The sequence below is a fragment of the Pteronotus mesoamericanus genome, unplaced genomic scaffold, assembly GCF_021234165.1.
Source record: "Pteronotus mesoamericanus isolate MK-2021 breed Mesoamerican mustached bat unplaced genomic scaffold, CSHL_Meso_final scaffold_165, whole genome shotgun sequence".
Classification (NCBI taxonomy): domain Eukaryota; kingdom Metazoa; phylum Chordata; class Mammalia; order Chiroptera; family Mormoopidae; genus Pteronotus; species Pteronotus mesoamericanus.
Window position 1 is genome coordinate 1 of NW_026555307.1, and position 115,669 is coordinate 115,669.

The 115,669-nt window shown below is 43.6% G+C and overlaps 2 protein-coding genes across 2 annotated transcripts; both read left to right on the plus strand.

Annotated features, from left to right (window-relative positions):
• The first annotated feature begins 22,764 nt into the window (after positions 1-22,764).
• Positions 22,765-38,114, plus strand: KLHL36 (kelch like family member 36). The gene is made up of 5 exons (XM_054588910.1): positions 22,765-22,877; positions 25,340-25,418; positions 29,637-30,710; positions 32,224-32,381; positions 33,239-38,114. The coding sequence occupies exons 2-5, from the start codon at positions 25,356-25,358 to the stop codon at positions 33,792-33,794; spliced, it is 1,851 nt and encodes a 616-aa protein (XP_054444885.1). The 5' UTR covers positions 22,765-22,877; positions 25,340-25,355; the 3' UTR covers positions 33,795-38,114.
• Positions 38,115-55,082: 16,968 nt separating this feature from the next.
• Positions 55,083-114,685, plus strand: USP10 (ubiquitin specific peptidase 10). The gene is made up of 14 exons (XM_054588912.1): positions 55,083-55,197; positions 77,784-77,852; positions 85,141-85,201; positions 88,424-89,464; positions 98,714-98,805; positions 99,358-99,467; positions 99,888-99,943; positions 100,184-100,287; positions 101,226-101,325; positions 102,086-102,263; positions 104,847-105,012; positions 108,495-108,639; positions 110,491-110,556; positions 113,692-114,685. Exons 1-14 carry the CDS (start codon positions 55,177-55,179, stop codon positions 113,877-113,879), a joined length of 2,397 nt encoding a protein of 798 aa, XP_054444887.1. The 5' UTR covers positions 55,083-55,176; the 3' UTR covers positions 113,880-114,685.
• Positions 114,686-115,669: the final 984 nt, after the last annotated feature.

The window sequence follows — 115,669 nt, forward strand, 5'->3', positions numbered from 1 at the left end:
AAGGAGGGGCTTTTAGCTCCTCCCTCTCCCTCCTCCCTCCCCTTCTCTCTCCTCCCTCATCCTCCCGCTTCTCTTCTCACAGCCCCGCCCCCTTTCTCCCACTCCTCCAACTCTTTCTTCCCCGCTTCCTCCTCCCCAAGTTCTCTCCCTCCTCCCCCTCCTTGTTCCTTCCTCCTCCTGTGCATTTCCCCCACCACGCTTCCCCTACCCTTCTTGCTGGTCCCCCTCTCCTCCCTACTTATTCCCACCCTCTCGTCTTTCCAACCTCCTCCTCTCCCCTCCTCCTTTCCTCTCTTCATTATACCCCCCTCCTTCCTCCTCCTTACACCGTCTTCCTCCCCCCTCCCCTTCCTTTTCCTTCCCTACCCTTTCCTTCCCTACCTTGCATCTCCCTCCTCCTTGTTTCCCCTCTTTCCTCTTCCCTCACCTTCCCCCTTCCCCCCAGCTGCAGAGCTCCACAGCTCCACAGGGAACCTTCAAGTGGGTGACTTAATGCGTCAAACCAAAGGAGACAACCCCATCCCCTCACCAGTGTTTGGCTCCGTGTTTCTAGGTGGGGAGGAATTGGGAGGAATTAAGCCTTTTAAATAGGAGGGGATAGAAAGTGGACTGCTTCCAAAACGCTGGTGGGATCACTGTTTACTTTGTATTCTGGTTATTTGCATTCAGGTCTTATCTCCCCCTTTGGGTTCCTCTGAGTGCAAGAGCTGACTCATTCTGTCTTTTTCATTTCCTCACTGACTCACTCATTCATTCCCTCATCCAGTCATTCCACAAAGACCAATTTGCTTGTTAAGGCAAGCAAAAGGGTCAGCCCTGGAGGCCTGCCTCTTGAACTGCATCGGACCCTGCCGCTTTCTAACTGTGGGTCCTTGGGCAAGCCTCAAAAACTCTGAGATTCCTTTCCTGGATGGACTAATACAAGCACTGACATTGTAGTTCGTTTATGGTTTAATTGAAATATGTGTAAACAAATATATTAGATATTCAGTAAAATGTCATTGATGTTGGTTAAATAATTAAAACAAATCTTAAATGCAAACCCAAAAGGTTAGGGGTGAGATTCAATTCATAATAAACTTCTCAGTGGCAAAAAAAAAAAAAAAAAAAGTCAATCAATCAAAAATCAATTAATCATCAATGGGTGAATGGAACCACATTTCCAGGAAAGTAGGAACAGGTGTCACAATTTGTGGGAAGGTACCAAACTCTTCCTTCAAGGTTCTTTTGTTGGTCTAATAATCAAATAGACATCAGATAGTTTAGCAAGAGAAAATAGGCAAATTTCATACATAAATATGCATGAAAACCCCACATACACAAGACATTCAAAGACCAAAAGAGAACATCGGTATGTAATCCATTCTGAGCTAGGGATGAGGTAAAGGTGCCTTGGAGGCTTCAAAGGATTATTGCAGGGTGATAAGAAGAGCAGATGCTTGGCAAAAAGAAGTTTGTCCTACCAAATGGATAGGTCAAAAAAGGTCATCTCTGATAATGGCTTAAGGCCCTTAATTCAAGTTCTTCTAGGTAGTTACAGGAGGGGCAGGAGTTTTTCTGGAGCCTGAGGCTACAGTTGCCTTTAACTCAAAACAATCACCCACCACAGAGGCACATCTTGGGGTGACACGTTCTGAACCCCCACACTATAAATAAAAAGGCAAAAACAAAAAAAATTACAATTTGAGTTAGCCCAAAGCAGTTCCTACCTGACTTCTTGATAAATATGGTAGGAAAATTGGCCATTGGAAAGAAAAACAAAAATAGGTCCATACATCACACCATTGATTAGGGTAAATTCTGAAAGACTCAAAGATTTAACTGTAAGTAATGGAAACCACAAAAGTTCCAGAAGAAAATGCAGGAAGCTTCCATTATAAGCCTGGAATGGGAAAAGACTTCCTAACCATGATCAAAATTCAGGAGTCATAACACAAGATGGATACATTCAAATATTCTTTTAAAAGTCTAAAAACAAAAGGTAAAACAGTGAAAAGTATTTGCAACTCAAATCACGGAGAATTAGTCTTGCTGACATCTAGAGAAGCTAACCTGAAGAAAAAGGGGAAAAAATGGGCACAGGGTATAACCAGAGAGATCAAATGACTTTTAAACCCATGAAAAGATGTTCAATATCAACTCTAATAACAGAAATACAAATTAAAGCAGGACTGAGATACCTTAAAAAATATGAGGAGGGTGGTAAAAATCAAAGCCTGACGCGCTCGCTTTGTTGGTGAGACTGTGAAGGCCAGGCCCTCTTAAACAAGTTCATAGTAGGTAGCAGTGCCAACTGGCACAACCCCCTCTGAAAACCATTTGACACTATCTTGCAAATTTACCAATCTATGTGCTCTTGACCAATCAATTTCCCTAAAGGGTAAGTGATGCCCACAGCTGGCTGGACCCTGGAATCACCGGGACACCCTTGTCCCACTCTTAGAGATCCTGAAGCAATTGATCTGAGGTGTGGCCTGGGTGCTGGGATTTTTAAGGGCCCCCCACGTGATCCTCATGTGCAGCTGGGGTTGACAGCCACGGCTGTAGATACACCTGTGTGTGTCGGTGCGCGTGTGCACATGCGTAAAATATATTCAATGTTAGTCACTGAGTTTTATTTCTAGTAGCAGAAGATTAGGAATAACCTGAATGCCCATCAGTAGGGGGCTGGATGGATAGAAAATGATACAAGTATGCCATGGAGAATTATGCAGCTGTGAAAGAGATAATAATGGAGAGAAAGACAATGGAAAGACAATGGAAAGAAAAAATGGAAAGAATGTTCTATGGAACATTCTACAAAATACATCATGAATAAAGAAAAACAAGGTAGAGAACAGTATATTCAGCACACCTTTTGTTGTTGCTACCTTTTGGATAAAGTGGAGTAGGGTGTGAATAGATATTTATATTTACTTGTATGTTCATAAAAATTTCTGGAGGAGCGCACAAGAGAAAAATACAAGTTGTACGTGTGGGGGAGGTTACGTACGAAGCCAGACACAGAGAGGGGTGGGAGGGAGTTTTCACCATATACTATTTTATTTTATTTTTGAACCATATAAATTTATTGTCTATTAAAAATATTAAACAGCAAACAAACAAACAAAAAGTGGCCCCATCCTGAATTTGACTCCAAGGTTCAGCTTTACTGGAGGAAGGCCTTGAATATATTCCACATATAACTACTGTTCTCCTTCTATTCCTTGTTGCTGTCGCCCTCTGCTGGACTGAAAATGTAAAGGCTTGGCTTTAAAAGAGAACCTTGATTTGGAGCACTTTGGAGTCAACTTGCCTAGTTAAGGCAGAAAAATTAACTGCACACCAGAAATAAATACTATGTGTAAATATCTGTTTAAATTGAGATTCACATGATACAAAAATCAATCTAATTCATTTCTTTTAAAAAAGGAATCAAAATATTTGACACTGTTATGTACTGTATTGAGAATTGAGGGAGTGGTACAAACGTAAGCATTCATTCATTCATTCATTCATTTCTGGCACTGGGTCTATGATGCGTCCAAGGGGCTCACAAACTCACTTGCCTGTAGGGGGCAGACATGTATTGCAAATGAGCCAAGAATGCAGCTTGAAAGAAAATTTTTTCTGGAGTGGGTGATCCTCTATGGTCCACTGTCCTAGGTGTCAGCTTCTTCTTCAGAACCGACTCTTAAAGGGGGCTGCTCATTCTTAGCTGTGCTTTAACGGCCATGCAGGAGTCTTAGCATGAAAGGGCCAAGCCGTCCAATAATCTAAGAAATGCAAATGATCTGAATCTCCTTTGGAAATTTCTTGATTATCATTTGGGCAATAAAAGTGGCACATAAGAGCTGCTTGCTTGCAAATTTGAATTAAACAAAAGCTCTTCCTGCCGGCTTGACAATTACAGTCTAGTGAGGGAGACAAGCAGTTACTTTGATGTGGATACTACAGGTTGTTAACAATAGCACATTGGATTCAAATAGACTTAAATGACTTCCAGTCAAGATGATGGTGTAGGCAGAAATGGCTCGCCTCTTCGCACAACCATGACAAAATTACAACTAAAATATAGAAGAAGCTTCACTCAGAACCTACAGCAATCTAATTGAATGGAAGTCTGACAACGGATGAAAGAAACCACATCCATCCAGAATGGTCAGAGGGGCACAGACACAAAATGGCCTGGTCCCACATCCACATGCGGTGGATAAAAATTCTGGAGGGATATCTTGGGAGTGAGGAGTCCCAGCCCCACAGCAGGCCCCCCAGGCCCAGGATTCCAGTGTCAGGAAGATAAGTCCCCACAAATTTTTGTTCCAAAAACCAGCAAGGATTGAGTCGGTGGAAGAAACTGCTGGAACCCCAAGCAGTTCCTCTTAAAGAAACCACACCCGGACTCACCTACTCAGACTCACTCCCTCTGAACTCCTGCACTGGGGAGGTGGCTTGAGGGGCACCAGTGGTGTGCAGAGGGAGACTGAGGTATCTGGCAACAAGGTGAGCAGAGGCCAGTGTCCCTTCTCTGCACCCTCCCCCGCACAGAGCCTGCAGACTGGTGCCATATCTAAGATTTCATCAACCTGGCTAATACTGTTTGACCCACCTTGGAGACCCCCAGAGACTCTGCCCAACCCAACTTATGGGCCCACCCAAGCTGCTTTTATATACGAATGGCAGACCTTGGGTCATGCTTTACAGCTTCCTAAATCCTCTCAAACAAGCAGCAGCTGGCCTCAGTAAGCCCCAGGCCTGGAACTAGCAGCCTGGATTCATGGCTTGGCTTTGCCTGAATATCTCTAGACCCAGCACAAGTAGCAGCCATCTCAGATTGCTTTATAGCTCAGGCAGGGTGGCCCCAGGCAAAATACAGGTGGGGGCTGATCTTTGCCTGTACCTCCTGGGAAACACCAGGGCCAGTGTACCCAGTGGACAACTGCAGACCACATCAGAGCACCACCACCCTGGCCCTGAGCAGCTGATCCACCACGGAGGGTGGAGGTTGGTGGCCAGTGGCCATAGCCAGTCCTTGCAGCTGACTTGCCTGGGTAAATCCCTCCCATTAATCTGCCAACAGCCACCAAGCCTTAACTACAACAGGAGAGTGTACTTAGCGCACGCAGAGGATGTACCTCAAGTACCCAGCTTGGGTGATAGGGGAGGGTATGCCACTGGACCCTAAAGGACACCTATTACATTAGGCCACACTGCCAAGGCACGGAGTCAAAACAGCTCTACCTAATACATACAAACACAGGGAGGCTGCCAAAACCAGGAGACAAAGAAATATGGTCCAAATGAAAGGACAGGTCAAAACTCCAGCAAAAGAGCTAAATGAAATAGAGATAAGCAATCTATCAGGTACAGAGTTCAAAACACTGGTTATAAGGATGCTCAAGGAACTTAGTGAGGACCTCAGCAGCATAAAAAAGACCCAGTCAGAAACAAAGGATACACAGGTTGAAATAAAGAACACTGTTTGACCCACCTTGGAGACCCCCAGAGACTCTGCCCAACAGTAGAGTGGATGAAGCTGAGAATCAAATCGATGTCTTGGAACATAAGGAAACAAAAGTCAACCAATCAGAACAAGAAGAAAAGAGAATCCAAAAAAAACAAAACAAAACAAAAAAAACCACACAAAAAACAAGGGTACTGTAAGCAGCCTGTGGGACAACTTTAAGCCATCCAACATTTGTTTCACAGGGCTGCCAGAAGGAGAAGAGAAAGAGCAAGGAATTGGAAATCTATTTGGAAAAAGTAATGAAAGAAAACTTCCCTAATTTGGTGAAGGAAGTAGGAAAGTCCAAGAAGCACAGAGAGTCCCTAGGAAGACTGATGAGAAGAGGCCCACCCCAAGACACATCATAATTAAAATGCCATAGATTAAAGATAAAGGGATGAGGGGTGGGGAGAATGGGTGAGAGGTGAGATTAAGAAGCACTAATAAGTAGTTACAGAATAGCCATGGGGATGTAAAGTACGGTGTAGGAAGGGGAGTAGCCAAAGAAATTACATGCATGACCTGTGGACATGAACAATGGAGGGGGGACTGCCTGAGGGAGTGGGGTTGCTGGGTGGAGGGGGGCCAGGGGGAAAAATCAGGACAACTATAATAGCATAACCAATAAAACATAATTAAAAAAACAAATAGACTTAAACAATATTTGAGGGAAAGTAATGGCTCTATAACTGACAAGCCCAGAGCTAAGTGGATTTCAGGCATGTTTTAGCCAGAGTTTTGCCTCTATCTTTCTGCACTTTTCTCCTTCGCTCCCCCTCGTTCATCAGTTTCCTCTTCAGGCAAATTGCGCCGTTCTGCTTGGCACACCCTACCCCACACTCTGCATGCCTGACTTCTCAGTCAGGCCTCAAAGGTTACCCTTCAGGTGGTTGTCCCTAGCCTCTCAATATAAAGTAGCCCGTCTGTAACCTCCAACAGTCACTCTCCAACACACAACCTTTTTTTGTTTTCCATGGCACTTGTTACTATCTGAAGCCGCCTTTTTCACTTGTCTCTTTACCCATATAATACCTATCCACTTCCGGAAGAATGTCAGGTCCATGAGAGCAAGAACGATGTCCATCTTCCTCACAATTGCATACCTGTCTCCAACCACAGTGCCAGTCGCTGACAGATACGCAGTTCATGGACGGATGCGGAATGGGGGAGCGAGAAGAGTCGAGGAAGGTGATACTCACGTAAGAATAGACATGTAGATGAATGGACTACAACTGAGAGACCGGAAATAAACTCTGACATTTATGGTCAGTTGATATTTGACAAGGGTGCCAAGATAATTTCATGGGAAAAGTATAATCCTGTCAACAAACGGTGCTGGAACAACTGTATAGCACATGCAGAAGAATGAAATTGGCCCCCTACCTACGTCACATCATATACAAAAATTAACTCAAAATAGATTACAGACATATTTCTTCGATGTGACACAAAAAGCAGAAGCGACAAAGGGAAAAAATTAGATAAATTTGGCTTCAGCAAAAGGGAACATTTTGTGATTTAAAGGATACCGTGAAGAAAATAAAAAGACAGCACATAGAATGGTAAAAATATGTACAAATCATATATCTCGGGGGTCCCCAGCCCCCAGGGCTACAGACCCATACGAGTCCATGGCCTATAGGAACCAGGCTGCAGAGCAGGAGGTAAGCGATGGGCAAGCAAGCAAAGCTTCATTCCTATTACCGCCTGAGCTTCGCCTCCACCCCCTCCCTACCCCCAGTCCATGGAAAGATTGTCTTCCATGAAACCAGTCCCCAAAAAGTTGGGGACTGCTGATTAGATCTGAAAAGGATCTAGTATCCAGAATATATTTTTTTAAAAACCTCGTACTACTCAACAATACAAAGACAAGTAACCCCATTTAAAAACAGGCCAAAGAGTTAGACATTTCCCCAAAGATACACAACTGGCCAATAAGTACGTGAAAAGATGCTCAACAAGACTAGTCCTTATGGCAATGCGAATCACAGCCACAATGAGATAGCGTGTCACGCCCACTAAGACAGCTACAGTTAAAAGGGCAATAACAAGCATTGGGGAAGATACGGAGAAATTGGAATCTTCATGCACTGCTGGTGGAAATACAAAACGGTGTGAAATGGGTTTGGAAAACAGTTTGGCAGTTCCTCATAATAAACATAGAGCTATCATATGATCCAACAATTCCAATTTTATGAATATACCCAAGGAAAAATAAAAACATACACCTATGGAGAAACTTATATTCGAATGTTTATAGTAGTAGTATTCATAATAACCAAAAGGAAAAACCTCAAGGTCCATTGACTGATGATAGATAAACAAAATACGGTCTATCCATATAATGGAATATTATATTATTCGCCTTAAAAAAGAATCATTCATTCAACACCATCGATGAACCATGAAATCACCATGCTAACCGAAAGCAGCCAGTTGCAAAAGATCACATAATGTAGGATTCCAACAAGCAAATCCATACAAACAGAAAGTAAATTACATGGTTGGAGGGTCTGGGGGGAGGGGGAATGAGCAGTGACTGATAAGGAGCGTAGAGTTTCTCGTGGGGGTCGATAAAAATGATCTGGAATAAGACAGTGATAAAAATTTGAAAAATCACTGAACTGTACGCTTAAAAAATGTTTAATGAATTTTTTTGAAAAAAGGAAAGGAAGACTCCTGGGTTTGGGGCCTGATTCTCTGAGTGGGGGGAGGAGATGAGTTCAGTTTGCGGCAGGTGGCATTGGAGCCGCCAGTGGGCCATCAGAGTGGAGATGCCCAGCAGACCCGCAGGACAGAGGCCGGGTCAGAGATGCAGATCTGGAAGCCACAGTGCGCGGGCGGTGATTAGACCAGGGGTGCCTGCGGTGACCAAGGGAGAAGGCTTAGGGAGAGAAAGGCCTGTGCCATAGCCCAAAGGGTCACCAGCACTTCAAGGAAAAGAAGCCTGCAAAGTAGACTGAGTTAGACTTTCCAGAAAGGGAGGAGACAGTATCTCAGGAAAGAGGGAATGATCAGCATCACACAAGCTAGGACAGCCCCTGCAACATTAGCCAGGGGAGAAGCGGGGGTCTACAAGTCGGGAGGTGGGGGAGAAGTCCACAGTAAATGTTTAAATCTGCTATCGACCCAGGAAATGAACAATGGACAGAGACTAGTCTGTGCAAATACCTAAGCTCCCTCATATTATTGTCTCTTTTGAGTCCCACCACCTGGTAATAATATATACTATTCGTAATAGTAATTCATGTCATTATTCATTATATAGTAACTAGAGTATGCAGTATTAGTAACAATAACGTCTTCCTGTGGATCGTGTTCCATGTGCCGGTGCGATGTTATGTGCTTTGCCACTGCTATCGCCGATAAATCTCACATCAACCCGAGAAGACACGGTCACTAACCCCTTGACATGAATGAGGGAACTGAGGTGCCAAGAGGTGAAGCTGTCTCCCAGGGCTGCACAGCTAGAACATTGCAGAGATACTATCTGACCCCAGGCAGCCTGACCTCAGGGGTCTGAGTGCGCGCCCCCCAACCCCCTGCACCAAGATGCAGAGTTGGGAGACCATGACATTTGACCAGAGTATCTCAGCTACCTCTGCTCTGAGACAACTAGAAAAATCAGTGCTGGCTTTTTAAGACCATCATTTTTATATAGGCTTTATTTCATTGCAGAACCTTACAGAAGTGTTAAGGTCAGTGTCCTGGTTTCCACATTTCCCTTGGAGCTATAAATTTAAAAGAAAAAAGAAAAGAAATCCCACCTCAGCTGTAATTAAAGATGGGAATAAAACATAACCCTGAAACTTGCTGTTCTCAGCAAGGTGGCTGTCACTCTGAAGCAGGTGCCTTACACAAAATGGGTATTTATAGAAGATGATATTTATAGCATCAGCACAGAGCTCACTGATTGTCAAATCTCTGAGAAGAGACTCCCAGAAATGTTTGAAAAATGAAGACGCTGCACCGCTGACTGAGAGCGTGAAACAGAGCTCCTGAGTGGCCTTGTCTCGGGAATTATGAGTCTCTCAGAGAGAACTCTGCTTGGGTCCCAGGCGTACAGCTGGGACACACTGGAAGCATGAACGTAACGTGGAGTTTTAGCTACAGCAGAGTAAGGGCAGTGTGGGTCCAAGCCGCAGAGCAGTGCAGCGTGGTCTAATGGTGATGGTTTTGGACAGCCGCTTACCCAAATCCTGGCTCTGCCATACCTTCCTGAGCCTCGGTTTCCTCTTCCATGAAATAGATACAATGGTGGAAACACACGTGGAAAATGCAGGTAAAAGACTACAATGGCAGCCGGTATGTCAGTGCCAGCCCCCCAGTCCTGCATGCAATCTTAAGAGGAGGTGTGGCTGCTGGAGATGTGCTCAGAGAGGGGTAGATATTCCCCTCCTACCTCCAGTCTCCCACCGGTGTCTCCCTTTAGCAAACCCAGAGACAGGAAGCCACTGACCAGGGAGCCTGGGAAATGCAGCCTGCAGGAAGGGGCCTGCCCCTCACTGCACCCATCCCCCACAGTGATTCAGAGCAGAGGGGAGCTAGAGGGAGCAGCAGATCCAGCAGGCTCCAGAGCAGCACTATGCCCAGAACTTAGGGAAGAGATTGGAAAAGGAAAGGAAAAGCTCTACCATGAGCCATGAACCAGTCAGACCACACTTTGAGAATTGTGTTCTGGTGTGGCTGGCGGTCATGCTTAAAGGAGGACCTCAGCCAATCGGGGGCAGCGCTCAGGTCTGGGAGGGAATGACGAGCACAGACGCATTGTCATCCTGAAGGAGACGGACTTCAGTGACATGGAGAACTGCCTCTCCATTTGGAAGGGGCTGCCTCTTGCAGCCCAGGGTAGTTTCTTACACAAACCCCCTGCAAGTGGATCAAAGCCAACTGTGATGGGAAGACAGAATTGGAGTCAACACAAAGAAGTTCTTTCCGATGGAGATGGAATAGGCTCCTCTGTGATGCAGTGAGTTCCTGTCACCGCAAAGGAATAATGAGTTAATTTTTTTTGTTTTAATTTTTATTTATTGATTTTTGAGAGAACAAGAAAAGGAGAGAGAATGAGAGAAACATCCATTTGTTGTTCCACTTATTTTTGCAGTTCATTGGTTGCTTCTTGTATGTGCCTGACCAGGGATCAAATCTGTAACCTTGGTGTATCGGGAAGATGCTCTAACCAACTGAGCCATCTGCCCAGGGAGAGAGTTAATTCTTCATCTAGTGGCTGTTGCTATTCTGAACTAGTTTCTACTTTCGGTATGTCAGAGAGGTTTTCATAACACAGAGGATCTCGTATGGCCCACTAACCTTTTCAACTTGCTTTGTGAAAACTCTCTCTCTTAGTTCCCTTTTACAGGCTGTAAATTCCTCACAGAGAGCAATGTGTTTGTAGATCTGCCTGACTGCAAGCAAACACAATATATAAGACACAGTATATAAAAATCTTGGTTCTTGGTTTTACTATAAACGAACCAAAAACATCTACCACAGAACTTCTTTAAACAGTATTTTTCCCTAAAACATTAAATATATACATTCAGGTTTATATAAGATTTTTTTGGAGACGTATATTTCATGCTAGAGAAGGGAATTATAGGTCCCCAGAGAGGAAGAACCTAATATGAACATTATGCAAATAAAAAGCCACGCTTGTCTGTAATACTTGTTAAAGTGAACATCTCTTTGGCTTTAAGTGACCCATAACAGCAGCATGCAGTGGATAAAGAAATCTGGTGTAAGTTAATTAACAGAGAAAATACTCCATTTAATTCAATAAATATAATAAATTAAAAATTAAATAAGCCCTGGCTGGGTGGCTCAGTTGGTTAGAGTGTCCTCTCACACACCAAAAGTTTCCAGGTTTGATCCCCAGTTTGGGCATCTACAGGAGGCAACCAGTTAAAGTTTCTCTCCCACATTGATCTCTATTCCCCTCCTTCCCCACCCCACTGCAATAGTCCTGAGTAAAATCTATCTTGCATACTTAACAAGTGTCAGAATAATTTCTCTTTAACAAGATCTCCCAGTAGGAGGTGCGTCCATGGAAGGAAGGAGCCACTGACAGAACCTCAGCCCCAAGCAGGGAGTGTGCAGGGGAAGAAATGTCCCCACTTCTCTCCTCCCGCCCTCCAATCTCCTGGCTGAACCCCACAGGCAGTCCTGAGGGAGAGAGCCCAGGCGATGCCATCCGTCAAGGTCGGACTTCCAGGGCACAGAGCAGAGAGAGAATGGACCTGAGGAGCAAGTACATGGCGAATAACCAGCCCACCCTGCCTGCCAATGGGTGATGTAATGGATAAGGTCAGAATTCAATTTTTTAGAAGTTCAATTCTCCTTTGCAATGTAAAGAAGTGGCAGGGAGAGAGGGAGGATATGCCAGCAAGGGCCGTATTGGTGCCAGCATTCCAAGGGGGTCAGGAGTGGGCAGAAGCAGGGAACTGATAAGCAGGCTCAGCCCTGCCAATCCTCTCGACTTCCAGAAGATAACGCCTAGGCCAGAAAAGAGACTTTGCAAGAGATTGGAGTTCAACAAGGTATAGCAAAAACAACTCTCCAGCTTCCATTCTGATTCAAGAAAGTTTTGGTAAGTGCTCTTCCATCTGTTAGATGAAAAATGGTCATTTAGTGAAGAACAAGCCGTTCAGATCCTCTCTCGCCAGCTTTCACTCCTGTTATTGCACAGCTAGCAATCCTGCACAGGTCTCGGCTAATTTGTGCAAAAGCAAAATAATGGGAACCCCCAGCCAGGACCACGTACATCTTGCCTTGGGTCCCTGGACTTCTCAGACATCATGGCATGCAGTACCAGAGTCCCTTCTAGGGACTCACACATGTACAGCCCAGAACTTGGCAGTGGGGTTAACCCCCATCGGCTACTGTTGACAGCAGGGGTGCAGGAAATGATAAACAAATGTGTCACCTTTGATCTCCTGGAGGACAGGTTTGAGATGAATTTCTTGGGCTCCCCAGGAAGTTTCGCGGGATCGGCCACAGAGTCACCCCAGCATTGGACAACTTGGTATGTCTCCAGCCCAGCAAACTCTGATTCCCTGTTTCACTCCTGTCCTGCATTCCTACTTCCTGGAATCATATGTATTATGCAACTTGGAATAGAAAAATACAAAGCTTTCCAGTTGAGCTCAGCCTTCTGGGAACAAACAGCATAGGAATGGCCCGGCCTCGAGTACTCAGACTCATAATCCAAGCAAGATTTTTGGTCAACAAATATGTCTTCATCCCTGAAATGCTGCCACTTCTGAGTCTGAGGGATTAAAATATGAATAGGCTCTGCAATAGTTAGGACTCACTTGTTGCAAGTGAGAAAAAAAGAAATCACAGCCGCTTAAGCCAATACTTTTAGGTGGGGGAAGGAGATGGAAAACTTACTGGCACATGTAAATCAGAGGTACAATGGGACCAGGGGTTCAGCATCATTGTTGTCATCCTGTCCCTCGGTCTCTCTCATCTCTCAGTTCTGTTTGTCTACATGTCTGCCACACATTCACTTCTATTGTCGATGAGCTACTTCCGTGAGAAGAACTTGGAGCTTACATCCTAACCATTTAGTGACAGAGAAAGGAGAGAACTCTCTCCCAGCAAGTACATAAAAAAAAAAAAAATCCCAGGAAAGGATTCTGATTGGCTCTGCTTAAATAACGTGTCCACCCCTCGAGCCAATCCCTGTAGCCAAGGAATCGGCTACTGTGTCTGGCTAGACATAGGTCATGTGCCCACACTTGTGGGTCGGGTATGTGTGGTTCTCAGACGGACAGCTTCAACAGAAGCTTTTGGAAAGGACTTTGGGGAGGAGTAGCTCCCTAAGGGAAGATGCAGAAGACGCTTTCAGTGTTCCATCCACATTCGTCCGGGCTTACTTCTCCAGCTGCCAGTATCTGCAGCTCTGGGTTGAGGGCTTGGTCCCAGATTCGTGGAACGTGCTCTGCCTACTGGCCCGGGGGCCAGGAAGAGTGAGCTGATTAGCTCTGCTGAGCAGCGGTCAGCCAGAAAGGATGTATATGTACCCTGTCAGCCCTGCCCCTTGGGAGGGAAGGCTCTAAGTGGTGTGTTTTTTACCATTTCCCAGAGTTCCCTGTGTATAAAGCTCCAGTCACCCTCAGAAGTGGCTGGCGTCCTCTGTGCTCTTAGGACCCCTTCGCTTTGCTGTCTTCCTCCTCCCAGTCAGTATATCCTGCACTTTCCAAATTAACTACTTCATGTTGAATCCTAGCCTCGGGGTCTATTTTTGGGGGGAACCCAGGCTGGGGTGGGGGAGGGTGGGTAGAGACAGGGTTATTGCTTTATAAGAAGGACAGAAACAAGATCTGTCATCCACAGCCCTGCCCCTCCATTTAAGTGTTCATTTGTGGTGTCTTGTGTCAGCTGTCTGAGAAACTGCCCGAGACCTGGATTCTCCTGCAGTGCTTTATTGAGAGCTCTCAGGAGGAACTTACAAGGAGCTGAGGAAGCAGGACAGGGCAGGAGAAAGCCTGGCTAAGGGTGATCTTCGCTTCATCCCAGAAGGAGCTCTGGAGCATGAACAGAGCTACAAAATTGTCCCCTCTACCTTGCGGCAAGGGAGCCAGACCTTGAGAGCCTGATATTGGTCAGCTCTAGGCTACAGGCTGCCCTCCATCAGAGGCTGAAACCTTATAGACATTCTTGGGTAGGAGGAGCCAATATCCACAAGGTGCGAGGATGTGGGCGGGGGTTGGACAGCTTGTGGGGTGTGGCTTACAGGAAAAAAGAGCCTAAAAGCTGCTGAAACTGCGGACACCGACAACAAATACTTTAAATATTGAGTGCCACAAAGAATTAGAATAAACGAGCTCCATCTTCCCAAAGTTCATGGTGCATTTGTGGAATTTAAAATAAAGCCGCCCAGTACCACACACCCAGCGCAGTGCTGAAGGATTTCTGTACCGGGTCCACGGTCTCCCTTGTCGACCCCGTTTCCCACTGTTCTCTGCAGGCACCCCATGTCCCAGCCAGCCTGAGCTCTTCCTGGCGTTTGCCCTTGCTGTTCCCTCTGCCCGGGCTCCTCTTTCCTCTCTCCTCTGCCTGCCGATCTCCCACTTACCCTTCCAAACACAGCTCAACACTGCCCCAATGAGTGGCTGTTATATGTCATGAACAGATAAGCTTTATCACGAGGGTGCCAGAAAAGTTTAGTGTCTGAAAAAAATGTCAGTTCATAGAATTTACCATGGCAATAGAGTATGAGAGAATTTCAAACCTCTCGGAAACAGGTGTGCGTGTGACTGACAGCAGCAGAGAGCCAGTATCAGGCACTGACTGCAGCACCCCAGGCACCATGCCGAACCCTCTCCACCCCATGACTCACTAAGTCCTCCCTGCAGCCTCGGGGGTAGGCGCTATTGTAAACCCCGCTTGATAGAGGAAGAAAGAAAGGCCCAGAGAGGCTAGGTAATTTGCCCAAGGTCACACAGCGAATAAGTGGCAGAAGCAAGTGTTGAACCATCAAACCATTTACACCACGTGTCATTGCCGAACACTGTACTGAATGAATGATTGAATGGATGTGGCCAGCACAACCAAAATGATACAAGATCCAGAGAGAGGACAGCTCTGCTGAGTCAGGTCACACCATTCAAGCCAATCCCAGCAGCAGGGGAAAGAAAGAGGACAGACAAAGGGCCTGGCTGCTGATGGTGGAGAAGGTACCAAGGATGGGCACCCCCTCCATGAAGTTGACTCCCAGGGACCCAGTGTTCCTTCCTCCCCTGGGTGCCCACAGCCAGGGGCCAGCCTCCACCCACCCCCTTATCTCACCATATTGCAATTGCGTGTTCACGTGTCTGTCTCTCCCACTTCAGATGTGCCGCCAGGTTTTACTCCGCCCTTTTTGGCTAGAACTTGTTTGCCCAGCCTCGAAACAATTCATTTTTTTCTTGAATAAAGGACAAGGACAGCATTTGAGACTCCAGCAGCCCGGGTGAGAACACAACCGGACTCCACTCCCGGAGGCAGCGAGCAAGAAGCCAGTTACTGGCACAGGATCAGAGCAGGACCAGCTGCTGAACTGACAAGGTACTGACCAGGCCCTTGCTCTTTCCCCTAAGGAGGGGCAGACTGGGTCTGGAGTCTGAGCTTCCACAGGACCCCGGGGGTCCCAGCATCCAGAGTTGTGGGTGCCAGGCAGTTAGTAGGGGAGTCAGAGGTAATGTGGCAGAGGGTGATTTTGAGTTCTGAGAGGATGTGTCTGGGAGTGCTGCCTGCTGATCTGTTCCTAGAATCTCACAGATACTCCTGGGCTCGGGGGAAAGTGTGCTGTGATTGATTAGTGATGTTTGTCATGGATACAAGATTGGAAGTGGAGGCACGAATGTTACATGTTTACTATGTCAGGTAGTTGAGCTATGGGAGAAAGGAATTGCGCATATTACTAGTAATAATAGCAGCTAACATCTATTAAACACGTAAGCTGTGCTAAGCACCATGCTAAACGATTTTCCTGCTCTATTTCATTTAATTCTCAAGCTAACTCTAGGAGATAAGCGCTGTTTTTGTCCCTCTTTAGAAAGTCAGCTCCATGGGGGCTGTGACTTTTTTTTTTACCTGTGCTGTATGCTGTTTAGCGCCTTATCCCCAGCCCATAAAAGAGTACTTGGCACAGGGCAGACACTCCATTAAGTATTTGCTGTTGAATAGATTAACTCCCATTTTGCAGATGAGAACACTAAGGCCCAGAGAGGTAAGTAACTTGCTCAAGGTCATGCAGCTAGTAAGTGCTGCTCCAGGACAGAGTCTCCGCTAGAATTTTATGTGACAATGGAAATGGTCTGTAACCTCTGCTACCTAGTACCGCAGCCACTGGCACATGTGGCTACTGAGGACTTAAAATGTGGTTTAGGCAACTAAAAAACTGAATTTTTAATTTTAGGTCATCTTAACTAACTGGAATTTAAATGGCCACATTGTTGGTGGTGACCATTTGGTACAACACAGTTCTTGAGCCTGAGGGATTGACTACTCCAGGCTGACATTAAATGTGGGATTCAGAGAACATGATGCCCGGGTTCTCCATGGAGACATTTTAAGTCATAATTCCACCGGGGAGGGCAGGGGGTATAACCAATGCACAACTCTACAAGCGATTGCATTAGTGCTCTTCCAGCCACAACAATTCTGGGAAGGCTTTTATCCTTCTCATCTAGTTTTACACATGAGAGATTAGAAGTTCCAGAGGAGGACAGCATTACCTGCTGGCCTTGGACCCCAGCCAAATTTGCAACCTTGAAACCCCAAGCCCATCATGTTAACAGCTGGCAAAGGGAGAAGCACATGGTCGGCCTGGCATGTGATGGGGGAGTCAGGCTGTGGGCGATGCCAGCTTAGTTAGGGACCTCAGCAGCAAGGGAGGAGCAGTTCTAACCCAACAGGCTCGAAGACAAAGAAAGCTCCTGGTCAAACCATGATATACCGAGAGCCTTCTATGCGTCCTGTACCTGGTACCTGCTTGCCCTCTCTCCTGCTCCAAGCCTCTGTCTCAGAGCTGGCATCTTCCTCTCCCTCCAGCCACCATATGACCTTGAGGAAGATCATGTGCCTAAAGCTCATGAACACTAAGGTATCAGTGACAAATAGAAAAGGGCCCATGCCCTGGCTGGTGTGGCTCAGTGGATTGAGGGCCAGCCTATGAACCAAAGGGTCGCTGGTTTGATTCTTGGTCAGGGCACGTGCCTGGGTTGCGGGCCAGGTCCCTGGTAGCAGGCATGCAAGAGGTAGCCACACATTGATATTTCCCTCCCTCTCTTTTTCTCCCCTCTGTCTAAAAACTAAATAAACAAAATCTTAAACAAAACAAAAAGGGTCCATTTCCAATTTATTTCTATTATAACAGGAAGCAAAGGCTTAAAAGCCAAAGGACACCTCTTTAATTGGAAGTGTGTTGGGCAGCATCAGCAAAAACACATATTTATGGAGTTTTATGTACCAGGCACTGTCAGAAATGTCATCATGTATTAACTCATTTAACTCTCCATCAATATCATGAGAGAGAAACAAATGCTACCCCACTTGAAGATAGGGAAACTGAGGCACAACAAAGCCACGTTGTTGGTCTATTCGGGTAGCTGGGAAAGAGCTAGGCCAGGGCTCAAATCCAGTCAGGACTGGAGAGGAAAGTACTGGGGAAGAGGAGGGATTGACAAGTGCCAACTGAGGGAGGCATTTGTTCTTTCATTTGAGATTAGGGACTCAAGGACAGGGCCTAGCCTCACGCTGTGGTTCTGCCCATTGGCTGGTCTGATACTCCCGAGGCATCTGTTGCTTCTTGTCATCTGGTCCAAACAGTTACAAACTTAGAGGAATGAGCGGACCAAGATCCGCTTACAGATGTGATACGGGTTGGCTCCTTGGCTTGCTCTTTTCTTTTTTTTTTTGCAGGGCTGCAATCTTGCTAGATTACTCAGCCTTTGGGAGGGAAGCTGGGCCAAGGACAACGTTTGGTGAGAAGAACACAGTGTTTAAAGAACAGGCCCCGCCTCTTTCTCCCTCCCTTCTCCAGGAGACTTGGGATCCAGGGAACTCCCTGGGAGGAGGGAAGGGTGCAGCTGCAAGTAGCAGTTCTCATGGCCCTGCCTCTGTTAGTCACAGGAACCTGGCTGGCAGCTCGCTGACATCTCTCCTGCCACCTTAGTACCAGCCGCCACATCCTGGGCACCAGGCAGGTCAGAGCCAACTTGATGGCCTGGCAAATAAAAAAGCAGCCTGCAGCCCTTTGGTTAACTTCCCAGCGTGCTAGGTAGCTGGTTAGCTGTTTGTGTGCTGGCATACAATGGTCTGGGTTCCTTATGCTGGCTGCTGCGCTCATCAGCTGTGTGACGTTGGATATGCTAGCCAATTGTTCAAAACCTCAGTTTCCTCCTCTGTAAAATGGGGATAATAGCATGGACCCATTGGGTTTCAGTGAGAATTCCACAGGTGATCAAAAGAGTGTTTGCATGTGGCCTATGCATTACCCACAATTAACCTACACCTAGCTTGCCTAGACGCCCTCACCCACCCTTTTTTGTGCCATTCTGTGTGTCCAGATGACATGCTTCTTTAGAAAGATGTGACATTTATTTTTGAACTGAGGTGCTGAGAATGGAAATAACATGAGCTTCACGTGTTCTGCTTTGGTGACAGTTCCAATTATACCATCTAAGGTCATAGTCTCACAGGGCCCCATGCTCAGAAAAGCCCCCGCACTTGAGGTTTAATGCTCTGTGGCTGTTGACTTAAAATCCCTAATGATCCTATCTTTAGAATTTGTTGCGTAAGTGAAACCCAATGGGACAACAGAGCGTGTACTAAGGGCTTGGAGCATTTCTTCATATGGGATCCCATCTCTCCTCAAACTCTCTCCCACCCCACCTCACCAGGATGGCTATTGGCCAGTTGTGCCTTTGTCCCTGTCCTGTAATCAGTGTTACCTAGAGGGGGCCTGGGCACAGGTGCAGGAAGGCTTGGGGCCCCAGGTGCCTGTGAGGGGCTGCAGCTTCCCACAATCATCCCTGTACCAAAGGGAGCACAACATGAAACAGCAAATAAAACACACCATGACTGGCTGAGAGAGAGAGAGAAAGAGACAGTGGAAGAAAGGAAAAGGCTTTCTTCCAGCTTTATGAACAAAGGGACCTTCATTTATTTTGTACTGGACCCTGTACATTATATAGCTGGCCCTGGCTTTATCTGATGGTGCCCAAAACTCAGAAGTGACAGGGTATTAAGCCAATGTCAGGGAGTCCCTACGAGTATAGCCCTTTGGGGTAGGGAAAGGTCAGAGCCTTGCAATACGTATTCCTCTGACCCAGCAACTCTACTTCACCATCAGACATGTGCACAAAGGTGCATGTGCACGAGTAGCCCCCTGGCATCATTTATAGTATGAATCCAGCCGGATGCCCAGCATGAAGGAGGATGAATGCATGACCCAAATCCAGGGGTCAGATGCACTATTACAATCATATTAAAGAAAAGAATTTATTGACATGAGAAAAACTCATAATATTTGCAAAAGGGATAAAAAAAAAGCAGTTACCAAAAGGCCCACACCGCATGACTTCATTGTCATAGATGCATGGAGAATATATGCGTGGGGAAAATACTGAGCTGATTTACGCTCAAGCACTGACAGCTGTTCTCCTCGGGTGGGTGATTTTTTTCCTTTTTGAACATGACTGTGTTTTCCAAGTTCTCTGCATGGAGCACGCATCCCTTTTATCATTGCATAGAGTCACGACAGTGCAGAGAGCAAGGTTAAGCCAGCAGAATGTGGGGCCAACGGCCTGTATTCAAAGCCCAGCTCTGCTCTTTATAAGCTCTGTGACGTTGGGCAAGTGATTTAACTTCTCTCGACCTCAGTTTCCACAATTGCTAACAGGAAAATTACTAGTACCTCCTTCAAAGGGTCAAAGAGATTAAATGAGTTACCATGTGCAGGGAGCTTAGAGCAGTTGAGCACAGAGTGAGTTATACATAAGTGTTATTATAGTACGCAAGAGGGAAATATGAAGAGAAAACAACACTGACTATTATTTTTGGATAGTGCAAAAGCAGGTGGTTTATCATTTCTTTTGGATTTTTTTTTTTGTATTTCTCAAGTGAAGACACATGACTTTCATAATTTGAGATAAAATGTTAATTAAGAAAAGAAAGTGAAGGGGTGGTTCACGAAGAAGTATTGAGGAAAACAGGATGAAGTCAGGTTAGCAAAGTCTGCATGTTTTTCAGGGCAAGGTCACCTGTGGATTCCTGAGCCTGTGCCAGGCCCTTATTGCAGGCTTCACCCCAAGACTGTGCATCTTCTCATTCATAAAGAACCCAGCACCTGGGAGATAGATATCAATGCCAAGCGATAGGCTCTTAAAACATCTTTATCTAAATCTAGATAGATTAGAAAGATATAGATATATCCCTATATACAGATATATTCCATATTTATATTTATCTATTGCTAGAGAATCTTTATAACTATAAAAAAAATGCAGCTCACCCAAGCACTCTGAATATCATTCTAACACAAGACCAACCATAATTTGCTCATTTCCTTCTTTGCCTCCTTCCCTAAGATCCCTGAAAGGGTCTTCTTTCTATCCCTGGAAGCTACCACAGTGCCTGACAGATAGCAGGAATTCCCTAAAAGTCTGTTGACTTAATTAATAAATGACAGAGTGCATGAATTTGTTCAATAGCAGAAATTTGTGTGTTAAGATACAGGCATAGAGTAAGATGTGGGATTTGCTTTGTTTGGGGTCAAGGAAGGGTCAAAGATGGGCAAGTAAGTCTTCAGAGTACAAATGATGCCTGATTAAAGTATCGAAGAGTGAACATGTATCTGTCCCCATTGAAAATGGGAGATAGGGGACAGCAATCCAGGCAGTGACAACATCATTCAAAAGACTCTCTAGGTGATTCCAGGGCACTTCCTTTAATTTAAAAAATATATATAGTCTATACTTTTGTTTCTAAACAAATTAATTTTTTTAGATTTTAGTTATTCTCAGAGAGAAAGGAAGGGAGGGAGAAAGAAAGGGATAGAGACATCAGTGTGTGAGAGAAACATTGATTGGTTGTCCCTTGCACTTGCTCCAACAGGGGACCTGGCCCACAACCCAGGCATGTGCCCGGACCAGTAATTGAACCAATGACCCTTTGCTTTGCAGGTGACATCCAACTAACTGAGCCACACTGGTCACGGCTGAACAAATAAATATTTAATACAAATCCTAGGCAGCAAAAGTAAAAAAAAAAATCTCATAAATGTAACACTTTTCAGAAAGATGCAGGATGTGGATTGACAACGGACTGAACTAGGAATGGGAAGGCCCCATTCACAGATGAAGATGCTGAGGCTCGGAGGCAAAGATCACTCAGAAGAAAGCGATGGAACTTGCCCCTTGCCGATCTGCCTTCCTGTAGCCTAGAACCACAGAATTCTGCCATCATTGCACAAATCCTTGCTGTATCTTACTTTGCACCAGAGGCAGCCTCTGGTGAGAGGTGCTATGCAGAGGGTGGGGACAGAGTCAGGACCAGCCTGCTGAGGGGCTACAAGTACCTTGCTGGGACCCATATGATGGAAGGGGCCAAGCTGAATGTTGTGTCTAGAACAGAAGAAACAAAGAAAGGCCTTGAGGATGTGCCAGGTCATGCTGACTCCCTACCCTCTTTCTTTTTCCTTCTGGCCCACCTTAGCATCTAGCCATGCTTTATGCGGCCCTGAAAAGATGCTCTAGAACCTTGTAGGAGAAGACAGAGAATAGAAAAATAGGAAGAGAAGGTTTTTGTTTGGTTTTGGTTTTGTTACAGCTTTATTGATATACAAGTCCCATATAACATTGAGTGGTTTTAGTTTATTCACAGAGTTGTGTGATCATCAATAAACACTATCTAATTTCAGAACATTTTCATCACCTTCCAAAAAAATCCCTTATTCTTTAACAGCCACACACACACCCATTTCCCCCTATTCCCCCAGCCCCTGGCAACCACTAGTCAACTTTCTGTCTCTATGGATTTGCCTATTCTGGACTGTTCATACACATGGAATCATATAATGTGTGTCCTTTTATATCTGACTTCTTTCATTAAGTGTAATGTTTCAAGGTTCATGTATGCTGTAGCAGGAGCTGTTTCACAAATGGACAGGCTGATTGGTGATGGTTAAATTCATTCATTCCACAAATATTCACAGAGCGCCTACTATGTGCCAGCCCTGGCTGGGCCCAGCTAGAGACCCTGCCCTGGAGGGCTTCTTCTGGGGTAGAGAGACAATAAGTCAATGAAAAAGAAAATGATTTAGAATATTAGATGACAGCAGAAGCTAAAGGAAGGTGTAAAGCTGGAAGAAGGGTGAAGAGAGAGAGAATGCGACTAAATAGAAAAGTCAGCAAAGGTCTCATCCTAGGATGAACTTGAGGGGACTTTCCAGCTAAGACTGAAATCAGGTGAGAGAGCGAAGACGTCCTCGCGATGCCCCTCCAGCACTCAGCCCTTGGACACTTATCAGTTCCCCACGGCCGAGACCTTTCCTGTCTCGTCCACGCGTATCCCCGCGCCTGGCACAGTGGGGGACACCGAGTAGGTTTTTCGCGCGGCGTGATTGTGGCGATTCGGGGGCCGCCGGCCGAGCGCGACCCGGCCCACAGCTCAGCGCACACCGCCCGCCCCGGGCGCAGGCCCCGCCTCGGCGCCGCCTGAGCCCACCTCCTCTCGGCCGCCGCCATTGGCCGCGCGCGCCTCCGCCCTCGGCCTTGCACTTCCTGGCGGAGCCATGGCTGCGCACCGGTTCGGCCCCGGGGCTTCTGTGCCCGCGCCTCGCCGCCCCGCCAGGCCGGCCCCGCCGCCGGGGGTCCCAGCGCCGCTTCCGTAGCGCGCCTCCCAGGTGGGCCTCCGCTAACGCGCCTCCGACCCGGGACCGGCCGGGCGCCGCGCGCCGTAGGGGGGCGGGGGGCGGGCCTGCTTGGGGACGACCCCAGCCCCTGCTAGTGCGACCCCCGCCCGGCCCATCCGCAGCCTCCCTTTGTGCTGGGGGAAGGTGTGCGGCGGAGCTGGGGGAGCCGGGGGAGGGGCGCCGCCACCCCCGCAGGTGGGACAGGTGCGGCCTGTGCGGCCGGCCCCCGCGGCCCAGGTGAGTGTCCCCGCGTCCCGCCGCGGGCGCCGGCCCGGGTTTCGTCCCGACTCCGCCTTCTCCGCCTCCTCGTAGCCGGCTCGAGCCTGCCTGGGCGGCCGTTGTGCCGGCAGTTCCGCCAGGGGGTGCCGGGTCCGAACGAGCCACAGCAGCGTCCCCGGAGACCCTGCGGGCGACGGGTGAGTGCTGGCGGGCAGCCGTGTCCGTCTCCACGTTGTGTTTACCCGAGCGCTGAGGTCGAGCACGTTCAGGGTCGAAACCCGGGTAAGGAAGCTTGGAGAAGAGACTCCCTGGGGGCCCTCCCGTCCGGACGTGCCCTCTGTTCCCGTGTTTACGAGATCTTTTATGCATAACTGGGGATCGTCGCTGGCCTTGTGGATGGCCTTGATCCCCCTTGTCTGCTTCCAGAAAGCACGAAGGCAGCGGACACCCAACACTTGTAGAAATCGGCCGCAACCCACTTGCCCGGAGACAAAAGGGAACCTACACAAGGGGAAACTCTCTCTAGAAATCTTGGCCTAGAAAAGAAAGCTTTTAGCACTCAGGGCAAACGGAGCCTTGGCTGGCTGCCTGGAGTGGTGGAGAGAGGGACCTGCAGCTTTCTCTGGTGTGACCTTGGGTGAGCCCCTCCTCCACAGGAGCCTAGCTGTCAGAAGTGATGGTGCCAGCTGCCTCAGAGGGTGAAGGTAAACTAAGGAAGGCAGGGGTGTGCAGGAGGCACTGCATGAATGTGGTTTCCTTCCTTTCTCCCTCTCAGCCCCCAAACTGCTGAGGGGTCTGTCAGAAAGGACGGGTGGGTACAGCTGGCCATTGTCACAGAGTTGCTCATTTGTCAAGAGATGTCTAATCTCTTTCTTCCCCCAGGCAGCTGGACAGCATGGACTGTCCCCAAAGTTATTCCTTGGGAACACCGCAACCCCCTCTGTGTGTCCCCAATTATCTTGAAACAGTGGTGACTTTGTTTTGTTTTGTTCTGTTTTGTTTTTTAGCTGAAGGCTGTTTGTTCAGTAGGTAACAAATTGACTCTTCTCAACTCAGATAGCAGGGGGGGAAAATCCTCCTTAATACCCTCAGTCCCAGAATGTAACTTGTGCCCACGTTGCTGGCATAGCCCTACCTCTATGTGTCTCCTTTTCCCCCAGTCCCCCGAGCCTGGTTCTGTGCTGTCAGCGAGTTGCTTGGCATTTCAAAGCTTGCAGAAACCTTAACGTCATCTGGTACACCAGCCCATTTCACAGATGCGACCATGAGGTCTAGAGAGCGTAACATGCTTGTTTATCCTGGATGTTCCAAACAGGGCAAAGGCCCCAGAAGGTTTCCTGCCTGCACGCTTTTTTCTTTCTTTCCTTTTCTTTCCCTTTTCTTTTTTATGGCCAGGTAGAATAGCCTAGTGGTTAAGTACATGGAAGCCACTCTGGGTTGGAGTCCCAGCTCTGCCAGCTCCTTGCTGTGTGACACTGTCTAGTTACTTCCCCTCACTGCTATCAGTTTCCTCTGCCACAAACTGAGGAAAATAATAGTGCTGTCCTCATGGGATTATTGTAGGGATTAAATCAAGAAAGCACTTAAAACCAGTACCTATGTCTGGAACATGTTTTACATGTCATCCCTGCACCACATCCTTAACTTTGTCATGATACTGTAGAAGTATGACACTCTCAAAGACTGGGTCACAGTCAGCAGAGCATCGCAAAGAACGGCTCAGGTTTGGTTCACAGCCATTTACTAGCTTTTTGACCTTTAACTCAGTATCCTCTTCTGTAAAATGGGACAAGTGACATCAGCCTGCCCGAGGAGTTGTGGGGGTTAAATGAGACATGTAAATAAGTCCCTTAGCTTGGTTCCAGGGTCATTGTCTGGGCTCTGAAATGATAAGTCTTGTCATTATAACCTTGGTCTAGCCGAAAGGCCTATGAGAGATCAGACATCAGAAGGTAGGTATTTGTAGGAGGTAGTTTAGCTAGAGACATGGTTTTGTTGGATTTCAGATGCCAAAGGAACTCTTGTTGAATGTTCTGATTCTAATAACAACCTGGTACTTTCAACTCACGGTATAAGAGTTCTTTGTATTGATAGTACGCTGCTTTCTCCCCCTCTGTCGTCCGTGGGACTGCTTTCACCGTTGTCATTGCTATTGTCTAGCAGAGCCTGCAGTTAATGAATGACCTAGAGTCATTACTATCACTCTGTGCTCAGAAATCCTGTTCTTGTTGTAGGACTGTGACCTCTTTTATGATGGAGGGAAGCCGGCAGACACGAGTGTCTCGACCCTACAAGATCAGCGAATCTTCAAAGGTCTGTGAATGGTTGCTCACCACCTGTGCAAAGTGCCTAGGAAGGGTGATGTGTTTCTGATGTGCTCATTCTTAATGGACACACCAGTTTTCTGTTCTTGGTGGTGGTATTACTCTCCTTAGAGGCAGCACAGGCCAGGAGTGGAGGAATCATAACATCAGAGAACTGGGAATGTGATGGATGTTAGAGACACAACTCAACTCATTTATTTTGCACCTCAGCCCTGAGGTGGGTGGGTCAGGATAAAAACCATGCGATTGCCATTGCGCATTTGGGGGCTCAAAAACTCGAAGGACAAGTCCATTGAGAAGCCAGTGCCGACCTTACAGCGGTGGCAGGATGTTACATACTTGGATGTTAAGGGCCCGGATATTCCACCATCATGACTTTCCGGGGTCCTAGGAGTGCATGAGGGTGGCTTCCCAGGGCTGGGCTACCAACCTGTGTTATACTGCGTATCAAAGTCATGCTGGGAGAAGGTGAGGGGGAAGGTGTTTCATTAGAAATGCGTATCTGGCTTCACCCCAGACCTGTTCAACTAAAATCTGAGAGCTGGGCCTGGGAGTCTATATCTTCAACGAACTCCTCCCGGGCCTGGGAGCAGCCCCTGTCCCCACAGCTGCTATAAATAAGGATTCGGGGACCAGTTTCCGGGACAGTTCTTGCTTACACCTGCCTCTTTATACATATCAACAACACCATCTTTTCTTCTTTTGGAGATTAAATTTTATGGTTATCTTAGATCATCATTTTCAGGGAGACGGATATTTTCCCCAAGTGGGGGGAATTGGTTCTTGGGAAATGGAAAGACTTTTACTCTTTTTATGATTAAAACTCAGCTATGCATATAGTACATGCATAGATGAACAGATATATGTGGCGGTAACATTTCATGGGGGCTCTTGGGAAAAAATACCTTAAAAGATTTTAAAAAGGTTGAGAAAGACCCCATTAGATAAAGGGAGTTGTGAGCAGACTATAGAGTTGGAAAAATGAGAGAAAGAGGCTGTACAGATGTGCATAAAAGAAAAACGGGGTGTAATTTTCAGAAGAGGTTCGTTCTCCAGAGAAACGGTCTCCTATTTCCATTTGCATTTGCTGAGAAGGCTCTGCCAAGCCGGGCTTTATCTACTGTGAAAACCCAGAAAGGTCTCACTGCTGTCTCAAAGGGGCTTTGTTTCAGAGCTTGGCTGAGGAGACAGTATAGCTTTCTAAGTTTGATAGCGCTGGAAATCTTTGTTCCTGAAAGCCAGATTCTGAGTTGGTTTCTTTCTGAATTGAAGCTTTTAGGAGTAGGGTTCTCTTGGTTTATTGTATTTATGTTCCTAACTATAAGTGTACCTTGATTCTCTAGATATTAACACACTCATGTAGTCTGTACCCAGAATAAAAATAATAATTGCCAAACCCCTCTAGTCCCTACATTGCCACTCTCCCAACTTCCAAGACTGCAGGTTTGCCTGCCCTTAAACTTTACACAAATGAATCAAAGGGTAGGTGCTCTTGTGTGCCTGGCTCCTTCCGCTCAGCATTGTGCATCTGAGACTTGCTGCTGCTGCTGCTGCTGTGCGTAGTGGTAGATTGCTCCTTCTCACTGCAGCGGAGTGTCCTATTGTATGACCACCACTGTTCCTTTATCAACTCTAAACTGTGTTGATCCATTTTGATGCTGAGTTCTTTTTTAACATGAAATCCCCCATTCCTGCTGCGTCTGTCCAATGTTAGCTCCTGAGTACCTGTGTTTCTTCACCTGCCTTGCCTTGCCTTGCCTTTGATAAAATCGTTGACGTTAAGAAACGAAGGAATAAACAAGGTTCATACCAGCAGAGAGTGTTGGGGGCCGGGGATCTGAAATAATATGAAATGCTGCGACTATGTTATTGATGTCCCTCTAAGATTGGGAAATTATATTTGTCTATTTTTTGAAAGTTCTCATCTCTGCAGCTACATTAAAATAACCAGAAACGGGCTGTAATCAAGACCCAGGTACTGAATTAAATGTGCCTACTTAGCATGGAGACCCAGCTTTAGAAGCAGCACTGCCCTCTTCCCTGTCCTGGCTCACTGGAGCAGATGGCTCCCCCTGGCAGCTGTCATCCGGGGCTTTCCCTGATCCCTGCCCCCTGGGGCTGTTTCCCTTTTTACCCAGCAGCCTGGGGTCATGCGTATCCCCATTTAAGTGTGGAGTCCCAGCACCCCCATGCTCTTGGAGACAACCAGGGGCTCAGGGTGAGCAGACAGCCCACCTGATGCCCCTCACTTGCTTCTCTCGGGACACTGAGCCTTTACTATATTACAAGACAGCCTGCTGCTGCAGTGCTTTTTAATTTCCTTTCTTCAATCCACACCCGAGAGGGGCCCCAGGCCAGTGTGTGTTGGAGCCCAGACCATTCCTTCTTAATTGGAAGCCAAAGCCAGGCCAGCCTGGCACTCTCTGCTGCTAATCAGAATAAACGGAGCTATACATGTATGGGACCTAGGAGAAACCGTCCTCTAACAGAAGAGCAGCCGTGTCTGGTCCTCTCAAGTTGGAGGGGAAGGAAGCTTTAGGCAGTGTCTGTCTGGTGTCCTCATCAGAATGTGAGGTCCTTGCCCACTCCTATAATGTAGAGGGAGCAATTGATGTTGGAATTAGCCAGATGAGGCAGAAACACAGGGAAATAAAGGACCTCGATTACAGATGTGTCAGAAGCAGTAAGGAGCAGCTGTGGAGGGGAAGAAAGAAAGGAAACCCATTGCTCCAGGACACACGTGGACAAGTAACCTGTAAGAATTCGGCAACCTGTAGGCCAGCCACACAGCCGCTCACAACTACTACGCCCTCAGTCCATGTTCCTCTCTACCACCATTTCCCCTTCCCGGGCGTAGTGCCCCGCCAGCCCTTTCCCTCCATTGCCCTCAAATCGACCAGCTCCCCAGCTGATACTTCTGAATGCCTGTTTTTCTCTATATTGAATTTTCTTGTTGTTTTTATAGTGAGGAAATCAGGAAGTGCTCAGTATCCTGAAAGCCAAAAGCATAATTAGTCCTCCAAGGATTTAGAAACTATTATCTAGGTCTGACATATTTTTGTATCCTCAAAAGCACATGGCAGGCATATAGCACTCAATAAATAAGTGCCTGCTAACTTAAATTTATGGAATTAATTTGTATTCATTATTCATATTAATTGATTTGTTAGTCCAGTGTAGCATGGTGACTACAGGTTTGAGCTCTGGAATCAGACCTAGGGTTCAAATCTCACTCCTGGGCAGTCACTGTGGGGCTTTGGGCAAGGTTCTTAGTCTCTGACATTTTTTTCTCATCTGGAAAATGGGGATGATAATAAAGGTCTCTTGGAGGTTTTTTGTGATGCCCGAATAAGAGTGCATGTCAAGTGCACACACAGTGCAGGGTACATATAAGCCCTCAGGAAAATACAGAGTTTTTGCATTTTACATATACTGTATCCCTTTTAACCCTGGCAGTTTCTGGAGTAGGACCTCCAGAGCACCTTAGTTTGGATCGCTAGAAATGGGTGTCTCTGTAGCATGACCACGTGCCTTTCGAAGGCTCGGAGAAAGCTGCCTTCCTTGGCACAGAGCCTGGTGGGGACCGACAATCACTACAGCTTCCCTTTAGCAGATTCTTTGCCATGGCTCTCTCATTAACAAGCCCTCCCCCCACCTCCGGTTCCCTGGAACCCGAGTGGTGACTACTTGCATCCTCACTTGTGAGATGAGGAAATGGAGGCTCAGAGCCTCCTCTTGGCTCAGCCCAGATCACACCGCTGACAAGTGGCAGAGCCAGATGCAAACCTTGATTCTGTTAGACTTTAGAGGCTACATCTGGAGCCACTTCCCCATCCTGACAGGACAGCATTTTTCAAATCTATTTGCTCATGACCCACAGGAGGAAAGGGAGGGAGGGAAGAAAGGAAGAAAGAAAACTTTTAGGAATTTTATTTAGAAAGGAGAGAAATGAAGAGAAGAAAGAAGGTAGATTTTAGGAATTTTCATTATAAAGAAGGAGAAGAAGGAACGAAGGATATAGATAATACACGTACATGCACACCCCCTTATTTCCTGCAGCACACTCACTCTTATTTCTCATTCTCCTTCATTCCACTGTACTTAAAATGCTGCTCGTGTCCCACTAGACTGACTCCTGCAGCTGTGGCGGGGGTTGGGGGCGGGTCGGTGCGGCATTTTCCAGGTGCAAGCGGGTGCTCTTCCACAGGTGTACCGCTGGGCTGAGCACTCGACCACAGTGCTGCAGCGACTGAATGAGCAGCGTCTACATGGCCTCTTCTGCGACATTGTCCTGGTGGCCGACGAGCAGCGTGTGCCAGCGCACCGCAACCTGCTGGCCGTGTGCAGCGACTACTTCAATTCCATGTTCACCCTGGGCATGCGCGAGGCCTTCCAGAAGGAGGTGGAGCTGATTGGTGCCTCATACATTGGCCTCAAGGCTGTGGTGGACTTCTTGTATGGCGGAGAGTTGGCGCTAGATGGCGGCAACATTGACTACATCCTGGAGACGGCCCACCTGCTGCAGATCTGGACGGTGGTGGATTTCTGCTGCGAGTACCTGGAGCAGGAGGTAAGCGAGGACAACTACCTGTACCTGCAGGAGCTGGCCTCCATCTACAGCCTCAAGCGGCTGGATGCCTTCATCGATGGCTTTATCCTGAGCCACTTCGGCACGCTGTCCTTCACGCCTGACTTCCTGCAGAACATCTCCATGCAGAAGCTGTGCGTCTACCTGAGCAGCAGTGAGGTGCAGCGGGAATGTGAGCACGACCTGCTGCAGGCCGCCCTGCAGTGGCTGACGCAGCAGCCAGAGCGCGAGGCCCATGCCTATCAGGTGCTGGAGCACATCCACTTCCCACTCATCCCCAAGAACGACCTGCTGCACCGTGTCAAGCCAGCTGTGTGCTCACTGCTGCCCCGGGAGGCCAACTGCGAAGGCTTCATCGAGGAGGCCGTGCACTACCACAACAGCCTGGCAGCCCAGCCAGTCATGCAGACCAAGCGCACGGCGCTCCGCACCAACGAGGAGTGCCTGCTGTTTGTGGGTGGCGAGGTCTCCGAACGGTGTCTGGAGCTCAGTGACGACACCTGCTACCTGGACGCCAAGAGCGAGCAGTGGGTCAAGGAGACACCCCTGCCTGCCCGGCGGAGCCACCACTGTGTTGCCGTGCTTGGGGGATTCATCTTCATCGCTGGTGGCAGCTTCTCGAGGGACAATGGAGGGGACGCAGCGTCCAATCTTCTTTATAGGTATGACCCCCGCTGTAAACAGTGGATCAAGGTGAGATTAAAGCCAGATTCTTTCTTTACTCTTGAGGACTTTTGATCTCTCTAACCTAGCCTTGACTGCCCCTCCCTTCTCTCTGACCTTGACCAGTTCCTGCTTCGGAACAAGGTGTGATGATAAAGTGGCGAGCCACCTACTTCCCACCCTCCCCTGTGCCAGCACCCTCGTTGAGGGGAGTGAGGGCTGACCTTCCACAGGGTCAGTCCAGAACTTTCTGCACCAACAGCTATCTGATATGGTAGCCACCAACAATTTGTGGCAGCTGAACTCTTGAAATACAGCCAGTGAGACTGAAGGACTGAATTTTCAATTGGATTTCACTTTTAACTAATTTACATTTGCATGTAAATGGCCACAGGAGGCTGGTGGTGACCTTATCAGATAGCACCAGTCTAGAGATTTGACCCATAGTTTCAAGCACTCTTCCCTGTGGCTCAGAATCTCAGCCAGACTCCTCTTTTGGAAAGGTTTGGAGCTGGTTTAAGTAGGCCATGAAGGCTCACACCTTTGGCAGGTGTGGTGGCTAATTCTGGGAAGAGCACAGGTCTTGGCGTCAGACCTGAGTTCACATCCCAATTTGGGTAAATCGTAGCCAGGAATTTCAGACTAGTTCCTGGCCCTCTCCACATTTCAGCTTCTCCCTCTGGACTGGGTGGAGGGACATTGACCTTCCAGGGTCAGGGGCTGTAGCTCATTTTGATTGGCAAGTGCCTGGCAGAGGGAAGGTGTTCCCTTTCTCCCACAAACTCCTCTCCAGACCACATCCATTAAACTCGGTCTCAGTCTTTGTACTCATACCTCAGTGATTTTACTTAACTTGGTGTTTTTCTGAGCTCAGAACTCAGAACAGACTCTGATGATCTTTCGCTTTAATTCTCAGAAATCTAAAACCACCCACCAAGAAGTAAGTGCTGCCACTAGAAAGAGGCTCCCGGCTTTGGAGCCCATCCTCAAAAGCTTAGTGGCCACAACAGCCTGAATGTGTGGTCTCCTGAGGGACCGTGTTTATTTGTGTGTTCTGCTTGGATTATTTAAAAAAAAAAAAAAAAAAAAGTTGGGTCTTCTGCTTTTCAATTTCCTCTTGAGTGCCACTGTTTGCCTAACATGGATGGTGATGAGCATTAATTTAAAAACTATCTGATGGAGGTAGCAAGAGGAAAGAAGAATTTTTATTTCAAGAAATCACTAAATCAGCAGTTATGAGCTGTGTGTCCTACAGAATTCAAGTACATGAGGCTGGCCACATGGCCAAACAAGTTTGGGGAGCTGTTGTCTTCCAAACCCTTCTTGGGGATTTGCAATGTCTCAGGGGTCCTTGGGGACTCTGAGAAGTCCCTCCTAAAGAACCTTCATTCTCAAAGTTTGACTCCCTTCCCCCAGACTCACTTGGCCACTGCCTCGCCTTTCTAGTCTGAGTGTTCCATAGGACACCTTTGAGAAGTGATGCTAGATGTTGACGCTGTCCCGGGTTTGGGGAAGAGAAGGTACAGGTGTCATGCCTTCGCAGGTGGCCTCCATGAACCAGCGTCGTGTGGATTTCTACCTTGCCTCCATTGAAGACATGCTAGTGGCCGTCGGTGGCCGGAATGAGAATGGAGCTCTCTCTTCAGTAGAGACTTACAGTCCCAAGACCGATTCCTGGTCCTACGTGGCTGGCTTGCCAAGGTGATTGGGGATTTTTGTGGCAAACTTCAAAGGTGACAACTTTTGGGTCCAAAGGTGACAACAGTTCAGTCCACCTCTCTCTCTGGATTTTCTGCCCTCTAATTCCAGGGGAAATCTCCTTGCTTGTAAATGACTTGGTAGATCGTGAGGGGCAGGGGGCTTGCTGGTGGCCAGTCAGGGCTCCTGTTCTAGGCCGACTGAGTGCAAATGTCAGCTCTGCTGCTAAGACAACCATCTCTCAGTTTCTGAGCCTGGTTACTTCCGGAGTTCCCGGTGTAGGCGACCACCACTGCAGAACCATGCAGGAGAGTTTCCCTGCCCTAAGGTCCCTTGTGCTCCACTCCCTGGTCCCTCCCCCTTCCTCTGAACTGCTGGCAACCACTGACGCTTTACTGTCCCTATAATTGCGACTTTTCCAGAATGCCTTATGGTTGGTACTTTGTTTCATCCCCCATTGGTTATGGAATTTGATCAGGTGCATATGTGTGCCTCCATAGCATGTTGTTGCTGTTTTCAGCCCTTATGAGCAGCCTTATAGTTGATGCCTGTTTCTCAGGTGGGAAAATGGAGACGGGGCAGAGCTGGGAATTCTTGCCCAGGCAGTCTGACTGCAAAGCTGACTGTTTACCCGCCCTGCCTGCTCTGCCACTTCCTGTGCAGTGACAGCTGCCGTCTATAAAGTGTTCACAGGGTACCTGCTCCCTGTGTTATCCCCTCAAATCCTCACAAGCCTCTGAGAGGGCAGGCTGTCCCCTTGTGCAGAGGAGAAGACTGAGGCCTTGGCTCATGGAGGCCCAACCCAGGGCAGCGCTGAGCCCCCTCATTGTCTCTTTGTCCATCTGTTCATCTCTCCACAGGTTCACCTATGGCCACGCAGGTACCATCTACAAAGACTTCGTGTACATCTCTGGGGGCCACGACTACCAGATCGGCCCCTACCGCAAGAACCTGCTGTGCTACGACCACCGGACGGACGTGTGGGAGGAGCGCCGGCCCATGATCACAGCGCGCGGCTGGCACAGCATGTGCAGCCTGGAGGACCGCATCTACTCCATTGGGGGCAGCGACGACAGCGTGGAGTCCATGGAGCGCTTCGACGTGCTGGGTGTCGAGGCCTACAGCCCACAGTGCAACCAGTGGACCCGCGTGGCCCCGCTGCTGCACGCCAACAGCGAGTCAGGCGTGGCCGTATGGGAAGGCCGCATTTACATCCTGGGCGGCTATAGCTGGGAGAACACGGCCTTCTCCAAGACGGTCCAGGTGTACGACCGCGAGAAGGACAAGTGGAGCAAAGGCACTGACCTGCCCAAGGCCATTGCCGGCGTGTCCGCCTGCGTCTGCGCCCTGAAGCCGCGGCTGGAGGACAAGAAGAAGAAGGGCAAGGCCAAGAGGCACCAGGACCGGGGCCAGTGACCCGGCCCGTGCCTGCTGAGGCCTTGTCCCCACTGCCACCTCCCAGAGTGTCTGTAGACCAGCAACAACTTCCTAGAACCCTGGAACCATTATGCACCACTTAGCAGCTTTTTTTTTACTTTTATGATTTTTGGTATTTCTATGATATCACTGTAACTGATTAAATATTCTACGTAACTTTACATATTATCTTGCTTGAATAATCCAGACAGGAACTATCCCCTTGTGTCTGCTCAGGGCTTCTCCCCACATTACAGATCTTTGGGGGTCCTCCCAACCATCACCTTGAGAGTAGCTAGGGCCAGGGTTATGTGGAAGTTTTTGTAGTGAAACTGGAGGCTTTGGTGGGACATTTCAGGTCCTCTAGTCTGTGCCTCCCCAAACCTGGCTGAGTTTTTAAAAATGCGGATTCCTGGGCCCTGCCTGAGAATAATTGAATCTAAAACTACCAAGAGCGGTGGGAGGAGTTGCCAGAAACTGTTATAACCAGTCCCTGGAATGACTGAGCAGCAGCCATGTCTGGGAATCACTGGCAAGGTCAAGGGCAGTCGTTTTTATAAGTGTGGACACAGGGACCCCGAGAGGGTGAGAGAGTGACCAAGGGTCACCAGATCAGCAGACAACAGGTGAGACCTGGGACTTTTCACCTGGGAGGTGTTCCTGCCCCTCCCTAGGATTTTCGTATCCAGTGATTATTGTTTCTGAATCCTCTCAGTTTTCCTGGTTGGTAATCTTCCTGAAAGCTAACAGGGTATAGGTGATCAGGGAGGAAGTAGGGGGAAAGACATGAAGTTCTTTATAAATATTCTGTAATTTGCCCTTTTTTTAACATTTTCCTGGCGCCCACTGCTTCTGATGTGCTGAGCCCCCAAATCTACATTCACTTCTCAGGAAAGGAAAAGGGAGCACCCTAGCATTTGCCATTGTTCTCAGTGACTCCAGCTCCTAGAAGCATTGAAGGCTTTTACATGAGTGAGCGCACATTAATCCCTAAGAAGGCTGAGCATCTCCCCAACTCACCCACTCTAGTGGCAGGCCCTGGTCCCAGCCATCTGCTGCTGAGTAGTTTTGTGCTGCTGGGCAAATTCTTTAACAAGTCTTGAGCTGTTTCCTCACTCATTAAGTGACAGGCTTGGATGAAATAATGGCCAGGCTCCTCCCAGGGTTTCAGCTCTTTTAGTCTGTATAAGCTCTTAAAATATTCGGCACCTCCTTTTGAGATATGTGACTGCTGTGCACAGATTTCTGCAGTTACTAGAACATCAAGAGTATGTGCCCTTTAAGGAGACTAATGCCCAAGATGCTGTGTAACAAATACAATATGATGGGAGGAAAGGAATGTGTCTTAATTGTGAGCCAAAGGAAGCATTAATGATTTATACCTTGGCAGAGATTTGATGGAAGAGAGGAGAAAACTTCAAGATGTACTGTTAACATTGATAGTAGAATAAGAATCTCAGTTTATTTTATTTTATTTTGTGTTTCTTTACTTCCCTTCCTTTCCTTCAAGGCTTACCGCGATTTTGATGACAACCAGGAAAGCTGAGAGTGACTGGTGTTTAAAGCTTCAGTACCGAAATCATTGCCTTCTATTGCTAGTTGGGCAAGCAGCCTGCATAGTTAGCTAGTTCCTTGTATGTGGGAGTCCCTAGAGGCTTCCAAACTGTTGAGAAGTTCTGCAAGGCGTACAAACAAACAAAAAAACTATACTCTTCTTGTAGCTTGACAACCCTTTTGTGTATTAAAGGCTCTGAGAAGTCCTGCATTAACTATACTAACCTTCCATCAACCAGCATCTCTAAACTTCACTGAGCCGGAAACCCTTTTGTGTCTCATACCTAGTCTCAGCCCTCCACGAAATACATTTTGCAGAACTTCTATGAAATTCGGGATAGTGTAGACCCTTCCTATACCAGGAAAGTTTTCATCACTTGAAGACCCTTTACAAAGCATAGAAGTTATGGTCTTTTCTCCCCTGCTCAGCCCAAGTCATAAACTGAGTAGTGGTCAACTAGAACCCAGAGGAAGGTGGGGAAGAGCTCATAGACTATTCGTGCTCTGTGGAGACATGACTTTGACCTTGGGGAGAGGGCAGCCATCAGTTTTTAGCTTAAGCCAGCTGTATTTTTGGCTGCCAGGACGTGTCCCATGATGCAGGCCCCTGGCCTCTTTTCTGACTTGTGCCTTCGTTACTAACAATGCCCTGCACCGAATATTTGCTGATGTCTCTCATTCGCTGTAAAAGCAGTTTGTAATCTACATGGCATAGAAGCTAATTTTGATGTTGAGGGGACATTTCTTTAAAAGTAGACTTTGATAGATAAGTTTCCTCTTGTGGATCAACTTCAAATAATTGGTGGTGGCTCCACTTATACTAAGAAAGATTTTCAAGCTCATTGGGGTCAGTGCAAAAGAGCATCATGACCAATGAGCCTGGGCTTGGGAATGCAAAGTGGTGGGACCCATGGCTGGTTTTTGTTGTTGACGTTTCAAGATGGAAATCACTCCACCGCACAGTCCAACTAAGAATGGAAGAAAATGGTTTTGAACTCATTTTGGCAGAGCTTTGGGGTGCGCTTAGGCAGATGGCCACTTGAACTGCATAATCTTGAAGGTATTGTTTCAAACCGAAGCGACAAAGACCCAGAATCTTGCAGGTCGCCATCTTGAGTCAAAAACAGCAACATTTACCATTATATGATCAAACTCAATGCTTTAAAGTGAACTTTGAGAATATCTGGATCAGCTTTTCAGTTTTGTTTTATTTTTTAATTTTTCAAAATAAGGATGGTGGACTTTTATTCAGGTTTTCTTCTGTCACTTTTAAAGCACTAGAGTTTTAACTTCATATTAGTTGTAGGTTTTGAGTTTGATCTTCATCCAAGTTAGAACCCTGTTTGCTTAAGACATAATGGAATAATGGAAGAGGATAGAAAAGCTGGAGAAACCCTTGTTCCTTGTGGTGGTTTTTCTGCTGTCTCAGTAACTTGCTTGTATGGATGGCTCAATCAGTATTTTTAACATTCTGCCAGTTTAGATAGACTACCAGGTAGGACTTCTAGATCTTGAGCTGAGCAGAAAACTTCATGTATGTATTATAGTTTGAATGTTCCTCCCCCTGCCCCTGACTGATGAGGCGACCTGACCTCATGGTGACTTAATAGAAACCCCAGAAGCCAACCTTGAGGGGTGTTCAGTTTAGGGTGGGAACCCAAATGCCAAAAGGGGGTGGAGTCCCTCCCCTAAGGTCCAGGGTCTCACTCTGTGGGTTCAGGTGAGTTCACCTGTGGTTCAAAGTACCTGGCTACAAGTCCAGGAGTGACGTTTTGGTGATGTGAGCAATGTGGGATGGGAGAGGACCACCCCCCGCCCCCTTATAGAGTTACCGGCCTATCTCTACCCTGGTCCTCCATGGCATGCGCTTCGCCAGCTCCAACCTGAGCAGCACCTCACAGGCCTTTTAGCTCTTGGAGTTTTTAGCTAGATTCTCAAACTGCTGGTCCCTAACCTGGAGAGGCATTTCCAGCTGTGGCCTGGACATCCTCGCTGTCTCTGCAGATTCTGAGTCTTCAGAGGGCAGGGCGCGGTGTCCTGGCTTTTAGGACAAACCTCTGTAGTACAGGGCAGCTCCACAGGTACTTGGAGATCCTGCCAAGTGCGTCTGCCAAGACCGGCAGTTTTTAAATTTTTTTGAAATGTTTTGATACTTTTTGATACCATTTGCTAATAACCGTTTTGTAGGTTGCCTGCCGGGGTTTTCCACCTCACCCCTTACCCCCACTCCCTTGAGCTTGCACTAGCCAGCCAAGGTCCTGTGGTCAGTGCCGGGATATTGCCATATGGCTTTGTCTTGGATCTTGCTCTCCTCCATGGCTGTGATCTGATACAACTCTTGAATTTTGTAAGGTCACACATGGCCCCTGAGTATGATCATGACTGTCTTCGGCCCCCAACTGAGCAAGAAAACACTGATTTGCCAAGAGGACACTCTCACTCTCTGTAGATGTCCCACACTCCTTCCAAAGCTCCTACCTCAGCAGTGTGCACAGAGTTGGAAAGATACCTGAGGACAGATCCATAGATCACCTTTCTCATACGGGTCATTTCTCAACCCAGGGCAGGGCTGGGGTCCTGATCCAATCTCGTCCACCCCTCCTTTTAAAGAAATGTTAACATGAAATCTGTAACAGTGAACCATCCTGCACTTTATAGAATTATTACCCTCAGCATTGGAGGCTGTTAATTTCTTTGTGGGTTTTTTTTAAAAAAACATGGATAGAATTGGTGGCTTCTGAGGATGTTTCGGGGATCTCAAAAAAATTGTTTTTTGGTTGCCTTAGTTAAAAGAGTTGAATGAATGTACAAATTTGGTGGGGGGTGGAGGGAGGGCAGTGGGGGTTAAACATTGCAGGTCAGTTTTCGTTGAGAAAAAGAATTCCACCCCTTCAAAGTTCAAGCCATCTTTACAGGTTTCCTTGCAATTGAAGGATGAATAAAATCCTTCGGATCAATTGAAGTTAATCATTACCACCAGCCTTCTGTCAAAATTAGTAAGATATTTGACAATTAAGTAATTCATTGGGTATGTTCTGGCTACTAATGTTACCAAATCTGTAATCGTGTGTTTGTTTTTTAATTTGCTGCTTTTGTATTTGTAACTTTATGACACTGAAAGCTTTTCTGTGTCTATTTCTTTTTAATTAATTTCCTGCATGTTTTTTTTTCTTTAATTCTATACAGAATATTCAATTCTCAAAACACATTAAAATGATTTGCCTGCTAGGGTATGGCTTATTTTATAATTACATTCCTAGTCTTGTGTGTTTATTGTAATACTCTTTAGTCCTATTTGCTCTGCCCAAATAAAAAAGAACCCCTTGCATGTTGAGACCAAATATAATTTGGAAATTAACCAGACTGCCTTTTAGTGTTGTGGTATGCTGGGACATTTTGAGTCTGCTTTCATTGTGCTTCTAATTACTGTATTTTGCCAGGATTTAATTCAGATCCTTGATTGCAGCACTAAGTCCCTTGACCTGAAATGAAACTATTTGCTTGAATTTGTGTCAGTGGGGATAATTGGACTACAAAAGAAAACCAGAAGCCAGGGAAACATAGTTTATGACAAGCAATGTATTATCTTTATCAGAAAGATGCAATATCATCTCTATAAGAACAGACTTCATTTTATTTCCATTGGGGCCCAAGAAGAAGAGGGCATCCCTGCCCTGCTGTGGTTTTGCAAGGCCAGCAGACAACTGGGCTCCTTCAGCAGTTCAGCGCTGGGAGGGCGGTACCTGTTGTGACCATCTCACCTGGAAATGATTCGAATTTCCCTCTGAGCCAATGAGCTGCCCCAAACGGGACACTGGCTGCCAGATGCTAAAGTTGCTGGGATGCTTTCATTTCAACCTCAGAAGGATATTAGTTAGAAACGATAGTTTTCACCCTGACTGGTGTGGCCCGGTTGGCTGGGTGTCATCTCACAAAGCGAAAGATCGCGGGTTCAATTCCTGGTCAGGGCATGTGGCTGCATTGTGGGTTTGGTTCCCAGGTCGGGCGCATGTGAGAGGCAACCAACTGTTTCCCTCTCTCCCTCCTTTACCCTCTAAACATAAAATCATTTTCTTTAAAACAAAAAGAAAAAGAAATGCTATTTTCCCATTTTGGGGGTGATGAATCCAAGGTTAGAGTTAATGATTTTACCTACCCAGCTGGCTGGTGCTTACATTGCTCCAGGTTCTCTTGAATGCAGAACCTTAGACAAGGACTTGAAGGCAGGTGGTTTTTTGGGGGAAAGGCAGTCCTCAGGAAGCTGGAGAGAGGGAAGAAGAAAGAGCTGATAAGAATGTGTCTTATCTATTGCCAAATAAGTCATCCCCAAACAGTAGCTTAAAACCATAGTATTCAGTCATTTTTGCTGACAAATCTGAGGGTTGACTGGGTCAGCTAAGCAGCTCTCACCTGGGTCTCAGGTCCCCTCAGGCAGTGGCTCCTGGAAGCTCCCCCCAGGATGGGGCCTGAGTGGGGGACTGAGCACTGGGGCTCCTCAGGACCCCCCCCATCTCTCTCCCTCTGTCTCACCCTCCCACCCCCATCCCCAACTCACGCAGGCTCCTTTGGCCTCTCTCACGTGGTGGCCTTACTCAAACTCCTGTGCTCCTGCTCCCAGAACGAGTGTCGCAGATGTGATTAGCACAGCCAAGTAGCCTTTCCTAACCAAGCCAGGGAAGTCACAGAGGGTCCTGTTGCTGCATTCTACTCCTTGAGGCCATCACAAAGGTACCCCAAGTTTAGGGTGGGGGAGACAGATGGCATCTCTTGCTGGGGGAGTGTCAGCAAGCATGTTCCTGTGTCATCAACCAGAGGAAGGAGAGGGAGCATTTACCAGCCTCTATCTCCCTGGGCGGGGCTCTCCCAAAAACCTGGGTGCCGCCAACTCCTGGGCTGCTCTGTGCCCAGCCAGCTGTTCAGTGTCTGAGAGGCCTTGGGGCAGAATGGTGATGCTGTCAGGCCAGCTGGGCCTGCCCGGACCCGCCACTGAGGCTGTGGCGAGAATCAGAGCAGGACAGTAGCCCTGTAGCAGACACCAGAGGCACCCGCTATGTGTGGAGCTGGATTTTAACACAAGTCTGCCAGCTCAAGCCCCTCTCTGTCAACTACTGGGAACTGACCACCGTTGAAAGTCCTCACGGGGGGATTGTATCTCCAGAAGGCACCCTGTAGGATGCAAATATGTGAGGTTAACTAGGGGAATGCTTAACTTTCACTCAACAATCAGCCAAGATTGCTGCCCCTAACTCACATAGGGCAGGGAGGCAGCAGGTACAAGGCAGGTAAGTCTGCAGGAGCCTCGGGTCTGGAGAGAGGACCAAAACCCATCTCTCCAGAGCCCCACACACACAAGGGCCTCCCTGCATGTCAGGTGAGGCCGGGGCCATTGTAGGACCTGCCCACATCCTTGAATTAAGACCAGCTCATCTATCAGCTTCTCTGTGGAGGTTGCCAACTTTAGGGTCACGAAGGAGACACATATTCACTAAGGGTCCACTCTATGCCCAGCAGGCTCTGCTGCAGATGCTGGGGATACACTGGGGAACAAGGCAGCAAGGCACCTACCCCATGGGCTGACTCCTCATGGGGAGAAACAGACCCACAGACACAGGGCAAGCAGGGATATAGGTCACATAAATAGACTAAAACCCATCCAACTGTACACTTTACATGGATGAATTTTGTGTATGTGAATTGTATCTCAAAAAAGCTTTTTTTTTTTTTTAATCTTTGGGGAGTGTGCATAGCAGGTGAGAGGAAGAAAAGGCACTGGGTGCGAAAGTGGTGAGAAATGAGAGTGGGGGACAAATCACAGAGGGAAGGGACCTGATTCCCATCCTCAAAGGCATGATGTGTTGTCTGCAGCCAAGAGGGGGAGCAGAGGCAAAGGGAAGAAGGAGGGAGACCCTGCTGTCAGGAGGCAGCAGGAGGACCTGCCTTCATCTGCGCCTGGAGGAAGCTGGCCAGGGGCGGAGACTGTCCCAATAAAGTCCTCCAGGCAGCACACCGCAGCCGCCCCAGTCACAGACTATGCCTGGACTTGGTGGCTTTAAGCAACAACTCAAATAAAGAGACAGGACCCAGCTAGGAGATTCTATTGCTCCAGCTGGGGTCTCTTGGTGGTACAGCGTCACTCACACGTCTGCTGTGGGGGGAACACAGGCCTCATCAGGGCCAACTGGGCACATGGCCTTTCCCACATGGCGGTCTCAGAGAAGTCTGTGGACTTCTCACTTGGCAGCTCAGTGCAACCCGAGACAATGTTCCAAGAGACAGGAAGTGAAAGCTGCCCGTGTCCTTTTTCTAATAAATAAAGTACACAATAAAGTGTACTCTGTGTGTGTACAGTTCTATGAATTTTAACAAATAGCCAAGTCATTATTCACTACAAAAATAAAAGCCCAGCAATGGATGAACGGATGAACAAAGTGTGGTCCAGCCATGGAATGGAACACTACTAAGCCACACACAGGAATGAAGCACTGATACATATGATGACATGGACTGACCTTGAAGACATTATGCTAAGTCAAAGAAGCCAGACACGTAGAGCCACATATTGTATACTTCCATTTATATGCAATGGCCAGAATAGGCAAATTTATAGGAACTCTGAGTAGATTAGTGGCTGCTTAAGTCTGGGGTACGGATGAGAGGGGTGGGGAGCAGTAGCTAAAGCGTATGGGGCTTCTCTTTGTGAGGATGAATATGTCCTCAACTCGACTGTGGTGATGGTTGCACACATCTGTGACTACACAAAAAATCATGGAATTGTCCACTTTAAATGGGTGAGTTGTATGTTATGTGAATTATCCCTCAAAAAAGCTGTCTACAATACTGCAGCAATAATTCACCCCATTTTCTAAGTCCTGTGAGTTGATCTCCCAGATAGCTATGGGCTGAGAGCCAGGATCTCCCTATTTGGGTTCTAAAATTGGGGACAAAAATTGGGGCCCGCTATGGGAGCAATTCTGTGTGTGCAGACCTCAGGAGACCCTCCAGGGGCACCCTAGAGAAGTGGTCCTCAGAAGCAGCATAAGCATCATAGGAAACTTGGCAGACATCCAGATTTGCAGGCCCCGCCCAGATCTGCTGAATCTGCGGACCCGCCCCAAGCAGTGAGTGTTTTCACAAGCCCCCCGGCGAGTCTTAGGCCTGCTCCATTGAGAACCACTGCTCACTAGGGAGTTCTGTCTTCTTCCTCCACCACAGGCCTTCCTGGGCTAAGAGTCTGCCAAATCTCCAACAGCTATGCTGGGTTTGCATTGGCCAAAACCTGAACTACAGGCTTCTCTCTGGCTAAGCACAACCTGATCCAGGGGGAGCTGAAACTTCTAGCCTGAAAGGCTAGGAGAGTTCTTGGAGCAAATCTCTGCAGGGCCACACGTGTACCTGCCGCTTCTCAGGGAAAGTGAACCATGTCTGTGGACTTCCTGTTGACAGGGCAGGAAGCCACGAGGCGTGACCTAACCCTTTGAATTGTCCCCAGAGTCTGCTAGTTGGGCAACTTCATGCTCTGCTCAATGGAGTCATTTTACTGAGGAAGCCACAATGGTGATTCATTCTCCCAGGGAGCCACGGCTCCACCCCATCAGTCATCTAAAGGTGCTAAAAATATGTAATTCCTATATGCAGTTCTGAACTACTAAGCATGTGATTGCTGTGGGCCTTTTTGGTTCCACACTGAGATTTAAGAGACCTGGATTCCTATCCAATGTTCATAACCAGTTGTCTTGACCAAGGCTTTGCTCAGTGTCTCCTGTTTTCAGAACGGGGCCAGATCACACTCTTGTGTTGTGGACGGAACATGGACTGTAGATCGGGAGCATGGATTTTAGCAGTTGGCTCTGCTGCATGCTACCGGGGCAAGGCACCTCCCATCTTAAACCTGTTTCTTAAGCTGTGGAATGAGATGGTTGGAGATGACCGGTGTCCCTCAGGGTGTGTCCTGCAGAACACTCGCCTGCTAAGCAGCTGCCTAAGGAGTTCTGGTCAGGAAACGTTTGGAGAACTCTGGAGGCGATGTCCTGCCTCCTGGAAAATTACATGAAAGTACATGTGTGTACATTACAACCTCTGAAAGTCCCATCAAAGATTCCTATTTAACTTTGCTTGAATTTACATTTCCTGAGCTTGTTTGCCCCTGGCTCCTCCCCTTTTCCTTCTATTAATAACTACAGAGATGGTATGAGACACCATATCATTTGAGAAATGGGAAGCTCAACGGCTCCTGTATCCCATCAACTCTGACAGTCAAAGATTCAGTGAGTGTCCTATCACCCACAGGGCAAGATGCCATGATGACATCAGATGAGATGTTCTGCTGACTTTCTGGGATATATTCCCCATGAAGGACAGTGGTTTAATGTGGTTACTATGTTTTAAGGTCTGGCTTCCGAATGTGCAGATCAAGAATCTTGATTTGGTAAATGTATCTACCTATTCTGGTTAATTTCATGTGTTAACTTTGCTGGGCCACAGTGCCCAGACTTTTGGTCAAACATCACCCTGGGTGTTTCTGTGAAAGTGTTTTTTGGATGAGATTAATATTTAAATTGGTGGGTTTTGAGTAAAGTTGATTGCTCTCTATTATGTGAGTGGACTTCTGTCAATCAGGTGAAGGTCTTAATAGAAAAAGACTAAACTCCCCTAAGCAAGAGGGAATTCTCCAGCAAATGACCTTCATACTTGAACATCAGCGCTTCCCGGGGTCTCCAGCCTGCTGGCCCACCCTGCAAATTTTGGGCTTGCCAGTCTCTATAATAGCATAAGCCAGTTCCTTAAACTCTCTCTTTCTCTCATTCTCACATACATACACACACACATGCATGCGCATCCTATTGGTTTTCTTTCTGTAGAGAACCCTGACTAACAGGGCATTCACAAGAGAACAGACTTAGGGAGTCACCACAAGAGCGAGACTCTGAAAGACAGCATTCAGGGGAACCCCTCCCAGGAGGTAGAGTTTAGCTGATACAGCTGGTCATCACTTTATGGAGAAAGATGAGTAGGCTGAGATAAGAATGTGTACAGACTCATGGGCAGTGGCAACTGGCTTGACTGGTTGGTCAGAGACCTGGAAGAAAAAGATGACTGGGAACAAATGGGACCGGAGAAGAGGCACATGGGTGGGTGTATGCAAGTGGGCAGAGTGCGTAGGTCTTTGTATCACATGTCGTATTCGCTGGAGAGCACGCACAACACAAGAGACATTAAACGACTAAGTAAGCAGAAAGACTTTGTCAGTAGATGCGAGCTTGGCCACCCCAGTGCTGGCACATGGGCACATGAACAGAGTAGTCATGGGGGCAGGGGCAGAGACTGTGCGTGGGTGCCTCTCACCAAGGCTCATCTAGCCACTGCCCTGACAATGACATAGACCAACGCTGAGCTGCCCATATGGCACCATCCATCAAGGACACTCACCTACCGCCTGGCGGCCAGCTGGTTACCCTAGATCCCTTCCACCCTGGGAGGCTCGGCAGCAATTGTCTTCACTGGAATCAACAATATTCCAGGTATAAGTTTGTCTTTTCTGTCCATAGGGTCAGAATATATATACCTTCACCACATTAGTCTGCTCTCAGGCTGGAACTAACACCGTGGGCTCCCCGGTACCAGGCCGCCAGACTTGGGCTGGAACTTACACTTGGCTCTCCCGGGTCTACAGTTGCAGATGGCAGATAGTGGGACTTCTCAGCCTCCATAATCACATAAGCCAATTTCTTATAATAAATCATTATATATTTATATCCTCTTGGATCTGTTTATCTGGAGAACCCCAACTAATACAATGTGATAACCTGAAACGTAGAGAAGACCTTATGCATGAAGATGCTCATTAATATTCTTAAGAATGAATAATTAGAAACAATTTATATACATGAACCATGCACAGGACAGAATATTATACAATCATAAATAATGTTTATGAGTTTTTCTTTATTTTTAATAAAATAGGGAAACACTGCTATTAATTTTATAGAAAAATCCAGAATGCAAAATCAATAATAATAATAACAACAGTAATAACACTCTCATTTTCTAAGTAGTAATTAAGTGCCAGCCACTATCTTGGGAGTTTTATATGCAACATTGAACTAAATGAAGTTCTCACCATTATATGTATATGAGGTCTGTCCAGAAGATATCCAGACATGTAATATGAAAAAAAATAGAGACATTTATTGAAGAAGATACAAGATACAAGAAATATTGTACATAGGACAATGACGTCTCAATCTCCTTCAAAGTAGGCACCTTGGGACTTCACACAGTCCTTCTAATAGCCATCTGTTGCCCCATCATATTTTTCCTGAATATCATCAACAGTCTGAAATCTCTTCCCTTTCAAAGGTGATTTTAGTTTTGGGAAAAGCCAGAAGTCGCAGGGCGCCAAACCTGGGCTGTAGAGGGGCTGAGTCACTCGGATGATTTGATATTCTTCCAAAAATCTCTGCACGAAACGTGATGCATGAGCAGGAGTGTTGTCATGATGAAGCTGCCAGTCACCAGTTGCCCATGGCTGAGGCCTTCAGAATCATCCCAATAGTTTCCTTGAAGGAACGTTCAAACTTAACACAAAGCTTGATGCAGATTCGTTGCTCTACTCCCTCAGTCATTTTGAATGCAATGGCCACACAGTACACATGCTCACTCAACGGCCTCTACCACCCCCACTGACTAAGTACAGTGAAGTGGTCATTGTTCATGCCTGTACATTCCAGTCCACTCTCCTTGACTTCCAGGTTACACTGAGGTCACACAAACCATTTTCATTATATTAACATGGATGGACTTTCTCCAGGCAGACCTCGTATATGCTTGGAGAGTATACACCAAAAAAGCCAGCAGTGTTTGTCTTTGAAGAGAAATGAGTTTTTGAGTTTTTTCTTCTTTCTTCTTTGCTTTACCACACTGAGCTTCTATTGCCTTTGTGATTGGCAAAAATGAAAACAAAGTAGGTTTTTAAAAGTAGGATGTAGCCTCAGTCCCCTGCCTCTGACTTTATTCAATTTGTTTGAAAAGATGGTATTAATGAGGGTAACCTATGACAGGTGGTGGGGTGCCCCTGTCCCTCTCCTGGAAGGCTACCATCCCCAGAATCTGCCGATGAAGTTAAATTCAAAATTACTGTAGAACTAATGTATCAATAATGTGAACAGCAGCAACATCATCTTATATGCAAATTCCTTTTATTTAATTGTAGAGCTCGCACAGCATAGTAATTACCTATCAAATGGTAATTACACTTTTATTATGTTTTAAACTTCCATTAAAAGAAAACATCTTAAATTGGAAAGAAACAATCCATGTCACAAGCCAGTTAGTCAACAACTGTCTGTCTGTTTGGAGGGCCCAGAATGATCATCATCACATTCACCTCTTAGGAAACCCTTACTATGTAGCAGGCATTGTGCAATACGCTTTGTATTTGATGTCTCAATATGTGCACCTCACTGCTGTGCTAGAGGGTTTGTCTTGTTGTCATGAGATTACAGATGCAGAAACAGACTGAGAAAAATTAAATCACATGTTGAGGGGGCAAAGCTAGGATTCATGCCTGGGAGCATTTAACTGAGAAGCACCATCTGAGTCACCACGCTGCATTGCTGGTAGAGATGTATTCTTAACCTCTTCTACGATGTTCACAAAGGTGGGCTGGTGGAAATGAAGAGAAAGACAAGTGCTGCCATTCTCTTAGCTTGTGCTTCACTCTGTCATCAGATTGAGAGCAACCAGAGAGGTTCTACGTGTAGTTAAACACCTCCTCCTGCACTGTCCCATCTACCCTGTTCAACAGATCAGAAGATATATGGCATTTGGTTAACATTGCCTCTCTCTCACCTTTCATATCAGCTGACAAATTCCATTATCTCAAAATCTTTCTGTTCTTTCCCTATTAACCAGCTCCTCCGCAGCATCCTGTTCAGGATGGCTTCATTGGGAAGTCTATGAATTTTCTTTGGTTTCAGGCATGGCTGTATCCAGGAGTCCACAAATTGTCTCCATCTTGGGATTCAGTTACAGGCTCTTAACTAGTGACATCCTCCTGTCTCTTTGTCTCCTCCAGCCTCACTACCTTCCCACGTCACCACCACTAGTTCCCATGCCAGTGCATGTAATTATCCCAAATGGGGACACCAAGTGGCCTTCAATGTCACACTAGGCTACTGCAGCATTGTCCTCAGGTCTGGCCAAGGGTTATTTGGCTCTCAAAGGCACCAGGAGACCTGGAGGTGATGTTATGAGGAATCCGAGGCTTCCAGCACTGGACTTACCCAGGTTCACCTGCTGCTGCGTGTTGGGAGCTGGGAGCTGAGCGTGGACCTCTCAGAGCTCAAAGTGCACTTTGTAGATTCCAATCGCATCCATGTTAACAAGCTTTGGGGTGGGGATTCAAACAATCATAATTTTTTTGCCAGAGCATTGGAGTTATGGATTATTTTTTTCTTCAAAATCTCTTGATTTTGTTATAGTAATCAATCTTGCCTTTAGAGTAGCAAAGATACTTGGTTTTGTAGGCTAAAGGTGATTGAAAGAATGTTTTCTGCCTCCATCCTCACCACGCCCTACCTCGTGCCCTGAGCTGTCTGGCACAAAAGAAAAACCTATATTAAATGAAAATCAATGAAAAATAAGAAATTCTTGGATGAATGGGCTAGGGAAGGGTTGATAGGGGTGACTAGATCAAGAAAAATGAAAGGGCATTAAGTAGTGATGTTGTCGCTTTAACTCATTAATAATATGAATGCATTATGGTTAATGGAGCGTTTTATGTGTTTTAAATTGCTGTCACATTCTTCGTCCCTCTCGGTCTCGGTATCTCCCCCACGAGGCAGGCAGGGCACACTGGATTCTCCACGCTATACAGGAACCAAGTGACGGAAAATCAGCGAAATCTGCCAAGGTCTTAGAGTGACTGGGAGTCTGAATTCGGAACGAAATCAAGACCCATGGTACTTCTCAAACTGCCAGTTATAGAAACAGACACGTAAAGTACAGGATGGGGAGTGTAGTCAATAATATTGTAATAATTATGTACGGTGTCAGACAGGTACGAGACTTACTGGAGTAGTCACTTCATGATGTATATAAATGTATAATCACTATGTGGTACACCTGAAATTCATATAATATTGAATGTCAACTCAAATTGAACAAATAAAATTTTAGCAATGTTTTTTAAAAAAAGACCCATGGTACTTCTTAGACTTTCTTTACTCCCTTTCTTTAGCAATTGCTCCCCTGGCCGATGTCCTTTGAGATGGTAGTGTCTGCCTGCAGGAGTGATGTTTGGGGACAGTGCCAGACACCAGCGAGGGCAGAAACAAGGAAATAAGTACAATATATAAGTAAGGAGCTGCATTATAAAGACATTTTACTGAAGAAGATACTTCAACAATCGAAGTTCTGCCACCAAAAATAAGAAAGAGATCAAGACAACAGGAAGAAATAAAAGGGTGAGCAAGTCCACACAACACACCACTCAGTGAGGGGTAGCGTCTCAGCGAGGGTGACATGAGAGGCAGCAATACGCATTCCCCCTGTCTGTCCCCGTCCCTCCCCGGGGACATTGCTGGGCTGAGTGTAATATTGATTGTCATCAATAAGCAGATTTCAGATAACATGCCCTGCAGAGCAAGCCATAGTTAGGGGCTCAGCTGGACGACCCAAGACCTGGTTCGACTCTGGATGAAGAAACCCTCTGTGCTGTTTTTATCAGGTGACATAGAGACAGAGAGAGCCACACAGGGAAGAAATCCGCGTGACGATGGAGGCAGAGTACAGAGTGATGAAGCTACAAGCTGAGAAACGCCATGGACTGTCAGTGCCACGAGAAGCCGGAAAGAGGTGTGGAATGGGTTCTCCTTCAGAGCTCCCAGAAGTACTCCTTGATTTCAGACCTTTGGCCTCTAGAGCTGTGAGAGAATAAATGTCCATTGTCTTAAGCACTTCCCTGACCTCCCAGTTTGTGGTCATTTGTTACAGCAGCCACAGAACACTCATCCTGCCAGCTACCAGGCAGAATCTCTCCTGAGAGACAAGGGACTTCTTTGATGGGTAAATTTGGCTCAGGGATTCCCAGGCAGCCATGCCGAAACTTTCAAAGCCTGTGCTGTATCTGACGACTCTTCCTATCCAGCCTTCCTTCCCTCCCCTTGTCTTCCACAGGGGCCAGCCCTATGCCCCGCTCTTACGGCTCCGCCAGCCGCCTCCCAACGTCCTGCCCAGGCAGAAAGGAACCGCTTCTCAGAGGACCTGAACCGACACTCCCAAGTCTCAGATTCAATGGTTGTCAAGATCTTGCCGCATTTGCTTCGCCTACTCTCTTTTCCTTTCTGTTTTTTTCCTCAGATATTTTAAAGCAGATTCCACCCATCATGTCATTTCACCTTTATGTATTCCAGCATACATTTCTTAAAACAAGGAGCAGTGTTTTCTAGCATAACCACATTGCCGCTAGCACACCTAACACACTTATTAGTAAATAATTCCTTGGTATCCTCCAGGCCTTACCTAGACTCCAAGATTGTTTCAAAAATGTCTTTTGAAGGGACTTGATTGGACTCAATTTCCAAGTAGGATCCCAACTCTGCATTTGGCAAACCTATTTTTAAAATCTCAGTCTAGCCCTGGCTGGGACGGCTCCGTGGATTGAACGCTGGCCTGTGAACTGAAAGGTCACCAGCCTGGTTCCTGGTGAGGGCACCTGCCTGGGTTGCCGGCCAGGTCCCCCATTGAGGGTGTACTCTTTCTCTCCCTCTCCTTCTCCCTCCTTTCCCTCTCTCTAAAAAATAAATACATAAAATCTTTAAAATCCCAATCTGCTGCCCCGCTTATAAGGGGTGCAATTTTAGGCAAACACGAGTTAGGCAAATCTTTGTTCAGTTTCCCCTGAAACCAATATTCCCCACCTTACTGGGTTTTGTGAAGAATTCAGTGAGGTCATTTTGTTCATGTATTCATTGATTCAGCAACTATTTACTGAGCGGCTGCCTAATGTTTGGAACTGTCAAAGGTGCTGGAAAAATATCAGTGAAAAAGGTGAAGTACCTGGCTTCATGAGCTTAGAGTCTGGTGGGGGAGACTGGTAATGCCCGCGTAAGGCATCGGTGCCGTAGCCCGTCAGCTAGTGATACATTCTGCAGAGAAAAGTATAAGCGAATAACAGCAGGGAACGTGGTGGACAGCCATTATAGGTAGAGCGGTCAAGGAAGTGCTTCCAGAGGAGGTGGCCATCAGAGGCCTGAGTGCGTGAGGGGACAGAAAGTTCCAGGCAGGTGCAAGGGCACCTGCAGAGTCAGGTGGGAATCTGCCTGGTGCCTTAGAGCTGTCATTCTCAAGCCACTTGGTCTGGGGTCTCTTTACATTTTTCAGAATTATTACTGATCTCCCCCAAAGGTTTTGTTTTTGTGAGATATTTTTTGCTATTTTTCATTCAGGAAGGAAAACCCAGACATTTAAAAATATGTATGATAAATTATTAATATAATCATTTTATGTCAACATATAAAAACAAATTTTTAATGAAAAATAACTATTTTCCAAAATAAAAAGATTTTGGTGAGAAGTGTGGCATTATTATTACTTTTTGGTAAAGCTCTGGAATATTTGGAAAACAGCTGATTCTCCTATTGGCTACTGAATCCAGTCTGTTGTGATATGTTATTTTGATTGAAGTAAGTGAAGAAAATCCAGCCTCACACAGATAATGTAGTTGGGAAAGGGAGGAAGGAGTATTTTTTAAAAAGTTTATTCCTTAAGGGGAATGGCCTTTTTAGATGATTATGGATATTTTCCTTTGTTGCTCTGCCAAAAGAAGATAAATTCCTTAAAGGAAAACTGCAAAGTGGAATGTAAGATCATATCAATGAACTTTTTGTACCTTGTTTGGTCAAAATCCATTGTTCTATCTTGTATTTTGAATGGATCTTTTACTAATACATGATTTCATAACATCCCACATGGGTCATTTCGACAATATTGATTCACTAAGTTATGCAGATCTTCCAAATGTTGAAACACTGCATTATTCATTATTGTTAAAAAATATCTTTTGTTACTATCACCACCAACCTCACCAGGAAAGTCTTTTAGGTGTTGGGAAGATGCCCAGATCACAATAGTTAAGGTGACTTTCCCAAAATTCTAACTTTTGTTTGAAAGTTTGAATTTTATCATGGACAATAAATTTTGTGAAATGCACTGAGCCCTTCCTCTGCAAATATCACCTTCCTTCCCAAGGAGTCTGGGAATAATAACGATAATTTCCACCAGTCAGTGAGCTCTTGCTGTATGCTTAACAGCTTGCTAAGTGATTTACATAATGTTATCTTGTTATTACATATATTTATTTTTTACCACATCTCCACAAGGTATTATTTTACAGATGAGTAAATTGAAGTCTAAAGAGGTTAGGTAGTGGCCCAAAGTTACACAACTAGTGGTATTCTTCTATACAATTAGAGTTCCTACCTGGAATATTCTGTCCATTTGGGGCCAGGAATTAACTCCTGCTTGTCAGATGATATACCCACTGATTTAGATGAATCCCTTCTGACAAAGACAAACTGGTCAAGACTTAGCTCAAGTGGTACCTCTTTGGGGACATCTTAGACCCTCCCTGGGTTATAATAAAAACTCTCTTGCCCTGGCTGGTGTGGCTCAGTGGATTGAGCACTGGACTGAGAACCAAAGGGTTGCTGGTTCGATTCCCAGTCAGGGTACATGCCTGAGTTGCGGATCAGGTCCCAAATGGGGGGTGTGTAATAGGGGGTGCATGAGAGGCAACCACACATTGATGTTTCTCTTCCTCTCTCCCTCCCTCCCTTCCTCTCTCTCTAAAAATAAAGAAATAAATAAGTAAATAAATAAATACAATCTTTAAAAAAAAAACCTGCCTCACCATTTGTTAAATGGAAGTTAGAAAGTGTCAGGCACACTATTGCATGTACTATAGCCTCCTGGCAACATGCTTGCAAAGTAGGTATTATCCCCTGTATTGATTTCCTATGGCTACTGTAACAAATAATCACAAGTTTCCTGGCTTGAACCAACACAAATTATTTATTACAAACCTTTAGGCCCCAAGATTCACTATGTTCCTTCTGTAAGCTCTAGGAGAAAATCTGTTTTATGATCTGTTCCAGCTTTTGGAGATTGCCTGCATTCCTTGCCTCATGGCCCCTTCCTCCATCTTCAAAGCCAGCAGCAGGACATTTTCATTTCTTTCTTTCTCCTCCCCCTCCTCCTCCCTCTCCCTTTCTCCCTCTTGCTCTCTCTCTCCCATTTGCTTCTGTTGTCATATATTTTCGTCTAATTGTCTGACTCTCCTATCTCCTTCTTATAAGGACCTTGTATATACATGGAGCCCAGGGGATAACCCAATGATAATCTTCCCATCTCCTGGTCTTTAATTTAATTACACTTGCACAGTCCTTTTTACCATGTCAGTTAACATATTCACAAGTTCCTGGGATTAGGACGTGGACATTTGTGGAGTAGGGGGATACTGTACCATTATTTTGCCTCCTCTTACAACATGGTCACAGAAAGGCTGAGTAACCAGATGAAGTTCACTCAGCCAGTAGTGGGGGAGTCAAGCTTTTAATTCATGCCTCTCTTGAGTCTGGACTCCTCTACTGCTCTTAGACCCACTGGAAGCACCAGGGCCTGCTCAGCACTGCAGGGCCCACAATGCTTGTTCACACTGTCCTTTTAGAAGCATCTGTCTCTTTGTATTGATATCGTGTGTTTATATCTCTGTTAGTAATTTTCCAATTAGATGTGGGTCTTATTTATCACGATTTTTATTTTTTGTTCAAGTGCTGTTATGCTAAAAATCAGATACCAACCATCATAAGTCACCAGTGGGTTTTCAGATCCCTTTCAGTGTTTATCCACGTACAGACTTAATATTTCTGTTGTTATAACCATAACATGGAAAGCAATATTATATTCAGTTTCCCCAGCTTTTTGTTATAAAAACTTCAAACACACAGCAAAGTTGATAGTATCACTTAGATCCAACAATTGTTAACATTTTGCATTATTTGCTCTCTCTCCATGTATATTTGTGTTTATATGATTATTTTGTTGAACCATTAAAAACAATAACTCACAGGTACTATGACATTCACCCTAAATTCTTCAGATGCATAGCATAACAATAAGGACATTGTCTCACATGAGACAATTACACTATGAAAATTATTATTACACTATGAAAATTACCAATACTCACTAAAATCAACTATATCTACACTAGCTCAAATTTCTAGTTGTCAAGAAAATATTTACTAGCCAAAACACACACACACACACACACACACACACACCAGGGTTCATTCAAGGGTCACACATTGTATTTGATTATGTCTTTTTAGCTCTTTTATTTTAGAATGGTCTCTCCCCGCCAACTTTTATTTTTCATGCAACCCATTTTTTAGTACATGTGCTGCCAAAGCAGGCATGGCAACCTGTTATTCATTTATTTATTTACTAAGAAAGATGGCATTTATTTATTTTTGGAGAGGGGGAAAGGAGGGAGAAAGAGAGGGAGAGAAACATCAATGTGTGGTGGCTTCTTGTGCTATTCCCACGGGGGACATGGCTAGCAATCCCGGCATGTCCCCGGTCGGGGAATTGAACCAGAGACCCTTTGGTTCGCAGTCTGGCGCTCAATCCGCTGAACCACACCAGCCAGGGCAGCTATCTGTTTTAAAAAAAAAAAAAGAAGAAGACCAAGCTACATGTCTTAACAACATAGGAATAGATCTTTCTGTTGATCTTTGCACCTTAGCACAAGAGCTGGCAATAATAGGCTCTCTGTACATGTTTGTTCATAATGATTATTAATAATCACAGTACTAATTTTCATTGAGGGCTGGTTCTCTTAGCCCGTCTACTAACACTCATCCTAATTCGATTCTCACAGGAATCTTGTAAGACATTTTATTAATCTCATTCATAGGTGAGGAAACCAAAGTCTTAAGAAAGAGAAGTAACTTGCGTGAAATCATTTGGCTAGAAAGGGAGCCAAACTAGATGGCAAACTCCATAGTCAGGAAAGGGGCTCAGTTTCTTGAACCACTGACCTCAACGCTGGTCTGTCTGGAAATACGCATTATGCCTATAACAGGTAACACTGAGTGTGCTTACACTTGGCCAGGACCCAAGTGCGTTAGTTTTTAAATATTCTCCAATTGCCTAGAAAAGGGCAAGGCACAGAGTATGCTGTCAATGTCTGTGGAATGAATGAAAAGTGAATAAGTGAATGAATGGAAGGAAATGTGATCTCCATAAAGCAGGGGACGCCTCCGGATCTTTCGCGCTCACTTCAGAGACCTGGCCTAGGGAAACCCTGGAGTTCGGGAGGCCTGGACAGATCTCAAGCTGCAGCTCCCGGGCACGGGACGTCCCGAGTCCCGCCCATCACCTAGGTGGCCTCCTGCTAGGTGAGAAGCTTGGTCCTCAGGGTGTTTTGACATTTTCATCTCTGCCCCCTGCCGTTTCCCTTTCCGGCCTTGCAGCAGGGCTCGGCTGCCTCTTCGCCTGCTCCCCACCAGCGCGCAGCCGCCCAAGTCGCGCGGGCTCAGAGTCCACCCAGGGCCGGCTCCCGCCGCGCACGCCCACCTGTCGGTCGCGCATGCGCATGCGCAACGCGCGCCCGGCGCGCCAGGCCTACCCGCGCCCCGCGGTGCGCGGCCAGTGCGCAGGCGCGGCGGCCGATGCGAGTGTGTATGTGCGGGCGAGAAGATGGCGGCAGCGGGGGAAGCAGCGTGAAGAGTCGAGCGAGCTACAAGGCTCATTGAAACGGGCCGCCATGGCCCTTCGCGGCCCACAGGTAGCTGCCGGCCCGTGCCCTCGGCGGGAAGGGGCCCCGAGCCGTGGGTAGGCGGGCACCAGGGCGAGTGGCGGGCGAGCGCCCGCACCCTGGCCCTGAGCGAGCGTGTGGGAGTGGGGGAGGGCGCCGGGACACGCTGCCCGGGACTAGGCCCCGAGCCTCCCGCCGTCTCCGCGCGTCGACTGCCCTCAGCCGCGGTCCGCCCGGCGCCGGAGCCCGCCGGTCCCCCGTCTCGACGGATCAGCGGAGAGGGGGCGGCCGGGCCAACTCGGAGAGGGCGTGGGGGGCGTGAAGGGGTTAACCTCCGGGCTGGACCGTGTAGACTGTGGAAATGGGGCCCTTGTCGTCCGGAGAGGCAGCCTGGGGTCTTCGGGAGGCCCCCGGAGCAGCAGATCCATCCAAGCACTCCCGTGGCCTCTCTGTCCCGAGCGAGCCGCCAAGATTTGGGGTTACCCTCTTTCCCCCGTGCCTCCAGAGGGTGCTTTCTCAGCCTTGATTGACCACGGGGGGCTTGCTGGTTTTCTGGGTTTTGGACTCAAGTCATTAAGGAGCAGCCCTAGGTTACTGTTGCAAAGAAAACTCGAAATAAGTGGCTAGGACCGTACTTCTACTTGCATGTGACATCTTTTGCACAAATCCACCTCAGCCTGGCTGACACTAAGATACCCTGTTACAACAGTATCTAAAGTTTAGAGGACGTTTATAATAATTCCATAGCGAAAGAAAATAAAATGCACCTTTCGATTTTTGGGAGATCTATGTGTAGAGTTAAGTTCGTATCACCCCCCACTCCCATTACAGAGACTCTGGATAAAAATCGGCATGTGATGTTATTTGTCGAGCTTACTGTAGACCGCTGATTTGTTGACATCTAATCCCTAGAAATTATTGCTCTTTTTTATATCATCTCAATGTGTTTTTGTATTGAATATGGGGAAATGAAACAAAGTAGCTATTCGGTAAACTGGTGGCCAATAAATCCTAACCTTTTATAATCTGTTGGTTTTTGTTGCCCTTTTGGAAATGAAGTCGATTTTAATAACTTTTCTAATTATTGCATGTTGTGGAATTTAAAACGCAAAACCTTTTTAAAAAATTAGATCTTTACAGGGAGTTTCAATTTCGTTGAATTTTTGGTACTTTAGTTTGCACCAGAAGTTTGCCACTGTAACTTTTTGTTCATGTGTATATCTACTTTTTAGTATTTAGTATAGTTCTTTGCACAGAAAAGTGACTTAGTATTTGAATAATGTTTACAAATGTGTAATTAAAAGATTTAAAGAGGTTTGGTATTTCCGTTTTGCTCAACTTAAAATATGTAAATAGCTTATTAAAATAAGTATGGACAGGTACAAGGGTCACTGTGTAATAGAATATTCAACAGAAGCACCAATCAATGCAAAATTGATTGAAATATTAATTAGCAGTGATAATATGTAAATGTAATTGTAATTTTATTTTTATTTGACATCCTACTGCTGTATTTATGTTTCATACAACAATAATGGCCTATACTCATCTTTATAAAATTGAAGTGGCAAAAATTAGCAGCACTTTGGGGTTATTCTTTTGAAGTATGGTTTAAAGGGTAATAAGTTGTAGCATGGAGAGGTTAGCAAAGGGAATAGTATGATTTCTAATTTTTTTTGAAGTATAGTGATGAAGTTATATGTAACAGGGTTTAATGATTGGATCCTACTTGAGTCAGGTTGAGCAATTTTATGTTTGTTTTATTCAGATACCTGCTGTCCTAAGCCTCTTTCAGCCTCAAAAGCTATTCATTCATTAATTCAACAAATATTGAACACTTATTCTGTGCCAAGCATCATGAGATTTATATTGCTTGTATACTATTGAGAATGACAACCACAAATTAACAGTAAGGGTCTTCTTTTAAAATTGGATTAAGGTTACAGTTTTAAAATTTTGTATAGGTTCTATCTTATTTCTCTACTGTTGATTGAATCCTATTTCCTGGATTGACATGAAACAGTGCAAAACTCTGAAATATTTCTAAGTGCCAAGGGCTGTCAATATTTTAACAAATACTTTGACAATTGAAATGTAAGTACATCTTTCATTTATGAGTATTTGCTGTCACAGGGATCTGATTAAATTATTTGTGATGATTAATTTGAACAGACCAGTTCTCCCTTAAACCAGGAGAAATTTTTGTGATCGTTTAAGTCGTTTATAGTGAAGTTCCCACACTAATGCTCCCTACACCCTATTTAGATATCATACGGCTGTGGTTGCCCCAGTCCTCTGCAGCAGGCTCACCCCAGTCCTTTCATTATCTTGAAATAGTAGGGCCCCCACATTGGCACTGTGGAACTTCTTGCATCCCGTTTTGAGCATATGGAGGAGTGTTAACGTATTGTTGTTGAACATCTTTATATATGACAGCTGTATTAGTAATTCTCAAAAATGTCTCGAGAGAGACATTTTTGTTGGAGTCTCACATAGTGAGTAGCTGAAGTAAATAAAATTATTTGAATACAGGATAGTTGGAAATACCTTTCTTCCTTTGCATAGTGACAGCAAAATATTGAAACATGTCCTAAGACTAATTATGCTATTTAAAGTTTATGAGTTGATGGTTGTTCCCTCACTGGTTTCTACAGACCAGCAGTGCAGCTGAGCCGTATCTAGGGCCTCACCCTCAGGCTCTGAAGCCCACCTTGTTGGGACCACAGTGTACTGAATACAGTGAGGAATAATAAGTGGACCTACCTTATTCTAAATTCCTCTCTAGAGCAAAAGTTAGGGTATATATTCCAGGGCCTTTTTTAAAAAAAAACAACAACAACAACAAAAAACCCCATGAAACTGACAAGATTTAATAATGTTCATGTAGGAAAACTTAAAGGAGAAAAGGATTACAAGCTTAATGATTTTTTTTTCTTTTTTATCCTCACCCAAGGACATGCTCATTGATCTTAGAGGGAGGAGAAGGGAGGGGGAGAAAGGGAGAGAGAGAGGGAGAGAAACATTGATTGGTTGTCTCCCATCTGCGCCCTGACCTGGGATAGGATGACATTCCAACTGAGCCACACTGGCCAGGGCACAAATCTTAATGATTATTTAATGCCAAGCCCGGTGGCACATTTACTTTGTACATTGCTCAGAATATAGTTTTCAGGTAAATGAAAAAAAGTTGTATCATCTCTACTTGAATTAGTTACGTCAAGGTTATTTTTTTTGTTTGTTTTTGTGTATTTACAGATTTCAGACATGTAAGTACTTGCTAATAATGGATCTGGTTTTTCAAGTGGCATGTTAAAGGTGGTTGCTGAAAACTCTTCTTACTGATAATATATTAAGTATGAAATACGGTAGGAATAATTTTGCTTTTGAACTTGTAATTAGATTGTTGTATTTCTATTTACTGCCACACACACTGTGGCACAAAACAGATAAATCTATTTGCAGTGGAATTTACTGGCCTTAGGCCATTGGATTACTGTCATTTGTCACTTCATTGCTACTTCAGCGGTGTAACTGTTCATTTCCAAAGACTTGCATGTGCTTGGACTGCAGTTTTCCTGTTTATTGAAGTGATCACCCAAAGAGTCTTTCTGTGACCATTTCTGTCCATACAGGTGGGATTAAGAATTTGTGTAGGCATAATAAAGGTAGCCCATGGGATATGTTCATGGTATTTGTCTCAGGAATCAGAAATTGTAGAGTCTATCATAAACCTAGAGGTGGAGTCCTCAAAATGTAGACTTTTCGAAAGCTGGCTACTTTCTATTTGAAGGCTCCTCAGCCATGACCCAATTTTCGGCATGGGACCTGAGAAACCAGAAGCTGTCAGCCAGTTAACTCCATTCTGCTCATTGTCTTGAAACATGCCATGCTGTGGTTGTCCTCTCCTCTTCAAGTGTCTCACAACTAGAAAAAAAAGTGCATCCTAATAGACAGACTGGGGGCCCTGCTATTCTGCTTTCTTGATATTTACATCTAGTCTGTCTCTCCCCCTACCCCGTATCTGTCTCCGCATTTGTCTTTATGAGGAAGGGCTCCTTTCGTCTGTGTTTACTGGATGCAGACAAATTGGTAGCGTAGTCTTTCTGGCAGAGTAGTCTTAAAAGTATCAAAAAATTCAACATGACAGCTCCAAACTTACATTCTCAATGGGGCTACTGTGAAAAAAATTTATGTTTAAATGTTAATCAGATAATGTTGGACATACTGGGTATCCCCGGCTGTGAAGAGACAATGTAGGAAGAAACACAAACCGAGACTGCACCTGTTACTGTGGGCGGCCGGCTGGGGCAGGAAGGGAGAGCCCTGAGAGTGCAGACCCTGACCCCCACCCCAGCTTTGGGCCTTAGCTGAGATGCACTTTGCACTTGTAGTAGTGGGGCGGGCTTTTTGGGCCATTTCCTCAGCTTACTCTCCTCACTGATGGCAAAGAGAAGTTTAGCATTATTGTGAATACCTGTCAAAAATACCTATTTTTTATATTTTAATGCATTGAATAAAGCCGGTTATCAGTATACGAGGTAAATTACATCTTGCAAGTCATAGACCTTGTGAACTAGAGCTGCCTGGGATCATTGAATTTATGGTTCTGCGTAGAAAATTTTGATTTGCCTTTTGGTTTAAGGAGGTGTTGCAGCTTGTGTTAATTGTTTTCACATAAATATAGTGTCCTTCGCCCTGGATATAAGCAGTCCATTTTTATTTTTATTATATTCATTTAAGTTTAGTCAGGACCAATTAGCTTGTGAATTTATTTGGTGTTCTGATAACTGTCAAGAGGATTTCTAGTGTTCTTTTTGCTTTGTGTTGCACCTATTTTAGACAGTTTATAGCTCTAGAGGAGGGAAGCAATGCCTCTCTTGAGAGACTTTCATCTTACCTCATTAAAATGTATACTCTCCCTATTCTTTCTGAAAATACCAATCTTTTTCCTTTTGATAGGACATGTGGAAGCTTTGGGGGAATAGAAGAGAATTTGAAAATGAAGTTTAATTCTAGAATTTTGGGAGATTCTTGCCCAGTGTGGTAAAACAAACAAGACTTCTGTTGATATTTTAAGTAGAAATTCCGATAAATGGCTACCAAGATGTATGTATGTGTTTGAGACCTGGAGTAGGCTACTGGGTAGATCTGGTCATTGGACAAGGAAGAACGTTTTTATTATAAGACATTAAGCATTGCAGTAGTTGACACATGGAGAATGTTGTGCAGTGTATAAACTGCATGGTGATAAAGTGCCATGGCTGGTTGGACCCTTACAGCAACTCTGCTACATTGTTATTACCACGTTATACAAATAAAGTGAGACTCAGAAAGATTGTGACTTGGGCACATGGCTTTTCATGAGTGATCAGGGACTTAAAGCAGGCCTTTGGACTTCTAAATTCTTTGCCTTTTTTTACTTTGCCAAACTGCTTTTCTAGAAGAGATTAATAAAAAGATAACATTTCACCTTATGACTTCCCATAGTAATTCCTCAATGACAGTTTATGAGGGACAGATTAACGAAATAAAGATTTAAATGTTTAAAGAAGTAATGCGTTACTATTACTAAGTGGTACTAACATGTTATTAATTACTAAATATTGCATGGGGTGCATTTTGATACAAGTTCTTATGTTTAAATATGAAATAAAGACATGCTATTTCTAAGATATGCAAGCAATAAAGAAGTATTAAAAAGTATAACTTAGTCTCTTCCTCTCAGATCCTTAATCTTTGGTTTGATATATATTTCTGTGCTTTTTTTCTGTTGGGCATTTTTTGGGTTGTTGTTTTCATTGTATCATGATACAGTCTATTCTAACCAGATAGTCACTGAGCTGAACTTATTGGAGCAAATCTTGTTTTAAAAATTATTGGTGGCATCTATTGCAAATATAGTAAGTTTTCTTATTTTTACCCGATTTTGCCAGGGAATGGAGCAGGTGTACTAGAGGTTAGAGTGGTTCACTGGGACCCAGTATATCAAGGACTGTGGAAGTGCTGTAGAAATACTGAGTAAGAAATTTATCCAAAGAAAATGTCCAAATGACTTTTTTCTTTAAAAGAAACCATATTTTGAAGACATTTAGCCCCTTAATTACAGCAGTCCTGCTTTCCATTTTTTTGTTGTAAAAGAGGTCTGATTCAAATTCACATTATTGTCTATCAGTCACCTCTGCACTAGAGAAGATCACTGAGAGGACAAACCTTTTGTTAGTTGGAGAGATTGGTAAGTCACCAGCCTGATTGAATAGTGGGGAATTGGGTGATTAACCTGACTGTTTCTTCCCGGATCTTCCCCAAAATCAGATTTTCTCCCTGTTCCCTCTTTTGTTTTTATCAAAATACTGCAGTGGCAAAAAAGAAAGCCCTCTCATTCCACTCCCCACCTCAGGTCCCCCTCCTCAGAGACAACTACGCTGGACCATCCACGTCTAATAAAATGCAAAATCAGGTCTCCCAAGGGTAGCATTCTGTTTCATTTGGAATCAGTTTGTAGGACATCAGACGCTCAAAAGTACATATAAAGAACTTCATATCTTTCGTGATTGTTCAAAGATATTTGGTGGCTGGACATTAGCAATGTAGAGCTGAAAAGAATTTCTGTGCTTTAGAAGTTCACAGAGTAGTGGGGAGAGAAACAGGTGAATCCTCTTGTACGGTAGTAATTCCCGCAGTACAGGTATGAACAACTTAGTCAAGGACATTCATTCATTCATTCATTCAGCAAATAGTTATTGAGGATGGAGTGATGAGCAGAAGCAGGTAAGATCCTTCTTACCAGGGAGCTTGCTGTCTAGTGAGGGAGGCAGTGGCTAATCAGGCAGTCACAGTAATGCATTTATTTGTTCCTCCAAACTGAGAAATGTGTTTGGAAGGAAGGCCATGTGGGCATGGCCTCGGGAAGTGAAGGAAGGTTCCCCTGGAATTGGTGCCGTAGCTGAGAGCATGAGACAGTGGGAACAGCACGTGCAGTGGCCCTGTGACTGGAGGGAGTTTGGAGCATTTAAGGAACTCAGAAAGCCAGTCTGTCCTGAGCTCAGTGCTGGAGATGGGAGGTAGACAGGATCTGTCCAACCTTGCACCCTTTCTTAGAAGTTATTGCGTGTATCCTGAGAAAAATGTGGAGGAGGGCATGATACAGCATTTGACCCAGAACCTCATAATCAGATTGTATTTTGTGTTCACACCCTGAGAGACCTATGTAGAATAGTCTCTAGTAGGGTCACAGCGGCAATAAGATCAGTAGGAGGGTTCTTGGACTTTTGACTAGGGAGTGTGCAGTAGATAGATGTGGCATGGTCCAAGAGATGTTTAGGTGTAAGATGGATTGAAAAGGAAGAGTGTGACTGAGTGTCAAACATGAAACATGAAGCTGGGAACATGTTTCTCCTAGAAAGGTGACATTTAGAGGGAAGCATGAAGACAAGGGAATGTTGGGGAGAACATGCAGAGGGATAGTCTCAAAGCCTGTGGCATGTTTGGGAACTGGAATAGAATTGTGCTGATTGATGTATAGGGTGAAGTGATGGACAGGAACTGGAGGAGAGGTGAAGGACCTTGATAGTCCAACCCAAAGACTGCGTTTGATCTTGTTAGCTGGTGGGTGTCTGTGGGAAACTACAGGCTTTAGGAAGTGGGCAGTATCATGCTGTATTAGCATTGCTGAATGAGATGATTGCACAGGGGAATCGTGGATTGGCAGGGGTATCACTCTTTGGGTTTGCCTCCATATCTGGGAATGTACTCTTTACTCATCTCAGCACCTCAAGCACCTTAAACCCCAAAACTTTGAGGGGAAAAATGTAGGGCATTCTTTTGGGGACATTTGAGACAGAGTAATGTAAGACAAATAGCCCCTGAATGTCATCAGTGATAATTGGATAGAGTCTTTAGGAAAGATCATTTGGGGACATTATTTCCTTTATCTTTTAGGGAGGCACCTTTAAAAACAAGCATTTGTTTTTTGATTATGCTCCTAGAAAATAAGAAAATAGGAAAAACGTATAACCCATTGTATCCTATGACTCTGAGATGACTGCTGTTAATACAGGTATGGGCAAAAGTAGGTTTACAGTTACTGTGGAGAAAGACATGCAGGTTATCATTTTACAGTAGCTTTATTAACTCTAAAGAATTTCACAACGGCACAATAATAAGACAATATAAATAATACAAGAATAAGCTGTTTCGTGTACTCATAACTGTAAACCTACTTATGTTTGCCCTTGTATTTTGAAATGCTTCCCTCCAGTACCTTTTGTAGTAAATTTTAGACATTTGGGATCATTTTATATAATAGTATTTAAGTTACGATTCTTGGTCATGGTCTTCTCCAGATGCACTGAGTAGAGATCCTTGTGACCAGGTCCCAAATCTGTGTTTTGGATGACTTCCACAGGTTATCTTAGCCATACTCAAGTTTCAGAGACTCCATATGGTTTGTTTACAGCCTTTTTCGTATAATCTGCTGATCACTTTCCCATGAATGGGATTGGATTAACGAGATCATATTTTAGACAAAATTAAAAATTTTTTTTTATCCTCAACCAAGGATATTTTTTTTTTCCATTGCTTTTAGAGAGAGAGGAAGGGAAAGAGAAAGGGAGCAAGAGAAACATTGATTGATTGCTTCCTATATGTACCCAGACAGGGGACCAAATCTGCAACCCAGGTAGGTGTTCTGACTGGGAATTGAACTCATGACCTTTTGGTTATGGGATGATGGTCCAACCAATTGAGCCACTCCGGCTAGGATTGGGCAGAATTTTTTTTTACTTTCCCATTTTAGATTAGGTGTGAACTACAACCAAAAAATAGATTTGTACCACTCTGAGAGGTGACGTATAGTTTTAGCATTGAGTGGAATGCGTTGTGAAAACAAGCAGCTGAAAAACTTGGAAGTTTTGAAGATCCATCACATTGGGTCTTCACAATAAGATTTCACTTTTGTTGAAATTCACTGACTTAACTGATCAATTCCTTTTCATCAAACATTTATTCAGCTTTTGCTGTATGCTGGGGCCTGTGGTGGAGTTGTAAAGCACAATTACAAAGAAATACAAAAATGTTTCCCAAAGCCATGAGATGCTGTGGCTGATGGCTGTGCTCCCTGTCCTGAAGCAGGACCCCCACGGACAGTTTGGGAGCAGCACAGATTCACCACAGCTCGTTTTCACCATGACTGTCTGATGTCCTAGAGACTTGGAACTGACTTTCTAACTCATCCCAAAGCCTGGTTTTGGTCAAATTCTCTTCAGGGATGTGTACACACAGCCAGCCAATTTGCCATCAGAAGTTCTTGCTGCTGTTTCTGGTTGCTGGTCGTGGATTATCAGCTTAAGAAATTCTTGCCTCTGATTTTTTGTAAACTGGTGCTAAAATAATTACTCTTTTTCCATCTTGGTTCTCAACCGAACTCTTGGCTTTTTCATGCCACAACTACACAGTGTGAATTAAGTGCCAGGAGCATAAACTTTCTTTTTCCTCTGTGACTAGAGTTCTATTTAGTGAGAAAGAGATGAAATAGCAATAAAAAAAATATTAAAAAGCATGCTTTTCAGTTTTGGTCGGAAGCTTACCTGACTATAACTTGAACTTCACATCCAATGATAATGTAGCAGTATTCTAGCAATGACTAGACCTGGACAGAGTTACCAAGGCTGAGTGTTTGCCTCTCATCCTGAGGTATATGTTGAACAAATGAGATTTTTTTTCTCTTTAAGGTGGACAGAAAGTAAAGTACATTGCCATTTTGTTACTTTGTCATGGATTTCTTCTTGGATGATAGATTTGAGTTAGTTCTGTCCATCACTTCTCTATGAAAAAGGAAAGGAATCCCATGTATGCAGTGTGCATGGTGAGCTTTGAGGGCCCTGTGGACTTCAGCTCTGTAGATGCTCCATCTTTTCTCCTGTGGTCAGTTGGCTGTTCAAGGGGGCCTGCATCCTGCTGGGCCTGTAGGGGCCCTGTGCCTGGAGTGGTGGAAGGAAGACATGGCCCTTCCTGGTGCAGGGGAACACCACACAGATGGCTGTCCAGCTAGAGCCCTGGCAGGCGCTGTAAAGTAGTTCAGGGGCTGGGGAGTGATCTGATTGGCTCAGGAAGGTGTTTTTGAGTATCATGTGGTCTGGTTCTCTAGTGCCCCCACCACCCAGCACAACATTTTGCCTTAACTGTGTGTTGAATGGATAAGTTAATTGAGGAGGGACCAATTGCAGGAAATAAAGGGAACACCTGGTTGTCATTCATTGTGTTCAGGGTTGCTTATGGGTTTGTTTTGGTGTTTCTAGTACTGGCAGTGAAGAACAGGACCACAGCGTACAGAACCATAAAGGACAGAGTTGCCCTCCATAGAAATACCTTAGAGCTGATTAAGAAGAGCTAGGCTGCTGCTCATGAAGTACTCATATAGATTATGATTTTTGCATTAAGAATGCGCAGGTGATCTCTAAGCTTCCCATAAGGTTTTTCATTGCTCTCTTTTATGTAGTTTCTTAAATTCAGGTAACTGACCTATGTATCAGATAATTTGTTTTGTTTCATTCTTTGGGCCATTTTTCAAGAAATACAGTCCTGAGATCAGAGGATATTACTGATACAAATAAAACGCTTTCACCATCGCTTTCCCATGCCCAGTTGCTGGGCCATGGGAGTGATCTTTTGTTGACCTGGCCAGAGCATATGCCCATATCCCCTAAATTTGAGAGCCATGGAGATGTCAGCCTTCAGGTAGAGAGCCTAACTGTCAGCAGTGAGCTTGGAAAGAGAACTTTTCAGTTGTCTTGCCTCCATTATTTTTTGTATTTGCTACCTTTGTCACCTTAGATATCCCAGCCAATGTCATCATTTATTCCACTAGTTATTTTTGGAACCGAGCAATGTGCCAGGCACTGTGCATACAAAAATGAGTAGGAACAAGTTGTCTCTGCCTGAGACCCTCTGCTCTAGACATGCTGTTCTCCTTTGTCCATGTGGCTTGCTCCCTGGCTTTTGGTCACTCTGTGTTGATGACATTTTCTCAGGGAGGCCTGTTTTACTGCTCTCTTTAAAGTTACAGCCTGCTTCTCTCTTGCCATCCTGCCATGCTTTGGCTTCAAAGCACTTACCACCTTCTGATACTCTGTGTATCTGATATTCTCACATAGTTATTTTATCTGTTTTGTCTCCCCTTACCAGAATGTAAGTTTAATGAGGGCAAGAATTTGTATGTTTTATGGTTGGTGTATTCCCAGGGCCTAGAACATAAGTGTTCAATGAATATTTATTGGTGATTAAATTAATGAAAGATGTAACACAGTTTGTATATTCAGGAAGTCCACAGTTGAATGTTGAAAAAGGGGGCTAATCAGTTGTTAAAATCCAGAGTGAGCAATTCAACACCTTTTTTTTAGGAAAATAGTTCGCAAAGATGGGACTCTGAGACTGAGTTCTGTAGTGTGAGGCACAGTCAGCCAGTGGGGACCAGAGAGAAGGCACTCAGTGCAAGAGATCACATGTGCACAGCAGCGTGGAAGGGCAAGGAGGCAGCTACAGTGCAGGGCTGTATGGGGGATGTGGTAGGTGAGTCTGGAAGGTTGGAAGCGGGGTGCCAAGTCCTGAAGGCTTTTGTATGCTCTGCTTGAGCCTTTTATCCTGAAAGGTCCTGGGAGCCTTGAAAGGCTGTCCCTAGGGACCAAAATAATCGGATTCACATTTTAGAGAAAGCTCTGTGGTGGCCACATGTGGTTTGGAGGCTGAAGGGTCAGACTGAAAGCAGGAAGACCAGTTAGGCACTTGTAGTGATCCAGCTGAGACGTGCAGAAGGCCTCAACTCTCAGGCAGTGGCCGCAGGTAGAGGAAGTAAAGGCTGTGGGAGAACCAGGATGCATGGGGAGCTAGGCAGCTTCCTTGGAAAGCATTTGTAATAATGCCTTTTCCTTTTTCTTTTTTTAAAAAGCCTTTATTTATTTTGGAGGGAGGGAAGGAAGGGAGAAAGAGAGGGAGAGAAACATCAGTGTGTGGTTGCCTCTCGTGCACTGCCCGTTGGGGACCTGGCCCACAACCCAGGCATGGGCCCTGACCGGGAATTGAACCAGCAAACTTTTGTTTCACAGGCCGGCGCTCAATCTACTGAGCCACACCAGCCAGGGTTGCATTTTCTTTTTTAATAAACAGGATTATACGTTATTTAGTAAAGTGTTTACCCCCTTGTATTGTGAATATTCTTCATTATTAAATATTTCTCTGCGGTATTATTTTTAAGTACAGCGGTGTAATCACAAGTTATATTTTATGCATACTGAAAACAGCATTGTTGGCATTTTTTGACCCATTTTTAATTTATTTAACTTTTTTTCAGTTACAGTTTACATTCAGTGTTGCTTTGTGTTAGTTTTATGTGTATGGATCCATTTTTTAGTTTCTGATTGTGAGTTGATTCTCTTCTCAGCTAATTAAAGCACAACATAGTAAACCGACAGATGAATGGTTTTAATTCATTAATTATTTTGGGGCACAGCAGGGGATATATTTTGCTAAGTAACATAGAAAAATAATTAGTGTTAATTTAAAACACTGCTTCCTCAGTGAATGTGGCAGATCCTTAGCTGTCAGCACCCCTTTTGCACTGTTTTATTTTAAGCATATAGTAATTTCACAGCTTCTTCTGCTTCTTCCAGTTCTTCTAAGTAATTTTGGTTTTCACTAACAACCAAAGCAAATCATTAAGGAACGTTCTGTATTTCCTCCTTAAAATTGGAAGGAGAGGGGTTTATGTACCAACTAAAATAAATACTTCTTGTTTGATAGCTCTAGATTTTCTGAGGAATTTGAAGAGACCTTTAGCAGTGACCAGCAAATGAGAAGAAAACCATTTATGTAGTCACACTTCTTTTTTCCTGAATGTCTTTTAAGAGAAAGCTCTGATTTAGTGATGCACTTTTCCTTTCTGGCAGGTGGCTTTAGTAGTCAAGCTTTTGTTGGTTTGGTTCCAGCATATTTCATTAAGTGAAAAATCCTGTAGAACAGATGCACTTACAAGTTTTTTGCCTGTGTAGCACTGTTCAATGAAGCACTAGAACTTTGATTCATTGTTGTTGGCAGTAGTTGTCTATGTGTGGAGTATGGCGGGGTCTGAGTAGGTGGTCAGGGGATTCAGGCGGTTATAAAGGCTGAGTCAGGAGCCAACAATCTGAGGTGGTAATTGAGTGATGATGGCACAGAGGATTAAATAAGGGCAGGCACCCTTACAATAACATAGGGCAAAATACAAATACCATGCACAGTAGTTTAGGTGGTGTTTATTCTCTACCACCAGTAAGAGTGCTTGGACTAAGGAAGAGGAAATCTTAAAAGATCCCCAAAACCCAAAGTGTGGATGTTTATGCTTTCTTAAAGAATTCTACTTATGTAAATAAAAGATTAATACTATGCTCCTTGGCCTTCAAGGGCCATTTCTGTAGTACAACTTCATCTTCCTTATTTGTAGATGTGTATCAGCTAATTAATTTGTTCATGAATTTAAAAATCAGCTGTATTGTGGTATAATTTAATTAAATGTACACATTTTGAATTTGCAGTTGATTTTTGACAAATGTATATATCAGGGTAACTACTACCACATTCAAGATAGAGACTGTTTCCGTTGCCCAAAAGGTTCCTTTATGCCACTTTGCTGTCAATTACCACTTATACCCAAGCAATTACTAATCTGTTTTTTGTCACCATAGGCTGTTTTCCTTTCTAAACTTTCATTTATGTGGAAATATACATAAATATATAGAAGTGTACTACTTCTGTCTGGCTTCTTGTTCTCTGCATCACATTTCTGAGTTTCATCCATGCCGTGTGTAAGAGTTCTTCCTTTTCAGTGCTGAGTAGTATGCCAGTGTAGGATATACCACTGTTTGTCTCTTCACCTCTTCATGTACATTACATTTATTATTCCAGTACTTGACTACTGTGAAAGAAACTGTTGACTACATTCATGTACAAGTCTTTGTGTGGACGTAAGTTTTCATTTCTCTATGGGTAAGATAACTAGAAGTAGACTTTTTGGATATAGTTAGTGTATGTTTTATTTTACAAGAAACTGCCAGGCTTTTCCAAAGTGAATCTGACTGCAAATAGGTAGTTGTTAAGGAAATGGTTTTTATTTTAAGTTTAAACAAAAAAGAGAGGGGAACAAGAAGGCTAGGAAAGTGCCCCTCTGTTAGTTTTTAGAGAGAAGGAAGGGAGGGAGGGAAACACCAATTGTTGCCTCTGCACACCCCTAACCTGGGACCAGGACTGCAACCCAGACGTGTGCCCTGACTGGGATGGAACCGGCTACCTTTTGCCTTGGCCAGGGATGTTCAATCAGCTGAACATCCTGGTCAGGGCAAAAATGGATTTTTAAAAGGTTGACCTGCCCTGAAACTTTCTGATCACATCCATGATCTGTTTTGTTCCTCACCTCGTGTTTTCTTGTAGATTTAAAAATTTGAAAGTTGACTTTTCTTTAGTTAGACAATATTGTAATATAAATACTTTTTCTCTATGTCAAAATAGGTATTTTAGAGTTTTCTCTAAGGCTTAATTCAGTTTCCTTGATGATATTTAAATGTTATGTTTAAAAATTACATCTTCAATCTTGATTATATTTAAAAATGGAAATTGTGCTCCTGGCTGGAACTTTTCAGGGAATAGTTAAAAACCAGTCAGAGCAGTCATGTTAAATTTTTGTTGTGAGTATGCAGAGGTTATTATTCCTTATCCCTAGAACTTTATTTGCTGTGGCTTTTCTCTTTAAATTTTCCTGAATTCATTTGTTCAACAAAGCTATTTAAGCACCTACTATATGCTAAGTACTGCATTAACTGTTAGTGATACAAATGAATTTAACTTGGTTCCTGTTTTGTAGGCATAAATAGTATGCATACAGTGAATTTCACCCTTTTAATATATAGTGTTTAATTTAACAAATGTATATATTTGTGTAATCATCTCCACAGTCAAGATAACCATTTCCACCATTTTCATCGCTCCCAAAAGTTCTCCAAATTTTCCCTTGTGCCGCCTTGCAGCCTGTCCTCTCGTTCATCCCTGGCCCCCTACAAAGGTAGAACTACAGTTGGTCCTTGAACAACGCAGGGGTTAGAGCTCTGACTTCCCCTGTATAACTTTTCTTTTTTTAAAGATTTTTATTTATTTACTTCTTAGAGAGGGAGAGAAACATCAGTGTATGAGAGATACACATCGATTGGTTGCTTCTCACACACCCCTACCTGGGGACTTTGGCCGGCAACCCAGGCATATGCCCTGACTGGGAATTGAACCTCTGACCCTTAGTTTGCAGGCTGGCACTCAGTCCACTGAGCCACACCAGCCAGTCGTGTATGACTTTTGACTCCCCAAAATTTAAGTTGCCCCTCGGCATACAGTCAGCCCTCAGTGTCTGGGGACTCCCAACCATGGATCCAAAAACAGTATAGGTATTTATTGGGGGGGAAAAAATCCCTGTAAGTAGACCTGTGTAGTTCAAACCCCTGTTGTGCAAGGGTCATACCTTTTAAGTTTCTTTTGTATTGACTTCTGCTTTTCTTCTGCTCCCCTCCCTGATTAGCACCAAAGTGTTTGTAATGGATGTGAAAATAAGCGGAATCTTGAACTTTTAATAGGGCTGTACCAGATAACATGCACTGAATTCATCCCCTAATTTATCAGCTCTGTTCCATGTGATAAAAATTCTATATAGCCAGTTATTGAATAATGAGGGTTGTCTCTTTTATCTTGTTGTTTAGTACTAGTTTAGAGTAAAGCAAGTTAAAATTTAACTGCTACTGTGTAATGTAAGTAATGCAGATATGGGAAATTGGTAAAAGTGGCTTTCTGTTAAATGAATCATGTTTTCCAATTTAGAGATGTAGTCTATCAAAACAAGTTTTAGCTAAGAATCTTCATTGAAAGCACCTAAAGTATATAAAGCAAACCTATTAAAAATCCTACTTTGAAAGGTGAGAGGATATCATTTATTAAATTTTTAAATATTCATTTATTTTTGTTTTTTTCCATTACCATTTAACCTCCGTATACCCTTTTTCCACCTCCCCTGAGAGGATTATCTTTTGATAGGACTTTTAATAGCCAGAATGAGTTATACGAACCATATGAAGTTAGACACTAAATTGCAGTACTTTGACATTTGAATCCTGAGAAAAAATGCTGTCTGTAGCAGTGGCTTTGTTACACAATTTATCCATTTTCAGGACCCCTCTGCCCTAAAAAAGTAGGGCAGAATTCTGCTACAACCGAAGTCAAGGAACAGGACTCTCTCTGCCTTCTTCTTTCTTTTGTCTCTCTTTTTTTTTTTTGGCCATTTGTAACACTTACTGCAATTTGCAGTCCACTCGCACTGTGACAAAACTGTAAATGTCACCGTGTCCAGAAGCCTGTGTTTGTCTAATTCACAGTTTATTCTCATACACTAGCACAGTTCACTGTGGATAGTTGGTGCTCAATTATATATTATTAAATGAACGAAATTCCTGCTGTGCATTGAGTGTTTAAACACTGTCATTCCCAGATATCCCCCAAAACACCCACGCATTTTCCAAATTTGAAAGCACCCTGTGACTGTTCAGTAGATAGATTTAGTTATCTGTTAAGTACGGGACTGATGAAGAGAATTTAGTAAAGAAATTAAAATTTGTTTAATGTAAGTATTGACCTGATTTTTTTAACTTCATTTATTTTATTGAGCTATAATTCACATACCACAGAATTCATCCATTTAAATAACAAGAGTTGTGCAATTTTAGAACATTTCACTACAAAAACCCCATACCTGTTAGCAGTGCGCTACCCCTCCCCCCATCTCCCCTCTTTCCCCAGCCTGCTTTCTGTCTCTAGGGATTTGCCTCTTCTGGACATTTCATATGAATGGAATCATACAGCATGTGGCCCTTCGAGTCTGGCCTTTTTTACTCAGCGTCATGTTTTCAGGGGCCATCCGTGTCGTTGGTCTCGTGTATTCGTCTGAGAATGTTTGTAAACCTGTGTTTCTTAGTCCTTGTTATATCCAGAAGATCATTTTGGAACTGGAAAGAACTTTGCAGCTTGTCTAGTCCAGTATCCCCTTATTTTAGAGACAAAATTAAGGCTTTTGTTACTCGAAACAGTTTATTAGTCCTTAATGTTTCTCATATCCCAAGTTCAGTTTCCTTGGGTGGAGAAATCAGGGAGGAGACTATTTTGTGTTTCCCCTTGGCTTCTTTTTAGCTGTGACTTGGTTCTGTCATTTCACCTAGTGAGGCTTGGCTTTGGGTCTGTGCACGGGAGTTGTTCCAGGATGCGGGGTCATAGTTGTCCAACTGCCTTGGAACATGTGAAGTACAGTGCACATCCAGTGAAGTGTGTGCTGATCACTGCCTTTGCATCGTAATTTTTACCTCAGAGGCTGCTCTCCTGTTTCCATGAGTCCTTTTGAAAGCAGAGAACATGGATTTGGTGGCACCCTGCAAATGTACTCACGCCTCTAGAGATGAAGTTCAGGAAGCTTGACTGGAGACTCAGCATGCTGTGCTTCAGTGTCCCCGGGTGCCGTGCTGTGAAGTGGTGTTTTCTGTGGCCCTCTGACCTGTGGAGAACGGGCAGGGCAACTGGAAACATTTCACTCCTTCTCCTTGCCTTCCCTGGACTGAAAATCGTTGCTTTTCCTTTAGTACAAACACTCGTATTTACAGTTTTGTCAAGCCCTTTCCCCAGGGTTCACTGACCTAAGCCCTGTGGCACTCTGGCCTCTGCTCTCCTCCGGAAAACTGAACCCAGCGCAGCTGTGCCCAGGGGCTGTGCTTCAGTGCAGTGTCTTGTTGCCATCCAAACTGTGTTGTGGGCATGCCCTCGCTTTTCCTGAAGTATTTCTTGTCTGTAAACGTTTCATGTCCTCTCTAGAAAGGATCAGAGAGTAATCAGACACAAGAACAGTGGGAGTTCTGAGAGCCTGAGCTGGGTAGGCTGGAAACGAGGGAAACTGAGCTTTGTTCTTGGTGGTGCTGAAGAGCCACTCTACCTGTCAGGCTCACTTCCTGGGTGTGGAGAGGTCGGAAGGCCTTGGGGTGTGTTTCCCTGACTGCAGGCCCTTCCTGTGGATGTCATAGCAGCTGGGAAAGGAGCACTTAATGTAGCCTTCTTCTTCTTCTTTTTTAAGATTTTATTTATTTATTTTTAGACAGAGGGGAAGGGAGGGAGAAGGAGAGGGAGAGAAACATGAGTGTGTGGTTACCTATCATGCGCCCCCTGCTGGGAACCCGGCCTGCAACCCAGGCATGTGCCCTGACCGGTAATTGAACCCACAACCTTTTGGTTATGGGACAGTGCTCCAACCTACCGGGCTACACTGGCCAGGGTGACTTTTTATGATTAATTTTTGACTAGATAAGGTATTTGTGTGATTCAGAGCTAAAGACTGAAAAGATACACACACTAAGAAATCTTACCCTTCTTCACTACCTTTGCTTTGTTTCCCTGCAGCTCCGTATAGGTAACAGTTGCATTCCCTTTGTGGTTCTCTTTCCAGTATCTCTTTATGTAAACACCAATAGCTATTTTTCTTTTCCTCTCTTTTTTACTCCAAAAATGTTTTCTTTATTTAACAGTATCTTGGAGATTTCTCCCTACCCATACATGAAGCGCTTCCTCATTTTTTCCCCAGTGAATTTTTAATCATATTGAAAGTGTGTGCAACTATGAAGTTGTAATAAAAGTACATTTAGAATCTATAGCAAACTTTTTCAAATGATAATTTAAAAATAAAGAATTAAGTAAGAATAGTATATTTGAAAATAATAGGAAAAAAAGGTCTTTCCCTGGAACCCTTGTAAGCATTCTGTTGGCTGGGAAGGTTACTCCCAACCAACTAGTGCAGGGAGTCTGTGTGTCCGTAGCTTAGGGTCACGTTTCTTCCTTGTCTCCTTCTTTATTGACAAGGTTATTAGACTATTTGGAACGTTAGTTCTTTTACTGGATTAACAAGATCACTCTTCTAAAAAGATTTGGTTGTACCATGAATTCAAATAACAAAGTGTGCTTAGAGGTATGATAAATGAACGTTTCATTTTTATTTCCAGTTTTCCAGGAAGGAAACCTGCCTAAAGATAATAACCTAACTATCCTGTAGAACATTTTGGTATCATTCTTCTGTCTTTCTCACATTCTGAATTAAAGTACACAGGGATCTCATTCATAAGATAAAATGGAGCTCTTTTACCATAATATTTCTACTCTTTATATTAAGTAAAACTAATTCTACTTTAGTGATTCTTAGTTGAAATTTTAAATTTAGTAATTTAAAGTTAATAATTTTCTGATTTTCAAAATTTTGTTTTCTAATAGGTCTTTTCTTACGGCAGTCTGTGCTTATTTTATCTGCCAGAGTCTCTTTAAAAATACAGATTTAAAAACTTTGTTTCTTGTCTTTGCTTTGTTTACTTATTTCCCCCATAATTTTTTTTTTGAAATCTTCCTTCAAGGATATGTTTTTCTTTTACTGATTTGAGAGAGAGGAAATGGGGAGAGGCAGAGAGAGAGACAGACAGACAGACAGACATCAATTGGTTGCCTCTCCTATGCACCCCAACTGGGGATCAAACTTGCAACCTAGGTATGTACCCTGATCGGAAATTGGACCTGCAACATTTTGGTGTATGGGATGATGCTCCAACCCACTGAACCACCTGGGCAGGGTTTTCTCCCTCATGTTTAATACTTCTATTGCTGTTAATTTCTCTTCACTTGTCTTTGGTGTCCATTCGTATGTGAGGACTGAAATCATTAGTATTTTAATGGGTGTGTGTTTTCTTGGCAACTAGAAAGGTCACTGTTTCCCCAACAGGCCTTTCCTGTGATGAATGGTTTCATCAGTCCAAAAAGTTTCCTTGGGGCTCTCTTTAATCAGTCCTTCCCCAGACCTTGGCAGCCATTGATCTGTTTTCTGTCTTATAGAGCTGCCCTAGAATGTTATGCAAGTGCAGTCATACAACATGTAGCATTTTAAGTGTGGCTTCTTTCACTCAGCGTGATCCTTTTGACAGTCACTGAGCAGTAATTTCATTGCATAGATGTACCACATCCACCTCCTGATGGACATTTGGGTTGTTAATAGTTTTTAGTGATTATGAATAGAGCTGCTGTAAATATCAGTATACAGGGTTGTTTTTTGTTGTTGTTTTTTTTTTTTTTTTTTTTAATGGACATAGTTCTTCATTTCTCTTGAGTAAGAACCTAGCAGTAAGTAACTTTATAAGGAACTGTCAACCTCTTCCAAAGTGACTACCATTCTGCATCTGTATCGGCCTTGAAGAGCGTTCTAGTTCTTCCACCTCATGAGCAGTTGGTATTGTCAGGAATATTTATTTTCAAGATTTTATTTATTTATTTTTAGAGAGAGCGGAAGGGAGGAAGAGGGAGAAAAACTTTGAGGTGAGAGAGGTACATAAATCAGTTGCCTCTTGTATGTGCCCTGACCAGGGACCAAACCTCCAACTGAGGCATATGTCCTGACTGGGAATCAAGCTGGCGACCTTTCGGTTGTGGGAAGATGCCCAACACCTGAGCCACAGTGGTCAAGACTTTTTTTTTTTTTTTTTGAAGTTTTATTTATTTTTAGAGAGAGGGAAAGGGGGGGAGAGAGAGGAAGAGAAACATCAATGTGAGAGAGGGATGTTTTTCCCCAGGCTGTGGCTTGTGTTTTCTCCTGAGTAAATTTTGAGGCTTGTACTGTGAAAGAGCTCTGGTTTTAGTAGGACTGTACAGGAATAGCAGTCAGCACTATCATTTATTTACCTACATCTCACCTCCACCTTTTTCTGCTTTGTTTTCACACAAAGATACCTTTCACTTGCCTGAGTGAAATTAACATAAGCTTTTTTCCAGTGTTGAAGATGATAAAGACCCTCAGAGCTCACTGAGCTCACAATGAATGTATTTCTAAATTGGTGTGGGACTCTGCTTATTTTTACCATTGCTTTTCCCCCCCAGTTAACTTTGCTTGACAATTAGCAGTTAGTTCTAATCCACATTAACTGTTTGTAGACTTTTGAAAAGTGGTGACAGGTATGTAGGTAACCAATTTATAGAACTCATTATAGAGGGAGACCCTTGATCTCATTATGTTTTCTGGACAGCTACACCTGGATATGGTGCGGGACATTCCTTATCCTTTTGGCCTAGACAGCTTGTTGAGCCTAATGGCAGTGGGCACATCTGGAGTTCCCATCTCCTTAATGTCAAAGTTCTGGATCTGTTTGAGTGTCCAAGAGTCATGCTTCTTGAAACCCACTCCATGGATGCGTTTGTGAATGTCAACGCAGTATTCTCTGATGGCTGCCTTGCTGATGACGGAATGGCCCTTCTTCTTGCCCCTGTTTGTGGCAGCCATCCTGCTGGGCCCATGTGGAAAGGAAAAACTTCACATCATTACTTTCAGTGCACAGTTCTTTGTGGACTTTTTCGACATGTATATGTAAATATTATGCCAACATGTTACTGTTTTTTAATATATATTTACAATTTTGGTAGGTTCTGCAAAAAGCTATCCAGGAATGTTTTCCCCAGAATGTCAATGCATTCTTATCAATAGGCTATGAGAGTTGTTAACTTATTCACATTTAGAATACTAATATCTAAATATCCGTTCATGTAGTATTTAGTTACTGGTTATTTTTGAATGACATGCTTGTAAATTTCCCTGCAGATTACTATAGACTGTTAGCTCCATTATAGCAGAGGAACCACAGCTCTGTTTACCTTATTTATTCCCTGTACTGATCTTGGTGCATAGCACTCAGTAGGTGCTAAATAGTTAATCGATTAAATGAATAGATAATTAGTGATTCTCTTATATGGAAATCTATTTATAGTGATTCTTGTCAGTGACTTATTTCTTGAAACTCCTGGGAGAATATTGAATCGGGACAGTATGAATTGCCAGGCACTTGTTAAACTTGTTTCCATGTAGTTTAACCAGTTGTTTTTCCAGAAAGTCACATTCAGAATTCTGTGCAGTTAGGATTCACAACTAGGTTTATGTCTATCAAATAATACGTTTATCGATTCATCAGGTTTCAGTGCGTTTTAAAGATAAAAATTACATTTTCAAAGATCATTCATTAAGATCATTAGTATTTTCCTCTTTTGGATTTCCCTATCTTCCCATTTGAACCACATTTTCTGCTTTTCTTTAGTATGTATGGCAGAGAACACTGAAATGGAAATAGTGAAATGAGTCAGCAGAAAGGTAAATGGAACAACTGGAAATGTTTGTTAATCAAAAAATTCTCCTATAAGCAGGATTCTACTTAGGAGTTTGGTATACAAACCTGACCTGTTTCAAAATAAGCTTTACCAATTTCAGAGTGTTCTTTGACAGTTTTGTAGAAAAAAGCTAAGTAGTATTTTCATGTTAATTGGAAGGTATAACATCTAGAAATCTCACCTTGCAGACCTTTGAGTTGTTTAATTAAGAAAGGGTCATGGGGATTCTAACCCAAATGTTTCATATGATTGTTTTAATATATAGTGTTTTTTTCCCCTTGAAAATATATACTATGTATAGTTTATGTGATCAGTGATTTTCTCTGTCTTTTTTTTTTTTCCAGTATATTTTTGGAGATTTTAGCCCTGATGAATTCAATCAGTTCTTTGTGACTCCTCGCTCTTCAGTTGAAGTAAGACAGAACTTTGTTTTATAGAGTATATGTGTAAATATAGTTAATGGTTATGTTTTGATTTTGATTTTTTAATTCATGCTTTTTGATGAGGAATTCCAGTGTACAGAAAAGTGCAGACACTAATATGAGAAACATCTGAATCCACCAACCAGATTTGGCTAATATTAACATTTAACTCTATTTATAGATAGCAAAACATTGCAGATACAGTTGAAACCTCCCCCCTTTTCATTTCTCTCCCCCTTCCCCAGAAATAATGACTCTGCTGAAATTGGTAAGTATTGTTTTCTGACTGTAGTTCTCACCTTTTACTATGTATGTGTATCACTAGATAGTACATTGTATTGTTTCATATGAAATGTCACAGATGGTTTCATACTATATTCATCATTTTGTAGTTTCTTAATTTTAAGCTAATATTCTTTAGACTTAATCTATACTGATGCATTTTGTTCTTTGATTTCAGTTGCTCAGTACCATTGATTAAATATACCACAGTTTATCCTTTCTATTATTGAGGACCATTTAGGTCTTTAGTTCTTGCACTATTACAGAAATGTTGCAATAAACATATTTGTCATGGCTTCTCACGCTCCTCTGGGTTTCTCCAGGATATATTCTAGGAATGGAACTGCTGGGTTATGCAAAGGATAAAACATTTTTAGATTTACTAGAGGCTGCTAATATGCTAAGTGGTTTTAAACAGTCTGCAGTCCCATCAGCAGTGCATGTGCTTTTTCTTTATCTCATTTAAAAACAAAAAAATCTTGCTAATTCTTAATATAGGCATACTTAAAATTTTTGTTAATCTAATGGGTTATAAATAGATTGTCATTGTTTAATTTACATTTTCCAGATTACAAACAGTTGAACACTGTTTGTTGGCAATATATATTTCCACTTCTGTGAATTACCCAATTTCTATCCCTTGTCCATATTTTTTATCAAGTGGTTTGTCTTTTTCTTACTGACTTAATAAGATTAATCATCTTTGGTTTTACACATTAAAGGTATCATCCTAGCATGAGGGCTTTTAAACTTCATATATAATGTACTTTTTTATTACCCCTGGGTAAGGAGATTACACTTTTCACTTTAATGTCAAGTGCATTGACTTTTTCCCCCCTCATGGTTTGTAGTTTTTGATTTTTTAAAAAACATCTTTAAGAAATTTTTCCCTTCACTAAGGTAATGAAGACATATTTTTTTCCTCCTAAAAGTCTTAAGGTTTTTGTTTTTACTTTAGTATGTAATGCAACTGAAATTGAGGTATTGATTTTTGTATATGTGTGAGGGGGGGGAATCTAATAACCCTTCCGCCATAGCAGGAGAAGTTGTCCCAGCACAGCTACTGAGAACTTGGCTCTTCAGTGTAATACTGCCTTGTCAGGTCACATCTCCGTGTGTGCTTGGTTAATTCTGGGTCCCCTGTTCTGTGGGCCTTTTATCTCTGTACCAGTACCATATATTTTAATTGCTGCAACTTTATAATCAGTCTTCCAGCAGGGCACACACCTTCTTGAACTTACAAGTTATTTTGGTGCTCCTTCATTCTTAACCCCGCTTTAGGAACTTGTGATCAGCATGTCAAGTTTCACGAAAAATCTTACTGAAATTTTAATTGGAGTTGTGTTAAAATTGTGATTAATTCCTAGGAGAATTAACATCTTGATGATAGTTTCCCTAGACATGATTGTGGTATATTTCTCCATTTATTCAGGTCTCCTTTTATTAAAGTTCACTCTTTATGTGATTAATGGCTTCTGTTTTAGTTTAATAAAAACTTACTTGGAACATTTTTTCAGATTTATATTTTAAATATAAAAACTGTTGAAATTGCATTGAAAAGGAAAAACAAGGTAGAAGTATACAGTATGTCAAGTAAAATCTTAACTTTTTTTAAAAAAAGATTTTATTTTTTAGAGAGGGGAAGAAAGGGAGAAAGAAAAGGAGAGAAACATCAATGTGTGGTTGCCTCTTGAGTGCCCCATACGGGGGACCTGGCCCACAACCCAGGCATGTGCCCTGACTGGAAATCAAACCAGCGACCCTTTGGTTCGCAGGCCAGCACTCAGTCCACCAAGCCACACCAGCCAGGGCAAAATCTTGGTTAACTTGTAATGAAACCTAACTAGCCTTATAGATCCCTTAATTTTAGGCCCCTTAATAAATATACACAGTTATACATATGCACCCATATTAAATATTTATGTATGGCATTGTTTTATTTGGTAAAATGAGGCAGGAGAAGCTAATTCCTTAGACTAGGGGTCAAAAGGCCAGGGTTGAGGTCTGGCTGGGCCACTTACACATGACCTTGCCAAGTCCTTTACTCTTCACCAGTGGCTTCCTGAATTCTAAAAAATGTTTTGAGTTATGGAGGTAGGATTAAATGAGAACATACTAAAAGTATTATTTAAGCTTAGAGGTGTAAAATGATACTTGTTTTCTGCTTTCATTTTAGGAAAAAAACCCATTAGATTTCATTTTAGAAAATGAATAAATTTAATTCAGTGATATTTCCATCCCTTGTATTCATTGATGTTAGCAGTTAGGATTTTAAGGAACCTAAAGATACAAGCCACGATACAGTGAAAGCTAAATTATATATTGTATTTCGTAAGGCATTTAAATGTATTTATGCATTCTGAAATTTCATAGAACTTAAGGATTGAAGTTTAGTGTTTTCTGATGAGTTAATTAGAAAAAACATAATCAGATCCCATATTCCCCAAGCATTAGTGTTAATTGAGGTCTACTCTATAGACTCTACTAGTGATTCAAGTTTTAAATAATTTCTGTCTTTGAATCACAGTAAAATAATGTGGTACTTGCCAGAATACACAATCTAAAAGTGCTCTTTGCGATTAATGTTTTAAAAAACAATAAAGCCCAACTTCTACTTTATAAAAGCTTTTCTTGGGTGTGTGCATATGTTTGGGGTTTGTGAGTGCTGTTTACAAGTAAGTGTCAGAATAAAAACTTGGGTTTTCCTGGGATATGAAAGTGGAAAATGGACCATTATTTCAAGTCTGAAGAGCTGGGTTCCTTTCTCACTCTGCCACTTAAATAGAGTCAGTGATCTTGAGCAGTATCCTCCATCTCATTGTTCCTTTTTAAAAAATAAATTGAAATTGGAAAGTGCTTATTTACTTCATAGAAATGTTGAAAAATCATTAAAGTGTGATGTGATACCTAGTGTAACAAATGTTAATAAACAGATATGAAGGATGCTGATGGTAAAGATATGTCAGACTCTTTATTTGCAGAAACAATGGCTATTTCTCATCAAAATGAATTATGCCAGAAATCTTAGTGTGTCTGGGCCTATCTAGGTGACATGATTTTTAAAAAAATGTTTTATTTATTTTTGGAGTGAGGGGAGAAGGCGGCGAGAGAGAAACATCAATGTGGTTGCCTCTCGCGTGGCCCCTGCTGGGGACCTGGCCCACAACCCAGGCATGTGCCCTGACCAGGAATTGAACCAGCAATCCTTTGGTTTGCAGGCCAGTACCCAGTCTCCTGAGCCACATCAGTCAGGGCTTGGCTTTTCTTTTCTTCTCTTCTCTTTTCTTTTTCTTTCTTTTTTTTTTTTTGCTTTTGAGCATGCATTGGATATAGGGGTGTAGGGTATGATAGACAACACGTCTATCAAAATCACATATGGTGCAGTATCCCTCAAAAGGGCAATGAAGACTAAATAATATTATTGGGCTGAGATACTGTTCTCAGTTATTACAATTTGGGTGTTTGGATTATAGTAATACATAGGACACAGACTGTTTAATATGGTGGTGCATGATTGGATTGGTGGGTGTGTAATGTTATCTCACTTTTGCATAATCATTTGGCCTTTTACCTTGTAGGTAAAACAATTGCGTCTCCTACCTGTATTGTTTCTACCGTGTGGCATAAATCAGAATCTAGCGCTATTTCTTATGTAGTTTTCTGGCTACTAGAAACTGGTTAAAGCATTTTCCCCCTTTATGTGAGGCCAGGAACTAAAAAACAGAAAATGTGAGAAGTGTAAAGTATAAAAACAATTTTATAAAAAATGAACAATTTATAAAAACAGAAATATTTAAATATAAAAACATTCTGTCTACAAAGTCATCATTCCTTTCAGCTAAGAGTATTTTGTCTCTTTTAGTTTGCTTGTTTGAAAGCTTGTCATTGGCAACATAGGATGGTCAGTAGTTTAACAAAATCAGAAGAAACAAATTGAGCTGATCTGATCCTAGAGATATTCCTTGAAGATACTGCAGGTTCCCTTTCAGACCACTGCCACCAAGCGAATATTTTAGTAAAAAGTGAGTCTTATGAATTTTGTGTTTCCCACTGCATATAAAAATTTACATTAGTATATTAATATGCAGTAGTATTGTCAAAAAAATGTACATACCTTAAATAAAAAATACTTTATTGCTAAAAACTGCTAACTATTATCTGAGACTTCAGCAGTTAATAATCTTTTTTGCTGGTGGACAGTCTTGTCTCAATATTGATGTGTTTTCTTCACATTATCTACAAAGAGCATTTGTAAAAGAAGTGCAAAAAAATGAGACATGCCTATATAAATTTTTAAAAGGTATTTGCTATGTTTTCTAAAGCTGTGCTCTAGTTTAGAAGTCAGGGTGATTTAAAAATTTCTCTAACTGTGAAAAATACAGTCGACTTATAAATAACTTTGTTTTGAACCCCTGTCATAATGATGTTATTGGTGTTAGAAAGAGGGAGAGAATGCAAATTGTTCTTGAAACCTCCCAGGCTCTCATCATTGGAAACAACACATAAACATCAACCTGCTACTGAATAACAAGTCCAGGATAGCATAGTACATGCACCCGGTGTGTGCAGAGTGATAGAATTAAGATCTCATTGATTTGATATCTTAATGAGATTTCAGGGGAGAGATTTAGGGTTTGTGAAGGTCTTTTAGACAGCAGAACAAATTGTGGCAGCACCAAGAAGATTCTAAAACATTTCCTTATCAAAAGGTCCCAAGACTTTTTTTTTCCTTAGTCTTCATCCAAGGACATTTCTTCATTGCTTTTAGAGAGGAACAGGGAGTGGGGGAAGAGAGAGAGGAAACATCGATGGATTGCCTTCTTATATGCTCCCCAACCGGGAAATTGAGCTTGTAGTCTGGGTATGTGCCCTGACTGGGAATTGAACCTGCAACCTTTCGGCCTGCTGGATGATGCTCCAGCCAACTGAGCCACACCTGCCAAGGCAAAAGTCCCATGTCATGTCTTCACAATACTGTTAGCAGTATTTCAGATTGAGATGATTTAACTGCATCTAATATATAACTAGATTTCAGTTTTTTACATTTTTCAGTTCACCTTTGTGTGTGAGATTTTATGTTTTTGCTTTGGTTTTTATATTTTGCATCCTTATAAAGACCTGTATAAAGAGGGAACTTAAAACAATAATTACAATTTATTCTGTAGTGTTTTTATTATACCCAAATACCACAGACTAAAGGACTTCTTCGTGGTGAAAGTTTTGTTCAATTAAAGGTGCCATATGCCTCTAGAGTTAAAAAAAAAAAAAATAGCAGCAGCTCGCTTGCTTACTCACACACTCACACACTCACTCACCCACTGATGCTGCTCCTGGGCCAGAACTCATTCCAGCATGCAGTAATTCCCACAGTTAATGCTCTTACCAGATTAGTATATCAAAATAAGTGTTTTAAACACACTAACAAAAAAATGGCAGTATTGCCCAGGAGTCTGCTAGATGGTCTCTTTTCAGATCCTTGCTTCTACCACTTAACTAGATTTTGAAATATGGGGAGGTTAAAAAGAACCTCAAAACTTTTACTGCCTTAAAATTGTGTAGATTTCTATCACCAGGGGGCACTCCAGTGTCATTGATAGAACATTTGGGAAGGCATTCTGTGTATGGGAGTCTGCTACACTTCTTTTGTGACTGCAGAGGGACATGACCCCAGTTTGTGGCTTCCTCAGATGCACCCTTCTTCATGTGTTTGTGCCAGAGGTAAATGCTGGAGCACCTGGTGTGAGTGTTTGAATGGTGCGTGGAATGAATGCTTTTTGCACCTCAGGTGCAAGGCCACTGTAGTTCATCTCTGTACACAAAGTGCTTTCTCCTTTTGTGACAGTATGAAGAATACTGGGGTGCCCCTTCATGTTGGAAATATGTGCAGCTCTCAAGTCCTGAATGTGGTCCGTTGCTTTTGAGTAGCACTGCATTTTCTTAGCTCCTTATTTGTCATTAATTCTCTGGGGGAGAACTTAGTTACTTGGAATGATAAGCTTTTATCTCTGATTATTGAATCAACTTGCTAAGAGTTAATTGGAGTAATCAGCTGAGGAAGCCACTTAAGCAGTAATTCTCAGCAGTAGTGGACATGGGGAATTACCTGGGTACCTCTGAATATTGCAGGCTTGGGGACCCCACACAGGCAGGGGGCCATGGTACTGCCAGTGCCGCAGTGAGCAGACTTTGAGAAACAGTGTTTTTTGTTTTTTTGTTCCGCCTTCAGGTAACGATTATTTGTTTGCTTCCTTCCCTTCCCATCCTAAATTTCATCTCAAACCTATCCATTTTTAACATTTCCGAATCTTAGATATTATTGAATAGCTAAGAAGGAGAAAACTTTGAAGTATTTATTATAATGCCCTTCTGTTTTTTACAGAGGTCAGATACTTGACATTTTGCTTGATCTCTTTCAAACAAGGGATGTGATTTCCAGCCCTTAATTTGGTTATTTAAGGCATTATATTAAAAAGGAGCCACGATTCTGAGACCTTTCTTTCCCAGTGGGCTTTCTCCACTCCCTGCTCCTGGGCCTGGGGCCTGGCCTCTGCTGCCTGTGCTGACACACACTGATGCTGAACACAGAGTGCAGATGGTCACCAGGAGTCATCTTTACTAGTGGACAAAGACAGGTGGCTGTGGGGTTCATGGGGAGTCACTCACATCCTGTGAAACAAAGTATTAGCATTTTAAATAAAATTAGCATTTTAATAAAATCATTAGCATTTTATTGCAGCTGATTTACATGTCAATTAGAGTTTGTTTTTAATTTTTTTCCCTCATCTTTGGATCTAAATATTTAAAAACATTCCTATGGTATTTTTTTCCTTAAATGAAGATGATTTAATTTTACTGTCTCCATGTGTGTTGTTTTGGTAGAAATGTCATGAGAAGCAGTAACATGGGTAAAGAGTTAATGAAATGTTGCTTTAATAAAGTAGCATGTGTCAGGTTTTAACATTTTGTTGAATTAATATTGTTTTGATTCCCCTTGCAGCTTCCTCCATACAATGGGACAGTTCTGTGTGGCACGCAGGCTACAGATGAACTGCCTGATGGTAAGCTTGTTCTCTCCTTTATTGGACCACGTGTACTGGGTGGGCAAGGTACCTGCCAACAGTGTTTTCCTGGCTGTTTCATACTTTTTGAATAAACATCCCCTTATAGCTTGATGTTTCAGCTGTAAACTGTTGTACATTTAATCACTGAACCACTTTAACTAATGGGTTAAAGTTTATTTTGTGCTTCATAGTGTCAGACATTCAAGGTTTAGTTAAGGAAGCGATGTTCAGTTCTCTTTTTTTCTTAGCAGCTCTCACTGCACAGGTGTGTTCATCATAGCCCGTGCTTTCTGTCCGAGCTCTGCAGCGAACTTTCCGTCTGGGGGCGGAGGCTGCTGGGCCCAGACCTGGCAAATCTCTGAGTGTGTGCCCTCTGCACAGCTCAGTGGCAGCTTGAATCCTTGTTTCTCCAGTTTTACATTTATGACCCTGTCTGTCACTAATACTCTTGGGAATTCAGGTAACCTCTTTACCTCCTGCTTTGTTACTCTTTTTGGTCTCTCACAGACAGTGACCTGGTTCTTGGAGATGGTGCTTGTTGAGATGCAGTGATTTTGTATTGTTTAAGTGCCCAGTGTTTAAATAACAGCAGGGTCCTTTAATTACTGCAGGCTACCCATTACACAGGTCACATCTGTCTGGACCACTTTTTCAGTTTGAGTCCCATCAAAGGCCCTTGCTGGCTTTGGAGAGACTAAAAGCTAGATCTTCTCTTTGAGAGTCAGGGATTTGATTCCTTCGTTTTGTTAACGTGGCCAGACCTGCCAGACCTGCGCAAGGTATTTTAAGTGTAATTGAGGTTTAAATGTAAACCTTGCAAAAACTATTCAGACTCTTTATAGTAAAATTAGAAAGTGATTATCTAAATTAACAAGGATATAGGAAATCATAAGAGAAAGAGCAGTTCTAATGATGGCTTAGGTTGAGCATAAAATAAATGAAGCTGGAGGGACCTAAAGGCTCTTGCCCTGCTGTGCAGCCTCTGGAGCAGCTTTTTTACCTGGGTCAGTAGAGTTCTCTGGTCCATGTGCTTTGCACATAGTGAGCATGCTGCAGATGTTTACTCAGTGCTTTAAAATGTTTTGTTGTTTTTCCTTCCTTGTTACACCTTTCTAATTCAGTTAGCGGCCCCACCATCTTCCCAGTGGCATAGGCTAGAGATAAGAGTCTTCCCTGCGAGTGCTGCAGTGAGCAGATTTTGGGAAATGCCGTGTGAAGATGTAATTGTTTTATTTGAGCTGGTTTTCCTTCCCCCAACTGCCTGCCTTGCGTGAGCACTGCATTCCCATGTACCCACTGTATTGAATGGGTTGTTTAAGCGTGAGTTCTCTGGACGTGCACCAGTCTTCCAGCCTGACAGCCTGGGCTTTGTGCTGACCTCTCTGCCTTGCAGGGCAGTATACACGTGTGTCCATGACGAGTGTTCCTGGGTAAGAAAAGGTACTGTCCTGGGTAGGAATCGGCCTCCCAGTGATACTATCAGATGCTGTACTGGGTAAATGTTCTGATAATAGCCGTAGCATATTGTAATAGTGCCATTAATACTACATTCTAGACTGTTTTATGGTGTGATAAGATTAAGAATTGAGATCTGGAAGGCACTGACTGTGTCTCTTGGAAATCATCAAAATCTTGTACAAGCTGCATGACACAACACATACTAAATTTGAATGTGATTTCACAATGTACACCACAGTTTGCAAAGGGTAGCCTCCCCATGGGGAGTGCTCTTCACTTCTTTAGATACATCAGTTTCAGTCCATGTAATAGCATTGCACCCTCTGAATATCATGGATTAGATGATGTCTGCAAACAGAGTGGACAGTTCACCTTTAGGTATAATAACAGAGACATTAATTGTTCTGTGGTGATTCTTTTTAAAATAAGGAAACAACAGAAACAAAGAAATCAGTGCTCAGGAGGCAAAGGATTCAAATTGTCATATTGGTGGCTTTATATGTAAACTTGCTGTTAGGTGTAATAGGAGCTTTTTGTTGCTGTTCAGGTTCCCCCCCCCCCCGGCCCCCCACCCAAGCCAACCCCAAGGAAGGGGTGTTTTGTCAAAAACAAATGAAGAATTAGACTAGGCCCCTGCCTTTCCACTAACTTGCACACAACTGGCTTCTCTCTGGGGCTGGTTTTTTCCTTGTATAAAAAGACTTCCAAGGTAAAATATATTTAGTTCTCTATAATGCAACACGATTCTTTCGGTGTTAACGATTTTTTTTTCCTTGAAATACATGCCTTGAAAAAAAGTTGGCCTTTTGTGATAGACTTGGAGAACTTTTTCAGTTATGCACTAATAATGAATTATAAGGCATGTGTTATTTTCTTAACTTCAAAATTTATTTATAACTTTATCAGTTATAAGCTGACATTGATGCTTGGTGTCTATTGAAGGACACAGTAGATTCTAAAACCTAACCTAACTTCAGAGATGAAAAAATGCATGTCTTAGAAATGGATGGAATATCTAGATTGATGTCAACTGTGAAGAAGTATTGAAGGGTTCCCAAGAGGTTTTTAAAAGTTCATGGCATGATTTTATCTTTTGGTATTTTGGTGTGGTACCTTCACCACCAATGGAGTTAATCCAGTGTGAATTTATTTACTGGAGGATTAATGTGCATTCATGCAAGGCTATTTCCAGACTTCAGTTGGGTTGTCAGTGGAGGAGATCAGGAGGTGGATTATTCAAAAAAGTGCTTCTGAAGTATACTTTTATGTAGAGGATTAATTCTTAGTGTAGTTTATGCTTTCTGAATTACTAAATTACCCTAACTAGAGAAGCCATAACATAGAGCAATGATTTTAAGTCTCTTGAGTTTGTTGTCGTGATTTTCTTTTGATTGTCTAAAAAGCGTGTACCCAACTCTGGCATAAAGTAAGCTAGTACTGTCAGATTTAATTGAGGGGTGTTTTCAGACAGGCAAATTATTATTTGCTTTTTATTGTAATTTCATTTTAATGTCTATGTTCTGGAAGTCTCCATTTTAGCTGTTCTGAGAGTTGGATATAAATACAGGCAGTTTTTCCAATATCCCCCAATTAAATATAATTTTATAGTTATTTCAACAAATTATTCAGCACAGAAATACCAGCTTTGTTAATTAGAAGACTTTAATTTTTCTAAGAAAAATAATTATTGATACTTTCATAGTTTGTATAGCTGTATTTTTAACTAATGGGATATTTACTGACTGTTTTCTTTCTACATAGGGCAAGAATACCAGAGAATCGAGTTCGGTGTTAATGAAGTAATTGAACCCAATGACACTTTGCAGAGAACTCCTAACTACAGTATTTCAAGCACATTGAATCCTCAGGCTCCTGAATTTATTCTTAGTTGCACAACTTCCAAAAAGACCCCTGATGACATAGATAAAGAAGCAAACTACGGCTCCATTGACTGCCGGTACCCAGGCTCTGCCCTTGATCTGGATGGCAGTTCCAATGCAGAGGTGGAAATTTTGGAAAATGACGGTGTCTCGGGTGGTCTTGGACAAAGGGAACGTAAAAAGAAGAAAAAACGTCCACCTGGATATTATAGTTACTTGAAAGATGGCAGCGAGGGTAGTATTTCCACAGAAGCCCTGGTCAATGGCCATGCCAATCCAGTAGCCCTGAACAGCGTGGGCGCAGAGGATGTAGAGTTGATGGGCGATATGCCCTTGCTGGGGACACCCAGGACCTGTAGCAGCCCTCAGGATTCCACGGACTTCGTCAGTGACGATGTGCCTGGTAGTTCTTTCCCCCGAGCCCTGGACAGCAATGCCAGGACTGCAGGGCAGCCCGAGGGCTGCCAGGGGCCTGACTTGGAACAGTCCTGCCTCCCTGCAGAGGCCGGCAGGGACAGCCTGTTGAGGACAGCTGTGGCTCACCCTTATGTTGGGACTGATACTACTGAAAACCTTGGAGTTGCTAACGGACAAATACTTGAATCCTTGGGTAGGGGCTCAGCTGCCAACGGGGTGGAGTTGCACACTGTGGAAAGCTCGGACTCGGACCCAGCTAAGGCCGAGAGCACTTCCCCTCCTGCCGATGGCCTGGCCTCTGTGGCGGGCTCCACTCCCGTCAGTCAGCCTAAGTCATGGGCCAGTCTTTTCCATGATTCTAAGTCCTCTTCCTCCTCGCCCGTGGCTTCTGTGGAAACTAAGTATTCCCCTCCTGCCACATCTCCCTTGGTCTCTGAAAAGCAGGCTGAAGTCAAGGAAGGGCTTGTTCCAGTTTCAGAGGATCCCGTAGCCATAAAGATTGCAGGTATAGTTCAAAAGATACAGGTCGAAAGTGAAGAGGGGAGCAGATCCCATCGCCTGTTGAGTGAGAAGTTTGAGACAGTCTGGGCTTACAAACTGTGGTGATAGATTGTTACCCAGAGCAATAGTAGATCACCTGTGTGTTAATAGAAATTTCTGAAGAATGCCTGTGCCTTAAATGTTCTAAAAGCAAAATGATATATAAGCAAAATGGGAAGGGGTTGTCATACCTTTATGTTAAGTGAAAAATTTATGTCTGTTACCAGTTCTTTTCTGTTGACAAACATTTCCATTTCTTGCATATTGATCAATTAATTCTGCTCCATTGTGACTGTATAATGGACTTGCCCTATCTGTTACACATGCTGTACAACTTTGGTATGATAATCCCTGATTTGATCTCACTTTGCAGTGTTTCTCTTCTATATTTCTTAAGATAGCAGAGAGCATCGGGGTTTTTCTTTTTAATGCCTGTTTTGGATTTAGTACATGGGTTTAGTTAGTTTTTGCACATCAGGGTCAGCTCTTCACATGGAAAGAAAAACTGTAACAGTTTGACTCAAAGTATATGTTTTATTTTGAGGTGATAAACTCAAAAGTAGAACTAACTCACAATAAAAATATAAAGCTGCATAATTTGCAGTTGTTTTTTAAGTCGAAGTAGGAAGTCAGAAATACAGAGGAGTATGTATGTTTTATATGTGTCTAAGAAGCCAGAGACATTTCTTCAGGTTTTGTTGTACCAAGTTTAGTAGCCTACTCTTCAGATTCTTACCCCCATCAGACGAGTTAAAACAAGCTGACTTTAGGCTTTATGTCATGTTTTCTGATTTAACATTTTGGAACATCTGACAGCATAACCAGGATGAGGATCAATGCAGTAGCAAGCTGTAAAATGCATCATCTTTTAATGGTCAGAATTCCATTAACTGTAAACATTCTTGTTTATGAATGGTCAGAATTCCATAAAATATAAAACATTCTTTTGATGGCAATAAGATGACAGCAACCAATCCTTTTTATTTTTTTAGCATTTTCTTCCTTATACAAAATATATTATTTTGAATACTCTTGGTGCCTAGAGTTCTCTTAAAATGAGAAGGTAATAGGTAGGCCAATCATCTTGGGCTTCATACCTATTTTTAAAAGCCAGGTGATTTTTTTACTATAATTTTTAGAATATGTTCATTGCAAGAGAATGCCGTTACAGTCAGGATAAAACAGTATAAGTCTTTGTATAGAACATTTAAGTTAAAAGCTTCTTTTAAGCTATAATGAGAAATGCATGGCAGAATGCTTATAAAAATGTGCCTTCTTAGTTGAAAGTCTTAAAGATAATGTAATTAAACTTTTGTTCCTAAAAATTACTTCACAGAGGAAAACCTCTATTCCCGGGAAGTTTTCTCAATCTTTATTTACAATAAGAAAGTTTCATTTAAATGTTTTAAAACGTTCCAGCCGTATGACTTTAAATGTGGTTTGAGACATAGTTTGCCCTTTTCTACATATGTTACAGTCTAGTTAACCTGCTAAATCTAATGTTAACTTGCTTTGTAAAATATTTCAAATGTAGGGGCTCTTACTTCCTTTGTATTAGTGGAGAGCATTGCTGCAGTCCATGTAATTATTTTTGAATTGATATAGAATGTTCCCCCATCCTCCTCACACATTTATTTTCTTAATCCTATTTTGAGTAAGCCAGTTACAAAGATGACTTAATTATCTGAGCAGAAGTTTAGTTCCTTATAAAATACTGTATTCTTTTGAGACTGTTTACTGAGCCTTAGAAATAGAGTATGTAGTTGCTGGCAGTTCTCAGTATTACTTTGGGTACATGGCAGTGACAGTAGTCACGTTAAATACACTTGGAGTCATACAGAGCCTAGGTATGGACTTTTTTCCCTTTGTCATATTCTCCATATTTTTATGATTTGCCTCGTAAAAATGATAAAAATATATTTAATTTATGTCAGATCTACTACCACAAACTACAATACTTTTAGGCATATGCCCACTTATTTTACGCAACATATAACTGAAATTCTAGCTCCATTAAAAGATGTGTTGATTTTGGTTATCATAGCATTTGCCCTTCATTAGCACCTAACTGGTTCTACTCAAAGCGTAATTTTTATATTTATCAGTATACTTACTACCTTTTGGGAAAGGGAGAAGGGAACAGTTCAGCCATTGTCAGCTGTTTGGATGTTCACATTTCTGGATCATCTGCCCAGTCATAAATCTCTGCTTAAAATGCCAACTGAGTTTTGTATAACCACAAGTGAGATACAAATTAGGAAGACAAATGAACTGTAAAAGAATACAAATCACATATAAGGCATTTTGAAGTGAAATACAACCGACTCTTGATTGCTCATAAACTGTTTATCCATTACATTATTGGTTTCTGCTCTCAGCTTCTTGGCGGCAGGGCCATCTTCACAGTGTGTATTATTTGTCAACATTTTGTTCCATTGGCTGTTCTTAAATATGAACTCTATTTAAGAAGGTGATGGAAGCCCTGGCTGGGTGGCTTGGTTGGAGTGTCATCCTATACCTCAGAAGGTTGCGGGTTTGATCTCCAGTCAGGGCAACATGTCTAGGCTGTGGGTTTGATCCCCAGTTGAGTGATCAAACCTACCGGTGTGTATGGAAGTCAACCCATCAATGTTTCTCTTACAACAGTGCTTCTCTCTGTCTCTCTTCTCCACCTTCCTCTTTCTCCCTCTTTCTAAAAATCAGTAAAAAATGAATATCCTCAGGTGAGGATTTAAAAAAAAAAGATGGAAGGGAAGAACACTTCAATGGAAACACCATTAATGGAGAAAGCAACAAAATCATTACAAGTTGGATCTGCTCAGGAAGATGAATTCCTGTGTCTGTATTTTGTTGAAATGTAAACAAAAATTTAGCTTATTATCTTTGTTTTGGTATATAAACATACTTAATATAAATCATACTTATATTCCCCCCCCTCCAACTTGGGAAATGATTTCTCAGTTTTGCATTTTCTCTCACATTCTCCAAAGTAGCTGTAACATAGCATGCCCTAAGGTAAAAAGGGGCGCAGCACCTGTTGGCAGGAACCCACCCTTGCAGATTGAGAGTTCAGTCCATATCTGATTCGATATGAATATGTCCTTGCTGATATTTATGGTATGTCTCTCTCTTATAGAACTAAACTGAGACCCCTTCACTTAATAAAACATAAGTTGGTCTGTAATCAATGAATAATGGTACATGAGTTGCTTTGCTGTCCTCTACATGATGAGGTAACCAGAATAGTATATGTTCTTCCAAAGCGATGTAATGAGGAAAAGAAAAACAGTTGGAGAATGTTCTGGACCATTAGGAAGATGACAGAAAAGCAGGTCAACACAACATACCAGAGCATTAGTTATGGAGCAGTTATTGAGCCTTAACAATCAGTGAAAGTTCTGCACCTTGCTTTTTCATGGATTTTTAAATCATAGTATGACCTCTAAATCCTAATTTTAGGAAAACAAAATTTGATGTGTAAAATGTGTATAGGAATAATCATAGCTTATATTGCCTTAAAAGTTTATTATGCTAGTATTGCTATTGAGTTTATAAATCACTACATTTGAATGGTATGTTGCAACATGTCAGCTACTGTGTATGTCTTAAAATACAAGAAAGGATATTAACCACTCAGTTTTTGTTATGTCAGATTTCATAGGTTAAACTTTAGCCACTTAGTGTTTGAGCTGTTACAAAAGTGAACACATCCATTTCAGTTTCTCGTCTGTTGTGTGATATGAAGTCATTGTGGCATTTTGTACCATTCCAATAACATTATTTTGGGGAGATCCACCAACTCCTGTGGGAAAAGGTGGATTGGGGAAGTCGTCATCCTAAAGTTGCTCTCTGAATGTATCTAAGTAGTGAAGCCATACCAGCAATGACGAATTGAAAAGAAGGGGAAAGTTTGTTATTACAGTAAATTTGTGATTACTTGCCCTAAAAGAAGGGGAAAATAAATGATCAACAGTGCTGACTTTGGACCACATGTCAGATTTAAAGTTTCAACTTCAGGAAGTAACCCTGCCTTCTCTCCTTTATGGCTGTCCTTTCTGGTTTTGATTCTTTTCACTTGTGTAGTTACGGTGCTTATTGGACTTTAGGCTGGGAGTAAAATAGTCATGGAAATGATGATACTGTTATAAAAGGAACTAATTAAATATAGCCAAGAGTTATATGAAAAAATTAAAAGCAGTATTCATACTGGCTTGTCTGCAAGCCACAAGTAATTGACTTGAATTACAGCAATAGGAGTCATTCATTTTAACAGGATTCGGTAATAGGGACGGGTGACTACAGGAGATAGAATGGTCTTTGCTCTGTGCTGTTCCCCTTGGAGGGAGAAGGCAGAAGTGCACCGAGGAACTTCATCAGAAGCGAGTGTCTGGCCCAGTCAGTCTGTGGTTATTGAAATTATTCGGGGAAACGGCTCAGTGTACACTGTTACAAAAATGAACCTTTAAATTACTTGGATATTTGTTTTTAAGAGAAAACCCTAGACAATAAGATAATTTTTCACAGTCTTTCAGTCTTTTTGAAGTGGAACTTTATTAATATATATACTGACAAAATTTTATTTTAAGGAATTTAAGCTAACATTTCTTGGACTGCTGAAAATTGTTGGTTCTCTAAAACTTCCTAACAAGGATTATGGAGTGTCTCTAATGAGCTGACAATGCTGCTAGGTGTTTTCTGTATGGTGTTACGGGAATCACACAGAAGCCTCCCAGAGCTAATGGTGGGTGCAGTCTCTGTTGCAGGTGAGGAGGGAAGTCATCTGCTCCAGGGGACAAGATGAATGAAGTGGCAGAGCCAGGGTGTGAACCCAAATGTCTAGTTTGTCTTCCTGGACTCTTGCCCTTGTCTGCTTTTCCACAGGGGCGCGCCTGGAGGCTTTCTGAACTATGTGCTAAAATGACCTTTAAAATTCACTGGGTCATTTCTGTCAAATTGGAATGCAGCCATTTAGCATAACCAACAACTTTGGGATCCAGATGTTCAGTTCACCCCTTATTACCATCTAATATGTACTTAAAGTATGCCATTCACTATCTATCTAGGTCAGTGAGTAACAACTGGCCTTGCCTTGAGGGTTGTTTATGGAATAAGATAGGAAAGGAACAGATGGCAGCTCTTATTAGCAGAAAGAGAAGTAATTGTTTGCAGAGGGGTGTGGAGAAAAGAGGCAACAAAGAGACTGATGTAGCCAGTAGGGATGGCATTATCAGGCTAGGAACAGGCTGTGAAGTCATGTTCCCTGGAAGGGGAAGACTCCCTGAGTAGGTACAAGTGTGAAGGTGTCGCCTATAAGGAGCTACATCTCTAGGGAAGGAGCTACACGAACCTAATACAAGGTAGACAGTGATGCTGTCTTTTGCTGTGGAGATAGAGTGTGCAACTCTTAGATGCCTTCAGGGGACACTGTTTCCAGTAGTTAGTCAATTTTACTTTGAGTAGTGATTCTGTATTTTAGTTTATGGAAGACTTGCCAGAGTAGAGAAAATTTTTCTAGAATAACAGCATAATCATTAAGGAAACTAGTTTGTTCAGTGTCTCTGTTTCCTAAGTCTGTAAAGACTTACTATTCGGCATTTGTAAATATTGTACCAGAAGGCTGTTCCAAAGAATGTTAAAGACTTCAATAGAAGCTAGTTTTGTACATTCGCTAATAAATCTTTTGTTTCTACATTACGTTTCAGAGTTTTTGCCTTTTTAATTTTGTAGACACATCTACTCGCAATATTCTGTTGCTTGCAGTTATTGAACAAACCACTAGGTGATGCTAAGAGACTTCATATTGTGGAAGATCAACAGCAAAACTACCTTTTTCACCTGCCAGCTCCTTAAAAATAAGCAAACCGATACTAATGGCCAGAGCTGGCATCAGTTCAAGGGAAGGGTTGATGTAGAAACTAAAGGTTTCTGCCCAACCAATTCGTGCTGTTTCCCAGCTGAATGTTGGAAAGAAGTCAGCTAACTGTCAATTTTAAGTTGGATCTATTCGCTTGATTCCATAGGGTTTCAATGTTTCATCCTCCAGGTGTGCAGATTATTCTGGGCATGTAGCTTAGTTAAGAACATAAGAGGAGATGCATTTTTCAGTGGAGCTTAGAGCAGTTTATTCTTGATGTTTTTTCACCTGCTTCGCTTTGAGAGTGGAGTTAGCCTTATCATAAATGATTTTTTTAACAAGATACGAATTTAAAGTAGTATTGATCATCTACAAACTTTTTTTTTTTTAAAGTCTGTTAAAACAGTTGACACGGAAGGGAAGTTTCAGATGGATCTTGTATGCGTGTCCCTGGCCATTTTCTTTCCATTTCCTCCAGTGTCTATTGAACAGGAATTAATGTCATCAAGACCCACACCTCCCCCTTGGACCTTCACCCCAAACCCCCACCCTAGAAGGCTTGGCCTCCTGTGCCCTTGAGACCCTGGAACCTCCTTCTGCCCCCTCTGCTAATTCAAACTGACTGTCCTTCTGGATCACTGTGACAGGTTCTTCTCAACCTGTCACTCGGGTGTGATGCCGCTTAGGGTTCCATTTCTGACCCATCGCTTTTCTTGCTGTATATGTTGTCAGAATGCACAGTTTCAGCCCCAAACTGCAGGGACCTGTGTGTAAGTTAAGTATACATAATGTTACTCGCGGGTGTGTGAGTAGAAGTATACTACTTACTGGTGTCATCTGGGAGCGGCTTATCAGCACCTCTAAAAAGTAAACATCACAGCACAAAACAAAAAATAACCCATTCATCCTGTTGTGTTTCTTCTCTGGGTAGAAGGCACCGATATCCCAGCTGGAGATGTTCTGCAGTATCAGCTGCCATCTGTTGTCATTGGCCCCAGGCTGCCTCAGGGTTTCTCCAGTCCTTGGATGGGGCTGAGCATCCCTTCCGCTGACCCCCTTTCAGCTTTGCCTGTGCTGTGACGCCTTCTTCACTGTCTGAAAGCTCTCCTGCAGCGGGGCCACCTCTTAGTCACCTCTGTGCCTCTGGGAGCTGGTGCCTAGGCAGGGCTCTGCAAATGGCAGCATGCTGCTTAATAGAGGTCCTGGTGTTAGGAAGACAGTTGATTTTGGGTCTTACAGTTCTGTAAAAAGTTAATAGGTTCTAGATGTAAAAATACTATGGCAAATATTTACAGGTGTCATGGTGGGTGTTCATTTGGGATTCGATGCTTATTTGAAAATGCATTTTTTTGGTAGTGTTTATATCAAATAACCGGCACACATTGGAAATTGTGGACTGTTGTGATAATATGACTCAAATGACAGATGTTGTAAAAAAAAACCCAATTTAAGTAGAAGATCTTAAACCTGTGGAGAAAAGCTAGTATCTGAAGCCTTAGAGTAAAAGGATTTTAAAATGGAACCCGTTGTCTACTGAGAGGAAAGAGCTTAGCCTCTGGAGTCAGCTAGACCCGAGTTCATGTGTCAGTTCAGTTATGTGACCTATACCAATTACCTATCCCTTTGGACTTCAGATTTCACACCTGTAAAATGGGGATGATACTGGCGTATGTTTGACAGGGTTGTTAGGGTGATTATGAGTAATGTAGAAAAAGCTCCCAGTGCAGTGTCTGCCACAGGACCGGTACTGTCTGTGCTGGGTGGTGTCACATGGAGACCTGTGGTTCAGCTCGGTAACTGGTCTGTTACTCATTGAAGGCTCAGTACTGTTCCCTCTACTAGGAGAGGTGAGAGGAGTTTTGCAAGCTTAGTCTAATTGAACAGATTACATTGGGTTCCCTTGAGCCTGTAATGTTTTACTTTTTATAAATGGGAAAATTATTCCATGTGCCTCCTCAAGCAGAGGAAAGAGAGCATTTACTCTGACAGGAGGGAGTAGGTGAGTATGTGTTGACATTAGAATTTTGCAAATTAATTCCTTCATTTAATGCTTGAGTCTGGGACCTGCCAGTCCAACTGTGCTTTAGAAAAGGCTTCTTTTGTTTGAGTGATGCCATGGATGGATGCTGCCATCAAATGTATGCTCACCAAGTGCTTCTTTCCTAACATACAGTTTAAAGTAAAGGGAGGCCGTTTGGCAACACACAGACCATGCATTTCAGGTGCTGGCTGTGCCACCTTGCTCCTGTATAATCACGGGCAGCTAGTTAACCTTTCTGAGCCTCAGTTTCCTCGCTGGTGAAAGGGGGCTAGTGGTGTACTCCTGGATTATGAAGGATTAAGTATAGCCAATTAACGTATGTAAATTGTAAAATATTTGCTAAGTGTAGAAGGTGCCCATAAATTGTAGCTGTCATTGTTAAAAAGTTTTATAACAAGACATTTATGAAAAGTTATTTAAAGCATTTATTTTTAAATCATAAAGCATTGTATAAAGATGGCATTTACAGCTATTTCATGACTGTGAAGAAGAGTGATATCCAAGGGCGAAATCTAAGGATAAGAAGCTTGCTTCTAAATGGAATAAAGGAATTCCAGTGTACAAAACAGCCCCTAAACTCGACTTCTCATGAAAAATACAATTTAGTAGGAGATAGGGGTCCCCAAAACAAGTATCATCACCCACTGAACAGTCATTGAGTACCCACTGTGATGTTTTGTGTACTGGAGTAGTTGCTGGGGATTCAGGCATGAATGAGAGTCAGGCTTTGCATGTTAACACGTGTCTTTATAACAGAGGACTCAGGGACCATGCTATTACCGAGGCATGCCTCACTATCAGCGTTTAAGGAAAAAAGTTTTATCTTTTAAACTTGTTCTCTAATACATACTGTTAAGCTTTTTCAGTTTCTTATTCATGCTCCCTAGTTATATTTCCACAAGAAGACAAATAAATATTGGTGCTTGAGGGAAAATAATTTTTTAAAAAATTCAGTCATTCCTCTGGCCAGGTGGCTCAGTTGGTTGGAGCATCGTCGTATACAACAAAAACTTTTGGGTTCAATCCCTGGTCAGGGTGCATATGGGAGGCAACCTATTAATGTTTCCCACATTGATATTTCCCCCACTTGCTCTTTGGAATCAATGAAGACATCCTCAGGGGAGGATTAAAAATATTTAATCATTAAGTAATGTACATGATGTTGAATGGAATGAAGCTTTAACATTGCCTTTTTTCTTTGGAGATGTGCTTTATTGGCAGGGTTTTGAACACCCTCCCAGAATGGAGCATAAGAATTTACTTCAGTGTTATTCACTAGATGTCATTAACTTCTTAAATATGTTTCTTTACTCTTTCAGAGTTACTGGAGAATGTAACCCTAATACATAAACCGGTATCATTGCAACCCCGTGGGCTGATCAATAAAGGAAACTGGTGCTACATTAATGCTGTATCCTTAGATGCTGTCCCCAAGGCTGGCTCCCTACAGTTTTCTCTTCCTCGGGCACATTTGACTTAGTTCAGCTTTCATGGGCTGTCTACCCTAAATTTTGAATCCAGAATCTTGGTTCCTTGCTTAGTCTGCCTGCCTTGTTTATAAACAGTTATTCCTGACCACCCCTCCTTTCCCCGCTCCCCAAAAAAAGGATTTGTTGGCCTGGTAATGACAGAATCAGGCAAGGTTTAGTCTCAGTAGAGGGGCCCCAAATAATGGGGCAGAGTGACCATTTACAACTGGAAATTTTCTTTTCATTGATTTGATTATCTCGATTGAATCAAGTCCTTGTATGTAAACTGCTGACTGCAGAGTAAGCCCTTATGTGGATATTAAAAGGCAGTCACCCCCATGATGATTTGGTTTATTCCCTTTTGTGTTTACATATCTAAGTTGTTCAGTGTCCTTGGCTTATTTCCTTTTATGTACTCTTGCGCTTGGTGTGCCTTTTGGAAATTCGGCGTGTCTGTTTGATTTCCTTTACACTTCCTTACTGCCAATGTTTAGACACTGCAGGCACTGGTTGCTTGCCCTCCGATGTATCACCTGATGAAGTTCATTCCTCTGTATTCAAAAGTGCAAAGACCTTGTACGTCAACACCCATGATAGACAGCTTGTAAGTAAGGTGCTTACAAATGTTTTGAAGGAGTGGGTTTCCCCCCTCTGAGAATTAGAATTCAAGTAGTTGAGCAAAGTTCTTGATTTCCTGAAAATGTGTCCTTTAATTCTATTTTTTAAAATTTAGTATTTATAATTTTGTATGGAAGTTAACCAGAAATGGAATTGGAGCATTGTTTATCTGTTTTCTTTAGATTCAGTGAATTAAATTTTAGTGTTTACCACTTTATCACTTACAATTTACCAAAAACTTTTATAGCAAAGATCTAGGAACTCACCAGCTATTATATATAGCTGGGTTACCTAAAATTTGCTTTCTTCATTCTAATTAATATTTTACTTAGCCATCAAGGCTTTTTTAGTAAAAGCATGCTTTTTAAAACAATGTACTACCAAACATTTTTTCTCCTATGTTTAGTGTTCGGCTAATGAATGAGTTTACTAATATGCCAGTACCTCCAAAACCCAGACAAGGTGAGTAGAAGGAAGGTTTTCCGATGTCATTACATACTGGGAGTTGGGGGGTCCAGATGAGGGAATTTGATAAATTCAGCCTTATTGGAAAGAAAATGTTTTTTTAAAAAATACAGGTTACTATACCTTATGCTATTTTCAACATTGGGTGGGTATGGGAGGGAGTTTGGACGATTTTGCTTTTTGTCATTTTCAGACTTCCTTTTTGTTATGAAAATCTAAGTCCTCTTTCCATTGCAGCTCTTGGGGATAAAATCGTGAGGGATATCCGGCCTGGAGCTGCCTTCGAACCCACATATATTTATAGACTCCTGACAGTGATCAAGTCAAGCCTCTCTGAGAAGGTCTGGGACTCCTCTATTGTAGCCAGTATAAAGTGTTGCCTTTTACTGCATTTTGTGCCTTAACTGTTGCCTATTCAGTGCTTGCTCTCTGCTTCACGTGCTGTGATCGGTGGGTATGTTCAGTAGATTTCGGCTTGTTATAGACTGTGCTGCTTGGCTGAATTTAAAGAGGATCGTGGTAATCATCATAATCAGAGCCAACTGCCATATCATTTACTGTGCACCAAGTACTGGTGTAAGTTCTTTTATGTATCAACGTAACGCTGTCAGTAAGTATGATTATTCTCTCCTTGTTACACTTGAGAAAAGTGAAGTCCTTGTTCAAGGTCACACAGCTAATACATGGCAGAGCAGGGCTTTGGAGTCAGCTCCTTAACCACTGCACTGTACTGCCGTTCAGGCAGAGCGGGCTGGTTGGGCCTGCAGTCGTGGCAGCATTCGGGGGCATTGCTGTTGTCATCCTCCTCACCTGCTTTAGCAGCTCCTTGGGTCCTTTATCCAAAGGAGACATCAGGGGCTGCAGCTTCCGCAGCTCCCAATGGGAGTGAGAACCTGGGCCTGTGTAGCGAGGTGGCCCTAGGCAACTAGTGCTTGTTCTTCTATTTCACTTGACAAAAAACAACTTTGCAATAACTTTTTTCTTATAAAAATAATACATATTTATTGTAGAAAATTTCAGAGATACAGAAAAGCATAATAAAGGCCCTTACTAATTCTGTCACTCAAATACAAGTGTTTAATCTGCCCTCTTCCCTCCATCCTCTCCCTCCCCAGCCTCAGCTGGCCAAAGGGAAACTCAGCCTCTTTTGGGGGGGAAGCACTTTATATGACAGTGTGTTGACAATTCAAGAGCTTGCATAGTTTGAATATGCAGGTGTTATATTCCTTTCAGGTCTTAGATAGTAATTGCTTAATGTGGTTGCGTTGGACCTTTTCAGGGTCGACAAGAAGATGCTGAGGAATACTTAGGCTTTATTTTAAATGGACTTCATGAGGAAATGCTGAACCTAAAGAAACTTCTATCACCAAATAATGAAAGTAGGTTATGCTGTATTTGCTACAAAAATGTGTGAGAACATTTTCTTAAGAATTATTTTTAAATGCTATGTACTTGTATATTAAGTTGCTTCTCCCTCCACCCCCCAGTCATTTGCCCTTCAAAATCACTTACTCATTAGGATAACTAGTTATTTTTACATTGCCCATTATACACCACCAAGAATGTTATAGTTGGATAAATCTGAATTTATCCAAAACCTCTGCTTTTTCCTTTGATTTTTAATTAAGAAAATGACCAAACTGAAAAAATAGTTTGGCGAATACCCGTACAACTGCTGGATTCTGAGATTGTTACCATGTTGTCATTCTCTCTACATATGCACGAAGTATATGTACGTGTCTTTCCTGAGTGATTCAAAACTAAGCTGCAGATTAGTTTAATTGACCTCTGAGTGCTAACACGTACATCTCTGGAGGATGAGAGAATTCTTCTTCATGACTGGTGTCCTCATCAAATTAAAAAAAGTAACTGTAACTCCACAGTAATATCTACTTTCCTGTTTCCAGTGGTCATTTTCAGGTTTCTCCCGTACCCCAAGGGTGCTTTGTAGAGCTGTCCATGCGAGCAGGGGTTCAGCAGGCACACACGTGTGTGTCCTTGACGTAGAACACACCTTGATTTTGTTTTAAAACTATAAATGACCAGTCTGTGTAGGTTATGCATGTAGGACTTTTTTACTTTGATTTTTTTACTGTTCTTGTTGTAAATAGTAACCTAAGCAGACTGTCTGCTTTTCAGAACTTACTATTTCCAATGGACCCAAAAGCCACTCAATGAACGAGGAGGAGCAGGAAGAACCAGGCGAAGGAAGTGAGGACGAATGGGAGCAAGTGGGTCCCAGAAATAAGACTTCAGTCACTCGCCAGGCGGACTTTGTTCAGACCCCAATCACCGGCATTTTTGGTGGACACATCAGGTTTTTACTTTTCTGGAATAATTTAGTATTTGCCTTTTTCAGGGTTTTGACATTTTGCTAAAGGGGGAAGATACAAGACTTCTAAGAAATTCTGACTAATGGTTTACCGTTACACCTCCGTGCCCTCTCTTTTCTTGAACTTCTAGTCCTCCTCTTGCCAGTCCCCCAGCGCCTTCACATCACCCGCCACGGCCCTTCCGCAGGGGGCGCTGTCCCCCAGGGGCCTGGCTGCCACCGTGAGCGCCTAGTGCACTCCCCTCCGTCAACATTGACATCCCTTAGTTCTGCTGTTCACAGTGAGGTAGGAAGGGAAAGGCAAGTTAATCGAAATACATGTTTTGTTACAAGGAGAAATTCATGTAGCTGATTGGGGGGATTTTAGGCACTGGGACCAAGCTAGTTAGAAAGTTAAGTGAACATGGGAGAGAGAGCTTTCACACAAAGGAGGTCGTGTGACCGAGGCTGGAGTACCTGGCTCCTCCTCTGCCCCAGTTCCCTTGAACCAGCTGCTTTTTGTGCGTTCACCGAGGTTTCTGTACACTAGAGCCTTTGGGTGCTGCTGGGGTGCGGAATTCACTAAGACTCGTGCCCTCTCCGGGGAGGCTTACTCCCCCAGTGCGGAAGGACCGCAGTGCGGCCCAGTTCCTCTCTGAAGGCCTCTCAGCAGAACCTACCAGGGTGGTGGTTTAGTGAGACTCTCAGCCTTTCGTTGTCCCAGGTGCTGGGAATCCACAAGAGTGAACACCCTGTCAAGGCATCAAGGGTTAGTTCAGTCCCTCCTGCTCTGAAACAGTTTAGACTGAGTACCTTTCAACAGGCTAATGAAAACCTCAGGAAACCTGCACTGACTCCCTCACTAGTCAGTGATGCTGTAGGGACTGGATTTAGAAGCCAGTTGTGTCACCATGTGACCTTGAACAAGTCATTTTTGTGCTCTTTGTTGTGAGTTACTCCCAGGGACCCCCTTCTATTCTGGAATCTCTGTGTCAGCACGTGGTCAGCTGTGCTCTGCGAATGCCCAGCCTTGATCGCTGTTGCTGTAGCTTGTTTTTGCCAGGTACGGCTCCTTGGGTGGGCCGTGCTGGGAGAAGGAAGCAGCGAGGGGCGGCCGACTGTGCTCCGCGCTCCCCTTAGACCAGCAGCCCGATGGTCGCGGTCTTGGGCACTCAGGGTCGGGAGAGGGGTGATGAGGGAACAGAGCGAGTGGGTGCAATGAGAGCACCATGTTTTTGCCCAGGTGTAGCGTCAGAATTACAATGCCACCGATGGTCCGAGATTTGTCCGAGAATGACCAGTGGGAAAGGCAGAATCCGCTTTGGGACCTTTCTAACTTGGCCCGAGTGGCTCTGCCATGGTCCCTGGTGGCCTCAGCCTCTGTGGGCTCTCTTTGTTGAAACTGGTTGTCCATATGTCTGTCTGAAAAATGGTAAAGGAAAGATAAAGAGTTGCTTCTTACAATTCAGGAATTCCTTTTCTTTGTACAGCAGCTATCGTTAAGTATGATTTTTTTATTCAGACCAATTAAAAGGCCTTCTTCTAAAAGTCCCCCTCTGCTGGTGGCTTTTCAGTTTCCCCAGAAGAAAACAGAACCTTTCTCCACCTTTTTCCCCTGCGACACTTGTTAAATCAGGCCCCTGAGCCAGGAGGACCACTCCTTGCTTGCTTCCCCGGCCTTCATTAGTGCTCTTCCCGCTGCTCCCCTTCGGAACCAAGGGAGTGGCTGTCACTCTCAGGTCTTCACACTTGGAAGGGGTGTGGGGACCCTTCCTCAGGTGGTGCTGGGGCCACAGCGCATGCAAGTTAAACCTTCAGCAGGAAAGCTGTTAGCTTGCCCTTCATACATCTGCTCTAAAAAGTCTGAATATCTAGCCACACCCATTCTATTCCATTTATAAACTAGGTCACTCAGGCTGCAGAAATGTTGAACTCTTGGAATGTTTCCTTGTTGAGGCTAAGTGAGAGATGGGCCGAACACACAATTCCTACTCAGAAAAACTTAGAAAAAGAAAAATGAAATGAAAAACCAGCTAAGAAAACAAAGTTGAATTGGCAGCCGCCTTCTTGAGGGAGGTAGCCCTGTTTCCTGGAATGTTAACTTGTTTTTTATTATACGCACCCTGCTCCTCTTCTTTGTAAGTCATTTTTATAGGGGAAAATGCCATTAAAAATATTCTGTTTACTTTGAGGTTTCCTCTGTTTTATTAGAGCAGCTACGATACCTTGAGAAAATGAAAAGTGTCAGCATTTTGAGGCCATGGCAAGATAGTCATTATTAACTGGTCCATTAAATGTGGAGTGGAGGTGAAGGAATTTGAAGGTGAAATATGTTTTCTTCAGAGCACTTGGACTGCGGACATTATCAACTGCTTTACTTAGTTGCTAGAAATACTTAGGAGGTGGCATTCAGCAAAATTATTTTTAAATTCAGTATATTTTTGGCTTTTCTATTTTCCTTGGTCTTCTGAAAGTGATATTGGATAATCTTATTTTCAGTGTTTATTCCTCTTCTCCTTTTGGATAATCTTAAGAGAAAGTGGGAAGGAGTGGTCTCTTAAATTTTTTGTTTTTGTTTTCAATTCTTAGGTCTGTGGTTTACCAGCAGAGTTCAAAAGAATCTGCCACTTTGCAGCCATTTTTCACGTTGCAGTTGGATATCCAGTCTGACAAGATACGTACAGTTCAGGATGCATTGGAAAGCTTGGTGGCAAGAGAATCTGTCCAAGGTTATACCACAAAAACCAAACAAGAGGTATATTCATGGTTGATCTCGAACCTTTCTACTGAGGCACTTTAGTGTGGTAGAAAGAACACAGAATTAGGAATGAAAACAAGAGGATTTGAGTTCTGCCTCTTAAATCAGTTGCTGAAATTTTTGGGACTGAAAGTTTCCACATTTTTTGATGAAATAGTTGAAATAGATGACCCTAACAGTCTCCTTTAGCTCTGAATTGTCTTGCAGATTATTTATCCCAGGCTACATTTAATTTTATGGCAATCTAATCTAATCATGATATCACAAATTGAGTACTACCCATATAGGAGTCTGTGTAGCGTATTTACATTCCAGATATCATAGATCACAATTACATGAGATTAGTTATGACATACGAGAGATTCAGAACACATCTGTTTTTGCATTTGATTGTAGATCTTCAAGGAAATATTGGAAGTAATTGTTCTGGTGCTTGTTGCTCTTTTATTTGCTCTGAAAAAGAGTAAAGTCCCTCTTCAAGAGTCAAGAAGCAGATTATAGCTTAGTGTGGTGTACTTGTCGGCTTAGTCAGGAGAGAGGGATAAGATTCTGCTCTTCGAGAGCTTATTAGTTCCTAGCTGTCCAGGTGTGCCAGTTTCTGCCTGTTTCCGACTGCAGTTGAGAATGTTTTCTCCATTATATGTCCTAAATTGTGGCAGTGAATTCATAAACACGTGTTGTGGGGGTGAGTGCTGGGGCAGTGCTTTTTTGAATAGTTCACAGTATTCCTGTGAAGCTTGATTTAAGTAATACAAGGGGGACCCAGAAAAACCTGGAATTATCTTCTAGAGGGCGGGCCCCTTGTAGGACAGGCTTCTCCCGCCAGGTGAGCATTCTGGGATCCCATCTGTATCAGTGTAGCAGTTGGCATTGATGTGAGAGGCTGCTTTTGGCTTCAGTGAATTTTTTTTGAAGACTCTTTGAACGCATTTGCTGTTTCATAATACGTGGGTGATTGACGAGCATGCCTGCCCACGCCACACTGAGTGTTCAGCAGTTTTTGGCCAAAAGCAGCACATCCCCCGTGCCCCACCCTCTGTATGCACCCAGTCTTGCCCTGAGCAACTTAATTTTTTTGTTTAACGGGATGAAAAAAGTCCTCAACGTTTTGCCAGTGTGGAAGAGGTGAAACAAAAAAATGACAGAGACACTAAGAGGCATCAGAATTGACAAGTTCAACAACTGTTTTGTCTGGTAGAAAAAGCCTTGATAAGTGTATTGCATCAAATGGAGAGTACTTTGAAGGTGACTGAAGTTTAAACATATAGGGATAAATGCACAATTTTTAATAAATAAATTCTGGTATTTTGGGGGTCCCCCCTTGTAGTTCGTAGTGGCTGCAAGGTGAAGAAACGTCCCAGTGTTGAAAACCTGTCAGCTCCTTGCATGGCTGAGGTGGGCGTACCCTTGCCTTGCAACTGGTGCCCGGAGTGAAGGACAGTAGTAGGTATTCCTCTGGGGTCTTCAGTTCATCTGGGGGTCTCCCGCTTTGGATTGGTCAGGTCAGCCTGTTGGGGGATTTGCAGAAATTATGCCCAATCTTCCACCATCTCTTTTGATTGCTTCTCATGGGTGGTTTTGTTTAGAATATAAAAGTGGTGGGTGCAGTGACAGAAATTTGGCAGCGGGCTTCGTGAGTAAGCTAAGAAGACTCTGATGTGGAACTTAAAGGAAGAGACAGACAGTGGATACCTCTTTCAGGGAGGCTGGTTTATGTGGCAGGGTTGTGAACGTGGCTGTGGGAACTGCGCACTTGGCTTGTTCGGTGGCAGCCGTGACTCCAGCGGCAGACTCGCTGTCCTGGCCGCCGTGCCTCTCCCCGCTCTCGTCTCTGAGCCAGCTGTGCGGGTGTGCCTACTCGTCCTGCCGCCGCGGCTTTCCCTGGGCCCCCGAGAAAGCCCTTCATGAAGCATCTGCTACCCTCTCTCTTGCTTCTGCTGCCCTTAAACTGGGAGTTTGGGGAGGGAGTGGAGTGGGAGATGAGAGTCGAAATAGAGGTAGTTGTTGGCCTGTTGACAGAGAGCGTTAAGAGGATTTATTCTAGACAGCAGGTTTAGAGGAGGTAGTCAAGAAAGAAGTGGCCTTTTGGTGGAGCCTTGGACATGAAAAAGAATGATGCTAACTGTTCTAGCTCCGTGACCGTGGTGATGTGTGGTTATCAGATAAGAATGAGAGCTCTCAGCAAAGCAGATGTGTGAGGAAGCAGCATTGGGGACAGGTTGGGATATCTGTAAAGAGCAAGTGATGCATTTTCTGGAGTGTGTGTGTGTGTGGTTTTTTAAAAATTTATTTTAAAAATCACCTAAATTGATTTTATTACATTTTTAGGACAAATGTCTTTTTCTCCTGTGGGAACACGAGATGATGGTCTATGGGAAAATATGATTATGCAGAATACTTGCTATATAGAAAAGGTCTGCTTTTGTTGAGTGATAAGAAAGTGTGCCTCGATTTGTTTGGAAACCCAAAACACATGTAAGAATTTCAGATTAGCCACCTAGAGAACTGCTTGAAGTTTAAGGTCAGAATCATAGGTCACTACACTGGGAAGCACCCCAGAGATACATTAGCCCAGTTCTTTCCATTCACAGGTGAGGAAGCCAGAGTCATCGCCCCGGTTGTAACTGTTGAGCTGTAGTCACGCTTTTCCTTCACTTGCAGATTCTTGTTAGATACAGAGACCCTAGAATACAAACACACGATGGGCATACGGAGAGGTATGGGGGGTTTTCACACCGGGGATCTTAATCGAGGGGGTCAGGCAGGCCTGGCCTATAAACTTGATGAACCCAGGAAGTGATGACCGCTGAGGTTGCTTGCCGTCATCTGGCCCTTACGCTGACCTTCAGCCATGGACACACAAGGTCCTCCGAAAGCTTTCCCAGCTTTTTCTCTTTCCTGCTGTATTTAGATTGTTACCTTATCAAGTATTTCTACCCAAACTATTCTCCATGTAGATACAGGAAGCATCAAGGAGTCTGTAAGTTCAGAGAACATTACGGGAATTAAGTATTGTTTGTGAAGTTGTATTTTAATAAAAAGCATTTATTAGACTTAGGAAAGGGCATATCAAATTAATGGTTAGAATAAGTAGTTTTAGGGCTATTTAAAGCACCTAATTCAAGAAACACGTTGTCCTCAGTTTTATCAATACTGTAACAGGTATTAAAAAACAAGCTAATAAAGGCATAACACAGGCACTACTAAGCTCTTTTACAGTTATGCCAATTTGTCATCAGTGCCACAGAGCAAAGGTTCTTAACATGCATTCAGAGACGGGCTCAGGGACCTGAGGGACCCTCTGCAGTTGTGTCTACAGGACTATAGGCCATTTTCGGAGGAGAACGTCAGTCGCTTCCTAAGGCCTCCCAAAGGTCTCCCGAGCCCGGCGCAGGTGAGGGGCTCTGCCGCCTCCTGTGAGGAGGTGGCTCTGCTGCCCGGAGGGAGGCGCCAGTGTGTCCTGTGTGCTTCTGTCCCAGGTGGAGATCAGTCGAAGAGTGACTCTGGAAAAACTCCCTCCTGTCCTCGTGCTGCACCTGAAACGATTTGTTTACGAGAAGACTGGTGGATGTCAGAAGCTTATCAAGAATATTGAGTATCCTGTGGACTTGGAAATTAGTAAAGGTAATAAGTACGTGAGACAAAAGTCTTTAGGGTGACAATACACCTGGAAACCAATGAGCTTGACACATTAGCATCTCTGTAGAATGTCAGGATGAATTTTTTCATGATTTCTTTGTTGTAAATTTCTTGACCTTTAATAGACCTTTTATATTAAAATTCTCATTATGATGGCTTTTTAAAAATAAGGGCAAACATAAATAAACCATAAAATTTTCCTAGATTAGAAAAGATTGGTTTTCTCCATTAAAATGAGTGTAATTTTTCTATAGACAATGTATAGATTTCATTTATAGATTAATGGCACAACATAATTTTTCTTACACTACGTATTAACAGCTGTGTGGACCAGTCTGGTTAAATGGACTTTTAGTGAGTTGAGAATGTGTCCCGTAGGCCACTGGGGGTTCGCCTGCCCTGGTTGCAGTAACATACGTGTTAGATTTGTGGCACCTGCCAGCCACAGGCCTCCATCAGGTAGACTGGGCTCAGCAGCATCGGCACACGCTGGCAGAGCACCAAGTACACGTCTGGCTAAAAGTACAGCTTGAAGGAAGCTTCCCTTGAAAGCTGCCAAATTGTGAAAAAATGTGTGTTACTGAAGCTTGAAACAAGTTAGGTAGTTTTCAAAATACCAGCGTGTCTAGAAACAGGAAACAGGACATGGGACAGCATCTCTGGGTCTTGTAGAGCACCTGTGTCCCTGTCGTCTTCCTCTTCCTTCCTCCCCTCGGCACGGTGCCCATACCCCTTGCCTTTTGGGCCAGGTGACTCAGAACTGGCGCGGGCTGCCTTATGCTCACAGCTTCTCCTCCACCGCAGGGATGTTCCACTTCCTTCTGCGCAGGATTCCGACTCTGGCTCTTCAGCCCTGTCCTCAGGAGTTACCACCTTCAGTTGATGGGTGGGGCTCCTGTGCCGGCGTGCGGTCCTTCCCTCTCACGCACCGAGCCGCTTCCTTCCCGGGCAGCATGTTTTTCTGATCCCGTCTCAGGACCAGAACAGGAAAGAAACTCCAGCTGAGAATCATGTGTTGGGTCATCTGCCCCATTTGCATGGCTTCCAGAAAACAGCTTGCAAACAGTCGGACTGGCATCCTTTGACCCACTCTTGCTTCTTCCCTCATCCCCAAATGAACCATCTAGGTGGACTGACTCGTGTGGTTCTACACTGATTTTGTTTGCATAGCTCTTCCTGTTACATGCACTTTGTGTCTGTGTCACAACTTCGTTTCACTCTCTTCATTATATCTATTTTTATATCAGCTGCTACCTCGAATGCTTTCTAGGAAGAGAAATGACAAGGGTGGGGAGTAGGGGAGGAGCCAGAGATCTGCAGATGAACTGTCCTGGCATCTGAGCGGCCTCTGCCAAGGGGAGCTGTGTGCGTTCAGGACCAGCTGGTAGACAGTGCCTCTGTGGAGAAGTCATTTCTCTGCTGCGTAAGAGAAGTTTTGTGGTCTGACTCGTGTGTAAAACATTTTCATTTATAGGTTTTCCAGGACTGTGTTGCTTTTTGTTTTGTTTTTGCCTTTAGGTGGGCGACTTTTTCCCCTCGTTCTTTTTTGGAACATCTGCTTTTAAAGGATTTCTAGCATGAGCTTAATAGGTTCTCAGTGTATTGCTCATGTTTCTTTAATGGATTGGTTGCTAGTTATGTCTGTTACTACGTTACACAGCTAATTCCCTCGTGGGTCATTTTTTATGCAGATAAAGGGATGGAGTATTGCTCTGTTCCTTGATCCACCAGGTGATTTCCCTGAATGGAGACTGTTGTTACCCCTTTGCCTCTGTGATTCTGAGCCTTTCTGTTAGTGCTTTTATAGATTGGAGCTGTTGATATTTTGTTTTTCAGAACTGCTTTCTCCAGGAGTTAAAAATAAGAATTTCAAATGTCACAGAACCTATAGACTATTTGCAGGTAAGTAAATTTGTATACTGTTTCCCTACTAAAGCAATAATAAAAAAGTTCTACCCAGGCACAATTTTGCCATAATACCACTTAACACACTGCGTACCGCTCACGGGTTTTCTCATGTTTCTCGCGCCATCTGTTAAGGACCGTTCACGAGTTTTCTCGTTTTTCATGCTCCATCTGTTATGGACTTTAGATGTCAACACACTGTCTTGTCCACATCGAATGAAGCGATCTCATTGATGGAAACCGTGCAGGTCAATCTACAAAAAACTATATAATTGCACGAACCCATAAAGCATTGCAGTTACATTGTATTTTGGTCATTCGACCCTGGTGTATGTCTTAGAGATTTCTGTGCGGTACGCAGTGTATTATTAACATAGACAATAGATTTCACTATTGGTATCACTGTGGACTTTTCAAGTCAGGAAATCATTTGAAAATGTGTGTTTTAGCTGAAATTTGGTGCTTGGAATTTGACAGAATATCCTCTCAGCTGTAAGATGAGCCCAGCATAAGACTGTGTTTGACACAACCATCTCTGTCTCTGAGACAGAGAAGCAGGTTTAGGTTGCCAGGCTGGCAACGTGAGGGCCTGATCTTTTCCTGCTGCAGCTTTGGTACCTGCAGTACATGGTGCCAGGGGTGGCCGTGACATGGAGCCACCCAGGTAGGCTAGGAGTCCCATGCTGGCGCTCCATCATGTCATCTCCCGTATGGCACTGCCAGCAGGTGTGCGTGGGAAGGTGGCTGGAGCTCGCACGCCCCTCAGGCAGTCACAGGAACCCCCTCTGAGGGGTGGAGGGACACTGGCACAGCCCTGTCCCAGAACCACAGGCCCTAAATCCCCTTGTCTCCTGGCCTGGAGCTCCCTGTGGTGCCAGCTTGTCTTCTAGGCCTTTCTTCTAGACTTTCTCTTTTATGTAGCTTGAGTCTCTTATGCCTTGGAGGCTTTACATCTCCTTTGATAGTTGTTTGCAACAATTGTGTGTTTTTCTGGCTGTTTTTATTAGAGTTTTCTAGCTTCTCTATTCCCTTTGTGTTGTGTTTGGTGATCCTGGTTGTAATTTAAAATGACACTACTTGACTCCCCCACGTATATTAACCTTTCTGTTAGACACCTTTTATGTAACTCTTTTATTCATTACAGCTGTCCTGAAAGGTAAGTGGTGGTGTCCCCATTTTATAAAAGAATAAGCTGAAACTGTTACCCGAAAGGCTCACTCACCATTGTGACCTGCTGAGCAGGGCTTTAAACTCCTATGCCTTCTGCCCGCCCCCAGGGTGGTAGGACGTTGGGTTGGTCCTGGGTCGGTGGTGAGGTCCTGTGCCATGGCAGCAGGTGATTGGCCCAGGTGGCTCTTTCTCCCCACCAGGCCCTTTTCCTTTTGACTTTCCCTTCTCCCCCAAGGCAGCCGATCATGGCCCCTGCCCAGCCTGCTGGGACCAGGACAAGGTGGCAGTGGGCACCTTGCTCTCGTGGGTGTCTCCATGTTTCCCTTGCCCTGCCTTACGACAGAGGCCCTGAGGCCTCAGGCTCTGCACCTACCTCTGCAACCAGAGGAGTCTCCAGGGTCCCGTCCGGCTCGCTGGGGTTTGGCACCAAGGTCCCAGTGGGTGAGGAAGCATTTCTTGGCCGTCTGTCTGCAAGCTCTCTCCGTTGCGGCCCCACAGGGGAAGGCTGACGGTCAAGGCCAAGGTTTAGGAATTCCTTGTCTCCGGGTCACGGGGCCTGGGGAGAGTGCATGCGCCCCCCGCCCCCCGTGGCCCAGCATAGCCACCCGCGTCCTCTCACCTACACCCCTGAATCCTCGTCTTGAATCTTCTAACCTCAGAAATAAGGTCACTGAATTAGTTAGAATTTTCTGTAACATGTAAGTAAACAGGTACTTTGTAAAATGGTTCTGACTGTGGAACCAAAGAACGAGTTAGTAAAATTCACGAGCTTTTTAAAAGAAACACTCTCCTCAATTTTGTTCCTGTCAGGTGGCCTGCCATCTGTCTGTGATGCATGGCCTTGTTAGTTACCATATTAGTTAACTGCTTAGGAAACCTGAATACGTGTAGCATGCTCTTCTCTTCTGAATTTTTAGAGTGGAAGCGTCTAATAGAAAATACAAATGAGTTAAACCCAGAGGTCCTTTTAAGTCCTACTGACTTGGTCACTTAAAAAGCTCTTACCCAGATCAGTTAGTTCTTGGAGGTGAAAATCCAAGACAAGCACCCCAAACTGGATTTGGAGGGACGGTCATCCTTCCTCTGCGGCAGCCTCGATTGCTGCGACCTGCATGTGGTTAGGCTGTGACCTTGTATTGGTTTCCCACTGGATTGTCCTACAGTCTTGCTGTCCTGTGCGACCAGCCGTATGTCTCGTGTGGCTGGCTGGGGCGCGGGCTCTTCCACAGCCGCTCACTCGGGCAGCCCCGCCGGCAGCCCCTGCGCCTCCCCTGGGGCGGGTGCCGTGAGTCCTCGTAGAGGGCAATTCACAGGAAACCTCGAGTTCTCATATTTTCATGTAATGTAACATGTTCCTAAATCACAAACAATAAATTCGATGAAAATTCATTTTATTGTAATATTCTTCACTAATCATTCTCTAGTGTGTGTTTAGGTCTTTTCATTCTTTCACGGTCATAAAATCTTTGTCTAACATTCACATACTCCCTTTAGAACAGCCTTGAAGCGGCCTTGGCTAGACCCAGGCTACGCGCCCGTGTCGGGGTCTGGGCGCATTTTCAGGTGCTGATTAGATTGTACGCTGTTCGGTCTGCGGAGTCCGTTTATGTTCTGGTTTCCAGTGTTCTCTCAGGTATTAAACATCAGATGGCTGACGAGCCTTGCCTAAAGGGCTGACAGATGGAACACCCCTATTTAATAGGCATTTGTTTTATTGTTCATGACACACTGAACATTTAAAATATGTTATTACGATGTATACATGTAATTTTTTATTGTAAATGGTTTAAAGTTTTGTGTTTGCATAAATTGCTTTGTGTACTTCCATTTCTCTCTCCCACCTATTTTGGTGCGGTGTTTCACAAGAAAAGACAGCATTTTGGAGGTAGTCAGAAGGGTGCCCGGAAGCGGCTGGTGTGCACTGCTTGTCTCACCGGGCCCCCGCCGGGCCCTCTCTTCCAGTGGTCTACCATCACGGCAGCAGCGCGACGGGTGGCCATTACACTACAGACGTCTTCCAGATCGGTCTGAACGGCTGGCTGCGCATCGACGACCAGACGGTCAAGGTGGTTAACCAGTACCAGGTGGTGAAGCCCGCTGCAGACCGCACAGCCTACCTCCTCTACTACCGCCGAGTGGACCTGCTGTAGCCGCCCGTGCGCTGTGCGCCCACGCCCGCTTGTAGGACACCCACTCTCACTGACTTCCTTCCTCTCTCTAGTGGCTCTTCAGAGAGAAACTCTTTCTCCCTTTTGCGAATATGGGCTAAAATGAAAAGGAGATGCCTTGTGGTTTGTGTGCAACATAGTTTATGTTGACTTCTAACCTCCAAATCAAAATCATTTGGTTGAAACAGACTGTTGCTTGATTTAAGAAAATACACAAAAACCCATATTTCTGAAATAATGCTGATTCCTGAGTAAGAAGGGGAACTTGCATTTGATTCCCAGTCTGATTGCTTAGAATAAATTCTGCACCAGCAACACTTGTAAATTTGTGAAAATGAATTTTATCTTTCCTTAAAAAAATAAATTTTTTAATCCATTACTCTTTCCTCCCCCACCCTTTAGTTTTTGATAAATGATAAAAATGAGCCAGTTATCAGAGAAGAAACAGTTCTTCAAAAGAAAAATAAACACAAAAAATAAGTTGCTGGTTCCTAAAAATACATTTTAATAATTGTATGATGAGAAATGGCTTATGTACACATTACAGATCAAATATCTGGAGTTGTTAGTCACATAGATGGGTGATTATAACTTTATTGCCATTAAAAGATTTCAAATTGCGTTCATGCTTCTGTGTACACATAATGAAATATGGGCAAAATAATGAAAATTGACCTTTCCTTAAGTCTGCTCTGTTTACTTCTGCCTGCTCTTCTATAATGCTGCGTCTCTAATTGTACACAGTTTAGTGATACCTAGGATATAAAGTTGTCGCCCATCAATAAAAATCACAAAGTTGGTTTAACATTGTCCTTGGTGTTTCTTTGCCTGAGAGCGCCTTTTCCAGGAACTGGAATTCAGGCGCTTCCATCAGCCTGACGTGTTTGTGAAAGCTGAACCAAGATTCATGGTAGGCTTGATTAATATTTCCAAAGTTACAACTGTAGTGATTTGGGTAAATGGGTTTATTTGAGCCTTTGAACAGCAGAAAAGAGGAGGTCGAGTCTCCCTTCATTGTCCCGCTCTCTCTAGCACCTTTAACCGTGTGGCACTGGGGCATCTCAGCAGCACCGCACGCCACCTCGGGTTGTGGGAAGGAAGCCTTCCTAGACAAAAGAGGTGGAGGGGAGAGACACTGGCACGCTCGGGTCAGGCCACCCCGGTGGCTCTTGTGTCACTGGTGTCTCATGCAAACAAGTCATAGAAATGTCCTTGGATCCCCAGAGAAGCACTTGTACGTGGTCCGAGTCTGCCTCCCGGACTCCTCCTCTTAACCACTGGGTGTTCCCAGTCACAGCCCGTGCCTGCCCCTGCCCCTCTGCCCCCGCGTTCAGAGCTGCTTTTAAATATGAGTCCTATCACTGGCTGCGGAGCCGCCTCCTTCCGTCATAACCCTGCTGTGATTCACTTGCCTGACTTACCAGCCATATGACAATTAGCTTCTCATTAGGATTATCTGCAGTTCGTACGGAAGACGTGGCGTTTGGAACACAAATGAACTTTGGAGGAAGCAGCCCACACCAACAGTGACCCAACTGAAGATGGAATCAAACCCTGTTCCAAAGCACTTCACTGAGGTCAGGGTTGCCATACTGTGAGCGCGCCGGGTCCCTTCTGTTGGGAATGGCGTCTCTGTCCCGAGGATGCCCTCAGCCTCCAGAGCTGGTGCTGATCACTCTCACTCAGCAGGATAAGGTGGCTCTTTATTATTTTAAGTTATTAAAGTGTCTCCTGTGAGTCTGTCAAGTGCCCTCTCAACAACAAGGCGCTTG

What these genes read in the sequence shown, in the direction of transcription:
- KLHL36 (XM_054588910.1), top strand. Translation starts at nt 25,356, where the DNA reads ATGATGGAGGGAAGCCGGCAGACACGAGTGTCTCGACCCTACAAGATC. An exon ending in AGATCAGCGAATCTTCAAAG is followed by an intron (nt 25,419 to 29,636) that starts GTCTGTGAATGG and finishes GCTCTTCCACAG; the next exon opens with GTGTACCGCTGGGCTGAGCA. An exon ending in GCTGTAAACAGTGGATCAAG is followed by an intron (nt 30,711 to 32,223) that starts GTGAGATTAAAG and finishes ATGCCTTCGCAG; the next exon opens with GTGGCCTCCATGAACCAGCG.
- USP10 (XM_054588912.1), top strand. Translation starts at nt 55,177, where the DNA reads ATGGCCCTTCGCGGCCCACAG. An exon ending in CGTAGCCATAAAGATTGCAG is followed by an intron (nt 89,465 to 98,713) that starts GTATAGTTCAAA and finishes TTACTCTTTCAG; the next exon opens with AGTTACTGGAGAATGTAACC. An exon ending in ACCTCCAAAACCCAGACAAG is followed by an intron (nt 99,944 to 100,183) that starts GTGAGTAGAAGG and finishes TTTCCATTGCAG; the next exon opens with CTCTTGGGGATAAAATCGTG.